This window comes from Diadema antillarum, unplaced genomic scaffold, assembly GCF_040938485.1.
Source record: "Diadema antillarum isolate AM-2024a unplaced genomic scaffold, OU_Dant_1.0 scf00000029, whole genome shotgun sequence".
Taxonomy (NCBI): Eukaryota; Metazoa; Echinodermata; class Echinoidea; order Diadematoida; family Diadematidae; genus Diadema; species Diadema antillarum.
The window spans coordinates 9218818-9362996 of NW_027270918.1; the positions used below are offsets into that span (position 1 = coordinate 9218818).

The window sequence follows — 144179 nt, forward strand, 5'->3', positions numbered from 1 at the left end:
CTTCCTTTTCTTTTTCTTCTGTTTACATTAAATATGGGCGAACACAGTTAGCATTGTTAGATTCATCTAGAATTGGAGTACATTGGCATTAAATGTGGCTGTAAACGTCGATCTCCTTAATAATTTGTACATCGTGGGTGCCGTCAAACTAAACCTACACTTTGACAATAATGCTCGATGTCAGAGCTGTTCTGTGTGAGACTGAAGGATAACTAAATCTAGTGATGGGTGGTAGAAGGCTTAACGGTATACCACGTATTCTTTCTAGGGTATGTGTTTGGCCCTGGAAAAGGCCTGCCCAATCCCGACGTTTTGGCTAGCATGTTCTCGCCGTTCTCAAGGGAATTCCCTTAATAGCGATAGTGGTGATGATAATGTTAATGCCGATAATGATACTAATATACTTGATGATCATAATAATAACAACCAGAATAATCATCATGATAATATAGGTTTTTCCTTATAGTAATGACAATAGTAATTATGATACAATGTGAATTATGTAATATGAAAACAACGGTAGCCTTCAGTGAGTCAGTACTCCTCTCCAAGATGGCTCTGTCATTACTTCAACTACCCAGCATTGCCAGGTAGCCACGCTTAAAAAGATGTCACTTTATAGACATTGATGAGTAAAAACATCAGTTGTCATTGATGAATTTATTATGCGGTATCGCAATTATGTTCTTATTGTCTGAAAGTAAAACTATACAGAATGATAGCACAGAAATGTGGTTTCTGGGACGTGCTGATTTAATGATGAGATATCTGTTCTTCTTGTTGGCTAGAAACGCAGTGATGTAAATCCTCCGAGATTCCTACACAATATTCATTGCCCAAAACCCTACATATCAAATATTTTCGGCCTTTGAGATCGAACTATTGACTGTTGGAAGATAAAAAGATAACGTTAGTCGAATAGATACATAATCTACTGTTGTACTGGTAACCAACTGTTACTCTTCAAAGAGATCGCATAACAGTGCAGCCGGCTGCATGTCATTGTGTTCATCTGTTGCTGTGAGAAGTAGGCCCCTTTACACGACAGCATCACTCTCCAGACGGTATGTCATTTTTCAATAACGATTTCATTGTACCAAAATCTTGTTGAAGGTACAGTCCTTCAACAATCTAACAAAAAAATACAATGAGTGTTATGACCGAGTAGAATGTTAATGTTCCTGGGGATATGAATAATGGTTGAATTGAACTATGAATTTTCATTTATAAAACAGATGGTTAAAGTTATGTTTGTTAAAACGAAACTATGTAAGGCTTACTCGTCGAAGGATATGAATGTTGCAGTTTCAGTTTCTGTTTAGACAGTTGGTTGCTTAACATTGGGGATTCAAAGGCGTTGTTAAGATTGTAGAACCATCAAAAATAAGTTTTGCAATTACCAAATTGAAATGGTCGTGGAGCGCAAGTCTAATCTCTGTAAACGCTCTTTCTCTCTTTCTATTCACTCAAATCATTTTGATTACAAAGACTCTTGCGACTCTTTTCCTCTCTTGATCAATCATCTTATTTGAATTTTGTTTTGATTCATGCAAGACGAATTCATTGACATTCTGCTTTATACTCTGTGGAACCACTGAATGACTTAAACAATGGTATATCCATGATATCTAAAGCAAGAACGCTGTCGAGCTTGGTGAAAATTATAATTTACATGACTGTGAGCGCCTTGGTTTATCCTCGATGACTTTGCTTATGTAACATTTCAACTATATAGGCATTTGAAATAAACTAACGTTATGTTTAAAGGTATCATCCATTTCAAGCTTAATCGCTTATGATGGTGGTCTCCTGCACTCAATGATCTCTGTTGTTTACTGAAAAATACTGTATATCTTATTTTATGTTTCTTGGTATCTACATTGCTCAATGCAATCACCTATGTGTATCTATTTATGTACTGCTATCGATTTATTTTACATTATTTATACATGAACATTACATTGGTTGTTTCTGTCCCTTACTCGAATTTTACAACTATTTTTATTATAAGTGCTCACTTAAGCTGGGTTTTTGTTTCATCTGCAAATGGTAAATAATGTTGTCAACTGTAACAATTGTGGTATGTAGAATATCAAAGGTGATTTACAATGTAGTAGTCAATAGAGATTATTGAACACCAACGGAATATCATCTCATACAGATTCGTTAGATTGGGTCTATCTTTGAGCCTTAAATTACATTATGCTCCTTTTTTAAACTGCATTTTTCCTGAATTCAATTTCAGTTTATGTTATGTGTAGTGATGTAATTAGCGCCTTTTTTTCAGCTGCATTCAAGCTGCTTAGAGTAACGTGGTCAAGCACTGCGATCTGAGTCTGTCCAGGGAAAAAGCGAAGGTATTTCTGACTCAAAAGAACAACAGATGCGCGTTTGCATCTCGTTAAAAAAAAGATTAAAGAAAAACACAAATAAGTAAAAATATGTTTGTTTGTTTGATTTATTTTCTTCAACATAATTTCATACATACAATCAATTCTATTTTCAATGATATCACAGAAAACATCAATATACTAATTGCAATGTACGTGATTCAAAGAAAGAAAATTAAAGTGTGCATAAATTCTATTAACAAAATTAACAACATGGAACCGATATAAAAAGACAAGAAATTGTGTAACAGCTGGAATACGTAAAGTTAAAGAAATTTTTTAAACAAAACTATCAAGACAAGTAACGGTCAATCCAGTGATGTATGGCAATCGTTAAGTTTTGTAATGAATAAGAAACGCAGTTATGGAAGGATAGATGGAATTGAACGAGATGGTGTCCGTGATAATGGGGAAAAAAGCCCGGCTGAAACTTTAATGATTACTTCGCAGAGATTGGAAAAACTCTTCAGAGTAGTATCATTAAGAACAATGATGATCGTGTTGATCTTGACAATGACCGTCCGATCATTGTGATGAGTCATGTTTATCTTCATTTAAAGAAATAGAAGAGCATGAAAATCCTAAAGTAATTACGAAGATGTCTGTGAAAAAAAAATTGTGGAAACAATGATATCCCGATGTCGCTTATTAAACCGATTGCTCATCTAATCGTTAAACCTCTCACATATCATAATGAATATGTCTTTCAAGCAAGCATCTGTTCCAGATGAACTGAAAGTTTCCAAAATTACACCTGTTTTCAAAGGTGGGAATAAAATGGTGATTGGAAACTATAGATCAACCAGTATCTTACCTGTTTTTGCTAGGACTTTTGAAAACATAATATTTATCCAACAAAAGCTCGATCAAGGTAATCAAGTCGGGGTAGTAACATTGGACCTGAAAAAAAAAAAAAAGCTTTCGACCACTGTCGACCACGAGGTATTGTTGTCCAAACTGAAAAGATTAGGTGTCACCGGTAATGCACTGAAGTGAGTAGAACACTTTTGTTCAATCGCGTTCAGTACACTGTTATGAAAGGTGTAAAATCACCCAAGAGAGTTGTTGAGTGTGACGTTCCACAAGGGAGCACCTCAGGTCTTCTGTTATGTTTTATATACGTCAACGACCTAGCGGAATGCCTTAACGAATGCAAAGTGTCTCTGTATGCTGACGACACTTGTATATACACTGCACATAAGAATGCTGAATCTCTGGTCGATACTCTCAACAAGGATTTGGAAGCAGTAATTACAGAGAATTTACTTGTACTTAATGTAAATAAATGTGAAAATTTATTTCTTGGTACCAAAAAACGATTAAAAAGTGAAAAGCATTTTAATATGCATATCTATTCATGTAAAATTAAACGAGTAACACATATTACATACGTTGTCATTATTATTGATGAACATCTAAATTGGGATCAGCGTATTGGAAAAATATTAAAGGAAATAATAAGCAGAAAATATTTCTTGAGACGGATACGACCTTATATAATACAACAGACAACATTAACATATTATATTAAGAGTATTGTACAAAGAAAATTTCATAACTGTGATATAGTGTGGTCAAATTGCAGTAAAATGTTAATTCATGAATTGCAAAGATTACAAAATCTGGCACTGTGTACCGTTCTAAAAGTCAATTGGAGATATCCAACACAATTAATATAATTATGATCAATTAAGTATTTTTAATATTGAAATAAGACAGAGACACAGAATGTTACATGCCATACATAAAATTGCGCATAGGGTTTAGCCCCAAAGTCTGTGTGAGTTGTTTTCATTTAAATACACAAATTATATTTTTCAGATGCAACATGTAAAAATTTAAGTTATGTAGAATTTCAACTAATTTTAAACGTAGAAATTTACAATACATCGGACGTAAAGTGTGGAATGATTTTCCAGATAATATCAAGATCATGATTTCAGGTTTCATTTAAAACAGCAGCAGTTGTAGTCTAATATTTACTGAATTATGTACCATATCATAATTATGTCATAAAGTTTCATATCATATTAAGCGATGAGTATCATTGACATTTTTATGTCAATCTCTTGTCAATATCTGTATTTTCTTCATGTACTGTTATGTAGATATATATGTATATTTTCTCTCTCTTTGTGATTTTTCTCATTTTTTTCTCCAACCATTGCTATACACTGAATCTACTGAATCTATTTTTTCTTTTTTATTATTGTATACATGCACGGACTTGTGGAATAACATCCTGTGGCTGAGCAAGTTTCTTTTTATTATCGTGTTGAAATGAAATTAAAATGAAATGAAATGAAAATATCACATCAGTGTCGTGGTTCGAAATGTTTGATTCTGATTTCCAATGCACTATGTAGAATTATTCCAGCCGCGATGTTTCTACGAGTTCTTCTGGGTCTCGCCCTTGTCCTGGCCGTGAGCACTGCGCCAGTCTTCCATGAAGCTCCTGGGGGTGCAATCAAGGGCCAGTATATAGTGGTTTTAAAGGTATCCTCATCTTATACTGAACTATTATACATAATGATTTGTCCTTTCAAATTATCTTAAAGTCAAATTGATAAATGTATTATGTTTTATATATATAATTTCCTTTTATTGATGGAAATATAGTGAAATTGAATTGAAAGTTGAATTGATCTCAACATCATCAAAAGGAAGTAACTATACAATATCGTCAAGATTCCCGTCAATTCTGTCTGAGATAAAGAATGTGTTAATGTGAAGTTAAAATAGAATTTCATTGATACAATTATTGACATAGCGTTTTTCTGAAGTTAGAAGACATCTAATTCAGAAATCATATAATGTTGATAACACGCTGCATGATATGAATCAACTAGTGCTTTCCTTTTATTGACCAAAAAAAAAAAAAAAGGGGGTAAACTGGTCCATCGAATCCTATATAGGCAGTCCTTCATGCTACGTTGATATTATATTTGCTGCCCTGCATGGCAAAATATTCATTATCTAAATCATACTAGGGCTTTGAAATCAAACGTATTTGAACAAGGTATAGATAGCCACACTACACTCTGGACATTTTTTTTTGCAAAATACCCGTCGACATGATACGTGTATTATTGTAGTATTTACGTGTGAGTGTGTTAATCAGTAATTACCTGTACTAATATCATATCTATGTAAGATATTAGATAAAGACACACACCCGTGTCCATAAATAATGCAAAGTTGCAGAGGCACTATATGTATACATTGTACACACACACACGTGTGTGTGTGTGTGTGTGTGTGTGTGCGTGTCTGTTTGTCAGTCATAAGTTCCCATTACCATAGCTGTGTGTAGATCTTACTATCAATCATAAGGAATCTCCGCAAGAATAGGCCTATGGGAATAATACGTATCCGCTCAGTGCTTATATCGGAAATACCGATAGTTCTTTCCTTTTGTGTTGATTTTTCATCATTGCGTTCATTAATTTCAAGAAAGGAGAAGGCATGATGTCAACCAAATATATTTCATCTCAACTTCATTGACTTTCCTTATCAATTTAATCCATTATGAGTTTCATTATACGCTTGTGAATGTTCGTCAGTAATTCTTTTTTTTTTTTGCGCGTCTGCGACGGTGTGTGTGTGTGTGTGTGTGTGTGTGTGTGTGTGTGTGTGTATGAGAGAGAGAGAGAGAGAGAGAGAATGTCCTTTTTACACACATACAGATTGCGCTGGATTTCAGGTGCAATCAGAGCTTTGGATTGTTTCACGTAGTTACTAAAGTATACTGTATACAACTGCGGGAATTGACAGGCACTAAAACTGCTGAAAATTGAGATGTGTAATGGGTAGGCTATAGGGAAAATGATTCTCTTATAGTCTCGTGTTGTATCATGCTACGACTATGCACTCGACTACGTTCCATCACTTTCGATCACCCGGTCCTCCTCGATCTCATTCCCTGGCAGGATGACACCGATTTGCAGCGGGTCGTCGACGAGTTCGAGGTCGATGCCGCTGCGCAGAACGTCCAGGCGTCCATCTTGCTCCGCTTCCAAACCCTCCTCACTGGGTTCGTGGCGAAGTTCGACGAAGAAAGCGTCGGACTTCGACTGGTGAGTCGATGGTAATTCATGTAGGGCCCACTGTGTTTTGTATTTGGTAGAGAGCTGCTAATGGGCAGTATACAATGAAAGCCCTTGCCTCGTTATCTATCTTAAGATCAGAAAAAAAGTATTTGATATCAGCATAGAATGTGTCCATTTAAAAAAGAATACAAAAGATCAGAGATCTAGCCTAGATTAATACAAACCAAGCAAAAAAAAAAAAAGAAAAGAAAAAAGAAAAGATGAACATACTTTATGAACGTTTTCTCCCTCATGACAAGGATATTTACTTTACTTAGCAAATGCTGCCATGTGTCCGTGTTGTATTGCCATCTATGATGTATCTGATCAGGACAAAGTAAACCAGTTTTCGTTCGAGACTCATCGCAACGCCTTCCATACTATTATGAGAACTTCTCCAAAATGACTATCGCATGAATCTTAGTCAGTCAGTACAAATGTTGCATTAAAGAATGGCAAAAGAGTTGGGGTTACTCGGGTAATGTTGGTCATTTTGAGTGTATCCCCTACAGACATCAATTGGTCCCAGGTGATTATTTTCCCAGATAACATGGCATATATATCGTGTGATATTTTGTTATAGATATTTGGGGTGAGAATTTATCATGTATATGATGACATCCCACTGTGACTGCATGAATCTATGCAACATGTCACATCACAACGAACACGACAACAATATTCGTCAACAAAAGCATTCCTTTTACGTATTCTTGTTATCGCACAAACTGATGTCAACAACGAACTAACAAAAATACATTATTTACAACAGCACCATTGTCGCCTGGGGGCAGGTAAACCCATTTTCATCATTTTCTATAGCTCGTACCGCGAACTTCACATACGTATGTCATTTGCATATTTTTCTATTCTCTGTCGTAGCTGATGTCGTTACCCGGTGTAGAATTTGTGGAACAGGACAAGACAATCCATTCCTACGAAGTTGTCGGATCATGGGGTATCGATAGAATTGATCAGCGGAACTTGCCGATGGATAACGATATGACAATCGATGGTAAACCTACGTGTTTTTTTTTAATTGATTGATTCAAGATAGTACTTTATTCAATTCATTGCTTGATTATGCATCAGAGTAACATTTCCTGTTTATTACACTTCGTCACACAATCAATATTATCATATTTGCTTGATTATGCATCAGAGTAACATTTCCTGTTTATTACACTTCGTCACACAATCAATATTATCAAATTTGCTTTCTCAAGGCTATTCGGTTATTTGTGATTTGATGTTTAGCATTAAGTTCCAAAAATTGTATTTGACGCCTCAATGTGTACGAATAGGTTGAATAACTCAGACTTGTCACAAAACTCCAGTGATAGAAATTGCAACTTTACTTACATATTGAATAGCATCCTTAATATTGTGCTTCATTGACTATTTAGAATATTATATGGAAAGCGCGTGTTTACTTCTTTAGATATGGTAGGTATATCATCTGAGTAATATCTACTGCAACATAATCATATAATTGGTAACGACACTATATAGTCTTTGAAGTCAAAATGTACAAACATGTTGTTAGAATCCTTGTCTTCCGCAGAGAAGTTGCCAAACTACAGCTGTAGTTTGTTATGCTTAAAGTTCATAGCAATGAGAAATAGGTGACAACATAACAGCAAGAGATAGGCAAATACCATATTCAGATTAAGCAAATATGATTTGTTGTGGTTCGTCTGGCAGGGTATGGGGCAGACGTGAACGTCTACGTTATCGACACCGGCGTCAACCCCAACCATGTCGACTTCGGAGGTCGTGCAGCACCTGTGAAAGACTTCGTTGACGTCAACGGAACGGTGAGGAGATGGTGTAACCTTGTTTGTTTATGAAACAATGCAGGAGCAATTATAAATCTCATGATAATATGTTAGAAAATTAAAAGAAAACTATATTTTCCATTTCTTGCGTCTTCACCATTTCTGGTCGTAGATACTGCCTTTTAATTTCAATTAAATTCGATTCAATAGTTTATTCATTTCCTCAAAGAAGAAAAAGAAAACATGATTCAAAGCGGTACAAATTGTCAAGTCACTTTCATTCATCTGATAAGTACAATTCGACGAATACAATATAAAGTACATGCACGAATGGTATTAAAAATAATGCACACTTTGTCATTGTAACAATAAAGTAGTAATCATAACAACGGAAAAGAGTGTTCCACTAAAAAGCCAAGCTTGTCTTCATCTTGTCGGTATCCCACAAATGTTGTAATCCCCCCAAATGTCATTCACATGATAACTCTCTATCACTACATCCACTAGACGTCATCCACAAATGCTGATTCCATTCGGTAGCAGGGCCTGCGGGACCGGGAGCGTAGGGGGGGGGGGGGGGGGGGGGCTCGGCCCCCACTTTTTTTTTGCAGCATGCAAAGGAATACATAAGGTGTCACCACTTTGGGCCCCCACTTTTTTTCTTTTCTTTTTTTTTAACCCCGGAAGTGCGCAAGTTGCACGAGAAAGAAATTGGTAGAAACTTTTTTTTTGCTTGTTAGCTGATGACACCCGGAAGTGGCACTCTACAGAAGTTGCGCTGAAGACCCTTTTTGTTTCTTCTTCTTCTTGTAAGCTGATGAAACTCGGAAGTGGCACCAGAAGTCTGAAGTGGGCCCCCACTTTTGAAAACGTGGCGCCGGCCATGTAGCTGGCTTTAACATTATTACGAATCCATTGCGGCTCAGTAGATATAGGACCACGGACTCTGGCATCAGGGGTTGTGCCTCTAGGAAAGGCACCTTAATTCGATTGCGTCTGTCCCTTGGTAGCTTGCTCATATTGTTAATAAGACTTTAATAATTGCGTCCTTATAAGTGACCAAGCTGAGTACATCCACATACAGCAATCCTATCTTTGCCCACTTGTGCATTTTTTTTTGTAAATCTATCAGATGGATCGACATTTCATTTAATTTCATTTTTTTCAGTTTCAGTTAGCATTCGATTTCCGTTGGTCCTCAGTACCATTGTGTTTCTGTAAATACTCATCCTTTTTGCAGAGTAAGTGTAGAAGAATAACTGATTGTAACACGTGGATTGCTCAATACGTGGTTAGTCAAAGAACTGCTTTGACCTATTTACCAGCATTTTTATTCAAGATACAATGCGTACCTTTGTAACACAGATTGTTCACGACAATAAGAAAAACTTGCCCGAAGCTTGCTCAACAAAACAACAACTAGTGCATGCAAAACTTGATTCCGAGCATTGGAATCTATTCAATACATTTATACGAGGAAGTAGCGTACATATACTTCCATCACGAGGTGATACTAGAGGTCGCGTCGGGAAAAACCAAATAAAAAGAACTATTCAAACATTTTTGAGCATTCAGACATCAGCGTGTTGATATGGAATTGCATTATGGACTCCCACTGATACGTGTGGGATCTAATAATGGCGTAAATGCGTATTTTTTATTGTCCTTTAAAGGGTATCGACTGCAACGGCCACGGTACCCACTGTGCAGGGACGGTGGGCAGCAATACGTACGGGATCGCTCGTCAGGCGAATCTCTATGGCATTCGAATTCTGAGCTGCAGTGGGTCTGGAGCTGTGAGTTCATCTGTCGCAGGTTTGTACGTAAGAGGGCGTTCTTGATCTCCGCGCTTTAAAGACCTAATAAAATGGTTTAGGCATTTTTTTCTCAATGATGTAATAATAGTAAATGTTAAATTCTAAGTAATTCTATGGTTGTGCGGGGTTTTTTACTGTTCTGAATTTTGTTCTATATTTGTTAACATAATGGATGCAATTTCCTCAGTTTTGGAAAACTTGCTATACTTTCGCCGCATGCGGCGCACTATCACTTCTAAATTGTGATGACGTCTAAGAACGGAGTCGTTGTTCACGACCAGTCTAGCCGTAGCCAGCGAGCTGGCAAGGCTATGCTAGCGCAGCGCAGCGACAGCCGGCCGGCGGCTGCACTGGCTAGCGCTGGCGGCGGGGGAGCGAGCTAGCGAGCGCATAGCAGGTGCTGCGCTGCACTATTGCCATTGGCTAAGCCTTTAGACAAAAGAATATTTAATGAACTGTATCGGATTTAATACTGCCAATAATACAGATTACAACTGTGGTACGCTTGGATATCCATTATTTTCGGCAAACTCGTGAAATAGGCCCCACCACTGCGCGTCTGTACTAATACTTAGTAATAGTAATACTACGGCGACTCGCTTGTTTCAGCCCCATCGTGTTGCGTTCATCTCGGTAGGTAAGCACGGCGGTGGGGCTGCCTTCCACAGTGAATACTCGTGAATGCGGCGAAAATGACTTCATAATATGGCCCTCGACTAATTTAACGGCCAATTTAACCATAAATACAACCCTACCTAACCCTAAACCCTAGGAGGACCTACCCTTGCTTGCTATAAACGCACGGGTACGGTGCACGCGCACTGCGGTGGGGCCTTTTTCACGATAGCCCCACCACCACTGCGTGTCTGTACTAATACTACGGCGACTCGCCTGCTTTATAGGCCTAGACCTACTCGTGAATCCAGCCCCACCGTGGCATTCATCGGTAGATAAGCACGGCGTTTGGGCTTCCTTCCACAGTATGATTTTTAGCATAAAACAAAAACTACTCGACCAAAATTGACGATTTTAAATTCTTGGTATCGTTTTTCTTAGAAAATGGCGCATCTAAATTACTGATAACAAATGTTGCAGAAACTGACTATGGGAAACTGGTTAGGCCTTTTTTTTTTTTTTTTTTGAGCCACGACCCACCCTGTAACAACATATCCCCCTAACCGTTAGGCGTTAGAGTGTAGCCTCTGTACTAGAGTACTACCAAAGATTCTGCTATTACTACTTACTAGTCTACTAGACCTAGTGCCGTAGTGGTAATAGTACTACTACTAGTAGTAGTACTAGTAGACTACTACTACTAGTAGACTACTATAACTACTAGTGGACTGCTACTAGATCTACTACTAGACTACTACTGGCAGTTTAACTTGTAAGCGCCGGCCGACGGGCCGGCCACGGTCGGGACGCTCCCGCTTGCTTGCTGCGGCCGGAGTAGCCGCTCACTTTGTGAGCGAGCTGGGCCTGTTCTACTTACTAGACAAACAGTTACAACTTACAATGTCAATCATGTAGAATACAGGTTGTATATCCTTTCTAACGTTAAACTATATGGGGGCATACCAGACATACCACTCTGTATTTCCCAGGCGATCGTTTCCGTGAGGTCTATTCTCGGGCTTGGTGCCATGTTCATACGCTCTTGCACTGGCAGCGGGGGAGATGCAGCTGGTTCATATCGGTAAGGTGCAGCCCCACGATAACGTTCTGGTTCATCGGCTGCCTCTCCCTCCCCATCTTCCCCTTCAACTGCATGTGCTTCCTCTTCTTCTCCGCTATCGTCAGAGCTGCAGTCTTCATCATCATCATCAATGTCGAAGTTTACCCATATAGGGGAAGACATTATGCTCGAGGTACCAGGTATCTGTGCAAGCTACAGTAACTTAGTGATAATGTACGTGGTAATGCGTACATGTCGACAGTCAGTGGGTCGACCGGGAGCGCACATCCCGCGGGGCCCGGGCCTGGCCGGGCTAGCTATCGTGTACGCGCGTGTACCAAGCTAGTAATCTGAGTGCTTGTGCTAAGCGGCGTCTGCTAACTGAGCACAACTCCGTGCTTATACGTCATCAATCGGTTCAGGGGTGTCGGTCACGTGACTATCTTTTTCGCAAAAGCTGCAACGGGGTCCTCCAAAAATGTGATATTTGGGGGGTTTCTAGAAGCGATAAAAACCGGAACGACACTGACAACATATTTGCATTGATAATCATGACATATATTTTACATTTCTTTTGCATATTAAAACATTTTGCAAGCATTTTATTAGGTCTTTAAGTCTAGCACCTGGACCCTTTTCACGTCTAATAACCACCTTTTCTGGCCTTTACACTTTTCCATGATAATCATAGCAGATACCTTACACTCAATGCCTAGTGTACGTTCTCGAATGTAAGCCTACTTTTGTATTGTACTTTTCTAGATACTGTATTCACTGGTATTACTAGTGTAATTCAATTTATACAGCTATTTTTTTTTTAATATTTCCAAATTTCTGTGCAGCGCAACTGAAGAAAAATGAAAGAATCTTATCATTTTGACATTCATCCATAGGTTTGCCGTCAAACGCTAGTTTAGGAATTCATCTCCCAAACGTCGTGAATGTTGCGTATACATAATTAACTCATACGAATTATTAGAAATCGTTGGTTTTTTTTTCAAGAGACTTAGCTCAGCTCACTCCACGAACATAGATGGAAAGGAAGAAATGTAGAGTGCAAAAAAAAAAAAAAAATCCAGTTTTATGGACTTGTGACCTTTGATCCACAGCTCTTGACTGGATTGGCGCAGAAGGCAAGCGACCCGCAGTAGCGTCCATGTCGTATGGAGGCTTTTACTCCCCAAGCGAAATGCGAGCGGCCGAGCGAGCCAAAGAACTCGGCGTGGTTCTCGTTGCGGCTGCGGGAAACAGCAACGACGATGCGTGTCGGTCGTCACCAGCGGGTAGCCCGGATGTAAGTTTCTTCCCGCCAAGATGGTGCAATCCTTCATGTCTGCGTGTTATCTAAGAGATTACAATTCCCATAGATATGATAGTGGTAATTAGTAGCAATGGCTTCAAAACATATAATACGTATCAGACAGACAGACATCGGTTAAGGAATTTACTTTTGTCCGAAACGCCGATCCCTGGGGCGTTTGTTAAATTCTGTCTATGTCATATGAGCAACCATTTAAGAATCTCACAATTTCTTTTCATGACAAATAAGAATGGTACACCCAAAACCATAGACTCATCCCTCTCTACAGGCACGAACCAAGGGTGGTATTCTGAAATCCTTCCTAGGAAGAAATTTCTTCCTAAGCCAGGATGTATTCTGAAAATCTTCCTAAGTTTCTTTAAGTAGACTTAGGAAGAAACTTAGGAAGGGGGCGGTAGTCAAGATTTAAAAAAAAACCCCAAGCAAATCGTATACCCAACTAGTGTGGCAAAATTACGTTCTCAAAATTCAGTTATCAACATTACACCTAAAAGATGTTGAATCCCATAATCCAGCTGCTGCTTTTTCTTGAGTTTTCCCAACAACTTTAGCATTTAAACAGATTGAAATGGAGCACTGTAAATCAATGTCGTTATTATCGGTAGTGCTATTATCATTGTCAATCTTATTCTGTATGGTCTAATTCGATATCATTATCATTATTATAACCATAATAATCAATAGTGGTATGATTGTCATTATTGATATTGATAGTAGTAGTATAATAGCAAGGCTCTTTCCACCTCCCTGCTAATACTCATCATTATACTGAAAATGAATAGTAAGTTTGATATCAGTTTCATTCAATTTCATGACATGTGCGTTGCCAGGTGATTACCGTGGGTTCTACTGACAGCGAGGACCGTCGCTCTTCCTTTTCCTGCTGGGGTCCCTGCGTACAGCTCTTTGCCCCCGGATCCAGCATCACAAGTCTTGCCCATGATTCCAACGACGGGACCAAGACGTACAGCGGGACCAGTATGGCCTGCCCCCATGTGGCAGGTAAGTTTTTATCAATAAAGTGTGAACTTTCACAACCTGGGGCCCCGTTTCATAAAGCTGTTCGTAAAGTTATGCACGACTTGACGAACGACTTATATATAGCAAGCCAAGTGATAGGTTTCCTGGGGCCCGTTTCATAAAACTTGTCATCAGTGACAAGTTGTCATAGATGTGACAAGCTACTGAAATCATCGCATCTGATTGGCTGAGAGCAAATTTGTCATAGAAATGTGGCAGTTGTCACTGATAACAAGTTTTATGAAATGGGCCCCTGATCAGTGCTAATTTTAAAAGCTAAAGTTAAACTTTGCAGATGATAATGATTATTACTGAAACGTAAGGGAAAAAATGGGCACACATATTGGCACTTCATATTCCACTCGTTCGTAAAGTCATGCGTAAGTTTACGAACAGCTTTATGATACAGGGCTTGAGCCTTTTATACCTGGTGTTTGTAACCCAATTGGACATGCATGCGCGTTGCAAACAGATGAACACCACAATGATTACAGACACAGTGATTATACAACCGTTTTCAAAAATATCTTTTGATATTGTTGAGCAGATTCGAAATATATACAGGATATTCTACGTATATCTAGGGATAACCACAATGACGAATATAACACTTTCACTTTGTCTGTTGGGTATAGTTAACCTCGTTGTTTTTGTCTTCAGGAATTGCGGCAGTTTTGCTCGGACAAGGATATTCCCCGCAACAAGTCTACGCCAAAATTATCAGCTCGGCAACTCTCGGAAAAGTCATCAACCCAAATGGAACTCCGAACCTACTCGCGTACTGCTCTTGAGATGATACAATTGGTGATGATGATGATGATGGTGATGATGATAATGAGAGTGATTGTGGAGAGAATATGATGATGATGATGTGATGATGATGATGATGATACTGAAGAAGAAGGCGAAATAGCTACACGGAGACACGATGAACTTTTGATCGTAGGTTGAAAATAAATGAAGGAAGGAGTCTATCAAACTGCCATTGTTGTTCTGGTTTCTGTATAGTGTTCATGGCATTGGCTTTCTATTTTGACGGTCCATGCAATATTATACAAATAATTTACATCAATGAGGTCATCAGTATAAGACCTACACACACACACACAAGGTACCTTTCGAACAGGCCCGAAGCAATAACCGTGCTGGAAAGAACACAATGTCCCACAGTGTGAGAACCATAGTGTGAACACAGTGTGAAATCTTTTCACTCTGTTAAATTCGAGCGTTTTGAAAGTGTGAACACAACGTGAGTCGTCAATTCACAGTGTGAAACAAAGCATTACTATTTGAACACTCAGTGAAAACCACACCGCGGTATGAAATAATCTTCACACTCTTAAATTCGAGCGTTTTCACTAAGTCGACTGTAGTCGTTCATAATTATCATGAAAACACTGTGAACACATTGTTAACACACTGTAGGGCACACTGTGTTCTTTCCAGTATGGTAACCAAGGGCATTTGACTGTTTCCGAAGGTACTGATCAAAGGTGGCTGTTTAATATTATACTAATGCTCGAACAAAATGATCCGTATTGTGTTTTGTTTTTTAATTGATGAAGCAGATCCTAGTCGTTTGATAAATTACCCTCCTCGTGAGTAAATAACACGGTGAGATCTGGCCCGCTGTCGCCATTGCGACGTGAAAGGGCTAATGATCGTTCAGTATTCTTTACTAATGACCGCTCATACACAAGCAAAATTGCTGTCAAGCAAAATAAACACCATAAGGTCACATGCAGGCATATTACTCTTTAAACCAATCCTTTGAGCAGGATCTGCTCAATCATTGTTTTATGAACATAATTACATAACGCATATTCATGTATGGAATGGTGTGAGTGCGTGTGTGTTCATGTCTATTATAATAATGTGCATAAGCTAAATAATGATAAAGCTGGAATTATCCATCCCGCTTTATGAATTCCAGTTATAGGCCTATCATAATATATGTATGTATGTATGTATGTATGTATCATTTATATATATATATATATATATATATATATATATATATTGATATATATACAACACAAAACTTTCACGGAGTTTCTTTAATTACTACTGTTGTGAACATAATTATACGTAGAGATCCTCAGATCCCCTCCCCCATTGCCTTTCCTACTTGGCTACTTACATAAAAACATTGTGAATGACTAACATGATTACCAATTCCGGGACGGCGTCTTTACAAAACTACAATCGTCTATTCAGTCTCAGACTTACGTCATATTTCAAAACGAGGGTTTGTAACATGAAACTGTGTTTATATACCACCTGTTTCTATATTCAGCTTTCTGCAATAGTCACACTACAACTCGATTCACGGAGATGGTACACAGTATGTGTGTGTGTGTTTGTGCTTTCTGCTTGAGCTTGATGAAAAATTCAATGTTTGTTCAAATTATCTAATCGGAGCGAGGTGACGAAACTACGCTCGATGACCCCTTGACTGGTAATTAACCTTTGAATACAAATTCTCATATCGGAATAAAAATCTTTTAATTATGCAATTTGGGTATGGTTAACGTATGTAGCAGTTCCCACACAGCTTATGTGTAAATAAATTAATGGTCTACATGTATAAAGGAGCCTTAAACTGGGCTGTTTTCCATTTTTATCCAACACTCGGACCAATAAAGACGTTGAAGCCAAGCTAAGACAGGTAAGACATCTTATTGAAGATATGATAGAATTATTATTAGACTCATAGGATACATGTTCCTTGATGTGGTTTTCTCAAACTGAGTCTGCAGATTAATTATTCAACTTAAGTATACTTACTTTAAATACGTAAGCTTATTTTTTCTTCTTCACTTACTAGAGTTTACTTCAAATATGGAATTAGATTTTTTCACCAGGTGAGACATAACTGAATAGCAACTGCCAGAATCATTTTCATTTAATCCACCTTTTTTTTTTTACTGAAGCGCAGATCACAGAAAATCTTGAAAGATATGCCATACAAAGCATTTATTGCTGTTGGTATGATATCAGGTACGATCTTAGCTTCAATCTACATAATTATTTCATTTTTAGCATCCATGAGCACAAGAACCCTCGGTTGTCGAACTTTTGACAATCGCGCCGTTTCACATTAACCGATTTTGTTGGAGCCCGGCGTGAATTATAGGTGTGTACTATTAAATTGTAAAGTGTTATTGAGTTTCTGTTGCCATATTACTGTATAGGGTGAATCGCTCCGAGAGGCTCAAACAAATATTTATGATAAAAGAAACTGTGATGAGGTAATAAGATTCAGAAGAAGATTGCAAGATGTGACAAACGCTAATATTGCCATTGAAAAATCATTAACGGCTATCAGCACCTAAAGTTGAACATACATTTTACCTTAATTATTCCTGCTGCAGTGAGTTTATGAATTGATTCTCAAGCCGTCCCTGCTCTATAACATCCACCATGAGACTATTGCTGCTCCTGTCCCTCGCCATCGCGGCCACCGGAACGCAGCTCTACGACGCCCCGGCTGACGTCGGTGTGACAGGCCAGTACATCGTCGTGTTGAAGGTCAGTTGTTCGTGTGATTAAACTTGTCACAGACCCGAGTACTTACGACAGCGGTTCTAAAGTTGATATAAAAGAGAAATGAAATATCTGTAGAAGCCATGATTCTACATGTTCTCCACTATTCAAAATTATAGGTGCTACAAACACCAAATGGTAACAATATCAAGCTTTATAGTCACGTCGATTCGCGTAATCTCTGCGTGTTCTCTGTTCATGGGTAGTGGCACTGCATGAGAAAAACCTGTAAGAAAAACAGGTTTCCACCACTTTTAGCCCATTATTAAGCACAGATCAAGCAAATATTTTGGAAAAATAGATAATCATTGTGAGGTGTATGCTGCAACCATAAGATAATCTCACAGTTATAACGTAGAACATGCTACACTGGCGACGTTATCCTCTTTCGATATTAAGGGTCTCATGATTCGGGTTTCGGTACGTAGTCAATGTCATCGAAGTAAATGCCTATCGCAACATTATCCCATTCTGTTTGAACTAGGCTGATAATACGTTCGTGCTCTACAGGACTTCCTTCGATATGATTTACGGTAATTTCTGTTCTTTTTATATTTGACCGGAAATGAACCGGTCAATTTTAGAGTATTATCAAGTACTACACGATGACTGTCAGTTGGTGCTTCTGTTCATTTGAGTATACTTTCCGCTACCATGTTAATATCATGAATCAGCTGCGTGCCTGGTCCAATTGAACTCAAGCCATCTTGACACTACTACAGATCTTATAAGTAACTAATATCTAAGTACGCCTACGTCATGTGACTGGTCGTTGGTGTCCGATAAGGTTTGTTGACTTTGCTTGGTTTGGCTAGAGATGATACCGGTTGTACAAAGTACAAGCCACTGCGTTGGATTCATAAAGAAGCATGAACATGCTGCGAGAAGGCAATTCGCTAAATCTTTACACGGCGCCTTCACGACGAGAAGTCTAGAATATGACTTGCTAAACTCGCCGTTTAGGACAAACTAAAGAAGAAAATTCTATTTAAGTTAGAGACGAGATTGTGACAAAGCTTCGTTAAGAAGTCATAATATCTCTTCATCTCGAACAATTTGCAACGTTGTAAATTTCTCGTCATAAAAAAGCACTAAGTCAAAAAACGACAAGCCTCGGGAAAATGTCTCTCTCGCCTTCTACTTCTATGGTATACTCAATGCACATAAAATTATAGCATAGACATCTTGCATAAACTTGCTTCTCCCCTGTTTCCAATACTTCACTGCAGGTTTAGGCTTTCGTACCATGTTGTTCAAACATATATCTATTTATGTATTAATACATACCGTTAGAAAACACGGTTAACAATTAACGGTCAAGGAATTTGGTTTCCAAGGCCATGAAGACGTCGACTGATCATTCATGTATCTGATATAAATATATATAAAAACGGTTAAAAGAACCAGAAAAGGTATCCCTTCTCTAATTTCTGTAAATAACTTTTGCCTTTGGATTGTTCAGAATAGTGGCAAGTTTGATCCCCCATACAGCCATATCTGTGTGCACAGACAAAGCGAACGACACTGCTGCTTTCTCTCTCCACGTCATAACTAGCCCTTTAAAAGAAGTAAACATACACCTGTTAACTCCCATATGTACCCGACGTGTTTTGTGCAGCACTGGTGGAGCTCATTCTTTCTTATTACAAAGGCAAATGAAAGTAAAATTCTTCATCACAATTATAACTGATGATCAAGACGGCTTTTATGAATAGACTAAGAAAAAAAAATCAAACGAACGAATGGTATAGAACCTCCATTAAAATCGGAGCACAAATCAGAGGAATATATCTGATTTGGATATTTTCTTTCATTCTATCTCTCCATCTGTGACATTATGTATTAACCGCATAGTCAAATTTAGACCGTTTGTGTAATGTCTTGCAATTTATGATGTTTCTTTCCTTTAGTCTTGTAATAATTTAATGCACCTGCTTCACCCCATTAAGTTCTTTAGGCAGGAAGTCACTTACTTGTTGCTATAGGTAGAGCAAGCCTCCGGCAAGATTTATAATCACACATTCGGTTCAAAATCAAGTTTGTCTTAATACTCTAATTTTGCATTTTTTGGGGGGTTGGCATTTCAGCTTATTCCTTAAAAGTGCTTTCAAAACTTTACTCCTGTGTCTATCATTTATTTATTTTGTTATCATTATTATTATCATTATGATTATAATGATGATAATGATAATGATGATAATAATAACAATAACATTAATCATTATTATCATTATTATTATCATTATTATTAATAGTAATAATAATTATTATTTTCATTATTATTACTATCGTTATTACTTTTGGTGCTGTCCCCTTTCTCAGGAGGGAGAAAATGTAGACGGCATCATCGATCGATTGACGACGGCTGCCAACTCTCAGAAGATATCGGCTTTGGTCAAACGTCGCTATCGGACCGTCATCAATGGATTCGTCGTCCAGCTCGACGACGACATCAATGGAAGGCAAATGGTAATAAGGCCTGAACAGAGATCAAACGTTGCCATCGTCTTAAACGTACAATGGAATGAACATGCTCAGATTTGTGACACATAACCATTTCAATTGCATGAGTATGCAACTTGTTTCTTCTCATGAACCTGGGTAGTGGGGTATAGGTGACCTTTGACACGTCGCCGAAAATGTATTGTACTTTTCTCGTTTTCTGAGAATATGTGGTGAAGAGGGAAAATAGATAAATGAATAGGTAATGTATGGACACAGGATATTGCCGGCAACCCTTGCATTATCAGAGTCGATCGGAATCAGCATGATGTACGGTGAGAAATACGAGCAACGGCGTAGCCAGGATTTGATCTTAGGGGGGGCGGTTAGTCTGCGAGGGAGCGAAGCGACCGAGCCCGAGCGAGCGGAGCGAGCGAGGGGGGGGGGGGAGGGTGTGGGAGGGGGGTGTCCCCCCTCCCACGGTGAGAACTTTTTGCATTTTGATGTTGTAAATGGTGCAATTTGATGCATGTTTTTGCGCGTTTAATCGACGTGAAACAGTCCCACTTGTTTAAGGTAGCAGTATATTTTAGTCTAGATTATTATTGAACAATTTGCCTATAAAATGGTATCATTTAAATACACTTCTTGTGTTAATTCTTTTCACTGAATATCATGAACGCGACTGAACCCGAGCGAGCGGAGCGAGCGAGGGTAGGGGAGGGTGTGGGAGGGGGGTGTCCCCCCTCCCACGGTAAGAACTTTTTGCATTTTGATGTTGCAAATGGCGCAATTTGATGCATGTTTTTGCTCATTTTATCGACGTGAAACAGTCCCACTTGTTTAAGGTAGCGGTATATTTCAGTGTAGATTATTATTGAACAATTTGCCTATAAAATGGTATGATTTAAACACACTTCTTGTGTTAATTCTTTTCACTGAATATCATAAACGCGACTGAACCCGAGCGAGCGGAGCGAGCGAGGGGGGAGGGGAGGGTGGGGGAGGGGGTGTCCCTCCCACGGTAAGAACTTTTTGCATTTTGATGTTGTAAATGGTGCAGTTTGATGCATGTTTTTGCTCGTTTTATCGACGTGAAACAGTCCCACTTGTTTAAGGTAGCAGTATATTTTAGTGTAGATAATTATTGAACAATTTGCCTATAAAATGGTATAATTTAAACACACTTCTTGTATTAATTCTTTTCACTGAATATCATGAACGCGACTGAACCCGAGCGAGCGGAGCGAGCGAGGGGGGAGGGGAGGGTGTGGGAGGGGGGCGTCCCCCCTCCCACGGTAAGAACTTTTTGCATTTTGATGTTGCAAATGGTGCAATTTGATGCATGTTTTATCGACGTGAAACAGTCCCACTTGTTTAAGGTAGCAATATATTTTGATGTAGATTATTATTGAACAATTTGCCTATAAAATGGTATCATTTAAATACACTTCTTGTGTTAATTCTTTTCACTGAATATCATGAACGCGACTGAACCCGAGCGAGCGGAGCGAGCGAGGGGGAGGGGAGGGTGTGGGAGGGGGGTGTCCCCCCTCCCACGGTGAGAACTTTTTGCATTTTGATGTTGTACATGGTGCAATTTGATGCATGTTTTTGCGCGTTTTATCGACGTGAAACAGTCCCACTCTTGTTTAAGGTAGCAATATATTTTGATGTAGATTATTATTGAACAATTTGCTTATAAAATGGTATCATTTAAATACACTTCTTGTGTTAATTCTTTTCACTGAATATCATGAACGCGACTGAACCCAAGCGAGCGGAGCGAGCGAGGGGGAGGGGAGGGTGTGGGAGGGGGGTGTCCCCCCTCCCACGGTAAGAACTTTTTGCATTTTTGATGTTGCAAATGGTGCAATTTGATGCATGTTTTTGCGCGTTTTAACGAGTTGAAACAGTCCCACTTGTTTAAGGTTGCAGTATATTTTAGTGTAGATCATTATTGAACAATTTGCCTATAAAATGGTATCATTTAATCTTCTTGTGCTAATTCTTACACTGAATATCATGAACGCTGTCTGCAGTTCAGCAATCAAACAGAAAAAGCATGCACACGAGGGTGTAGATAGGGGCATATCCCATCCCACACAAAGGTGATTTTGCGTTTTCAGACCTGAAATTCAGCGATCTGGTGCAATTTTTGCTGCAATACTTTTTCATCGAAGTGTTAAAATCACGGAATTTAGCTCTTATTCCGAATGAGCACCATCTGTGTGTATGTGTAAAGTCTAGTGAGGTAGAGCTTAGGGGAAGGGGGATTCCCCCTCCCGCTCGCGGAGCTTTTGTGTTTTTAAAATTGAAATAAAGCGATCTGGGTGTAGCCACAGTCTACTTCTATGCATGGTGGAAGGGGGGGGGGGGGGGGGGGAGGGGTGGGCGACCAGGGAGAAGGCGTGGGCGAGTGTTATCTCCACCCTTCCCTTCCGATGGAGCTTTTGCCTTTTTAAGGTTGAAATTGAGATATCTCGTATACGCATATTTGATGGAATCAACATTTGGGAAATCACAACAACAACAAAAAAAAAAAAAAAACTGATGGGGGGGGGGGACTGAGGGAGGAAAGGGTCGATTAAAAGGGGAATTGCCCTTATACATGAGGGAACCTTGAGTTTTCGGAATATAAGTGATAAGTCTTGTGCACTCAGATTTATTCATATTTTGTTTGTAAATCTAAAAAGTGTACTAAGCTAGGGAAAGAGGCACAGAGGGGGAGGGTTTGGGAGGGGGGTACCCCCTCCCAAGCACGAGAGATTTTGCATATTTTGAATTGAAATTCAACGATCTGGTGCACACTTTGAGTGAAATATTCAAAAAAATATCTTATCTGATGAAAGGTTGCAAAGGAGACCCGCTTCATGTGCATAGAGTGCTCATACGTGGCTGATCGGGGGGGGGGGGGGGGAACGCAACGGGCGCGCACCCCTCTTTAATTATTTTGAAAATAAAAGAAATCAAAAGAAAAAATGAAACTGTGCGCCCTTCCCTTTCTCTTGTAAAGAATATTTGCACGGAACTTTTTTTTTTGTTTTTGTTTTTGCTTGTCAGCTGATTAAACCCGAAAGTGGCATCAGATATATATATATATATATATTCTAATTTTTCGCGCGCCCCCCACCCCACTTTACGGAATTCCTGGATCCGCCCCTGTCATGGAAAGGAATGTGATAGATGATTGTATTATCTCGAATTGTATCTGCTGTAATAATGTCTTCCTCTGTCGTCTTAGCTCCTCTCACTGCCCGGCGTGGAGTACGTCGAGCAGGACAAGATGATTCACAAGGACCTAGTGGTCGGGTCTTGGGGGATCGACCGCATCGACCAGAGGGACAATGAACTGAACAACGATATGACCCTTGATGGTAAAATCTCAGTCAAAATGTTAGACAACCCTACATAGCATCTCATCTCTTTCCTCTGATGACGTCATTCTGTTTCCTTGTTCTGTTCTCCCTCTACCATATGCAAAAAAAAAAAAAATAATAACAACACGTGACTTTCCGTAACGATGAGTTTACAAATAGTGAATCAATCTAAAGACAGTTTCAGGGTATGAATTACTGCAACTTATCAACCACACCTTACAGTAATTCCCATCCGATTTGCTTCAGTGGTCAAAGAGAAATGAGGATCTCTCGTAGAGCATGTCAGGAATCCCTTCCCTCCAGAAGTTCTGTCCATTGTGTCCACACATTACAAGTAATATGCAGTTCCAAGAGCATCCAAGTGCTAAACTTTAAAGACATGTCTTACAACGATCCACATTTCTTTGTGACCACTCAACCAAATTAAATTAAATTGGGTTTTCTGCAAGAAATAGGTAAGATGCTATTTTATTTAGACCATGAAACAGCATTCAGACAGTTAATCATATTGAAAGTTGTCAATGCGGAAATCCGGTTGTATATATATATATATATATATATATATGTATATATATACATAATATAAGAATGAGTCTCAAATACGCCATCTGGAGATCCAATAAGAAGGTTTTTATTCACAAAATTTTCAACCCGCCTCGGGCCTTCGTCAGTGTAGTGTATACTAGGACAATGATAAGTTTTTGTAAGCATGAATCATAACAACATAACATCATAGCAAGGCTCTGAGCGTCTTTGAGAATCATTCTTCTTATAATTATAACATTCGAAGTCCAACACGTGGAAGATTCCAAGATATACTGTACAGTAATTATATCAAACGATGGGGGGATTCCACTGAGACGGAAGAACGCATTAAAGCAGAGACCCTCATTCTTGTTTTGAATGTCTTCAGGACACCTCATATCCAGCGGTAATTTTCAGATTTTCTCCATATGATAACATATGTTTTAGAATATTTATAACTAAACCCATAAGATACATAGATTTATGTGTTATGAATTCTCTCGTCCAATCTCCGGCTCAGTTTTCATCATTATACGATTCCTATTTTTCTTTTTGCTTCAAAAGTACACACTATACCGGGAATTTAAGTTAACTTATTGCTGTCATGCCACTGTTATTCTTCACACTTTGATTGCAAGGCTGGTTATTTTCAAACAGCCACACGCACGTACACATGCTCCATGTATGCTGAGGATTTTGTGCATGAAAAACGTACTTACAGACACATTTTGTTCCCTTGACAATCATAAAAGTTAACACACGCTTGAAAGCACACTGTCATATGATACGTTCATAACGTAAAAGCACCGAGTAAACCCCATCTACTGGCTCGATACTAGTTTTGTCACGGATTAACGGACTGGGCAGACCTATGAAAAGTAAGGAAGTGTGTCTTCTTCGGAAGAACAAAAAGTTCTTCTTGGCTTCACTTGAATTTGTCATCATTCTGGCGCACACGCAATTTTTAATGTCATTATCGACATCAGATTGCCCTATAGGATGATCCTCGGGAAATTAATCTATTCACAAATAAATGATTGAGTGATAAGGTATCAATTTGACAGGCATTTACATTTTTCCTACTTAAAACAGGCTATGGAGAGGGTGTTCACATCTACGTGATCGACACCGGGATCAACCCTTATCATGAGGATTTTGGTGGTAGGGCTATCGCTATCAAGGACTTTGTGGACGAGGATGGCACGGTAGGGAGACTATATGCATTAATTTTATTGTATTGCGTCAAATTCAGATTCAAATTCAAGTGAGATTTTATTTCCAGTAGCACATTCTTATAGATACAAATTCAGAGAGAAAAAAGTACGATGTATTATAACAATATACATTATACATGTGCGTGTGAAACTAATGTTCAGAATAATTGTTTACAACATCGTGTTAATTGTATTTATACACAACATGCATGTATCTTTTTTATATACACATAATCAAATGATTATGATTGTACATGCTGTGTACTGATGGGTATGATCATCACGTGTAGGCGTGTGTATAATGATGCAGAAAACAAATGGCTTTTAATTAACGGAATATTCTTGCGCCTGCGCAGTGGCTATACATGCTATATCTATAAGAATAAACTTCTTGGGAAGCAATGTACATCACTCATGCTTTCAGCCTTTCTACTTGTTAACCGTCGAACTCTTGAAAGGCCATAGACTGCGACGGTCATGGAACTCACTGTGCAGGGACGACGGCTAGCAACACGTACGGCATCGCTCGCGAGGCCACGGTTTACGGGGTTCGAATTCTCGATTGCTTTGGATCCGGACTGATCAGCAGCTCAGTTGCAGGTACGTTTATAATTGACAACGCTGATCTTTTGATTCATATTTTTCACTCAGACTCAGACGTGGAGAAATTAGCAAACAATACAATATGATAGGCACGAATTACCAACCCATTTTTCCTGCTTTTTCACACTTACGCAGGCCCGTAGCCAGGATTTTTCAAGGGGGGGGGGGGGGGGGGTGCGGTCACTAAAAAAACGGACCTTCGGTACCAATACCAATGATGACACACACACACACACACACACACACACAATTATATATATATATATATATATATATATATATATTCTTTGGGCGACCGAACTACAAAAGTTGTATAAGAATTTGCGCGCGAAGCGCGCCGCAAATTGTGAATTTTGACTGTTTTAATGACGTTTTAAAGTCTCGAGGAAATTTGTATTTTTGTCTGTTGCATGCAATCGCGTTACGGTATTTCATCTAGGAAATAGTAAAAACTCATTTTGCCAGGAAGTTGCAAAGTTTAATTGTGTTCGAGACTCTGCGCGCGTAGCGCGCCGCAAAATTGAGAATAGTGATTTTCCTGGTGGTGTTTTAACTTTTATTTTTTCTATTGTATACCCGCGTTAGCAGGCCTGAAGCCAGGATTTTTAAAGGAAGGGGGGATTGCGTTAATTAACAAAACGGTCCTTTGATACTGTCCCGGGAGGGGTAGCCACAATTAAAAGGTGGACACCATGCTCATATACATGGACTTTCAAAATGGCCCCTAAACGAGTAATGATCATATGATTTTTTCGGGCCTTAAAAACAAGTATTCCTTAAATGTTTCCTGCACCCTAAAGAAGTACTTCATCATGATTGAACAATATACCATTTTCCCAAATTTCGGCCTTTTTGATACCCTTTGATTATATACGCTCGTACATCACACTTTCCATCTAATCCGTGAGAAAATACGACCCCTATTACGCGTTTTCTTTAGCGAGTATGGTCACGGTGTCCACCTTTCAGTTGGAGTTTTCCATCCCATTGGATGCTGTTTGGAAGATGAAACATTCACTTTACTATACAGTATATCAGCCGTTGGTATGCGAGTTTGTCAAAAACGAAAATAAATAAGAAAATTTTTAAAACAAAATGAATTGTAAATGTGAACCATTTATATTTTGCCTCCTTGTGGTAGGATATTACCAGCATTTCCGAACTTTCAAATAATCATTTTAGATTTAATAATATTAAAGGTAGTAGATCCGATTCGCAAACATCTCCAATATCAGTCAAATGTCATATTAACCATCATGCTAAGACGGTTTTCTTTGTGAAATTTGGAGGTCAGTGAAATTCAAAAATTAAACATCCGTTAGCCATTGGAAGAAGTTGAGTGTAAATTCAGACCTCAGGCTTAGTGCTCAGATGTTTTCCTATTTGATTTGATCTGTCTTACTGTGCACACTAAGATACATACTGGAATGGTTATTTCTTATTTATTAAATTATAGTAGCATATTTGGTTACTAACTGTCTCTAGGCATTTTCGAATTTGGGCTGCAAAGAGATCCACTACCTTTAAGTTAGAAGAGAGATAAGTAAAAAATGATAAAATAAACAAACAAAAAAGGAATGAGTTTCTTTTGTAATACTATCTGACAAACTTTTTACTTTACCATTTTACTTCATAGCTCAGCACTTTCCATTCTCTCTCATACCCTCTTACCCATTACATTTAAATGAAATACAACTAAAATGAGTTTGCGTGCCTGCATAATACTCTTTGGATATTATAAGTGAAAATGTTCTTAGGTTTTGGCTCACTTTAAAATGAGAACCAATAGAACTGTCACAACATGAGAAAATGTATAAATAATAATCAACACTACATTTCCGAATTTGGCCTGCAAAGAAATCCGCTACCTGTAAGTTAGAAAAGAGATTAGTAAATAATGATAAAATAAACAACAAAAAAGAATGAGTTTCTACCGCCGTATCCAGAACAGAGCCTGAAACGGTGCAAGCTCAAGAAATCGTTTGTATACTATAATACGTCTTGAAGTACTGTGTGATACTTTGGTCGTTTTTGCTCCCAAACTTAACAGTTATGCTGTCAATAAGGCTGCTACGTATCCAGATAATGTCTCACACACAACTGTATCTGGATATTGCGTTGAAAATGATATTTGGCGAGAAACAAAAGCTTGAAATCACAGGAATTCACACTGCTGACAACGGCAGACAGTGAAGGTCAACGGCTCAAATTTTCGTTGGTAGTCTCGTCACGTGATAGTTCTGTATGGATTGTACACGTTCCCTATGACAGCAATTGTGAATGGGTAGTTTAGCTTTACTGCAAATTTGCGTCAGGACTGCTCAACCAATGGACAAGATTCTTATGTCACAAAAATGGGCAGAACCTCTACTTTCTGAAACCGTGCGCCCCAAGTTTGTGCGATCTTCCGTTCTCGAGATATCCCGTCTGGAAGAATTGCAAGACGGAAAAATATGCTCAAATTCGTCAAATTTGGACTGTTCGCCATAGACAATTCTACTCATAAGGTACTTTTCTGATCTAATTTGCGTCACTGCTACAAATGTTACAATAAAGATATATACACATAAATAATCCCTAAAGTGTCCACTTTCAGAATCCGGGCGCCCCAAGTTTGCTTCTTAAACACTTTAAAAGTTATGGCAGATTTTGTGGTAAAATGCGTCGATTTTTGACCCGTTTTACGTGTTGTCTTAGCGTTCGCGCGGAAGCGCGGCTTCGCAGATGACCGAAAGTTTTCAATATGTAATAGCTCGCACAAATTGATACATAACATTTGTGTTTGTGTGCATGGGGACGATCCGATGGTTCATACAACAAAAGGGTTTCGTACAATTATTTTTAACATTCTAACGTACTCTTCCACATTTACGTAGCATATAATGTGTCTTTATATTTATTTGGATTGTTATCTTGAGAATTGCTAAAAACCGTTATTATGAAAAAGTGGACCTTTCAGAATTTGGGGGGGTGCGTACGCACCCAACGCACCCCCCCTGGCTACGGGCCTGCTTACGACAGCAAAAAGAATAAATAGGACGTTATCTGTGAATCGAAATCAAGAAAAGAACACAAACTCAAGTCATTCCTTCTGTGTGTGTGTGTGTGTTTGTGTTTGTGTGCAACGTTTCCAAATGTAGTGCTACAGTGAAGTTTGGCACCTTTCAAAAATAACATATCTTGTACAAGTGTATATTCTTGTCATTCATGTTAAAGTAGTATATCTGCATACATGAATCTAATCTTTATACGATATAGGCTACATACATTCCTTCATCTATCCATTTGTTTATTCATATAACATAGGCCCTACTTGAGTGATGTGGGTGAAAATGTCTAAATCAATAAATTTGACTGTATCATTAAAACGATATTTTGTATCTTTTATACACAAAAATACACGTTTATTATAACATACCAACATACATGTTTCGTAAATACATGTTAGTAAAATGTGATATTTGTAAAATAAACACATTATGTGCTGTACTTTTGCATATGTTTTGTACTTTTTGTTTTTGTCAGCGATGGATTGGATAGCGACAGAAGGAAAGAGGCCCGCTGTCGCCTCGATGTCGTATGGAGGTTTCTTCTCTCCCAGCGAGTTCCAGGCAGCGAACAGGGCCAAGCAACTCGGTGTCGTGCTTGTCACTTCGGCTGGTAACAGCAACGCGGATGCCTGCCTCCAGTCCCCCGCTGGCAGCCCCGACGTAAGATTACTCGTTGAGATAATGTTTACAAACCTACTGTGAATTCTTGCTTTCGCTCTCGAAACACCAACGCAAAAAAACTAGAAATGTCCCTAAGGCGACTGGTATGCCTCCGCCATAATGTATGATTCTCCTAATAGGTCTATAGTATGTGTGGACAATGTGTGATTACATTTTCACAAAATTGGCAAAATACTAAAATGACACTTGTCACAAATGTGTTGAATGTTCACCTTCCTTGACCTAGGTTTAATGGGAAGAATAGAAGAGCATGTGTTTGGGGATTTAAGGACTTTAACTTGACTTTGACCCATTCATAAGTTTATGCATTGAGGCATTGAGTAATTTTCAAGGTATGGAGAAAAAGTGCAATTTCTGTATATATTGAAAAGTACATTGTTACCATTTTCATCTGGCCTTTGACCCTAAAATTCATATAGGATAATCACTGTCAGGCAGAACATGCATAAATATGTAGTAAGTTTCAAGATAACTTGAGCCACTTCTGAGATATGGAGGAAAAAGTTAGTTCAGCACTCTCCCTTGATCTTTGACCTTTTGACCTTTGAGGCAAAAAAAAAAGAAAGTTTCCAGAGAATCTCCATTAGATTATACATACATACACCAAGTGTAAAAAAAAAAATAATCCTGCTGGCATTGCATAAATATGAGGGAAATAGTAAAATTTTGAAGTGTTGCCCTTAACCGTTGACCCCTGACCTTTGACCCCATGAACCCTAAATTCTCTAGATAATCACTGCCAGTCAGTACATGTATATATACTACATGTATGTTCCATGACGATACCGTGAACAATTTCCAAGGTACGGAGAAAAAAGTGAAGTTTTAATATTTTGACTTGACCTTTTGACCTTTGACCTCGTGACCCCAAACTTTTACCAGAGAATCTTAATTGGGTAATACATGTATACATTAAGTTTTAAGAAAATGTCTTTAGGCATTGCATAGGTATGGTGGAAATAGTGAAATTTTACGTATTTGACCTTGACCTTTAGACCTTTGACCTTGTGCATGTGCACCCAAAAGTTGATAGGCACAACTTCACTCCCTAATACACATACATGCCAAGTTTCATTGGGATACCTCAAAAGGTTTTTTAGTTACGATGTCCACAAAATTCATTACGGACGGACGGACGGACGGACAACCCGAAAACATAATGCCTCCGGCACCACTTTGTGGCGGAGGCATAAAAAAGAAGTCATGACCCGTGAGCAGGTTTCTCCAATACTAGAAATAGGTAGATGGATGAATAGATAGATAGATAAACAAATAAATGAATAAGTGGATATTCATGTGCGTGGGGTGAGTTTACGGGTGTCTGTGTTTGATTTTAATATGTTTCGAGTTATATCTACACTGAGAAAGAGAGAGAGAGAGATAGATAGAGAGAGAGAGAGAGAAAGAGAGAGAAAGAGACCTAAGAAGTGATATATTTAATAATCTTGTAGTGAAGATTGTCATTCCATAATTATAGAAGCATTTTTTTTAGTTCTCTTGGCTGCTATAATGAATTTTAGTCATAAAGATAAAGACCGTGTGTCAAAAGTGTAACAAAGGTTATTTGAATAATGTTGTTTGGCATTTGTGCCGCTGAAGGAATTATGAAGTGTTTAACAAACAGCTGAGTACTGTTTGACTTAAATAGAATAAGATTCGTAGCTTCACGAATCCTCATCATGAGGCAGGTCGCGTTCACACGTCTGTGATAAGCTATGCCCATCGCATCATGCTTTGTTTTTTGTGTTTATGTGCGTGCAATCGGCTTTCTAGTCCGTTTTATCAGGGAGGTGGGACCTCCCTGGTTTTATGGTACATTTTAGCAAACAACTTTACTTCCTTCTTTCGGCGCAGGTCATTACCGTCGGGTCGACCGACAGGTATGATGTTCGGTCGTCTTTCTCCAATTACGGCCGATGCGTTCAGCTCTTCGCTCCCGGCTCCAGCATCATCAGTCTGGCCCATGACTCTAACGACGGGACCAGGACTTACAGCGGGACCAGCATGGCCTGTCCTCATGTTGCCGGTAAGAAGGACCATCCAAAAAAATATACATGTATATTACGTATTACAATGATGATGTTGGTCAAAGTTGGTTAAAAAAAATCAATTTATTCCCAACACGTAATTACGATACAAAGCATAAACCCAAGCAGAGTTACAACAACATTGTGCGCCGTTTACGAATTCAGTCAACATGCTAACACAAAAAGAGTATAATTCATAACAGCATAGAACGAGAGTTAACCCGTAGACAATATATTACGGGTAAGCAAATCATACAGATTCTATATTTGTTATTGCATTATGTAAATCATAAGAAGTTGAAATGCAACATACAAACCACAACCCGTTTGAACAGTTTAGAAACATTTGCGCTGTAGCAATAATGTGATTCTTTGTAATTTAATCGGTATTGTTAACATGATTTACTATGTTAAGACATATACAGTCAAACTCGGATACCTCGAAGTCGTCGGGACTGAAGAAATTGGTTCGAGGTACGCGAATTTCGAGGTACGCGTACGTCGAATTTTCTTCGACTTATCCGATTGTTGTCGATGTTCAACATGGTATCTGTTACAGTGCCTACCGATTGTTTGTATGCTTGTCAATTGGATTTGAATCGACTTTAATATGAATGAATTGAATGAAAATCGATGTTCTTCTTTCATCAGTGTTTTCTGGTGAACAATTAAATTACTTAAATCACCATAAAAACAAAAAGAAAATACCGGTACGTAATCGAGCGCAAGACAGGGTTGCAGAACATGCGTGCTGAATGTACATTGTCGCGTCGGCGTAGGTACCCCCTCGATCACTATTCGTTTTTCCTCCTTTTCTCTCTCTAACTCATCATCTCGTACACAATATCCAACACAAGAATCAGTCTTAGCTTTGCAAACTATTAAAATTTCGCACAACTATGGGTGTACATGTAGCTCACCAAGACTGTGTAGAGCTACAGGGAGCGACGGCAATGTCGCACCGCTACGCACCGGTCTTCCATGTGTCTACCAGCAGCACTCACAGTCAGCAGGCGATACCGTTAATCATTTCCAAATGTAAAAGCAACGATCAGTTATTTATTTTAGTATCATACGGAGCAGAATATTACTGTTATTCATTTCTAAATTTCCAAGCAAACATCCGACATTCGTTTTACTACCATACGGAGCCCAATATTACTGCTGTCCACTTCCAAAAGTGAAATGAATTATCTGACAATCATTTTATCATCGAATGGAGCTGAATGTTACTGTTATTAATTTCGAAATGTATAATAGCAAATATCCGACATTTATTTTAGCATCGTATGGAGCAGAATGTTACTGCTATTCACTTCCAAATGTAAAAGCAATCATGACTGTGATATCTATTTTGGAATCTTCCGCAGCCGAATGTTCTTGCTATTTACTTTCGAAAGTAAAAGCAAACATCCGACATTTATTTAATCATCGTACGGAGTTGAATGTTATTGTTATTCATTTCCGAACGTAAAAGGGATCATTCGACATTCATTTTAGCCTATTCCGGAGCCCAATGTTATCGCTATGTACTTTTGAACGTAAAAGCAAACATCCGGCATTCATATATTATCATCGTACGGAGTTGAATATTATTATTTATTTCCGAACGTCAAAGCAAACATTCGAAATTTATTTTAGCATCTTCCGGAGCCGAATGTCATTGCTATTTATTTTCGAATATAAAAGCAAACATCATACGGAGTTGAATACTATTGTTATTCATTTCCGAACGTCTAAGGGATCGTTCGACATTTATTTTTGTATCTTTCGGAGCCGAATGTTATCCTTGTTTATTTCCAAACGCAAAATCAAATATCTGACATTAATTTAAGCACCGTACAGAGCTGAATCTTACCGTTATTCATTTCCAAAAGTATAAGCAAACATCCGACATTTATTTTAGTATCGTATGGAGTCGAATATTACTGTTATTCATTTCCAAAATCAAAAGCAATCATCCGACATTCATTGTAGCAACTTTCGGGGCCGATTGTTACCGCTGTTCATCTCCAAAAGTAAAGGCAAACATCCGACTTTTTTTTTGGTGGCCCGACGTGCGTTTTGGTGGCCTCGGGCCACTGTAAGTGTCGAGCCCTGAATAAGTGCAGCACAGTACATTAAGGATGGGCTACTAGTGAGTGATATCGCTAGATCAGATTCCGGCTATGGCTTCTGAGGACAGTGCTATTGCTGTAATCATAAACATTTACCGAAGAGGATTGTTCGCATTAAAAAAAAAAAAAAAAAAAAAAGCGAAACAATCTTAGGGGGCCTTGACGATTGTGCTAGAAAAGAAAAGAAAAAAAAAATACCGAAAACTCAAAAAAGATTCAATTCAAAACAGGGGTAAAATACATGATGATTTCTTTCTTTCTTTTTTTTTTGTCTGAAAATCGTAAAGCGTATTATTCCGTTACTTCAAAAATTTATCAAAATAAACTGTTGTTAAATCATATCTATACTATTCTTTATTATGCTAGACCTATACTTCCAGATCATATACCACACTTATGCTTCATAATCGCATTGCTGGAAAAAAAAATATTCAGAGCTTGCGTTCTCGGGGAGAATTAATGAAACAAACTTCGTGAAAGGAAAAAAAAAAAAAACTAGCGGGAGATTGATGTTTGGACAGTGGACCTTGATTAATGCCAAAGATATAACTGTTAACACCTAAGCAGGTGCGCCACGACGGTTAAGAAATGTACGCGCACGGCATGACTATCACGATCGCAAATCAAAACAGAGCGTAGTGCTATTGTAAGCTCTCCATTTGCACGGCTGCTACTACAAGTATATGCATTCCGGGTACGTGTGTAGGTACAGTAGGTGTTGGGGATTTTCCTTATCAGCTGTGTATCGGGTATTTGAGCGCACGATCGTTCTGGGGCTCAGAATATTTACAATCGAGTGTGAAAAGATTTGTGACATGTCTTCGCTGTCCACGCGCGCTTCATCGGAAATGCTGAGTGATGTTTGCAATTTCAATTCGAGCAACATGCTGGGAAAAACAATAAGTTAATTAAGATCGGGACATGAGATTTCCCTTCGAGGTAACCGAACTTCGAGTTAGTTTTTTTTCGAGCTACGCGAATTTTAAAACACGAAAACTCCATAGGAACAATCGGGACTTTCATTTTGCCTTCGAGGTAAGCGATATTCGGCTTATCCGAGTTCGAGGTATCCGAGTTTGACTGTATAGACAAAATAAGATTTTACAAAGGAATGTTAGAGACAGATCAAACAACACACACATATATACAAAAAGGTTTGTAAACTATTGGGAAACATGGCATGATATGGAGGGCAGAAGTAAGGGTAAATTGCATTCGTCCGGAAATGGACCCTATTAACCAGTAAATAGTTTTCACACACACATAGTTTTCACATCCCATTATGACTCAGTGGGATACCTGTATGAGAGTATACTTTGATATCAATGAGGTAATTCTCGAGCGTATCCATATAGCTTTGAATAATTCGCGACATTTTCGAGTCTTCGGATAAAATTCGAATTCCTCGATGTTATATCAAATGCTTTATTAATCTGATTACGCACAGATTTCTATATTTTCTGGATCCAGTATGCGAAATAGAATAGCGTTATAAAATCGAATTGACAACTTCCATTTCAGAGCTTACAGGGATAGTATAGTTTTGGTTGAGACCAATCTTCACGTTTCTTACAGTTTGATGAGACAAAGAGAAAGCTCTTATACAATATGAAAAAGCATGTAATTCCAAGAGGAATTTAATACAAACTATTTGACAAAACTGGTTTTGAAATAAATGGTTGAGATATCAAAAGAAAAAGAGCAATCCTATCAGAAGATGTGATTCACCTTTCATTACGATCGCTTTGTTTTACTTTGTTTTTGGATGTCTCGGCCATTCCAAAACAGATTTTTGATCAAATAAACTTTGAATTCCTGAATGGTATGCTCTTTCATATTATTTCATAAGTGGCTTCTTGGTATCTCGCAAAAAGTTTAAAGTCTAATCCTCATCTCTACCAATACTGTACCATCCCTTTAAAGGGGATGGCTAGAAACTAATTAGTGGGACTCAGTGGGAATTGCTGGGGGATGATTGCTCCAATTCTTGTGGGATTCATTTGAGAGTACATTATATATCTATTGTTGTGTGAAAATTATTTGCTTCAGAACGGTCTCATCTCTAAGTAATGTGCAGTTTAATGTCCCGTCACTGTACAGGCATGCTAACCTGGAAACATTAAACTGCACATTACTTGAATATGAACCTATTCTGAAGCAAATAATTTTCACACAACAATAGATAGGGCCTATATAAAAAAAGTAGCTCTTAAATGAATCCCGAAAGGATTGGAACAACCATCCCCAGCATTCCACTGATTCCCACTGATCAGTCACTAGCCATCCCCTTTAAAATATTGAAGGAAAGGAGTATTGTGTACACTCTGGTCTATTAAGTGCCACAGTTTCGGGATGTGACCAGTTGCGCGACTACAGTACAAAGGAACTGAAACATCCCCTTACGTTATGATAAGTCACCTACTTGTTGTATATTGTTTGTGCTTTTGAATTGAGATGTGATCGTAGGGGGGGGGGGAATCAGTTCCTGTGATGTGTAATGTAAAACAAAAAATATAATGGTAGCACAGAACAGATCTTTAAAGGCTTGTCGAAGAGTATAAGGGCAGTAAAAGAGCTCACGCGAATACATGTATCAACATTTTTTTTTTTTTTGTGCGGTTGCCTCCCTTTTTTTTAATCATATTTCCACCAGGAATTGCCGCTGTGTTGCTGGGCCAGGGATACTCAGCGCAGCAAGTGTACGACAAGATCACCAGCTCGGCAACGCTGGGAGTGGTGGCCAATCCAAACGCAGCTCCGAACCTGCTGGCCTACTGCTCCTAGATTTAACTATAGCTTCATTAACCCTACAGCGAGGAACAAAAATGTGATAACATCCATTTTGACATTGGGTTCTTTACAACACTAGCACACGTGTAATTCATAAGATGTGGAGATTATAATAATGATAATAATAATAATAATAATAATAATAATAACAATAATTATTATAATCATAATGATAATCATAATAATAATGATAATAATGATAGCTGTTGATCAATTTTTCAAAGCCTGACCATAAGCTATGGAAGATATTGATAAAGGCAAATCTGTACATGCAACTGAATGAAATGGAATTGCGTCATACCAGTGAACAGTTTGTGCCATTTCGTTATTAATGTTTCTGACAAAAGATTAGTCGTGTCACATAATATTGCGCGCAAAATCATAGAACCTGATACTGAAAACACTTTAAAGCAAAGTGAGAAGTACCTTTCGTGATGTGTTGGTTCTTACGCTTGCGTGAGTTTGTTTGGAAGGATGGTGAAACAAAAAATAAATGTAAAGCGCAGACTCGGTTTCCAATTAGAAATGAAATATTTTCTCTTATATACCGAAAAATCATAAAAACACATATAGCAAGATACTCTACCCCCTCTGAAGAATATGTTTACCAAACAAAGGTTAGCACTACACTCTCAAATCAGTCTCTGCAACTCCTACACGTAAAAGATACAAATAAATTTTATAAGAACTATAGCTAACTACACATACTTTCATGCAGAGAAACTAACCCCAAACCAGAAAACAAAACCAACACCTGTAGAATATAACCCTCCTTCAGATATCGATGCTCCTCCAGTCATTCAGATTATCTGACTATGCTGCAAATCCAGCACTCTCAAGTCGATGACGTTTATCTAAGCTTGTCACTCTATTATTAAAGTATGGCATTATTAAAACAGGAACATTTTTTCGTAAGCAATCCATTCATCCCATTTGTCTGTGTGGATCCACAAAGGACCTCGAGGCCGATCGCGACGACCGAGTGGACTGAAACGTAATGACGTCATTTTGAGGTCTTTCACACGCTTCACACTGTCTCATAGAGAGGGAGAGATAGGGAGGGAGTGGAGGAGGATGTAGAGAGGAGAGAGTGTGACAAAATATCACCAGATCAAGCAGCAAACAAAGATGACAAATGCGCATGCGCAAATGCATATCGCAGCTGTAATCCACTCGAAATGGCGTTTAGAGTTTAACAATTATATAATATTGGATGGCCTTGAGATTAACACAGGGAAATATTGGACGAGCTATGCACAAATATTGGACGAGTCGAAGACGAGTCCAATATTTTGCTTAGCGAGTCCAATATTTCCTTGTATTAATCGAAAATAAGACATCCAATATTATCATTATTATCCTACAGAGGATTTTAGCTTTTTACTGTACACTTACCCTTTCTGTCTCCAAGTGCTGGCCCGACCAGACGCTGTTAGTACGCTGTGCGACTACAGCCGCCTGGGCTGTGTTAAGCTCAGGTCTCCTACTGTATTTGATCCTTACATGGGGTATGGTACACTCTTCAGTGCAAGTTAATCTACTTCATTCCCTGATAAAACAGTAATCTATGTATCCATGGTAGCCGTCATGTTATTGTTAGGCCGAGATCTAGCTAATTTAGACCAGAATTAGATGTTCTTAATTGTATCCGAGATCTGAGACACAATTTACGTCACATCTACCGTAGATCGTTAAAGGTAGTGCTGTAGTCCTGTGGCCTACTGTACGAGAGCTGTACGTACATTATAACGTACCGGTACCGCGGTACAAACATGCATGCAAATGCAAGCGGCGGCGGCCGGCTAATTATGTACATCGTACATGTATTTGTATATCGCGCGACGCGCGGGCTATCTAGCATTACAGTAGCGCTGAGCTGATCAATCGTGGCCTGCACAAAAAGAAAAAAAAATGCAACTTGTTTTCGTCAAACCTAAATTTAATTTCCTGGTATGAAAGTGATATTTTGAAAAATTGTATGCAAAACAATTTCAACTAATTGATGTATGAAATTTGTTTGTATAAATACAGAATTTTAGAAGAAACGATATTTTAGTTAATTCGTGATTGACCAATCACATACGCTTTTACTTCATATTTCAGGTCATCTCGTATATATCCCAGCCAATCACGGTGCAGTTTATAAAAACTTTGGGGAATCCCCCTCTTGCCGTCCAATATTTTAAATATTGGTCGCCTCGGCAAAAAAAATATTGGTCGAGTTCAACAAACTTTCTAAGTGGGTCGGAGGTTATGAGGTGCGTCGACAAAATAACACTTGTATTTGGGCTCTAAAAATCCTCTGTATGGATAATAATGTACATTATTATCCATACAGAGTATTTTTAGAGCCCAAATACAAGTGTTATTTTGTCGACGCACCTCATAACCTCCGACCCACTTATTTGCCGAGGCGACCAATATTTGAAATATTGGACGGCAAGAGGGGGATTCCCCAAAGTTTTTATAAACTGCACCGTGATTGGTTGAGATATACGAGATGACCTGAAATATGAAGTAAAAACGTCTGTAATTGGTCAATCACGAATTAACTAAATTATCGTTTTTTCTAAAATTCTGTGTTTATACAAACAAATTTCATATATTAATTAGTTACAATTGTTTTTCATACAATTTTTCAAAATATCACTTTCATAACAGGAAATTAAATTTAGGTTTGATGAAAACAAGTTGCATTGTTTGTGCAGACGACGATCGATCAGCTCGGCGCTACTGCTAGATAGCCCGCGATATCCAAATACATATAGCCGGCCGCCGCTTGCATTTGCATGCATGTTACCTTATGTGTTAATTCGATCTTTCACGATCTTTGGTAGATGTGGCGTGAATTGTGTCTCAGATCTCGGCTACAAGAACATCTAATTCTGGTCTAAATTAGCTAGATCTCGGCCGAACAGTAACATGGCGGCTACCATGTATAGATCTACAGCTCGTCGGAGATTTGCAGATCTGCATGGATGCAGAGGGTTATGAAAAACTTCTAAATAAAAAAAGACAGTGAGAATACGCACAAAGCCACCAAGATCTCGGTGAGTGTATTCAAAGATTATCTGCGTGAGAAAAACTTAGATAACGATTTCGAACAGCTTGACAAACCCGATCTTGCAAAGATTCTTTGCTAAAATCCTCTGTAGGATAATAATGATAATATTGGATGTCCTGTTTACGGTCAATACAACGAAATATTGGACTCGCTAAGCAAAATATTGGACTCATCTTCGACTCGTCCAATATTTGTACATAGCTCGTCCAATATTTCCTTGTATTAACCTCAAGGCCATCCAATATCATATAAGTATTTCAATTCACAGAAAGATGATTGCAGTCTAGGGAAGTAAGATAAAACATCGAAACGATTCTTACTAGCCGATTTGTCGACTGCTTATCATATGACATCGGTTTTGCTAGCAAGTACACCGAACACTTTCCAAATCAAGAGCGTACAGATGCCATCGAGCAGTTTTGGATCGCGCACAATGACGTCACTGGTAGGACTACACCCCTATTGGTGCAGTGAACGACATTTCGAAATTGGTGAAAGATGAAACGGTATGTTCAATGAGGCGAACAGAGCTGAATATGGCATCTATCTTTCACCTTGTTCGAAATGGTGTATAATTCTGTGCCATTTTGCGATCACTTACTGTCTTTCTCTTCAAGTAGGCAAGACCATGCCATTACTGTAATTACTGATATGAGTTAATCTCCCTTAAAAGCAATCGGTTTGATTACAATGCTGTTACAGTAATGACAGCAATTAATGTTTTGTGCGTCATATAGGCTAATTTACGCGTCGACGGCGTTTCTGCTCGTGATCTACTGGTACTGAAATCTCCGTCCGTCACGCGTCCTACGCTGGTTGCGCATTAACGAATTCCTCGAAGGCCTGCGCAATCTGCAGAAGACGTAGCTCGCCGAATTTCTTTCCCGTGAGCTGCAGACCAACTGGCAGCCCGCCGACAAAACCAACGTTGATGGTGATAGAAGGATGGCCCGTCAGGTTGCTCACTTTGACGTTGGTCAGCATGTTGTTGCTGACTTCTAAAATTTCTGCCATGAAAAACAGGGGAAATTTGAGAATGATGGTGATGTTGATAGTGGCAATGAGGAAAAAAAAGAATAACAGATATGACGATACGTGTGCTGCTACTACTATTACTGCAATAATGATCGCAAAGTCTATTAATTTCACTTCTTGTGAACATAAGAATCACATTAAGGAATAATACGTTGTCAATATCCATTCTGCATCTATTTCATTAAGATCGAGCTCTGTGATGCATTGGTATGTGAGTGGGTGTGCAGCATTGCTGGGCCCTTATAGGGTTATAAAAGTGTTGATGGAAGTGTTTCCCGCTTGGAAAACAGTGCTTCTGAGAGGACATCCTAGATGTTAATATTACATTGCTTCAATATTATTGTTATTATTATCATTATGATTATTATTATTAATACCATCATTATTATCATCATTATCATTATTATTTCATAAGTAAAATAATTTAAATAATTTAAATCATTCATTGCTGTCGTCTGTCGTATGGCAAGCTTTTTAGATCTAAAGTTAATTTTTGATATCACGAATTCCATTTTGTGATATCAAGAAATTAAATTTCTGATATCAAGAATTCAATTTGTGATATCAAGAATTCTGTCGAATAATCGTTTGTACCATTTTATCAAGAGGTCAACATTTGCTATTGATTTAGGCATCAGTAAATATGTAAGGATATTTGGGGCACCTTTGTAGGAATTAGACATGCGTCATTTTTCTGAGAATGTTTGGAATTAGATATGTATCATGTGCTTATTTCCACACAGCTTCCCTTCCGGGGCTGAGAAAGTTTAGTCAAAATGAAGTCGAATCAAATTCAGATCTCCATGTGTGCACTGATAAACCCTTGCTAGAACAAAAGGAAAAAAAAATAAACAAACATTGTTAATAAAATCAACGCACTCTATATGTGCTGCTCCGAGCCTAGGAGTACAGCACATGAGTGAGTTGACTTTTTAACACTGTTTTTTCTTTGGTTTCCGACGACAGAAAAAAGAACAACAATCTACAAACAAATAAATGGTTGATGATCTGCGGAGAAATATTATATTACCTTCTGAAATCATTTTGATAAGACATTTTTTACGGTATCTTCTTCACTACGGAAATGTCTGTGTCTGATCATCGTTGGGATCTGCGCGATTGGTTACCTTTTTCTGTTGCTTCCCCTGAGGGTATCTTGGGAGCGGTGAAAGGAATGGTTGGCATGGCGATCACATCGTGACACTGTAGCGTTTCCTCCATCTGCTGCGTCAAGAGCTGACGAAGATTTTGTGCTTTGCCGTAGAGGGAGCAGTAGTTTCTCTTCAGATACGTTCCTGATAGAAACATGAGCTGCACGTGGTTGGAAAACAATAATTTTTTGTGTAGTGCTAGTCCATGCGACGAGCGAATGATTTATTGCAGTGATGAATACATGAACAGGCGGATGAGTGAAAAATTGTAGCAAAAATATGTCCTTTATTCCCTGTTCACGATGATTTTTTTTCAAAACTCTCAGAAAACAATTCATGAGATCAGAATTCTGATCTTTCTAAATTTGAATAGATAAAAGGGAGTCTATGTTATGCCGAGAGTCCTTGTCATAAGCCTATATTTTGAAACAGCTATTGTTTTCAGTTGGCTGGGTCTCTTCCGAAAAGAAGTCATCAGTGAAATAGAGGAATGTGAAAGCTCAATGAAAAATGTGCACATTAATATTCTTTATTTCATATATTTCTGAATTGCGAGATCTTAAGTAACAACGTAATTAACTATTCTGTTTATGTCTTCTGTATACTTCGAACTATCATTATGTTATTGTGAAGTATCATTACGTTATTGTGAAGTGGATTGAACGAGACACAGTACACCATACCTTGTTCAGTGGGGCGAGTTTACTCTTGTGCTGCTGAAACTGCGTTGCTAAAATCTTCATCATGCTGGTTGGATAATAACCCGTGTGATGCAGTCCGGCACCTACGAAGAGGTTTAACATTCTATGCATTCAGAACTGTCTTCATAACTACTAAAATCTAATTTTTACAGGGCAATTGTGTTACATCACTATACAGCAGAAAATATATCACATTTTGAATGACTGCATAGATTGTCTTACAAGCACTCTGGGAACATAAAGTATCGGATAGTAAATCAAGCACATCACTGTATGGAGTTTCATAAGATATTAAAACAAACAAACAAATAAATAAACAAAAAAGATACGAACAGGTTTTCATGTAAACATAATGTTAGTTGATTCTGCGGCTAATATTGAAATGCAGTAAATGCCACTGTACCACTGTCGGCATCATTTTGACAGAGTTGGGGCAGAAGTACCAGTTTTTGATAATATTAAACTCAAACCAAATTCAGGCAGCACTATACATAATTACTCTAGAATTACCATTTTTATGAATTAAACATCTTCCCTAAATCTATGGAAGAACTTGGAAACTTTGACTGCTGAAAAAAAGAACAAAAAAGAACAAAACTAAACAAAGTGGTGCGATTTTACCAGCAACGTGTATCATATATGAACAATTACTCTTCATGTTGAATTGTCAGCCTTGCCATAATGCTTTATCTATCTTCCCCAAACCGGGATGATGAGATCTAAGTTTTGATGTTGATCAATTTTGATGAACATTGAATTGTAGAAAAATTTCTGAAAATTTCAGAGTCTTGCAGGAGAGGACAAAACACAAGCTGCATCTATTCCGACGAAAGTATTGATACCTACCTCCTGAGTGCATGACACAATCTAAGCCTCCAATTATATCAATTGGCAGTCCTAGTTGTATGCCTGTGAACAGAATTCAGTAAAATAAATGTATATAACACTGACATTACTACACAGTAAGCAGCAGAAGGTATTGACCCAAAGATAGGTAAGGCTAAGTCTGAATTCTGTCCGGTGTGTACACCTTTCAGCAATATAAGACCAACAACTTCTTTCTTAACACAACTTAAAAAACAAACAAAAAAACAAAGCCACACGAATATAACCATGGTAAGGTTAATTTCGGCAGAACGTCCTAAAAAATCAGTGATATCACGATTAAAGAGGAAATCCAGTCCAAATACGAGTTAATTGATAAAAAAGTAAAATCCTATAAGTTCAAGGGTAAAAATTTGACTGAAATCGGATGAAAAATAATAAAATTGTGACATTTTGAAGTTTTGCTAATTTCTGCAAAACAGTTCTTGTACAGTGGATATGAATATGCAAATGAGTGAATTAACCATGCCCTACCCTCAAAATTTTCCATTAATGGTGTACAAAAAAAATGACATAAATTCAATGTTTCTGTCATTGAAGTCTGAAACATGAAGTTTTTCCTGGTTGAATAACTTCAGAATACTGATCAGTTAGATATACATGTATAAGGATTTGAGCCTCAGGCATAATTGCATTTGAATGAAAAACTGGAAATTTCATTTTTTTTTGTGCAAAAACTATATGGTGAGTTGTGAGGGGATGACTTGCTTACTTTGCCATTTGCATATTCATTTTGACTGCTCAAGAACTGTTAGCGAAACTTCGAAATGTCATAAATTCCATATTTTTCATCCGATTTCGATCAAATTATATACCGTTGAACTCGTAATATTTTACCCTTTCTTATCAGACTAACTTATATTTGGACTGGATTTCCCCTTTAAGAAAATCCTTAGTCATGAGGCAAATTCAGTCAAGATGACTCTGAGAAAACAGAGAGGGATTGAAAAACACCCATAGTTTAATCAAAATAGGACATAACATAGGGGAGAAGTATACCTGTTATTTCATATCATATTTCACAACAGTTATAGCGGTTACAACGTCCTATGATTATGGTATATGAACAATCAAGAATATGTTTTTTTTTTCTCTAAAGATGACGAAACTATGTTTGCATTCCTGCATGTTCACAACTACTGTAGAACAATATTTGAAATATCAACATGATAACATAACAATATTAACATATTAACAAATTTCTTCTTCTTCCTTTTTAACAATAGCAAGTTTGTTGTACAGATGTTCAAAAGTTTGTGAGATTTCAACTAGATATTCTAAACATTATCAAATGTATCATAAAAGAAAACAAAATACCGAATCTGTGAAGAGGCATCGATGTTGGTGAAACCGTCGCACCACTCGCTGCTGCAAATCGATCAATGGTATCGGTTACGATTCGATCGACGGCGGGATCAGAACAATCTTGTCCGAAGCCCTCCTTCAATACGGCGACAGATATCGTTTCGGGTTTTATGTCTTTCAGCTAGATAAAACAATGAAAAGGTACGGAAATATATACGTATATATTGTTCGTTAATATGATCGGCTGCATATTAAAGCAAATTGGGAATAAGCGGTATTACAGGAAGAAATTAGTGTATTCAGAATTCTCGTGCTTATAGGCGAGATGTGGTACCAACCATGTATCTACAAGACGCGTTTGAATAAAATTGCATCGCTTTCTTTCAATGCATTCAATCTGAGTTGAATTGAACTACCCTCACTGAGTGTCCCCAAGTGTCCCCCAAAACAAATACAAGTGAAAGTCACTTGTCCCTTCTCAAATATCATGACAAGAAAATTCCGCTGTTAGGATCTACTAATCGACATCTTTGTTTACGTTGACATGAAGGCATGCTAATTCTTGGCAACCATCAGAAAATTAATCGGCACGAAAAGTGCATATTTTCATTGTATATTCACATAAGATAGATATTACGAGCAAAAGATGGTATGAGATTTCGGAAGAAACGCATTATCACGCACTCGTACACTTAGTACTCCAAGCCATACTCTGCAGTCATTCGTTCATGATTATGATCTCATCTCAGTTTTTTTTTAAATAAAAAATGTTTGGTGGAGTTCATTCACCTTGCCTTTGTGACGCTTTACGATGATATAATGAAATAGAAATGTCACAAAATTACAACAATGCCAGTCGGCATTAATATTAAAAAAAATAATTGTTTCTAAATAGCTAGACTTCAGCCTATGGACTTCATTTTTGTAAAACAACGTCCCTTTCCCCACATGTTTTTGCAAAGGAGGGACATACTCATGGTTAAGAATTTCTTACATGTTTTGTGTAATTTGGCACATCGATATTGCACGGCTGCCTCGGGTCTCTACCGTCGTCATAACCTGCAATGGCCTGTTGACATACCAGGAAAAGAACATGTACATATATGTAAATAATATCAAGGATACATTTAAATGTCTAATATATAAATGTCCAGATGATATATGTTTCAAAAGATGATTACAAACAAACACATGAATTAACTCACACAATATACGTACCGTGCATGGGTCATGATTCTGAAAACTTGCACTATCACCAACTTTATCATCTTATTCCTGTGAACCGAAAATGTGCGTATGTTTAATACAATAATAATAATAATAGTAATAATAATAATGATAATGATAACAATAATAATAATGATAATAATAACAATAGTGATAGTCAGTTCTTAGAACGCATAATAACATAATCTTTCAAATATTTCTCAATTCACATAACAATTAACACTTATCAAAAAGATGGGTTTGCAACACAGATTTGAAATCATCAAAATCTGTAATGCATCTATTATCAAGAGGGAGATCATTCCGTAATGATGGTGCCATTTTTTCAAAAGCCCTGTCACCAATGTCTTAGATTTGACACTTATTTCAGAGAGGAGATTTTAACTATAACTTGGATTTAACTTGGATGACGGCCTTAGCATGGATGAATCAGGAGTTATTGATGCATTATATGTAGTATTAGTGAAATCAGGCACAACATGACAATAATTATACAGTACTGAAGATCTTATTTCACTTCATGGTTGCCACTTTACCTCCAACATCAGTGCGCAGTCTTCGACAGTCCTAGTTATTGGACCAAGATGATCGAGCGTCAGCTCCCCCGAACCTGCGCCGGTGTACGGGACCAGTCCAAAAGTTGGCTTCAGTCCCACCAATCCACACCAGCTTGCCGGGATCCGAACCGAGCCTCCCTGGTCGCCACCGATAGCTAGATCGACCTCGTTGTTTGCAACCTGAAGATAGTACGGGATTGTCATCGACGGCAATGTGAAAGGGTTCCATCTTATGATAGCATGTGGCTATACGGATCACACATATTCTCATCCCAGAAATTCGCTATTACCAATGAAAAGTTGGTACCATTCTGTTCTCATGTGTGTATGATCATATATGTCTTATTAAAATCTTGATAAATGCATCGGTCCCATATGATTAATCATCATTTCATATGGTCGGCTGATCCCATTCTTTTTAACGATAGAAAATACATTCCACGACACATCTTTTTGTATCTCGAGTTGTCACTGATTTGAAAACAGAGTGAACGTCGCTAATTGTATTTATTTATCGCAATAGTCCGGGCTTTCAGGTAAAAAATAATTTCATGTTCTTTTTTTTTAATTTACAAATTTGAAGAGTATCTAGTTGGAGTCTTCATCAGGCAGTTCCATGTTCAAATTGAAATTTATAAAACTTAGCTTTGCCATTGTTGGCTAAGCTTTAGCATAAACATCGGAAGTGTCGATTCAAAAGGATTACGTTTCCAGAATGTGCAAGAAGAAAATTAGTGACAATGACTTTCCCTTGTTATTATTGCCATCAATTCTGTTCTACCATGTCTACTCAAGGCTATGGTACACGGTCCCAAAATTGATACACGATAGCCATATGAATATTGACTTTTCAATTTTGCACGAGATTGACACTGAACTTGTTTCAGAGCCACTTTTCAGAAGCAAATAGTTTACGATGCCTATACAGGTCGTCACACGATGACACTCTAGTACCACACTAGACAGCTACACGAAGATGCGAATCTTTATTACAAGATGAACCATCACAAGATCTTCGCGCTAATTTTTGGTTGTCAAAGATTTCGCTGCCCCTCACGAAGTTGCTGCCGGAGCAGGAGGGACTCTATCGGCGGTCATACGATGGCTATGAGGTGCCTGGAATGACAGAAGTTTACACGATCAGAGCTGAATTTGAACATTTTCTTTTTCGTGTGTTCATTTTTGCTCAATTTCGGGACAGTGTGATGAGTGCACGAAGGGCTGTTTTCACGGGTGCACGTCACGAGACCGACACCCACGAGTCATACAGCTCACAAGTCATACAGCCCGCGAGTTCGACATCAAGTGAAATAAGCCCACGAGTTATACAGCCCGTGAATTCGACATTACACACAAAAGGCTCACGAGACCGACACTATGCAAACAAAGCCCACGAGACCGACACTACGCTTAAAAGGCTCACGAGACCGACACTAGGCAAAAAAAGCTCACGAGACCGACACTAGGCAAAAGAGGCTCACGAGACCGACACTAGGCAAAGAAGGCCCACGAGAACGACAGGATGAAGAGCTCCGCCTATAGACCAATTAATTGTATAGGGTGTCCAGATAATGGCATAAGGAAGATATGAGCGATGGAAAAGGAGAGTTGCTAGGGGATTACCCCGTCAATTGCCCTCCCTCTCCCCCTGAACTGTTCAAGATTTTAAATTGTGCTTGCGCGTTTGAGCGTTTGTGAAAAAATAAACAAGATTCAGTAAAAGTGCATGAGATGTTTCCACATTAATTTCGAAAATGCCGAAACACCCACGTATCCCTTTCCGCGAAACATATACCGGTATACACCTGCTTAGAAAAAAAATGAAATAAAATGATGTGGACGTTCAGATCAATCAACTAGAATAATACCCAGGTGTGAAATGAGGTTTACAAGAAAATATTTCACAAAATGGTCAATGTTGCATTGCACACTTGCTTTACATGATATTGAAGGGGAGTAGTCATCAACAAAGGTGCTGATTTAGTACAAATTCACGGAAAATGATATAATCGTCTATCAAAATAGCTTTAAGGATTCGGAAAATGAAGATGCATCCATATACGAACAGCTATTCTATTTCCTGAAAAATGTACCGTTTTGAGGAGAATAATCTTACAAATACAAGTCACAAATCGAGGTAAATCGCTGCGATATAAAGCGTTTTCATCCTTTGAAATGTCATGTATTATAGTTACAGAAAAAAACACACCAAATTGAACTCTAAGCAGGCGGGTATAAGCAGGAGGATAGGATATCTAATAAGGAATACTAAACTAGTGAAGAGAGAAAGAAAAAGGTGAAAAAAAGCTTACATCCTCTCCACCGTCTATCTAGAAATTGGGAAAGCCTATTAAAAATAGCACGATGGCATCTAAAATCAAATCATGCATCGTTCTTGTCCTCTATGATTTTTTCATACATTTTTTTTTTTTGGGGGGGGGGGGGGGTCCCCACAATTTCATTAAAAAAAATGGTAACAATGTCGCTCCCCGTAGCGTGAAAGAATTGCCCTCTAAAAGCCACACGTGTAGAAATACATAGTTACTTGATGTCATTGATAAGTAGATGGTGCTCTTCAACTAGTTACAGTCTCTTGCTCGAAAGCGTGACGAAATTGTACCCGCCAGTACGTAATTTTCCCCTTCATGGAACACCCTGTACAGGTAATTGACATGTAGATGGCGCTGTTCATCCTGTCGGCCTCGTGAGCCTTCTTTGCCTAGTGTCGGTCTCTCGTGGACTTTCTTTGCCTAGTGTCGGTCTTGTGAGCCTTCTTTGCCTAGTGTCGGTCTCGTGAGCCTCTTTTGCGTACAGGTAATTGACATGTAGATGGCGCTGTTCATCCTGTCGGCCTCGTGAGCCTTCTTTGCCTAGTGTCGGTCTCTCGTGGGCTTTCTTTGCCTAGTGTCGGTCTCGTGAGCCTTTATTGTATAGTGTCGGTCTCGTGGGCTTTCTTTGCTTAGTGTCGGTCTCGTGAGCCTTTTGTGTGTAGTGTCGAACTCGTGGGCTGTATGACTTGTGAGCCGTACAACTCATGGGCTGTATGACTCATGGACCTATTTTTTTTTATGTCGGTCTCGTGGACCGTATGACTCGTGGGTGTCGGTTTCTTGGGATGACCCCGTTTTCACGGGCACTCGAACGATTTGACAAGGATGCGGATGTCGGAGAAATGGCAAAGTCCCTCGTTCGTATTCTAAGCTGTAAAACACGCGTAAGATATCGCCAAACCGGGCCCGTGGTTCAGAAGCTTAGTCGACTGTTCGCTGGTGTCGTTTTTAGTTTGGTGGGAGCTGAAAACATTCTAAACTTCTTGCGATCATTTCCAGATCCCAGAATGTGATTTACTCATAATGATTTGCTCTCGAAAATGTATCAAAAGCTTCGTCATATGCGCACGACTTACTTAAGATGCGCGCGATGTTCGCAAAATCCTCGTAAAACCCCAAACAGATTCCGACAGTTTGGATAATGTCTTGTATACGTTACATGAAAGCAGCGAAGTTCGTCCGATCATTTCTCGACGTATTCGCAAATTGCTTGTGTGTACTTCGTGAGACATTCTCAAGATCGTTTTCATTCTCAAGATTGTTCTCAAGATCGATTTCATTTCATTTCCTTTCATTTCATTTCATTTCATTTCATTCATTTCATTAACAGAGTTTTCCACTAATTACAATCGTAACATACAATCATCAATACATCAAACTACAAAATATGGTCATAAAAAAAAGAATGGAAACCCCGCTTATAAAAAGTACAGTGTACTCGTAAACTTCAATAAGTCTATAGAGCATGCCATATTTGTACTTGAAAATTAGAATAATGTACGGGGAAGGAAACTACGAAAAGGCAGAAGCTTGTGGTGGGGTACGTTCTCGAAAAAGAAGCCCCCCCCCCCCCCCCACACACACACACACGCACACACACACACAACATGCGTGCGTGCACAAACCAACAAAGAACAAAAGAGTGAGAGATGAAAGAGAGAATAAGAAGAAAGAGAAGAGAACAAATTTGACTCCAATTCTAAGACAAGCCATCACCTCTTTCTGTAGGTTTCGTGTTGCTTGCTGTTGATTGACTTTTAACTAGACCAGTTCGTAATCCACTTTGCGCATGAGCAGAAAAAGGTCATTTGTACCAACAGGCATTTTGGTTTGTAAATTCACTGAGATAAGCATCTGTGAGGCGATGATTATTCATGTGATCGTTATCTAAATAGTGCTCGCCAGCACATCCACCTGACAGCAAGAATGGTAGGTGTATTTCGCAATATAAAAGGAAATAGGCTGTTATTGCATTCAATACAAAACAATTAAATGGATGCCTGCTGCTAAATTGTCAACTGATGGAGTTCTGATCACCTGATCTAAACGCAAGTTCATTCTTTGTTAGAACATGAATTCCATAAATTGTTACGTCGGGCAAGCTTATGCATTATGCCACTTTGAAAACGAGTGAAGTGCCTAACCAACTGAGAAAAAGAGAAAGGTCATTTGTACCTATAGGGGTTTTCACATCAGCCCGATAAAAATCCAAGCTCGAGATCTTTTTTGCGATTGCGAATTAGAGCGCTACTTCATTTCTTATTCACATCAGCCCGAAGAGAATTAGGCCGAATTTTTTTCGAGCTAATTCGACAGCTGAGTATGTGCAAACAGCATCAGTAATGTATGTGTCCTCCCAAAAATTCCTCATGATTTGTGTGCAGTTTGTCTCGATCGATCGGGTCACACACGCTATAGACATGATGGGATGCATCGCGCTGATTTCTCGAGTCGTTTTCACATTATCAAATACATGTAGCGCGCTATACTATCCCGCTATTTCAGAAATTTCCCGAGTTGGACTCGAGAAATTTTCTCGATCAGAGCGATACAGTTAGCACGCTAATTTGTGTTCACATAGGCTGTGTTTATCAACTCCTTTTCTCGGCAGAAACAGGTTATCCAAACAGCTTTCAAGGAATTTTTACGAGTTGATAAACGCAAAGCTGTTTTGAAAGCCCTTTAGGAAAGCCTTTTCGAAAGGATGCGTTTATCAACTCTCCTTTCTCGGCAGAAACAGGTTATCCAAACAGCTTTCAAGGAATTTTCACGAGTTGATAAACGCAAAGCTGTTTTGAAAGCCCTTTAGGAAAGCCTTTTCGAAAGCCCGAAATTTGTGACGATCCAAACAGGTTTTCTAAACAGGTTATCAGAAACCTGTTTGTAAAAGCCTTTCGAAGTTGATAAACGCAAAGCTGTTTTGAAAGCCCTTTAGGCTGCGTTCACATAGAAGTATACTATTCGGGTATTCGGGCTCGTTTTTCGAGGGCACGCGAATAGCTTGAATCGAACGATAGGATTTCCTCACACCGGTTCACATAGGAGGGCACTATTCGAAAGTACCGAATAGCTGCGAAAAGTATAGGAAAGTGGGAATCGAGCTTTTTCGATTTCCTTGCAGCGTATATCGTCTCTCGTTTATGAAATGACACTTTTGGTCTGGATTTGCCCCTTAGCAAAAATCGTCGGTGTTTTCACGAACCGACGCTATTTCGTTTTTGAGCGAAAATGCAATTCTGAGAAAATCGCGTTTAAAGATCTCACAAATTTTAGACAACGTTTTCAAGGACTTTGCCTGTCTTGTGTGTGAAAATTTTGACAGGGTGATGAGAGTGGAAGTTGTTCTTCCTATCCATAGTGTAATTTTAGTGTGAATCCAAAAAATTTACGATATTTCTGTCTTCAAACTCACTGCGTCGGTTCGTAAATCCATCGTTTCTTGCGCGCACCATAGGTTATGTACTTAAGCGCGGGTCTCACGAACCGACGTAAGTTGTATTACGCCGGTTCGTGAGACCCGCGCTGTAGGGCCTGTACAATAGGTAACGTGCAATACGCGTGTAGTTACGAACCGTCGCTATTTCATTTTCGTGTGTGTTTACATACAAATACTATTAGGGCTATACCTGCTTATCAACAATAACCTTATTAATTGAAATTAATTGTCATGTAATGATTGTTGTGATGATTACAATACATTTAGTGATAATTAAGATGATAATACAAGCCAGTTTCTCTTAATTGTTCTAAAAAGCGTGTTGTCATTGTTTTCATCTTCATTTTAGTATTGTTATTAGAGCTGTCGTTGATCGTTCCAAAGATTTCTTTGCCCCCCTTTGTTGTGGATATATTATTTAACACTTTTGCATGTGGACATCTATCATTTGGTAATACATGTACTCGCTATACTGTGTTTCATATTTTTTACTTTTTATTGTTTTTTTAATACTTTTTTAACTTACTTTTTTATTTTTTCACATTATTTTTAATTCAAATTCAGTTCACTTCTTTCATACTAATTATGAATGTTTGTTCTAAGATGAAGGATACCGCTAAAAATTGGGAAAAAGACGTGCCAGTCAGTAATAATTACTTGCATTTACTCATCTTTCATACTCATGCACTCTGTTATTTGTGACTTTTACTTTGTCACAATTTTTATCGGTGTCATTATTGTCATTTGGCTCGCATGCGAGTTCTCTCATAATTCCTCATTTTCCATCTTTCTCTATCCTGCTCAACAGATTCTATGATAGCTGCACTTGATATGAAAACATAAAACTCATCCTGCATGCACTCTTTGAAACTGATAAACTCCTAAAAATACAAAAATATCAACACTATCAGAATTTCAAGCTTCATTTTAAATATATAATAATGGTCATGTTTTATTATGCCTTTTGCAGCAATATATTGAAGAGGTACATTATGTAATCGAAGAAACATAGGTACTCAATAAAATATCAAATTTGAATTATTCAGAGATGAGTAATGACAATGGGAAGGATAACAATTGTGGAAGAGCTCCATAAATCAATAAATATCTAATGGCAAATGGAGATGGAATCAAGATTCAAGAATATGTGTAATTCAAGTTCATTATTATATCAGTTCTTGTGTGTTCACAAAAAGAGGAACACAGTTCGAACATGCACACCAAATCTTACATCGTACATTTACATCTATAGAGTGCGGACGGAACATATACAAGAGAAAGAATAACATTCTCAAATTAACATATCAAGCATAACTATGTATATGAACACACAAAGATGTTGCTGCATATGCATGAAGCTTGAGAGTGCTGCAACACCCATAATTTAAAAACTTGATGTATATCATACAAAAGAGAAGATGTACTGCATGTACATGTAGTTACACTATTCACAGGACAGTAGAGAAAAAGCAAGAGAGAGAGAAGGAAATGGGTGTCTCAAATAGGTCGATGTAAGGAGTGCCAAGCCAATTAAGTCTCTAATAGAAGTCATACATATATAAGGAAACAAATTAATCACAACATAAATGATCGTGCTCCTGTTAACCAATAATTAGCATCTAAAAATGTGTGTAGAAAGCCCACAATATCAGCCTTTCGCCCCGTAGGCTTGTTACATATGAGAAAAGAGAAATTTTGGCCGACCCCCCCCCCCCTCCCTGTGAATCCTTAATCCACCAGTACTATAAACACATTCTGAGAATGTGTCTTAGTACATGTACACTGTACTAGCAAATTCACAAGAGGGGTGGGGAAATTCGGGCAAAATGTGTGTGGCTAAAATAATTAAAAAGAAAGTTCATCAGCAAAACTACGGGGTGGATGCAGACGAATTTTCATGTGATGACTAAAAAAAAATGCAGCTAAAGGAAAAAAAAAGGACGGTGGAGAGTGGCCAAGGCTAATTTGACTCTCCTCCTCCCCCCCCCACCAAAAAACAAACAAGCAAACAAACACCACTGTTTTACAGCACCTTTAAAGGACTCTTAATTTTTTGTTTTTTAAAAACAAATGTCTCGAAGTAAAGAATTCCATGTTGTAGGCGAAATGTAGACCGATACAGTGTATAAAGTGTCCATCCCAAGCTATTAAAGAAAAAAAAAACAGATTATGAATATCATTTAAAGTAAGAATTTCAGTGTGTTTAATCATCTTTAGTTGAGTTGCAAATGACATGTACATATTTAATAAGAGCAGTAAACTTCGAAGCGCTCCCAAGCCCTTCTATATTTGATTATTCATGTGTAAAGGTAGTGCCAGGGCACTCCGGTGGTCTAGTGGTTATGACGCTGGTCTAGTAATCCAGAGGTCGTGGGTTCGAATCCCGCTTGGGCTGCCTGTGATTTTTTTTTTTCACAGCAGCCTACAAACTGCACACTGCAGTTGCGTGCGTTACTACGGATGGAGACAAATTAATAATCTATTATTTTAATATACAATGTTTAACATCCTTTTTGCAATCACTTTCTTTAATTGTAAATGTAGAGACATAATGAATTATTATTAAAAGAAATCATATTTCTGTATTTTGTTGTGAGTTTGCATGGGAACATACACGTATCATAATTTACAGTTTTAGTTAAATAAAGAACATCTTATAACAGAACTGTCTAGTGATGGTTGAATAATTATGTCAATTTGTTATAAGTCCTATCAGTTACATGGAGTGCATGTTCCCATGTTTATAAGAATCATACGTGACACATTCAGAGTGGGTTGAAGACAACAAAATAATAAATAAAAGAATAAAGGAGAATAGAACTTAATCTGATTACAGCATCATCTAATATTGCCAATGTGCACTTAGAAATCTATCAAGATTTATCACAAGGTTATGATTACCACACAAAACCTTCAAGATTTATTATCATGAAATACATACCAATGAACACTTAAAAAAATCTAACATTCCATATCCACATGAAGCTTTCCTTGATATAAATGTCTCTCTGTAGTGTTATTAAAGTGTAGCAAAATTGAAATTACGACATCACAGAATGGAATGCATTGTTTTCACCTTCAATCTTAAAATCTCCTTTCATGTTTCCACTTTACAATCACATTTCACTGTAGATATACCGTCCTTATGTTGTCGCCCTTCATCCCAATTTCTCCCTTCTATCCTATCTGTAGATTGTCCTCTTTCCTAAGCCATTGTATTCACATTCCTTGATGATCAGCACGATGCTGTACTTTTTTTTTTCTTCTCTGAAACAGTCCAGCTCGTCGCTACTGCATGGCATCAGTCATCTGAAAGAAAAGACAGAAATTAAGAACTTTCGATTAAAATCAAACATCATGATACAAGATACAACTTTCATTTTGAGAAAAAGAAATCAGCCAACTAAACTGTAGTTGTAATTATTTTGCTCTATCTATATTACACATAAAACAAAATGGTATACAGGATCAAAGAATGTCAAAAAAATACTGCTGTTCGTCTTTGATGCATATTCAAATTGTCTCGCCTTTTACATATTTTAATGATGCAAGATCTTATGTCTAGCACTTAGTAAGTCTCATGTAGAAATTAAATTATTATTCACATGAATAAATCTACATGTCCTTGTAAACAAGGCATTGCTTTGAAAAAGCTGAATATTACTAACTGCATTTGGGAAACAGTCTACGACAATCAAACTTGGTTATTATCAGAGACTTTAACATCTTAATTAGACCTAGACTCTACATTACCATTGTATTCACATACGTTGATGATGTACACGACCTTGTACTTTTCCTTTTCTTTTCTGAGACAGTCCAGTTCTTCGCTACTACATGGCACCAGTCATCTGAAAGAAAAGAAAGAAATTAAGAACTTTTGATTAAAATCAAACATCATGGTACAAGATACAACTTTAATTTTGAGAAGAAAAAAAAATCAGCCAACAAAACTGAAGTTGAAATTATTTTGCTCTATTTATATTAAACATAAAACAAAATGGTAGGCCTATGCAGGATCAAAGAATGTCAAAAAATGCTGCTGTTCGTCTTTGATGCATATTCAAATTGTCTCATTTACACATTTTACTGATGCAAGATATTATGTTTAGCACTTAGTAAGTCTCATGTAGAAATTGAATTATCATTCACATGAATATAAATCTACATGTACTTGTAAACAAGGCATTGCATTGAAATAGCTGAATATTACTACATGTACCTGCATTTGGGAAACAGTCTATGACAATCAAACCTGTTTCTTATCAGAGACTGTAACATCTTAATTAGACCTAGACTCTACATTATCATTTAGCTTTTAAAGGTATTAACCATTCACCTATAAAACACTGGCATTGTCATGTGCATCATATTTCTTTGATACTGCACATATTTTCATGAAGTCTGTGCAAGAATGCAAATGAAACACGTCTGCTGTTTGGTATTTATGAAAAAAAAAATCACTAACCCGGAAGTCCTTGGCCTTAGGAATAACACGTTGCGAGTTAGTAGGAATTTACGTTAAAATAGAATAAGAATAGATCTACTAAATAGGCCTTTGCCTCATGAATGTCTGGTCTAATTATAGACTAAGTGAAGTCTAGACCTTTCACTTTTAAGTTACACAGAATTTAAATTACTTAGATCTAGACTACATCTAGATCTAGACATCTAATATTCAATTCAATTCAATTCATTTTATTTTCATACTTCTCATTTATGAACATTACAACATAAACCAGACAAGTTATTTTACCTTGTGAACAATGTGCAGAAAACAAACAATATACATGGTGATAACACAGTAATTACATGTAATGATAACTGGTCAAAATCGAAATCGAAATGGGGTTGATCAAAGAGAAGTATGACGGGACCTACATGAAAGCTAGCTTGTTTGGCTGTAAGCCCCGAGTAATCAGTGTTTGTGAAAAAGAAACGGAGAACGGATAGAAGATAAGATAGAAGATATACTATAAACTATTGTTGCATTAAAACTTTCACCAGGATATGATCAGTAAGACACAAAAAGTAACATGTACAACTATTAAGCCATTTGGTGCCTGCCGGCAAGCTCTGCATGGAAGGTTAGAGAGGGGTAGAGGGAAAGAGGAAGAGAGGGAAACGAAGTAGAATGTGGAATTGCTAGTGATGAATTCAGAGAGCCCGATGGCAAGACCCTAAATGGAATCTGCAACGTGTTGACAAAATGTTTGATTGGACAATAACATACCAGAGTATTACATAAGACATTACGACTGTTCAGTGTCTGCAAAATATGCACTCAATAAAAACTCTTTTAATTTACGTTTAAAGGAATATAAAGACGAGCAGCTTGTTATTTCGGGGGAGAGGTCATTCCAGTATCTAGGGCCCGTATACATTATCGTTTTTTTAGCGAAAATTGTTCGAGTACGTGGAAGGTGAAATGCGTCACTTTGGCGGGTAGGATAATTATGAATCAAACAGTTTTTTTCTGAACATGCTAGTAAAAACATCCGGTAACTCGTTGGCAGAAAATTTGTACATAAATATGCCGACGTTGTAACTGAACAGATCTGATATTTTCAGTATTTTATTTTTCAAAAATAAATCATTCGTGTGGGACAAATATCCGACATGGTTGATATTTCTGATGGCACGTTTTTGAATACGGAACAGTATATCAAGAAGATTTCTAGTTGCATTCCCCCACACAAGAATACCATAATTAAGGTACGGAGTAATCAAAGTAGAATAAAGATTAAGCAGAATTTGACTTGGAAAAACACTCTTAAGTTTATTAAGAACACCCGTATTTTTAGAAAGAATATTACTTAAATAACTAACGTGGGATTTCCAAGATAAATCACTATCAATAAAAAGCCCTAAAAATTTTATACTACTGACTTGATTTAATTCAGTTTCATTAAATTTAATATGAAAAGGAAGGGTTTTAAGACTATTGCTAAAAAGCATACAATGAGTTTTATCAATATTATGTGACAATTTGTTGGCGTATATCCAAGATTGCACAGATTTAAGTTCTTTATTCACTGTGTTAACAAGAGTATAAGGATCTCTGTGTGTAAAAAACAGATTGGAGTCGTCAGCAAAACATATAAAGGAAAGAATTGGCGAGGAACTAGGAAGATCGTTAATGTACAATATGAACAATAGTGGGCCTAGTAAGGAGCCCTGTGGAACACCACATGAAATTAACTTTAACTGAGAATCACGGCCATTTATACTCACAAATTGTTTTCTGTTTGATAAATAATCTCGAAACCAGTCCAAAGCCTTCCCACGTATACCATAATGTCGTAGCTTGTAAATCAAAATTTCGTGGTCAATTGTGTCGAAGGCCTTCGAAAAATCAAGAAAAACTCCAATAGTGTGGGAGACATCATCTATAGCATGAGCAACTTTTTGGATAAAAGTGAGTAAGGCATGGGTCGTACTGTGGTTTTTCCTAAAACCAAACTGGGAGTTACAAAAAACTTCACACTTTTCGAGAAATTTGTGTGTGCGCGTATATACCAACCTTTCAAAAAGTTTTGAAAATGAAGTTAACAAAGATATAGGGCGATAATTTGTCACAGATTCTTTTTGTCCTTTTTTAAAAATTGGTACTACTTTAGCTATTTTCATTTTTTTGTGGAACTATGCCAGTAGATAACGATAAATTAAAAATGTGTGTTAATGGTATAACTATTTCATTAATGATGTTTTTAAGGAGAAAATTGGTGATTCCATCACATCCAGAGCTTTTCTTAGTGTTCAAGTTTTGCACGATATCTTTGATTTCTTCTTCAATGACAGGTTCAAAAAAAAAATAGACTGCTGATTCTGGTCTTTTAGAAAGTAATAAAAATCAGTATTTGAATGCGGAATACTGCTGGCAAGATTAGGTCCTATGCTTACAAAGTATTCATTGAATACTTCTGCCACATCAGCTTCATCTTCAATGTTATACTTATCATTATTAATAATATCCCTAGGTGGTTCGATGTTATTTTTAGTGTTCAGCGCTTCATTTATCACCTTCCACGTACTCTTGATGTCATTTTTATGCTTGATAAATTGCTTTGAAAAATACATTCGTTTGGCTAAACGTATGGATGATGTAAGAACGTTGCGATAATGCACATACCGAGACCGAGTTCGACTGTTAGGATCACTTCGGTATTTGTAGAAAAGAGCATTTTTACGGTTAATAGACCTCAGGAGAGATTTCGTAATCCATGGTTTCTTTGGAACCTTTTTACGGTTTGAACGAGTAAATGGCTTAACGGGTATAATGGAATTGAATGCGGATGATAATATTTGTGAAGTGTTCAAAAGCTAAATTTGCATCACTTTGGTTATTAACAATTGACCAATTAACGGATCCTAGTCTCTCCCTAAGTCTATTAAGATTAGTTTCTGACATTTTTCGAAAACCAGAATTGGGCGAATAAAAAGAGGCATTACTTATGTTAACATTGGGCAGAACAGCGAAAATCGGAAAATGATCGGATACATCAGACACTATTACACCAAACGTGGTATTGGAAAGAGAACTATTAACAAAGATGTTGTCAATTAGAGTTGCTGTGACATCTGAAATTCGAGTGGGCTTCTTTATAAGAGGTGATAACATCACATTGAGAAAATCTTGGCATGCGGAGTTGGTATGACAGTCTAAAAGGTTGAAATTGAAGTCATCCATGATGAAACAACTTTTATTCTCCAAATATTTATCAGCTAAAAGTACGGATAAAGATTCAATAAATTCAGTGGGGCTTGTATTTGGAGGTCTGTATATTTCACCGACAACAATACTTTTTCTATTTGGAACCCTAATTTCAATGAAAATACTCTCAATAACTTCAGACATTAAACTGAATTCGTCTAAGAGTTCATAATTCAAATTCTGAGTGACGTAAAGCCCAACTCCGCCGCCTTTTTTACCTGCCCTGTTTTTTGTCAAAAGTGTGAAGCCATCAATGGTAAATACACTGAAAGAATTAATTCGTAGGTCATCCTCAAAAGTTTGTCAAGTAATTTGTCATGAGTGGTATGACAACTTTTCATCACTCACTACAAATGTTTTTACTCGTAGTACGATTCTTTGAAATGTAATTACGAATTAATATCATGTAATGACGAATGAAAATTCCCGAGTGACAAACGACAATGTCATGACGAATCTTACATTTGTTTAACAATGATTCAGTACAAATTCGCATTGTCACCCGAAGTGGTACTGTACAAGTCTTCTTAAACACTACGAACTTCAGTTCATACATTACGAATCAGGTAACACTGATCGCCCAGTTTCATGACGAATTAAAATCAAACGGGTTTCTAAATCTTAAAATGATTTGTCATGCATCATACGCGCCAAAATTACATAAACCTGTGTAAAATCATAACATAGCCATGGGTACCGATCGAGTGCGCGCAGCTGCTAGAATGGATTTTGTGCACGTGCGTGCTGCATGCATATGCATGCAGCTCACACGTACACACATAGGCCTACGTACTAGCTATTACAGCTACGACCCGCGCTGGCGGCCGACGCATTCGAGTACATACAGTATTCGTCGATCATTCGCTTCAGCTTCGTCTTCGATATCTAACTTAGATCGCTTTTCTAAACGTCTGACGTCCAGATGAGGACCTCCAAATATTAGTGACTTGTAAGTAGACGAGATCTATTTGGCGTTTTTGATACTTGAATGAATTTAGTGTTACTTTGTAGGTTGATGTGCAAAAACCATGTACTGTTACTTTAATAATGTCATTATGATCGCTGTACTGTACAGTCTGTAGAGTCTAGCACAGTAGTGTCGCTTGATAAGTAACAAGCGCAAAATCACGCTTGCTAACAATGGTGGGGGCCATATTAGTATTAACGTTACCGTGCTTTTTTTTTTTCAAGCACATCAGTTATCTAGAAATTCGATAGTTGAATGTTCCAAATTGACTTTCTCTATAAAATTCAAGCATTTTTTTTTTCAAAAGTAAACATTTTAACTTGAAATCGCGGTGTCAGTAATCTAGTCAAGTCCTTCCCTAACTATACATAGCCCAGTTGCTGCTACGGAGCAAACGTACAGTATATAGGTTGTGTACATGTTCACTGTACGTAGATTCACATAGCGTAGTTGTAACAAAGAGCGTCTGGTCGGGCTAGGTCTAGTCCTTCCCTAATAGTGGGGTGGCTTAGTGACAAATATACTGATAATCGTGACACGCCGGACAAAAGTGTCATTTTTTCCTCAGACATTTGTATATATATGAGGATCAAAATTAGGGGGTGCTCCAAGAAATCCGCTAACAGAAAAGATGAGAAAATGCCCTTAATTTGTACATAACAATAGTGTCTGAATTCAAAGACTATACACAGGGCATTCGCCAGGTTTCTGTACAATGCAATGCAATGTACATGGTTGCTAGTCTTAAAATTCAGACCCATAATACGACATATTGTGTGCATGTTTACAGTAATACACCATTTTTACTGGTTTTCCTATGGTAACAGGTGGTTAGTCTGTGTTGCAGACCTGAGGGAGGTGTGTTGGAATAGTCCAGTTTTCTTAAGCACCTTTTCATTAAATAATTTCCTATAATTTCTGGTAAAGGATTTTTTTAGTACTGTCTACCTCCTGTAGAGAAATGGCAAAGAGTGACATGTGACTCTGGCTCAGATACTTTAAATCTTGGGCAATGACTGAGCCAGGTGTAGGACTATGTCACAGTTCATTTTTTCTCCCAGAACTACTAGTTTACCAGTAGAAGAGCTGCATATTCCATTGAGAACTTAAGGTTTTGGGTATTGACCTACATATTTCCTAACAAATTTAACCCGTTTCCTCCAAGATTGTGTGAATTCCATAGGTTTAGCGCAGGGATTACCTGGTTCCCGTAAGCAATTTTTATAGTCCGCACCTCCCCTCTTTATATGTTTCTTATTTCTTGTGGGGGTTATTCAAATGTTTAAAAAGGTTAAAAGTCTATTTTCATAGATGAAGTTGAATTTAGACAATTTGAATATTTTTAAAAATATATTGATATTTGTAATTTCACTCATAAAGACTTAAAGCGGTTTGAATATTTTTGGTCTGATAGCTATGTATAGACATGTTATTAAAAAGTAAAAGCAATGTTTGATTGGTTCACATTATCCAAAGAGGGTGGGATGTAGTTGGCTGGTGAACAAAGTCTATGGGGAAGTTTAAAAAGTTGATAGAAATAAAACAAAATCGGCATAGAGCAGAATCTAAATCACAATATGATATGACAAAATTCCCGACCCCAAAGGCGGTTGATTCTATGATGCTTTATGTCAAAATACATTCCACCCAAAATACATGTGATTGATAGGAGGAAAAAGTATAGTACATTAAAAACAATATAGTTCAACTAACCCCATTAGTCGAGCAGCATAATGAAATGATTGTTAAGTTTTATCGCCTTGTCAATTGAAGATGATGTTACATAATGACAATTATCAAAGTCAGCTAGATCTACGAGTATATCAAGAAACCAAAAAGAAGGGGTGGGGTGGGGTGGGGAGAGAAGAATGAAGTAAGTTATTAGTATTTGTAGTTTTGGTTTTCAGTATATTCATTTTAATTTCCTTAATTTCCGTTAGGTCATCATGGATTGGAGCATTTGTGTACTAGTAATCTGCCAGGAACAAACACAAGAAAAACTTAAAGGTCCTATATTATACACTTTTGGGAGAGTGACTTGAAAAAAAAAATGTTCAGGATATCACATTTTATGCATAATATGTGTAGGTCTGGGGGCATTTCATGAAGCATTTTGTCCGACAAGTTGTCGGACAAATTTGCTCTCTGCCAATCAGATGCAAGGATTTCTGTAGTTTGTAACAGTTTGTCAGAAAAATATCTGACCAAACTGCTTCATGAAATGCCCCCCTGGGGGGCATTTCATGAAGCATTTTTGTCCGACAACTTGTCGGACAAAAATGCTCTCAGCCAATCAGATGCAAGGATTTCAGTAGCTTTTAACATTTTGTCAGACGAAATATCTGACAAAACGCTTCATGAAATGCCCCCCAGTTGTATCACAAGACATCCTACCATATACAGTTTTTGCAATCAAAGCAAACATATAAAGAGATATCAGTATTTTTCTCATTAAAGCATAAATGCGGACGGTTTAGTCTGGAAACATGTTATCATAGAAATATTGTTCACATTTTGTGTTATTAACAATACTTAACATTGATTATACAGATTCATTTTTTACAGAGGTTCTTTGTATCCGTAACTTACACTTAAGAATAATTTTCAAGCACTAATTTTGGGTTTTTGCCTTTAATTATCCACAAAAAGGAGGACTCAGTGCATAAAAGGTGTATGCTTTATTTTTGGAAAATGTTGAGGAGATCAGGAAAATAATATATATTGATGTAGATTTTGGACCTGAAGGAGCAGTTGAAGCATTTTTAAGAAACAATGCCTTGTGGCATCGTTCTTATCATCAAAAATTAATAATGGCAAACTCAAATGAAAATTGGAGGGGGGAAGAAAAGATGAACATAATGACATGAGACAGCTTGGTAAAGATTAAACGCTAAAATAGACAATGCAGCCTCTTTTCTCAGTTCATACTTATCCAGAGTGTGTGCTTTCTTTCCAGTACCGGTATTATTATTTAGATAGGTTAGGGGAATCCCTTTGAATTGTGTGATACATCATTTTAAAGCTTACAGTCTGCTCTTTCAGAATCTGTCCTTAAAGGACAAGTCCACTTTCATGCGCACGTGGATTCAGTGAATACAACAATATTAGTAGGACACATCACAGAAAGCTTGGAAAAAATCGTACAATCCGTTCAAAAGTTATGATTTTTTAAGGTATCTGCACAGTCGCGGCTGGATGAAAAGACTACCACAGTGTATGATGTCACATGCACACATTCTAAGGAAAATGAAATGAGAATTTCACAAAACCATACTTTTTGAATAAAGTTCACATAGTTTCTTTGACTTGCTACTTACGTATGTCAAGGGTAAAATTATTCCCCCTGCCTTCTGAAAGAGAAGTCGAGTATCCTTTTGTAAGCGAAAATAATTTATGTTGAATTTTCTTTATTCATTCTTTATATCGTTGTACACATGTGACATTACAAGGTATAGTAGTCTTCTCATCCAGCCTCGACTGCATGAGCAGAAACTTCAAAAATTCATAACTTTAGAACGGATTGTCCAATTTTCCTCAAACTCTCACTGATGTGTTCTACTATTGTTGCTGCATTCACTCAACCCACATGCTATAAAGGTGACAAATCTTTGTCTGGCGACTTTTTTGTTGATCAATTATACCAACCCTGATGGAAATCTCTTCAAATTCATAAGTTCTGAAGTCTCCTTTAAGTTTAACCAAAATCTATATATGTAGTTGCCATGGCAACATACCACTTAACACTAATGAAAAGTATTTCAAACCTCTATACATCCCGTTGATCAGTTGTACCTATTCAAATGGAATCTCTTCCAAACTGGAAAATAGCCTCCTGTAACTAACTTCAATCAAAAACCCTCGTTTTGGGTTGCCATGGCAACGCACAAATCAACAATTATATTTGACCCCTGGTTTATACTCTTGGTACCTTCTATATAACGTTCATATCAAATTTTGTGAAAATTGAATCTTCCTACCTGGAGAAATAAACAAAAACATGATTTTTAGAAAAAGTTCATTGACCTTTGACCTTTGACCTTTGGAAAATTCACCCCAAATTCAATCAAAATATTTTACTTGTTCTCAATATTCTTCCTGCCAAGTTTTATCCAGATTGGATATTCCTGACCTGAGAAATAGCCAAAAAACCTATTTCACAAATAAAGGTCATTGACCTTTGACCTCTGACCTCCTTCCCAGCATCAATTTTCTTGGAGCACCCTATTTTTTGAGAAGGTACATCATGAAGTACCTTTGGTGAAAAAATCATGCTTTTGTCCGCCGTGTCACGATAATTTCACTAAGCCACCCCACTATAAACTGCGACAGCCCGCGCCCTCGCACGTAGTGCGAGGTGTGGATATTAACACAATGTCACAGTCTGTATTCTTCGCGGTTTTAAAAAAGTTAATTTGAATATGTACTAAAGTAGCTTCGATTACTGAATAAAAGTGGCGGGCTTCGCAATGTTATTGATGTTTTCTATTTGGGTCACAATTGTCAGCTTTTTTTTTTTTTTTAAATTGGGCACTTTTAATATCGGTGCCTGTACCGTACTTAATATACTATAGTATGGTTAGTGGACTAGTACTAGTAGTAGGAAGGTGTATGATTGAAGGTACCACCTATCCGATTGTCACCCTAAGGATTTGTATCCTGTTTATTCCAAAAGTATAAAACAAATTCACCTAATTCTTATCTCAAACATGCCATCTCCCCTGCAGTTTTGAATGTCATGACCGTTTCGTTGATTCTGAGTCTCCATTTTAAAATAACACAATTTTAGTGCATGCGTTCCATTTTCTTCGCGCAGCTCAAAAGGGGACGTAATGATCGGCACCCCCTCCCTCCATAGGTAATACACGTGAATTTCACAGCAATGCGTCATTACTGAGCGGATGTCTCATATTGAAACGGATTTGTTAGTTTGTGAGTTAGATTTTCATTTCTTCGTTTTTATTGTTTTCATAGCTTATGGCACTTATTCCCCGACGTACCTTTATACGCAAACAGCCATGATACGCAGGGTGCCGATGTCAAGGTACCCTGCCAATAGGTGGTACCCTTACCATACTGCTACTTAACATACAATGCAAATGCTTCAGGGCCCTCCCACTGTCATGGGAGGGCTCCGGGGTTAGTCCTTCCCTAAATAGGCCCTAATAATTTTTTTTTTTTTTAATGTGTGTGCGAAATTGGGCCCTATTACTGTGCAGCATTCCCTGTTACTATGAGGTTGTAAAGTGCAGCTGAGTTGAGAGACCAGAGAAAAAGAGAGAGAGAGAGAGAGAGAGAGAGAGATTGATACATTTCAGTGGCAAAGCTACATTCCATGTGAAAAATGTTAAAAATCATTAGACTTTAATATCCTAATAAATGTATTTTGATTTATCTTTTTGCTCCTTGCTGAATTTCGTCTGTGAGATGCAGGACTTAAGACGCAAGCCGCAACAATCCTGCAAAGCTGCATTGCTACAACAGTCGGAGGGGTAAACCTACTTCGCCAGCAAATTGGACTGATGAAGTCATTGAAGATATCATCAAACTGGATGATGGAGATTGAAGGAAAGGCAAGTTCTTGGGTGATTTTTTTTTATTTATTTGTTCATTCTTTAAAATTTATGATAAAGTTTTTTTTTTTCATAGAACGCATATATTCACAGGCATAGGCAGTATACATTTTATTTATTTTTCTAAATTTATGATTTCAGTTTCCTGATGTAACCCATAAAATCTCAATTCCTAGGCTGCACATGTCTCTAGCAATGCAACCTTTAACCTTTGTAAGACAGAGGTGTGGGAGGGGGTCCAGCCCCCAACTGATGTTCCGAATAATTTCTTAATGCCCAAAGATAATTTTCTGATTTGTGTTTAAGATTTTTTGGAATGTTGTTCTCCTTCAGTTCTTATAACCCTCATTTGTTATGTTGGTTTAATCACTAATGATATTGATTTGTGTTTGCAATGGTCAGACAAGAGTCTGAAATTGATCACAGTCAATTCACTTATCAAATGTAGTCCTATTTTCTTTTTTTCCCCCCTTAATTATAATAGATGCAGAGTCAAAGGCTGCTATTACTGTCATCCCGGTGTTGCTGAAGGAGAGTGGCAGCTTCGTCAGACAAAAGGTAAAAGAAAAGGAGTCTTCAATTTATAGTAGACTTTCTATTATTACACAAGTTAATTTGTGGGCAGGGTGGAAAATTTCCCACCATCTTGTGAAAAAGAACTGAACATATTTTTGAGGTTCTCTTGATATTTATTAATGACTCTGCTCAATACATGCAATGGTTCAGTCCTATTCTATGTAACATTCAAGTAAGCAAGATATATGAGTCTGTGAATTGTGTACTGTGATCTGAAACTTGCCACTGTTATTCATGTCCAAGAAGGCACAATAAACTAACTAATATCTTGCAAACACCAGACAGCTGCATGATCTGATGGCCCCCATAAAAATAGGGATGGTAAATTTATGGTAATTTCGTATGTCAGAAAACCTTTGTTTTTATGTACTTGTATTCATTTAATTGGTTTTTTGCTAATGATGAGTAGATTGACCATGATTGTTGATTTTGGCTAAGTAGTTTTGCTACTATACTACCTTCACTTATTTCTGGAAACTATAGGTCATCTTGAAAATCATTGCAGTGGGAACCATGAAGCCACAGTTTTTGGTTCATGCATTCACTGAGCCATGACATTGGCTTCATTTAAATGCATATGAATGCAGGCTTATACTGTTACATGACTCGGTGAGCGTGGTCATCTGAGCTCTATTATCTGCATACTCATGAAATGCCTGAAATTCTACAATTTGGGGGGATACACCCCAAAGATAAAATGATATTTAGAATATCATTGTCTGTTGTAAATGAAATAATTTCATAATTTACTAATTATAAAGTGCTGTATTTGTAAAATAATAAAAATAAAACTGGATACTAAATTGGCTTCATCTTTGTCTCTTTTACTTAAAGGATGACGACACGGTAGATCCTGTCTCGATGTTGACGGATGAAGAATCCCCACTGGACTCCACCGAGTTTACGGTCAAAGTTGAAAACTGTACTGTCTGTGCAGTTGGTGACATCCTCACAGCAACCGTGTTGTCCTTGGCTTGTTTCTATGTATTTCATTTACATTACTCTAGGAATGTTCAGGGGCCCGTTGCATAAAAGTTACAATTTGGTAACTTGGTAACTAGCATGACAACTATACCCAACAGCCAATCAAAATAAAAAATTCCATGGAAGAAGATACTCGAGTTTTTGTACCCCACCCACACATAGTGTGTATTGGGTGGGGGGGGGGGGGTATATAGGAATCACTCTGAGGTTGGATGGCCAGACGGTCGGTTGGTCCATTGCAAAATCTTGTGGATCAAACTCCTCTCTCATTTTTTGAGCAATTGACCCCAAATTTAGCATGTGTGACCGCTATCAAAGGTAATGTACAAGACACCTTTTTCGTTAGTATCGCGTAATGCGTTGCCATGGCAATGGCATATTTTCATAAAAACTTGTGACTTGAGCTACTTTCTCATTTTTTGAGCAATTAACTTCAGATTTGGCATGTGTGACCGGTATCACAGGCAGATGCGCAAGACAACTTTTTCATGAGTATTTCGTAATGCATTGCCATGGCAACGGAAGATTTTCGTTAAAATCTTACAAAATGTTGTGGATTGCACTACTCTCTTAGTTTTGCAGCAATTCAGTTTGAATTTGGGATATACGATCAACGTAATGAATATTTGTGCAAAACACCTTTGATGTGTGTGTTGATAAATCTGTTGCCATGGCAACAGCAGTTTTTTTTCTTAAACAATCAAATACAAAAATGTGTGGATTAGCCTAACTCCTTCAGTTTTAAAGCATTTTGCTTTGAAATTGGCACATGTGACCACTATGGTACGTAGATGTGCATATTTACTCTTTTGTCATTGTTGATCAATGTGTTGCCATGGTAACAGCATAGTTTGAATGAAAATCATATGAAAATATTCAGTTAATTCCCTCAGTCTTAGAGCATTTGACTTGAAATTTGGCACACATTGCCACCATAGTATATAGATGTACAAACTTAATCTTTCGTCAGTGGTGAGCAATGGGTTGCCATGGTAACAGGGTTTTGTTTACCTAAAAACATAAAATATTGTGGATTCAGCTAACTTCCTTTAGTCTTCGAGCATTAAGCTAGAAATTTGGCACACATGACCACTGTGGTACGTAGATGTGTAAACGTAATCTTTCATTGGTGATCAATGTGTTGCCATGGTAATGACATATTTTGAAAGAAAATCATACAAAAATATGGATTCAGTTAACTCCCTCACTCTTTGAGCATTTGGCTTGAAATTTGGCACATGCAACCACTATACGTGTAGCATAAAGATGCGCAAACTTAATCTTTCGTCAGTGGTGAACAATGCGTTGCCATGGTAACAGCATCTTTTCACTAAAATGCATACAAAAATATTGTGGATTCAGGTAACTACCTCGGTCTTTGAGCATTTAGCTTGAAATTTGGCACATGCGACCACTATAGTATGTAGATGAGCATACATAGTCTTTCGTCATTGTTGATCAGTGTGTTGCCATGGTCACAGTGGATATATTTTGAATGAAATCATGCAAAAATATTGTGGATTCAGTTAACTCCCTCAGTTTTTGAGCATTTGGCTTGAAATTTGGCACATGTGACCACTATAATAGAATATAAATGTTCAAACTTAATCTGTTATTATTGTTGAACAGTGCATTGCCATGGTAACAACATTTTTTCACCAATAAGCATGTGGAGTCGGCCAACTCCCTCAGTCTTTGAGCATTTAGCTTGAAATTCGGCACACCTGACCACTGTGGTACATATATGTGCAAACTTAACCTTTCGTCATTGTTGATCATTGTGTTGCCATGGTAAAGCAAAGTTTGAATGAAAATTATATAAAAATATTGTGGATTTGGGAAACTCCCTCAATCTTTGAGCATTTGATTTAAATTTGGCACATGCAACCATTATAGTACAGATATATGCAAACTTTATATTTCATCATTGTTTAACAATATGTTGCCATGGTAACAGTGCATTTTGAATGAAAATCAGACAAACATTTCGATTTCATCGTAACTCTCTCTGTTTATAGCATTTTTCTTCAAGTTTGGCACATGTTACCTCTACATTACCTAGATTTGCACAAAAAATCTTTTGTCAGTGTGGAGAAGATGTTGCCATGGTAACAGTGTATTTTGAATGAAATTGATACACTTATATGGTGAATTCCTTTTAATATTTGGCTTGAAATTTGGCACATGTGATGGCTATGTATTGTGCTAACTTCATTTTTTTTTTCTTAATGTCCAACATTGTGTTGGTATGGTTACACAATTTTCAATAAAAAACATAGAAATCGATAGACATTCCAAAAAATAATGTGTGCTATATGTTTTTCCACAATTTGTATTCCACAATGTTGTTAAAATTGAAGTAATTGAATGTGTATGAAATAATATAAACTGTTCAAATTAATAAATGGACATTAGGATGTTGTTATTCCTTATATCCCCGTGACGCAATCTGTTCCTTCTTCAGCAGTTAACCAAAATGTTAAAATGTTGAAATTTGGTATAATTTGTGAACATAAATTCTACAGTTGCAATGAAAGATTGTTAAGAGTATGTATACCTAAACATTCCTAGAAATTATCTGTACGAGATGTTTTTTTTCCACAATTTGTATTCATCAATGTCATTAAAATTCATGAATCTTTACAGTTTTGCTCTGTTTTGATGGAAATCTGCTCTCCTGATAATAAAGTGGTTGCTGATATTATTTCTGATTTCCTGTATGAATTGATTTTTGTGCCAAACAGTATTCTCACAATGTATAGATAAAGTAAAATTACAGTAGCTATTTGTTCATGCATGACAAACGCATAATCATACTCGACAAACTACTGCATGACAAATAACTTGTATTACACATTCATTCTTTGCATGACAAATGAATTTTTATGCATGACAAATTAATTTTTGCGCTCTACGAATTAATTTTGGTGCACTACAAATTAAATTTCTTGCATGACAAATGACAAATTAAAATTTGTCAAATAAGACCACTTTTCACGACAAATAAATATTTGTCATGACTAGATGAAAATTTGTCAAATAAGACCCATTACACTACGAATTAAAAGTTGTCACACAAATTTGTCAAGTAAGGCCACATGCATGACAAATTACTTGACAAGTTATTAGTTTGTCAAATAAGACCACCTGTATGACTAACTTTAATTTGTCAATTGACTAAAAGATATTTTCAGTGTAGCGAAGAAGGTGATGTTTCATTTAACCAGGTTTCACTGATTCCGACAACCTGACTATCAAATTTAACTTGATTCACGAACATATTGAATTGATCAAAGTTTTTGTTTATACTCCTTATGTTAAAGTGCGAAATAAAAAATTGGTTTGGATTAGAATGAGATAATGAAATTATGTCGTCTTCAATGTGGTATTCTGTAGGTGGTGTTTGAGGACTGGTGTCGTTTACATCAGAATCAAGTATCAGTTCGTGAGCTTGTGAGTTCAAAAAACTAATTATATCAGGGTTATTACCCTCTTCGCTATTTGTGGCATGTACGGGTACATCCTCTTTGTCTTGTGCATAAGCAGACATAACAACAATTCCATTATTCATATCATTCACACTATTTGACTCAGCCATTGTGAAAAAGTTTCAGAACAGTGGGTATTACATAAACTTGTTGACACAAAACTCTGCTTTTGAACTTGTTTGCTGCTTGCTGTTTAGGGAGAAGACGACATTCACCTGGCTGAGTTATATAAGATGCTTGAGTAGCTGGCAAAGGAATGTCTATAAACAAAACATGAGCAAGCATTATACTATTAGATCTTGGCAACTTTTGTCTTTGTGACACGAAATTAACACGTCACGGATGATATTGCGGCGATATCCAACAGGATGACAGTACCACTATTACTGAATCAGTAAGTTGACATAGATAACTAACATCAACTTGTTAACGTACATTAGAGATGGCACCATATACAATAACCGGTGACACTGACACTGACAGATCTAACGACTACGTTTAGACTAACGTTAAAGAGTTAGACTCGCCATCTCAGTAAGTCGGCCAAAGACAAAGTCAATACAGGGCTAAGTCAGTGTTACTGTTATGTTAGGCCTAACAAATGTTAACGGTTACTCGGTTAGGTTAGGTTTACCAGGACTCAAGAGTCCTGGTTAAATCAGTCGAGGGACATTTCTTAGAAATCCTTCGATTCCAAGAATAAAAAGGGTGAAAGAACAAAGGGAAAAAAGGAAAGAAGAAAGGACAAAAGATTATGTATGGCTGCTGTGGAAATCGACAGCGCTACTGTATCACTATCAATCACGCGTAAATATGTAAACGCCATTTGGTTGGGCCGCATTCACAAGTTTTAGGGAAAACTAGAAATGTCGCTAAGGCGACTGGTATGCCTCCGCCATAATGCATGATTCTCCTAATAGGTCTATAGTACATGTAGACAACGTGTGATTACATTTTCACAAAATTGGCAAAATATCAAAGTGACAAGTTTGTCACAAATGTGTTGAATGTTCACCTTCCTTGACCTACATTTGTAGGTTTAATTGGATGAATAGGAGAGCATGTATTTGGGGATTTAAGGATTTTAACTTGACTTTGACCCATTCATAAGTTTATAATGCATCGAGTAATTTTCAAGGTATGGAGAAAAAGTGCAATTTCTGTAATGAAAAGATCATTGTTACCATTTTCATCTGGCCTTTGACCCTAAAATTCATAGGATAATCACTGTCAGGCACAACATGCATAAATATGTAGTAAGTTTCAAGAGAACTTGAGCCACTTCTGAGATATGGAGGAAAAAGTTAGTTCAGCACTTTCCCTTGATCTTTGACCTTTTTACCTTTGAGGCAAACAACAAAAAAAAAGAAGAAAAAAGAAAGTTTCCAGAGAATCTCTATTAGGTTATACATGCATACACTAAGTGTATATAAAAAAATAATAATAATCCTGCTGGCATTGCATAAATATGAGGGAAATAGTAAAATTGCGAAGTGTTGCTGTTGACATTTGACCCTAGACCTTTGACCCATGAACCCTAAATTCTCTAGATAATCACTGCCAGTCAGTACATGTATATACACTTTGTTCCATGAAGATACCTTGAACAATTTCCAAGATACAGAGAAAAAAGTGAACTTTTAATATTTTAGCTTGACCTTTTGACCTTTGACCTATGACCTCATGACCCCAAACTTTCACCAGAGAATCTTAATTGGGTAATACATGTATACACTAAGTTTCAAGAAAATATCTTCAAGCATTGCATAGTTATGGTGGAAATAGTGAAATTTTACATATTTGACCTTGACCTTTTGACCTTTGACCTTGAGCATGTGCACCCAAAAGTTGATAGGCACAACTTCACTCCCTAATACACATACATGCCAAGTTTCATTAGGATACCTCAAAAGGTTTTTTAGTTACGCTGTCCACAAAATTCATTACGGACGGAAGGACGGACGGACGGAAAGACGGACGGACGGATGGATGGACGGACGGACGGACGGACGGACGGACAACCAACCAACCCGAAAACATAATGCCTCCGGCACCACTTCGTGGCGGAGGCATAAAAAGCCCCACCGCTGTGCTTCAAAGGTACTCCACTCGAACTAACGTTAGACATAATGTCACATATCTACACACAGTACGGTACTAGGGCTGAATTCACAAGTATACTATAACACTGCACTGTACAGGAAAGCCACCTAACCTGTAGAGTACTCGTAGTGTTTAGGTAGTATCACTAGACCACATACTGTCATAGATGACATCTACACCAACGCTGCACACTGGCACTGGTCCGACGGTCCCTGACCAGGAAAAATCACTGTTGGACACTGACCAGTAACTTTTTCAGGAATGGACCAGTAAAAATTGGGGGAAAAATGGGTGGACTCTACCTACTATTACCACTAGTCTAGATGTAGATCTAGAGCTAGACTATAGACTCTGTGTTAATTTGACTTGGTCTTAGAGACTTCAGCTGATCTTAGTTTTAGTAACTGGTATTACAAGTAAAGTCTTAACTTAGACCTAATAGTTAGACTTGAAAGTTAAAGTCTAACATGTCTACCTTTATTCTTTACTCTTCCTTTGAGTTTTACTTTAAAGGGAAGCAGTCCTGAGATTTTCACTGTACTGATAATTAAGAAGAGTAAAAAATATAAACTTTCACCAATTTATACGCTTGGACATCAAAAATTGTCTCCGTACGCGATTTTTGAAAAATAATTCCTGCAAGCGATCGTGAAAGAGCCGGCAAAAAGATGCTACGTAGTGCATGCCCTACTCACCAAGTTGACAGCCATGCCTCTAAATACCAATTTAAGTGTTCAAATGATTAGTTGCAATTTTATCATATAATGTGAAAGTTTGTGGTTTTATAATTTTAAACAAAATATTTCAAGCTTAGATATATATAATTTACGAAAAATTAATCTTGTAAACATAAATTTATATGTATTTTTAAACCAAACATACCATGAACTTGACATCAAATAGGCACGGTCGTTTTCTAGCTTCCGTCCGTGTTGCATACTTCTTAGCGTAGAAACCACTCTCGCGCGCAAATCCTTACCATACCAATGTATACATACACAGTACACTCGACTCCGTCCAGTCGATTTTGGCATTCAAACCGAAGATAACCTGTGCATGAGAGAGTCGAATTCTTCAAAGAAAATATTGTTTGTATCTCAATATTTCTGTAAGTAGTCAGATAATCGCCTTTCCTCGAAAAAAAAAAAAGATATGACGTGAGCCGGGAAGGGTAAACACAGGGGGTCGTAGGGATATGATTTCGCTCCACTTTGCCGTGCATGTCCAGTCGGCACTGGCAGCAGCTAGCTCAGTGGCACTGTACTGCAGTCCAATCCCGGCTGCAGGCCCACGGTAAATTAAACATAGCTAGCCACTTTCCTTACCTCTCTATGCTTTTTTCCCTCGGTTCTCTTCGAAGTCGATGCTCGAGGTGTTTCTGTTTTATAACTCATGTGAGCAAATGGTCAGGATTGCATCTGGTTTCAGGAATTTTCTCGGTTTATAACCGAGGGCCACAGCCTGCCGGTCCACGTAAAAACATCGCTTCACAAATTGTCCACGCACAGGTAGGTCACAACACGATTTCGAGATTTTGTAGGCCCTAAGTTTCTTATGTTCGGCATCGTTGTACCGATATTTCCCAGCCATACAGCTCACCTTTCACGATACTTTTGTTGGTCTGGGACGGAAAAAAGGATTTTCCTGGGAAATTTTCTGCACGATTCGAGCAAAACTACTGATGTAAGATAGCCTGACCAGACGACGCTGAATGCGGTCGCCCCTGTGTGTACTAGCAGGCCTGTGTAGAATCGTTTCTACCTACAAATATGTACACTGTGTACGTACTATAGAACATGCATGAGCGGCGACAGGTAGGGCTGCAGCTGCGCTTGAGACTGGAAAAGTGCGAAGGGCAAACCGCGTACGGGGTGCGCATTTCCGTTTTACACCTTGGTCTAGGCAATTTCGCCAATAATAGCAACAAACCGACTGGTGAACGTAGTCTATACATATCCTTGTCCCCTGGTTCTGTGGTGCTGTCATGAATACCTGGAAAAAACTACCGCGGTATGCGTTATCCTGCATGGAGGGTAATGCAGCTTGCAGTCAGTGAAGTCAATCACTCATACGCGGTTTATCACTTCTCTCTCTTTCAGCTCAGGCTCCGTTATAGTCCGGGAGCCAGCGGGGGTCAGCCTAGCTGAAAAGGTTACCAATTTTTATGTATATAGCAATTTAGTACATATGCCCCTAAGTATGGAAATGCACGTCTGGCTGGTCATCGGTGGTGGGTGTGGCCAGGAGGGCCAAAAAAAGGACCCCTCAAAATTAGGCTAGCCTAGCTGGAAAAGTAACCCCATAAAAACAACTGGAACTTGTTCGTTACACTTACAGGATAAATGAATGACCATTGCCAGACGTTTTAAGTGGTGGGGGGTAGCCGCCAGACGCTCTTAAAGGCCCAACTCCAGCTAGGCTAGCCTAGCTGAAAAAGTAACCTCATGAAAACCACTGGAACTTGTTCGTTACACTTACAGGATAAATGAATGACCATTGCCAGACGTTTTAAGTGGTGGGGGGTAGCCGCCAGACGCCCTTAAAGACCCAAATTTTTCCAGCTAGGCTAGCCTAGCTGAAAAAGTAACCTCATGAAACCCACTGGAACTTGTTCGTTACACTTACAGGATAAATGAATGACCATTGCCAGACGTTTTAAGTGGTGGGGGGTAGCCGCCAGACGCCCTTAAAGACCCAAATTTTTCCAGCTAGGCTAGCCTAGCTGAAAAAGTAACCTAATGAAACCCACTGGAACTTGTTCGTTACACTGACAGGATAAATGAATGACCATTGCCAGACGTTTTAAGTGGTGGGGGGTAGCCGCCAGACGCCCTTAAAGACCAAACTTTTTCCAGCTAGGCTAGCCTAGTTGAAAATATAACCTAATGAAACCCACTTGAACTTGTTATTTACACTTACAGGATATATGCATGGTCGCGTTGCCAGACGTTTTAAGAAGTGGGGGGGTATAGCCGCCAGATGCCCTCAAAGGCCCAATTTTACCAGCTAGACTATAGCCCTGGCTGGAAAAGTAACCTCCTGAAACCCACTGGAACTTGTTCTATGTTTGTATCTCACCTGATAAACACTGTCGACATAGTATTCTGGTGTTCTTTCGATAACTTTCCACACTTTTGAGCTATATGACCACCAAATTCACTCCTCAGATCACCTAATGATTGCTGTCAAGTGTTAATATTGGTGAAGTCCGACTACGTCAACAGTCAAAAAGTCAATGAACTAGGCATATGCCATTTGAAAATCTCTGTAATCACAAAGTCGATACGTGGACGAGACATCACTTCGCTTTTGCCTTGTTAGATGGTGAATATTTGTAAGCTTCCGTTTCTAATTCATACAGCACCAGCATACGTCATGTCTGAGAATAGCGGTAAAGAAGATTAGAGTCTTTGGCAACAAGTGCAAAATTAAATTCTGTGCCTTATTTGCTAAACAAACGTGGTATAGTGATAGGAGGACAACGACCTGTTACGCAACATGGCGGACCAATAGCTCTATATTATTAGTGCTATAGAATAAATGACAATGATGTAGTTCTGGAGCATACTTTTCATTAGATGCTTTTGCAATGACTCAATGTATACTTTTAATCGAACTAAGTATATATCCATGACTTGCTCATGAATTACGGCAGAACGATTCGGTGAGGAAAGTTTTCTGTCATGTCATTACGGAAGAAGTGAACGTGTCAATATTTTGCTATTTGTTCCATAATTATTTCTGAAGTGGTTAAATGTATTTTCCTAAAACATTTTTTCTTTTATATAATACCTAAGTTGCATCCAAATGCCTATTCGCTGAAAAAATGCGGGCCATGTATTCAAAGGTCAAAGATCGTAGGTTAATGGAAGTAGGGCATACATTGTACAACATTTCACTAAGTTGTTGGTTGTTGTTGTTGTTTTTTTTTTTTTGGGGGGGGGGGGCATGATTCAAAGTGTCCTAAAACCTTGTATAATACATGTATTTAGTTTTGAAGTCACGACTCTTGCTATGTATGATGCCAAACTCTTCCCGCTCATACAAATGCAGCCGTTTCAGGGAAATAATTATGATAATGATTGGTAATGCTGAAGTGGTTCATAACATTCCATTGATACTATGTATAGAACAGAAAGTGAATTTGACAATGGTATATGATATCCGCAATTTACTCTTTGACAGGTTCTATCATCCGATTAATAATGTATAGATTGAATATACAATAGTCCCCTATTCAGTAACTACAGGTTAAGTTAGATAAGCTGCATTCATTTTGCACGCGACCATGGCGTTATATAGCCAAAGATGATTGAATTCTGTAAATCTCTGTGTGCCTGCACAGGATTGGAAAACGAAACAACTTTCTGTGTATAGAACAACGAAACAGAAACTGGTGCATGCATTATTTTCAGTCACTTTGTTATGCATAATGATGGTTTGCTCATTGCAGTTCCGGAATCTCAGCTCGATGGACTCGAATTGATCCCAAATCAGTCGGCATGCGTGTATCACCCAAAACAATATCTGAACACAATTATAACTGCAGTCCTCCATAGTCTCTATTGGTTGCCGATAAGGGCTGGTATCAAGTTTGATTTTCATATTATTTACAGCACCTTGTATTTAAATGTTTTCATCGAAATGCCCGTATACGGTATGCGTATCTCAGTTAACTCTTTAAACCATAGTGATACGTGCCAAGAATCTCATGTTTTTAATAAGCGTGAACTCCAAGACATGTCGTGATAAGGACTTTAAGACAATTGGCATCGTCATTATAAAACGAATTCCCCTTTTACAAGACACGTTTTAGATTTTAGATAGAAATATGGATTCGTTTGAATGCATACAAACAGCTTCTTAAATCCTCTTACATTTTGTTTTTAAGATATGGTGTATACTTTAGAAGTGTAAGGAGCATGCTCTTGTTTTAGAGGCTTTGAGTACTGGTAAGAAGTATGTTATTTTTAGAGATTATGTGAATGAGTACGCATTCAAGAACGTTTTGAATAAAACGTATCCAGACAACTGCATACAGTCAACCTCGCGTAAGTCGACATAATCGGGACTGAGAAAAACACGTCGACTTACGCGAATGTCGACTTACGCGTAAGTCGACATTTTGTCGACTTATAAATGAAAACTAATTTCCCCTATACAGAGTAAGATCACGATGCGGATCGCTACCCAAATCTTACTCCTTTTGCCGCCAAAACATACCTACTGAATTAGCAACAATTATGTTTTAGTTCATGCATAAATCTCGAGCGGATTAGTAACGGCAGCGCACAATTCCCAAATCTCTAGAGAGATTTTGAGAGAACGGGATCGGAAATTTGGGCCCGTTTCTAGACACTGTACGTTTAAATTTGATTTGAAAAATCAAACGCATATTCCCCAAATTGCATGCAACTTTGCGATTTAAATTCAAGTGCGTTGCTGCGAAGATATGCGTGTGAATTCGTATGATTCTGTCGAGATAATTTTTCAGTGCGTTCTGAGTTGAAATTGGATGTGTTATTTTCCTTCCCTAAGTCGCCATATTTGTTTTGCTTAAATTTCTATTGCCACACTCTGAAAATGAATTGTTCTCGCGCTCCGATTCGCAACAATTACCGCTCTGTTATACGGCGTGGGCCAGTCTGAAATAAAAAGAAGAAGAAAACTTTGTTAATCCGAAAACGGCATCTTTCGGATTACTAACCTTCGTAAAAACAAATCTCTTTTCCTCGTCGGACTAACTTCGGCATAGCGAACTGTAACAATAATTTGCTACTATTTTTTCATTGACATTTCGTGAAGCAGCATGCGTTTCGGTAGTTTGAAACATGTAAATGTTGCGATGTCTTTCCCCTGCTAGTGCAGACTAAGTTCGGTCACGGCGAAAGTTCCGTTACGAAATAAAAAATAATGCAAGTCTTTTCAACAATAACACACTTCCGTATAGATTTTTATGCGTTTAAACGCAGTTTCTAGTTTCGTACAAAAACCGTAAGTCTTTTCTTCAACGCTCTTGCGTTTTAAATACAGCGTTGCTTGTGATTTGATGGACTTGCATTTGCTTTTTAGGAATTGCGTTTAAACGCAATTGAGTTTAAGTATCTTACAATTTTCTAGTTTCGGATGATTATCAAACGCAAGTCTTTTCAGAGTGCCGTGTGATTTGATGGACTCGCATTATTGATTTTCGGGGTGGCGTTTAATTTTTAATTTTGCGTACGAAATAAAAAATAATGCAAGTCTTTTTCGACAATAACACACTTCCGTAGATGTTTAGAGATGCGTTTAAACGCAGTTTCTTATAGTTTCATACAAAAACTGCAAGTCTTCTCTGCAACGCTCTTGCGTTTAAATACAGCGTTGCTTGTGATTTGATGGACTTGCATTTGATTTTTAGAATCGCGCTTAAACACAATTGAGTAAAAAAAAGTTCCCAACAATTTTCTAGTTTCGTATGATTATCAAACGTAAGTCTTTTCAGCGTTCCGAGTGATATGATGAACTTGCAATTGCATTTGATTTTCAGAGTTGCGTTTAATTTTTAATTTTGCGAACGAAATAAAAAATAATGCAAGACTTTTCAACAATAACGCACCTCCGTAGATGTTAAGAGATGCCTTTAAACGCAGTTTCTAGTTTCTTACGAAAACCGCAAGTCTTCTCTGCAACGCTTTTGCGTTTGAATACAGCGTTGCGCGTGATTTGATGGACTTCATTTGATTTTTATAGTTGCGTTTAAACGCAATTGAGTTTCAGGTTCGTACAACTATTTTTCTAGTTTCATATGATTATCAAACGCAAGCCTTTTCAGCAACGCACTTGCGTTTATGTGCAAATAAAGTTGCTCGTGATTTGATACACCTCCATTTGATTTTTAGTTGCATCTAATTACATGCAAAATGTAGTTGCATTTTAATTAATTTTTTAAAAACGGGCCCAGGTTTCTATTTCCGCTTCGGAAAAATTAACGTTCAAATATTCGGATAAACGGAAACACCTATTTCATATTCTGATAATGATTCTCTACTAGGACCTATAGGTATACAAAATTTTTGCGTTTTGAGAATAACGAGCTCGGAGCAGGAGAAAAGGGGGAAAGTGAACTGCTTTGGGTACTACATGTAATTCTCCACTGTAAATGAGTGTATGCTCTTTCTATTCTGGCGTACAAGACAATGGACGCATGGCGCGAACGCTACCGCGCCGTACACTAGCGAATTACCGAGTAGAAATGCTGCGAATCGGAGCGGGAAAACAATTCTTTTTCAGAGAATGGCGATAAGATTTTGAGCGAAAAAATTGTGTCGACTTAGACGAGGGAATTAACACGCATTTCAGCTCAGTTGGCACTCAAAAATCAGGTCGACTTACGCGAGTTGTCGACTTATAAATGTCGACTAAGACGAAGAAATTTTCAAGGAATAACAAAGGCAAAAATCGGGACTTTTTTATCGTGTCGACTTAAGCGAGTTGTCGACTTATGCGATGTCGACTTAAGCGAGGTTGACTGTATCATATTTTCACCTCTTCCTTCATGCAGATGTATACTCTTGCCGAGAAGGTTAACTGTTTGATAGATATAGTGCTCACCTTATTGAAAAGGTAATTGGGTAAATTTTTGGTTTCAGTATATTATTCAAACACAACTAAGTTAACTTTTACATTAACATTTTCACAACTCACAAATTCCACACGCACACACATTTCATGATTCACAAGATCCAAGTTACACTAATCCTATTTACTTTGCAGAGTGCAACAACAACATAAGTTATATACTGAGCAAATAGGCTTACATCAGTTCGCACTATTCAAGGTTTAGAGTAGTTAAAGGACAAGTTCACCTTCATGAACATAAGGATTGAGAGAATGCAACAATATTAGTAGAACACATCAGTGAAAGTTTGAGGAAAATTGGACAATCGATGCAAAAGTTATGAATTTGTAAAATTTTTGTGTTGAAACCGCTGGATGAGGAGACTACTACAGCTTGTGAGTCATATGCGTACAACAGTATAAAGAAAATGTAAAAGAAAATTCAACATATTTTCACTTTTTTCGCATAATAAAAGAGCTCTTGACTTGCCTCTTTCTAAAGGCAGGGGGAATAATATTGCCCATAACATTTGTCGGTAACGAGTCAGGGGAATGTGTACTTTTTTCAAAAGATGGAATTTTGTGAAATTCTCTTTATATTTTCCTTATATTGTTGTACGCAAGTTATTCATACACTGCAGTAGTCTTCTCATCCAGCGGTTGCTGCACAAAAATTTTAAAAATTCATAACTTTTGAACGAATTGTCTGATTTTCCTCAAACTTTCAATGATGTGTTCTACTAATATTGCTACATTCTCTCCATCCTTATGTTTACAAAGGTGAACTTGTCCTTTAAGGAACTAAATCGTACCCGATTATGTGATGCTAAGTTGCACCTTGAGATGATGGGCAATATTGCCCTTATAAAGGAGCGGGCAGTGACACTGACTTGCTCCTTTAAAGGAGCAATTTTGCAGCAGTCATGGAGCAAATAAGCACCACATAGGTGCAACATCATAGTCATACCAATAAGGCACAAGATTGCACCCTCAAGAGAGGGTACATTCTTGCATCCTTCGGGCATAAAGTTGCACCTAAAGGTACGAGGTTGCGCCTCTTTCAAGGGGGCAAAGTTGCTCCCGAGGGTGTAACTTTCACCCTTTTTTGCGGGCACAAAGTAGCACCCAAAGTTCCAAGATTGCACCCTCAAAACAAGGCACAATCTTGGAACTTTGGGTGTTTCTTTGCACCCTCACGAAAGGATGTAAAGTTGCACCAAGATGTAAAGGCTACACGGGGTGCAAAGGTGCGCCGAAAGGTAAAGGGTGCAAGATCGCACCCTCAAGAAAGGTGCAACTTAGCACCACTTAGTGTGGGTGGAAAGATGCACCCTCAAGAAGAGGTGCAATCTAGCACAACTTAGTGTGGGTGGAAAGATGTACCCAAGGGAACATTTTCGCACCCTCAATAAAGGGTTCAACTTTGCACCCTCTCTGCAGTATTATTTTATACACACGTGAATTCCTTGTTCCTGTGAGCTACGTTTAATATGAGCGTGACCCAGTATTAGACACGTGTCAAGCCTTTGCAGACACAGAATTTTTTCTTCATATTGTTTAAAGGTCATTTAAAACAAATTTAGATATATATTTATTTCTTTTAAGTTAAGAGGAGCAAATGTGGAGATCATGACCTGTGATACATGTTACGGGAAGTCTATATTTTTATGTGTACTCGGTTTTTTTTTTCAACTACAAGGATTTACCTATGAGCTAATTGGATAAAGAAGCTGAGCATTCCTTTTTTTTCATCAGTTAGTGTCAGTGCTGGTGTATTATTCTTGAAAAGTTGGCATCTAAATGTCCTCCAAACCAAGTTCTTATCACTGTATAAAATTATATTCCTGTGAGTTACGTTTCTTATGAGCATGACAGATCTGTAGACACGTGTCATAGTGGTTACAAACACTAAGTTTCCTTTGCTTTCATCGTTGTCAAGAAGCGATTTTGAACAATTTCAGATGTTCTGGTTTTTTCAATTTCGTTACGAGAAGGCAATAATGATTTCATGTAAAACATGTTAAGGAAAGTTGATAGTTTGGTTATTTTATCATTACTCATCTTCGTCTTCTCAACAAGAAGATGATACACATGAGCTCATTTGCTAAAGAATTTGAAGGATGTTTAATTGCTGGTAGCCACGTAGGGGCTTAAACATTTTGCATCTTAATCCCTCGAAACTAAGTACATGCAGTATTAGTTTATAGATAACATAATATTTTTGTTGTTGCTGTGAGCTTATTCATATGAATTGTAGACATGTTTCTCATATGTGTCTGTCGTATGCTTTACCGAAGAACAGCAAATGTTGAGTTTATTGGCAAGAGAGGTTGATCATTACTTTACATTTAAGTTCATTGAAGTGCCGGAGCATAAACTTGTCTTGAAATATTAGCATCCAAAACCCTCCAAACCAAAAACGTGCAATACTAGACACGACAGGAATTCCTTGTTGTTGTGTGTTATGTTTCTTAAAAACACTGATTTTTTCTGCTTTTGCAATGTACTATGTTCAAAAACACTCTTGAACAATTTTCAGATTTCGTTTCTTTCTTAAGAGAAGAAAACGGTGAGGTCATGTGAAGCATGTTCCTATAAGTTTTATTTCGTTAATACTTTTTCTTTACCCATCTCCTCAACCGTAAGGTGATACGGTACCTAAAAAGTCATAGGCCAAAGGTGTTGAGCTTTACTTCCCCTTTTTAAAGTAAATTTAAGAGCTGGGGCATTATTTTTAAAAAGTTGGCATTTTAAGCTTTGTACACCGAGGACGAGTCTTACTGAATGGATTTCTTGTTGCAGTATTTTTTATGAGCTTGATGGAGTATTAGACAATTGTATAAAGTGTTTGCAAAAACTGTTAATGTATTCCCTTTTGCTAATGTCCAAAGAGTTCATTTGCCAAGTTTTGATTGTCTTTTGTTTTAATCATCAGGGGTTTGTTTTATCATGGTCATAGAGGAAAGAAACTTAATTATAAAAAAAGCCTTCATATAAGAAGAGATACTGTAGGACACAATTTTATCAAAAGTTGTGATTTTCAACATTTGCAAAATGCAATTGATGAATATTTCTCCCCAGGGCACAGAAAGAAAGTAGTTTTTGGTCTTGTTTTTTTTTTTTCACGTCAGTATGTTATAATACCCGCGGGTTTACGCCCATCCCACCAATTTCCATCAGGATACTGTACCCGGCCCTGTTTTTTTTTATTTTGTTTTTTATTTTTGTTTTACACTGCAAAGAAAATGAGAACACTGATGTTTGAGAAAAATCCTGACATGTTTGATTGGGCAATTCTTTTTTGATGTCTATTATTCTTCCCAAATAAGTTTTTTGGTTATCACTGAGGACAAATACAGATACCCTATTTCTTCTACCAAAACCACAGCACTGTATATTCTCATATTTCTACAGTATTTCGTCTCAACACTTGCCCTATTGATATTTCAAATCATGTTTCCCTGTGCGCTAAAGAAACTCCCTCATTAAAGGAGACCTCCGGGTGATTCTCAGATTTTTACATTTGTACAACTATGAATTAGTTATACTGAGGACAGAGTTTCAGAATTTGTGATAATTGGGATGAAGAATAAGAATATTTTCAAAAAATAGAACAAATTGCAATGAACAAGGATGATGACATGGGAGAGCTAGTCACCATAACAATGCATGAGTTGGGGCTCAAGGAAGCAGAACAAAAGAATAAGGCATGCATAGATTATAGACAGGTGAACTCGCAAGCAAGCGGTATTGTTATGGAATTACACTGCTATCATTTCTGAAATATGTGAAGCTTATAGCTGGTAAAATTGGGTCTTTGAGAGCGTCTGGGGGCTACGCCCCACCACTTAAAGCGTCTGGCAACGGTCATGCATTTATTCTGTAAGTGTAAGAACAAGTTCCAGTGGGTTTCATGGGGTTACTTTCCTAATTTTCAGCTAGGCTAGCCTAGCTGGTAAGAGTTTGGTCTTTGGGGCCTCTGGCGGCTATTGTCTGGCAACAATCATTCAATTATCCTTTGAGTGTATCACAAGAACAAGTTCCAGTGGGTTTCAGGAGGTTATTTTTCCAGCTATATATAGGCTAGTCTAGCTGGTAAAATTGGGTCTTTGAGGGCGCCTGGCGGCTACCCCCCCCCCCCCACCACCACCATTTAAAACGTCTGGCAACGGTCATGCATATATCCTGTAAGTGTAAAGAACAAGTTCCAGTGGGTTTCATTAGGTTGCTTGTTCAGCTAGGCAAGCCTAGCTGGAAAAAGTTTGGTCTTTAAGGGCGTCTGGCGGCTACCCCCCACCACTTAAAACGTCTGGCAATGGTCATTCATTTATCCTATAAGTGTAATGAACAAGTTCCAGTGGGTTACATTAGGTTACTTTTTCAGCTAGGCTAGCCTAGCTGGAAAAATTTGGGTCTTTAAGGGCGTCTGGCGGCTACCCCCCACCACTTAAAACGTCTGGCAATGGTCATTCATTTATCCTGTCAGTGTAACGAACAAGTTCCAGTGGGTTTCATTAGGTTACTTTTTCAGCTAGGCTAGCCTAGCTGGAAAAATTTGGGTCTTTAAGGGCGTCTGGCGGCTACCCCCCACCACTTAAAACGTCTGGCAATGGTCATTCATTTATCCTGTAAGTGTAACGAACAAGTTCCAGTGGGTTTCATGAGGTTACTTTTTCAGCTAGGCTAGCCTAGCTGGAAAAATTTGGGTCTTTAAGGGCGTCTGGCGGCTACCCCCCACCACTTAAAACGTCTGGCAATGGTCATTCATTTATCCTGTAAGTGTAACGAACAAGTTCCAGTGGTTTTCATGAGGTTACTTTTTCAGCTAGGCTAGCCTAGCTGGAGTTGGGCCTTTAAGAGCGTCTGGCGGCTACCCCCCACCACTTAAAACGTCTGGCAATGGTCATTCATTTATCCTGTAAGTGTAACGAACAAGTTCCAGTTGTTTTTATGGGGTTACTTTTCCAGCTAGGCTAGCCTAATTTTGGGGGGTCCTTTTTGTGGCTCTCCTGGCCACACCCACCACCGATGACCAGCCAGACGTGCATTTCCATACTCAGGGGCATATGTACTAAATTGCTATACACATAAAAATTGGTAACCTTTTCAGCTAGGCTGACCCCCGCTGGCTCCCGGACTATTATCAGCCTACTAAAATAAACGTGACATTGGGTGCGTACGCGTATCTACCGTAGATCTATCATCTAGTTGTACCGTCCACACAGTGTGCGAATATAATACACAATACATACACACACACACACACACACACACACACACACAACGTAGAAACAATGTCAAATACGAGTCGGAGTCACAGAACTCTTACACATAGAAGAATCACACCAATTCACAACCCGCTGAGCTCGGTGTCGCCACCGCGCACCGCGGATGTGACGCCTCAGTGCACACGCCGCCATGTTGCTTAGCGGTACCTCCGCAGCTCCTCGCGAGTACGCTACACTACGGTCAACTCACTGATCGGACAGTATGACAGCCGCTATTAATAGCCCTTGATATTTACTTGAACTTGTAAACTGTCAAACTGCAAACTGGTACTTCTCAATCCAGCGTTGACCACAGATTCATGTACTCATTTATGTTATTTATTTCACACTCTTCCCTGAAAGTTGTCTGTATTGAAACAGGTGTTTTTTTCCCCTTTCGGATAGATCTATTTAACTTCGGAGACGTGATCTGCTTTGGTATAAAATAATCTAAGACGCGCGCCTGTCCATGTCTGTGTCCTGCCATTTTTCTGATACCCCTCTCAACCCTATGTCTTGCATTTTTCCCCCTCCAATGATATTGTAAGAAGATGTGTGTTCGTGCTTTTGATTTTTCTCCCATTAAACAGGTCAAATTAAATTTCCAGTTAGTCCAGTTGTAAAAACCAATGATTTGTGGATATGATCATGTAATACATCTTACCCATCTGACACTCGTTCAACATATTAGAAATTTGGAAGACAACATCACCTTAATTATCTATATTCCTGCTGTTATCATTATCATTAGTAGTGTGTAGTACAATGTAGTTACCACTATTGCACATATTGGTATAGGAAGCAATATGCCTATAGGCATGTATACACTGTATATCTGTATACATGATAAAAAATAAAACAGAAATCGAGTTCATGCTAATCACCGACAATTTATTTCACCACACCAATTTTTGAGCGATTTGCAACAACACTTGAGAAAGAGCGAATCGCTCAAATATTTGTGTGCTGTAAATAAATTGTTGGTGATCAACATGAAATTGGTTTCTGTTTTACTTTCGATATCATGATATTGCTGCACCAACATGTAGACTACCTGGTACTCAATCAATATTATATATATATATATATATATATATACATATATATATATATATATATATATGTAGTTGAAAGAAATTGGACTGAGGCGGGACGTTGCTCTCGATCTTAGTCTCCCTTTTATTTGTCAAGCTTTCGGCCCGTCATTGGGCCTTCGTCAGGACCTGCGTGGGACTCGTGTGGTTATCGTGCATCCCAGCACCGTGTGCTCATATTCTGTATGTTGGGCTGTATTTTGTCCTGTCTGGTCATGGCCAAGTTTTCTGCTACGGGTGTCTTACTGTGAGTCTGAAGTTAGAGTAAGACAGTAAGACACCCGTAGCAGAAAACTTGGCCATGACCAGACAGGACAAAATACAGCCCAACATACAGAATATGAGCACACGGTGCTGGGATGCACGATAACCACACGAGTCCCACGCAGGTCCTGACGAAGGCCCAATGACGGGCCGAAAGCTTGACAAATAAAAGGGAGACTAAGATCGAGAGCAACGTCCCGCCTCAGTCCAATTTCTTTCAACTATATGCATCCAACAATGCGGCACCGCGTACGTTCGGGACCCAGGGAACTATTTCTCACATTATATATATATATATATGTATATATATATATATAAATAATTATCTATATATATATATATATAATATATATATATATATATATACATATATATATAATATATATATATATATATATGTATTCACACACCCACACACACACACATTACAAGCATGAACTCCTGTCAAGATTGTCTTCCCACAAAAACAGAAAGTTAAGTTGGACAGAGTTAATTTTCCTGATTTTTTACAATTTATTTGACATTTATCAAGGTCAAAGTTGATTGCTGAGAATCAACCACAGTACAGTGATATACCATTTGCTTGAAGTGCATGTACCATTATCATACCTAATACGGCGGCTATAATCACAGGCAGTACATGCGTCAGGAACATATTATGCAAATGATAGGCAAGACCACCAGTGTCGCAAATTTGTGACAACTATTGTAATCACAAAATCAAATGCATATACATCTATAATGGACATGCAATAGGGCAACAACATAAAATTCATGAATAATGAACACTGTCTGGCAAGATTATCTAAGGCAATACATCAATATAGTGCACAATTTCACTTGCCCTTGATAGCTTCAAGCGTGATTCAAAAAGAAAATCCTAATGAGTGTAAAAACGCACTATGGTATAGTATGACAACATATTGTGTTGATCCGCATGCACTATGGCAATATAAATCTACGAATTATGAACACTGAAAAGAACACCAAAGGCATTCCTGGCAACAGTATTAAAGGTAATACATTGGTAAATGTAAGATTTCACTTGTACTTAGCTCAGCATGATTCAAAATTAAATCCTTAGTAATGAGTTTAACAAACACTATCCCATACACTGTGTAGTATGAAAACATAATTTGGTAACAACATGTAAGCAAAACAAGTATCACAGATATACAACAAATGTTGTATATCACGAAAGCAAATGCCTGTATAATCAACTATCATGCAATATAGCAACAACATAAACACTGTCGGGCAAGAATATCAAATGCATTCTTGGCATAACAATATCAACTAAAGGCAATACATGAACATCTGTATAATGCAAGATTTCACACGCACCCGTTTGCTTCAAACGAAATTCAAAGTGAAATCTAAAGAGTGTGAAAACATACTACACTGTATCTCAAAGTATGTACATGTAGGCAAAACAAGTGTCACAAATAAGACAACTACATGTATTGTATATCATGAAAGCAAATGCATGTACAATCACTTAGCATACAATATGGCAGCAAAAGAAAACCATGAATAATGGACACTGGCAAGAATATAAAAAAAAAATATCAAAGGCAATAATGTATTATCCAAGATTTCACTTGCACTTGTTCGCTTCAAGCACAATTCAAAATGAAATCCTTTTGAGTGTGAAAACATACTATATGGTATAGTACGAAATGTTAACGTGGCAACAATATGTAGGCAAGACAAGTCTCGCAAATACATGTATGACAAATATTGCATATTGTGAAAGCAATGTCCCGGGGTTACTTTAATACTAGAGTACACAGTCAGTCTAGACAATCTAGTATCTAAACGACTGTAGTGTTGTCACTGACACTGACACTGGCCCACCACTGGTACTGTGACTCTAACTAGCTAGACAATTTTAAGAATAAATCTACGTGTAAAGTTTACACCTAAGCTCAAATTTACATAAATTTACACTTTTTTCATGTACAAAGCTGTTTGCCCCAACACACAACGTACAGAGTGTAATATAGCCCCAGGGCCTAAATTAGGCCTACTTGATCTTTTTTATTTCGCATAGTAGTTTGTGGTAAACAGATATGTCGACGGCAAACACAAAATCCAGTGTCTGGGACTACCTTTGCTACTGCGCTCACAAGAAAGCCAACATACGACCGATCCGCCTAATTGTAACGTTTTTTGGGAATTAATTTACTTCTTATTCTCATCATGGCTTGGTGTCAAACTTACCTGTTTCCAAATCCTTTTGTCAAGTGATTTGTGCAGTTTACAGCCGCACAATATGGCATTTTAATGCCTCGCTCAGGGTCCCGGAACGTCAGAAAAACACGGTACAACATGCAGTCACTGTATGTGGATAGCGTCTGCTGGGATTTGCACGCAAAAAAGTTCCGCTAAGCAAAATGGCGGACGTCACGTGACAATGAGTCGAGCGACGGCGACAAAACGGGTGGCGAGTGATTCTTCTATGTGTAAGAGTTCTGTGGTCGGAGTAGCCACCGACGTCTTCATGCATCCGGGTAAACTAGGGAGCGTACGGATAACGAGCAGAACACGGCTGGGAAGAGTTGTGCATCGACGACGTATGACTCTCCGCCAAGACTTGCTCATTAGCATATTCACCATGCAGAGTCACACTTTTTCAACCAAAATGTACGAGCTTATTTGGTGATTTTAAAGTTTGTTTTTGGTGAAAGTAGTTCATTGGAGGTACCAACAACAACATATTTTTTTAAATTTCGTGAGGACTGTGTCCCTTTAAGACTTTTTACTTTTTTTTTTGTTTAGTAGGCCTACTTTGTCAATCTCATGATTTCATTTTCAACTCAAGTCAAGGCTTAGCCATGAGTGTCTTCGAGACTTTGACATCTTGCATGTCTTGCACACAGACGTTACGACTACAGTACTCAGTAGTCTCAGAAGTAACGACATAAGTTGAAAAGAAACTATAAATAATATGATTTGGGACCTAATTTGAAATTGGATGGCGTTTACAGACTAGGCTTCATAAGCATCATGCGATTGAATACATGGGACTACGCTCTACCGCAATTAATGGTTATGGTAGTCCAACTACAACTGTTATTTTGAGCATGATTTTAATAGGATTATAGCTTATCATTCACTTCAATCGTGGACAGTGGGCTGGCTTAGGCCGTCATTCATCTTTCAGAAGGTTTGGGCCTCACTCTGAGATCTGGATTAGGGCCAAAACCTCATTCTAGGCCAGTAAGTTGAACAAAGCTCAAAATAATGCAACCGCGACGGTTCGTAAAACCCGCATTGCTCTTCACCCTAGCAATTCGGGTTTCACGAACCGGCGTATCTTTACTGCGTCGGTTCGTGAAACCCCTTTTTCTCAATTTCTTGATATTTCGGGTACGGTCGTTTTTTTCCTTCTTTGATAAAATTAAGAATAATTAATTTTGTGATCTAAAATTTGGGGATTTGGTAGAGTTTTGAAAGCACTTCCATTTGGTACCAATATCTCGATTTTGAAAATTTTGACCAAAATCGAAATAGCGTCGGTTCGTGAAAACACCTACGAAATAAGCATGTAGACTGACATTCTGATGCAGTTTAGAAATTGTTAATAAGATTTGCTGGGATGTAGGAGGAAGAAATCCTCACTGCATGGGATGGTGAGTTGACGGTGCGGGTGATGGTGTACTCGGTGCCCGAATAGCGAATAGCGAATAGCGAATACCGAATACCGAATACTTCTATGTGAACGCAGCCTAAGGTCGCCCTACTGCGGTTACGCAGCCATGCGTTCCAGTTTCTGAAAAGACGCGCGCCACGTAAAGTGCACACGAGTACGTGTACACAGGTGTATACATACAGCTGCGTGTAATGCACGCATATGCTTGGAACAAGGAGGTGTTTCTCTCACCAACAAGGTTTGAGAAATAGAGTAACAACAGTCTCATTCCCTTTGATCCCATGTCTCATGCCGCCACTCAGAAATATTTGAAGTATGTGCTAAACTGGAGCTGCCTCACAGATAGGAAGACAATTGATTCATGTGGCATTGTATCATGACTCGTCACTCTCAAAGGAAGATATATGATGGTAATTGCTTTTCGCCGTCCCGTCTGAGAAAACAAGCGGCACATTAATAGTATAGGCAGTCAGGGCTTTGGAAAGGGCTCTCGAAAGGGCTATGGAAAGGGCTATCGAAAGGGCTATCGAAAGTTGATAAACGCAGCCGACGAAAACAAGCGGCACATTAATAGTACAGGGAGTAGACAGGGCTTTCGAAAGGGCTATGGAAAGGGCTATGGAAAGGGCTATGGAAAGGGCTTTCGAAAGTCGTTTAAACTGGGGAAAGTTGATAAACACAGCTTATCAAATAGCGCGCTACTTCGTGTTCGGGTTAATTTCCCATGTCAGAAAATAGCGCGCTATTTGGAAACATAGGGCTGATGTGAAAACGTCTAATGCGTACATTACCTAATTACGAACTGGCTTATTCGGAGCTAACCTCGCACAAAAAAGGTATATATATGTATACAAATATATATATATATATATATATATATATATATATACATATATATATTCGTGTAGCCATCTTGTGCCAATTTCTGGACAGGGTGACACCATCCCATTTGCGAAGGACGCGAAAGTCAAAGTTCTTTGTCTCTTTCAGACAGACCATTATAGACAGCGACATGGAGTTTTCTGGCTATTTTTCTCCATTCGTATCATACTCACCAATACCGCGCTACCCGAGCTCGATCCACCTGCGACGTGCGTATCATCGTATGGGTTTGTCACGGGCCCGAAGGCACTGGTGAAGCTGCTCCCAGAACCACAATTGTCTTCGCTTGTAGCCTTACCCAGAATGACGCCACCTTCATTGAAAAACATTGTGTGCATTTGAGTATGTGAGAGCATTTCCACATGCAGTGAAAAACATTGTGAGCAATGAGTATGCAAGAGCATGTGGTTGAGAAGGAAAGATAGGTATTGCATATCTATTTGTTGCATATTTATTTTCCAATTTTTTACCATACCCAGCTCTTACTAAGACATTATCCGTACATTCCCCTTTGTCCGTTGAGTAAGAAGTGCAAATGATGGGGCCTATCTATTCTTATCTCGATCACGTGTCTATTCATCTTTATGCCGGCGGTTCTAAATGATGTATGGCAAAGTTTGGAATACATAAATAGCGGAAGAGAAAGAAAAGTACAAAAACTTTTGCAAATAGCCACTTATGAATCTTACATACTTCAGACAGCTTTCAAAAATCTTTGTCCATTTATGTAAAGCATGGAGTGCGCCTACGGGTATTGACTTGATTACGGAGTTTAACAACCAACGGCCATTGTCCGACTAGTTGTAATTTTTCGTTATTTCATTGCAATCCAGGAATTAAGTTTGATATTGCATCAAATCCATCAGTCCCATTAACATCGCGTGAAACTAAACCCCGACCCTGGAAGACAAGATCATAACAAAAGTTTGCTCTCTGATTTCTATAACGAAGTCACACAAACCTGCGTCCAACACTCGAGTCACAACCGTAGCATCGAAGTCTGGAACGTAGCCCTCGAGGGCGTGGCAGCCCATCATCATAGGGATTCCCGCTATCGCAATGGAGTCCTTGATTGCGACGCGCTTTCCCGACAGTTTCCCGTTAGATGCCCCGGTTATCGTGGATTTATAATACCTATACAGTAGTAACGAGCATCGAGTAACGATTGATAATAGACTAGACACAATAGTCATGATGGGTACGAGTTCCGTCGGCTGACGTAACAAATCCTTCAGGGTTTTTTTTCGAATTTCCCTGTTATTAATGCCCAAGGACTAAATGATAAACAGGAAATATGCTATACAAAGTTAAAATTTAACCATCATGCGCACATATTGTGCATAGATTAGTCCGCTACTTATAGCACCTGAGTGTAAAAAATTTACATAGCTGCCACTAACTATTGTTTCTTCGTGTTTATTACCAATTTACAGTTACAAGAGTATAATTTCTGACTGTTTTTTACTTTTTATTGAGAACTAGATAGAGACAGAAAGTTTGTTGCTAACCAAGCATTGTGTGGATTATCGGCTTTACTTGGTCGTCGACCAGGAGTCCGTGGGTATTTGACCAGTGGAGTGGGTTCTACCAGCTCGTCGAGTTCGTTGATCCCCCTCACGATGTCATCGATGGCGGACTGGTAGTCCCGGAGCTCAGGGCTACCTTTTAGTCCGAGATCGAGCTCGACAGAGAGTTCTTCGATCTCCTCAAGTGTGGGTCCAACCACCATCGGTGTCCGGTATAGACAACCTTTTGGTGATAAGTTGTATAGGAAACTTTGTCTGCTTCCAGGTTGACTACTCTCGATATGAATTTATGACGTCACAATCATTGAGGAATGAACGAACGTCTCAGTTCTTTTAGATTGTATAATAGAAAACGCTTTCTCCGTGACCTTGACAATTGCGTTAAATCCTTCATGGCGATTGACAAAGAGCAAATGAATTGTGGAAGGAAATATCACAAGACGATGTTTACAAGTGTGTTAACGGTATTCCTAGAAACAAAGCGACTGGTCTGGACGAGATCCCAACTGGTATTTTGAAAGATTCAATAGAGTACATTGTCGAACCTATCACCCGTATCATCAACCTGTCGCTGAAAGCAGGCAAAATCCCAAATATTTGGAAACGAGCTCGTGTCACCCCATTACATAAAGGTGGAGATACCTCAAACCCATCTAATTACAGACCGATCTCCGTTCTACCTGTTCTCTCTAAAGTTATGGAGAAAGTTGTTTTCAATCAAGTATATGCTTATCTCTCTGAGAATAACCTCCTAAATAAACATCAGCACGGATTTCGTCCAGGCCATTCCACTCAAACTGCACTTCTTTCATTGACCGATGACATTTCGAAATATGTGGATAAAGGTTATGTCGTAGCGATTGTCACACTCGATTTACAAAAGGCGTTTGACCTGATATCCTTTGACATACTCTTAGAAAAGTTGACTTTCTTTGGATTTGACTCCACTGTTGTGAATTGGTTCGAAAATTATTTCTATAAAAGAGAGCAACTGACTGTGCTAAATGGCAATAGCTCTACCAGCCAAGCAGTTCTCAGTGGAGTGCCCCAGGGCAGCATTCTCGGGCCGTTGTTGTTTATCCTTACGCTAAATGACATATATAAATCTGTTAAGAATTGTTCCCTTTCACTCTACGCGGACGACACTTGTTTATATTTTGCCGCGAAAGACCCAAGAGTATTAGAAAAGGTTATGAATGATGATTTAAAGTCGATGTCAAAATGGTTCTTAGATAATCATTTCCTCCTTAATATAGAAAAATGTCATTTTATGTTGGTCGGTTCAAAGGGATTGTTACGCAAGTTTGAAAATTTGCATCTTTCCATTTAAAACAGTAAATTGCAAAGAGTTTCCAAGTGCAAATATCTTGGCGTTATCCTTGACAGCAGTTTAACGTGCATGGACACCCCAAATAGAAGAAGTGAAGAAAAAGACTTTGAAAACGTTTCACGCGGTAAAACGTGTCCGTCAATACCTCGACCAGAGAACCTCATTAATACTTTACCAAACATTGATTCAGCCACAGCTGGACTATTGTAGTTTGGTTTGGATGAATGGTCATGCTTCCCAACTTGCAAAGCTTCAAACTTTACAAAACAGGTGTCTCCGCTTAATCCTGGGAGTTGATGGTCGCTTCAATAGAGAAGCTCTGTATAGTACCACCGATGTTAAACCATTGAAAAATCGACAATCATCTTTAAATTGCTCCATAACCTCGCCCCTGATTCACTGTCTTCCAAGATTCAGTTTAGATCTCAGTCTTATTACAATCTCCGAAACGATAACACCACTGTTGTTCTCCCAAAACCACGAACCAATTTTTTAAGAAAAAGCGCACTATATTCAGCTTCTAAGCTCTTTAACGATCTCCCTTTGAGTCTCAGGACAATTAATGACATAAAATTATTTATAACAGAAATAAAGAAAAGATTTGTATGATTGAAACAATTTATATTCAACTTATATCCAAGTGTTAATTTTGTATAATCAAATATTTGCTCACAGAACAGGTGTGTCAATTCATTTGCCCCCCCTTTCGTTTGAAGCTCGTCTGTTATTTTCAAACGTTTAAATCTGTTTGCAATGTGATATTATGATTGTCAATTTTCTTCAATCCTTTGTGTATTTCTGTATAATTCTTTTCCTCAATTCTCATTTTGATTTCTTGTGTTTATTGTATATAATTTTTATGTTACACTTTGCATACTTTGTGACTTTTTTCACTTTTCTTTTTTTTTTTGCGTTCGTATGTAATATGTTTTTTTTTTTGTATTTCTCTTCATTGTATGATTTTTCTGTTTTTGTTATCATTTCACGGCCTTGCTGAAAAACAGCTTTTAGCTTATAGCAAGCTTTTTACCGTGGTAAAATAAATAAACTCAACTCAACTCAACAAGAAGACTTCATTACTTGTTAACGCAGAGCTCTATACAGATTACATTTTTCGAGTAGGCTGCATTTATTAGGATCATACACTGATGATAATCTACGCTATTTGATGGCAACAAAAGTAATAGGATTTGACCAATTAAAAACGTACAGTGTACTCACTTTTTAGTGGATGTTGATGTGTGTATAAACATTGCGCTTTGATACTTAAGTGCAATACGCACAATGCAAACGCATGCTGACCTCTATTAGTTTACAATATACCCTGATCATCACGTAAAATATGTGGCCAATCTATCATACGTGCCATACAATATATAATACGTTTGCTTCTATCTTTTTTTTTTCCTACAGATTACTTGGGTTACTTGGGTTGTTTGCTTTCGAAGTCGGATATATTATGTTCAACAATAGATTTGTCTCCACATTGGGATAGCGCGCAGACATGATGAACTTTGCACTTTGAGCATTCTCATGCAGACTTCAAAATGGCTGAGCACAGCTCCCAAGTTCTGTCGAAGACAACAGACGAGACACACCAAAAGCACGGTAAAAAACAGGAGAAATGTGGAAGTGAAACGTATTCTGTAGTATACTGCACATCAATTATAATGCGGGTATTATCCTCTCATGATAAGTGTTATCAATATTCCTATTTCACTCCTTGTAAAATATGAGTGAATGCTAGACAGAAAGATCCGTCTGTCCGGAGGACTCTTTTATATTTTGCCATTAACGCTGTCCTCCGTAGACAGACGGAAGATTGCAGTACCCATTGCTGTGTGGATGTTCTTAACCACTGTCTCTATGGAAAATTGGGTGAGGTACCTCACCCTTCTCGATTGCGTCTAATTCACGGCCCTAGGTCGGCAAATTTAAGCTTGTATGGTGAAATTATTTTTTTAAGAATACGTTACACTCACCAGATTAATGAATAATCCAACATTTTAGGAGAATTTTCAACGTAAAACACAGCCTGTCGCGTCGTCACATTCAAACTGCAGAAACATACACTATGAATCTATTAGCCAATCACATGCGAGGTAGTTTCTACGTATTTGTTTTACTAAAACACGTACCTCGCATGTGATTGGCTTAGCAATTGTTACAGATTCAAAATGGCGACTTACTGCTCGCGAACGGCGATGTTGCGATATCGATAAAATTTCTGCATTATAACCGAGGTTATGTGAGTATTTCGATTGCACAATGTGAGAAATTTATCCCAAATATTGCTGCATAATGTGTCATGTCATGTCATACTTGTTTGAATGTAAAAAAGCTGTCTGAAATTTGGTTTATCGTAACGTTTGATCTGTGCGCGACTGCTCCACACAGGAGCCGCAATCATTGACTTCGGTCTGTATACGGAGGGGATCCGTGAAGCCAGACGCAGTCTCCGCGGAACATTCCCCGACGGACAGATACAGACCGATCTTTCGGTCAAAGTGAATGCATGCCCAGTCACGTGTACGCTTTTTGGATTGTATTAGCCTGACCAGACCGCTGTGCGAAGCTTCACAACAGCGGCTGCGTGTAGTTAGGATTGTATATGTTTATATTACAGGATCAGTCTTACCCGGGCCCTATAGACACTCGTATACTCTCTCCGGCGCACTGTTAGTATCTATATATATCAGGTCATTTTAAAATTAAGTTTCACCCAGTTCAAAACCTTGGTTAAATCCAATACTTACCTTTGCCGTCTCTCCGCTCCGCCATCGTCCTCCGTTCTATGTGAATGTGCGTATAGTAGTTTCTTTGTGAAACAGACACGGTTTCGGCTGTACGATAATGCAGTCAGCGAACCATGGAAGCGAGGGTTCAGTCCAGGGTTCATAGATGCAAAGTTCAAAAATGAATGAGTGAGATTTTCATGACTCGGCATCTCTGCGCGCAGGCTTATGTGCGAAAGCAAGAAAGCGAAGCGACTGAGCGAGGGGAGGGTGTCCGCCCTCCAACAGTACGGTAGGGAGCTTTTTCAATTTTTAGCTCTTAATGGTGCGCGCCACCTGGTGCATACTTAAGTGACTATTTTTTACTTATTTTAAAAGACAAAAGGGAATATGCCTTCAATTGCAACTCTCACTTTAATCCTGAGATAGGTATTGCGCCATAGTAAATGTATTATTTCGATTTTGATACAATTTTGTCTGTTTTGCTGTCTATTTATATGGTTTTTATGTATTCTCAACATTGTAATGCTATTTCAGACCATCTTAGGTTTTTATGGAGACATTTTTCAGAATGCACCATGAATATTTCTCTAAAAAGTTTTTAAAAAGAATCAAATTTAAAAGTGTTTATGAAAACCATGTAGAAATTAACATCTTTCCAATATAATCAATATTTGGAGAAAATTAGATGTCAGTATTGTATTTGGTTCAGGAGTTATAATGTCTCAAACTTGAAATCCCATTTTAGATAATATCATGTATTCACACACATCTGTTCCCAAAGAAGTCACAGAGGGTCAAAGAAATCCAAGATCGTGTTTACTTTTCGAGTTCCACTCTCTCTATAAACAAGACTATACATGATATTAAACATACTAAGCAATGTTCCGTAAGTACACCGCAGTAGATTTGTTGCAAAAACCTCCAACATTAAAGTACAGATGCGGTCTAACAGGGCCGCCATTTTTATTGAATTTAACATTTCAAATATAAAATTTGATTGAGACATTGGATTGCAACAAATTTGATGTAATATGAAGGAGAGTAAAACTTCCTAAAAATTGATACCAATTTAGCTGTGTATTGTGATAAATGAGGGGGGGGGGGAGGAAATCCATATTATTTATAATGTTTTGAAAAAAAGGAAGAAATATAAAAATGCATGATTTTAGTATTTATCAAAGAAGAACTGAAGAATTACTTTGAAACCTGCGATTGAGATTGAGATTTACTGAGATTGAGACATAATTCATATGTATGGAATTACAGGCAATATCATACACTGTTGACAAGGTGACATCTAAAACTTGAAAAATTATATTTATGCATTACAAATTTTGCATACAATGTGTTTACATGGTCACATGTAATACTATAATGGTCTAGCGACTTGCAAGTGCCTGCAAACTAACTTTTCATGCCAAGTGGTAGGTGACACTGGTCGCTATTACTGTATAGCATTTATGATTGTTCTGAGGCAGATAAGATTGAACAGAAAGTATTTTCCAAAAAGAGATAGGAGCTTGGAATTTGGCACAAATTTTTGCCGATGTGTCATATTCAGCGACAAAGATAGTATCCACACAAACTTCAAGATGGCGGTAATTGAGGTTGTCGTTCAAGGCATTATCATACCATTAGTGCACGTAAAACAAAAACCCAGCTTTAGTTAATTCCTCAAACTAGTTCTTAACTGTGAGTTAGGGATAGAACATTACTAATGTACAAACTTAAATCAGTATAATTAATGCTAAATATTGTTAGACTATATACTAAATAGATATGATAAGAATGTTTTTTTTTTATACTAAGCTGTCAACCGTTATCATGGTTATAGTTTCTTGAAAAGAAACGGTGATATCTCCGTATGTTTTAGGCTTTATTATAATTTTTTACATGGTAGAATGTTTTGTGATACAACTAACCTGCACATATAAATCGAATGTGATATCTCTCCCAATGGTAAACAATACCTTTAGTGTGTTGCGTCAAAGTTAAATCTCAACTTATAATTTGATATATTTTTTAATCTTCTTATATTGCTGTCTATTATATGTTTCTATACATCCGAACGATATTGTAATGGTGTAAACCATATTGAGGGTCTTTTTTTTGGGTGGGGGGGGGGGGGGGGTGGAGCTCATTCCAGTGTTTGGGTAACGCCCAATCTTTGATTTAAAAAAATGCATCTGTATCAAAGATATGCTTTTTTACTTGTATGTTACTCTGCTGTTGTAGAAACGTGAATGATGATGGTATATGTGTAATAATGTCTGATCCGTAGATGTCCTTGAAAGCCCTTCTGATCCGAGACCCCCCCCCCCCCCCCCCCGAAAATCCGACATGGCGGCAATTTCTCAAATTTGCTCTTAAATGTGTTGTGCGAAATTACTTTTCAGTATATTGTTCGAATAAAACTGTCCAAATTGATTATTCGTGCTGTATATTCACATTTACAAATAAGCATGCTGAAACTGTATTTGCTGTTATTAGATTTTTCTTACATTGTTTTTAGGCTGATTTCATGTGGGTTACAGTGTGTCACAATTGATCTGAACTTATGCCATTGGTAGATGCTTTCCCTATTTGATATCAGGATCACTCGAGAGTGAAAATGTTCAATTTCCTTCATTTTAGAATGACCTCAGGGATCACTCGAATGACGAGTGATCCCTATGGTCACTCTAAAATGAGTGAAAATGAACATTTTCGAGTGAAAATGAACATTTTCACTCAAAATTCACTCCAATTTCACTCTAAATTCACTGTTTTCTGTTATTCACTCCTTCAAAAGTGAAAACTTGCACTCGATTTTTTTTCTTTTTCAGAGTAGAATATCGCTGGTTTAAAAAAGTCTCCATAAAAACCTAAGACGGTTTAAAATAGCATTACAGTGTTCAAAATATATAAAAAACATATAAATAGATAGCACAACAGACAAAATTGTATCAAAATCGAAAAAAAAAATAATTTGGCGCAATACACTATGTCAACTTTGATGGCTGTCATCTTGATTTTTTTTTGAGTGGTTGATCTAAATTCTGTCTTAAACTATCTATAATAAGATTGGTGCCAAGTTTCAAGCTACTAACTCTATTTGATAAATAATTTTTGCTTCATCTCATCTGCTTCAGAACAATCTACTTTGAAATAATAGCGATCAGCGTCACCTGAGCTACCACTTGGTATGAAAAGTTAGTTTGCAGGCGCAAACCCTTGTTTGCCAAAAACAAGTCTGCGTTTGCCTAGACTACTACAGCACCACTGGCACTGCTACAACTGCCAGCGCCAGTGGTGCGTGTAGTAGTCTTGGCGCGCGCAGACTATTTTTACGACCAACAAGGTCTTGTCACAACTAAAGTGGCCATTTTTACATAGTGAGTTTTCAAGTTTGAGACATTATAACTCCTGAACCAAAAATGGTACTGACCCTTAATTTTCTCCAAATATTAATTATATATCAAAAAAAATTTTTGAAATGTTTCAAGATAATCCTTGAGTCTTTCTCTGATTTGTGCTGAATCAAGCATTTTTATGATTTTCATTTTTCAGAAAAATATAAAAAATGAGTGTATTTTCCTTAAAATCTCAATCCAGCTATCACAATAACCAACAAAAATGGTATGAACTTGTAGAAAATTTTATTTTCTTTCATATGACATCACATTTGTTGAAATCTGATATTTCTATAAAATTCAATCTTTCAAATAACAAATTCAGTAAATATGGCGGCCATCTTGGACGCCATCGTGGATTTGGAGGCTTTTGCAACAAATTTTTTGAGGTAGACCAGTGGAATGTTGTTTGTTACAATAAAAACTTGAAAATAAGCATGGTCTACATAGTTTGTAGAGAGAGTGGAACTCGACCTTTGTTTTTAGCTTTTGGCCCCCCGGTTAATAGCTTGATAAGCATATACATATCTATGTCCGACAAACAAAATGACACCAAAAAGGTTTGGCCACCTCAGGTGGCACCAATAACCCATTTTCGGGTCTTGGCCCATGGACTAATGCTGTGTATAGTTATTGACTGTGTGTACAACCTTTGATCTCTCCGGTAATCTCTGGGTGGGAAATCCCTTCCTGACGTTTACTTTGTACATGCATAATAGTAGAGCGGTTAAGCCGAAGAATTGTGCAAAATTTGACTAAAGCATGAAACTTTCACCTTTGGTAGTACATGCTAAAAGATTAATTTTAAGATCGGGAAGTCTGAATTGACCTCTGATGACCTCCAGAGGTCAATGACCTCAAAATGTAAGAAAATTGATATTTTGCATCATTCGTTAATGATATACACAGTAATAATGTACTAAAACTTAATTTTTTGTCATAGTGAAATTGTCTTCATGTTCAACAGAGCCATTACAGGTTTCTACCTTTGACCTCTGATGGCCTCGAGAGGTCAATGACCACAAAATGTTAGAAAATTGATATTTTGCGTCATTGGTTAATGATTAACACCGTAATGGTGTATTAAAACTAATTTTTGTTACAGTGGAATTGTCCTCATGTTCCACAGAGCCTTGACAGGTTTCTACCTTCGACCTCTGATGACCTCCAGAGGTCAATGACCTCAAAATGTCTCATTGACCTCCAGAGGTCAATGACCTTAAAATGTCAGAAAATTGATATTTTAATGCGTCACTTGTTACTGATACATGGTAATTATGTACTAAACAACTCAGTTTTGTAAGTGGAATTGCCTCAATGTTCCACAGTCTTTGTAGCCAGGTTTCTATCTTTGACCTCTGATGACCTCAGATGACCTATGATGAGGTCAATGACCTAAAAATATCAGAACATTGATATTTGGTGCAACTGGTTGATGATAAACATGATTAAGATGTCATATTCATTTGTATTACCATTGAATTGTTTTCCTATTCCACAGAGCAAGAGAATTACTCACGTGTGTCTACCTTTGACCTCTGAGGACTGTGACATTTCAATGACCTCAAAATATCAATATATTGATATTTCATGTATAGTCAAGGTCAACTTATACCCGATGCAGGGGCGGATCCAGGAATTCTGTAAAGGGGGAGGGGGCGCACCTAATATTTCTGGTGCCACTTCCGGGTTTCATTTCATGTTTTCCTTTTTATTTCTTTTGTTTTTAACGATAAATAAAGATGGGCGTGCTCTCGTACTCTCGAGTATTGACAACGGTTGCAAACATGCACTCGGCTGCGCCTCGTGCATGTCGCACCATTGTCAATACTCTCGAGCGCGCCGCACCTTCACTAAAGCCCCCGTTCCACTATCACGATTTGGACCCCGATCTGTCCCGATCTAGCAGATCGGGAGAGAGCGGCAAAAGCGTACGGGGATCGGAAGCATCGTAGCAGCAGCGTGTGGAGGTCGGGGTTCAGTGGAGCGGGCATTTTTTCAGATCGGAGAGAAATTTTGAACCGGTTCAAAATTTCTTCCCGATCTCCCCGATCAAAATTGACCTATTTTTAATCGAACGGCAAGCGGGGAGAGCGTAACATGGACTTTCTGAGCGTAGTAACATCGGCACAAGAACGGGAAGTAATTTTAGCTGTAATTTTCGAAGAAGAAGAAGAAGAAGAAGAGATGAAGAAAAAGAAGAGAAGAAAGCAGCGAAGCAGCTACCCAAAAGGCGAAGAAAGAGAGACTGCACGTGATGCTGAAAGAGGAGGAAGAGGACATAGCATAATTTTGAAGAATATGAAATCATCTACAACTGGAGGAAGACGGACTATAAAAGCAAGCACTGGCGTAGCCAGGGGGGGGGGGGGGGCGATGGGGGCGGTCGCCCCCCCTAAGATTTGGACCGGGGATTTGGGAGGCGGAAAAAAAAAATGCGTGTATACTGTATGCATGCACATGAAGCGGATCTCCTTTGCAACCTTTCATCAAATAAGATATTTTTTTTAATATTTCACTCAAAGTGTGCACCAGATCGTTGAATTTCAATTCAAAATATGCAAAATCTCTCGTGCTTGGGAGGGGGTATCCCCCTCCCAAACCCTCCCCCTCTGTGCCTCTTTCCCTATAAGTACACTTTTTAGATTTACAAAAAATTCTGAATAATTCTGGGTGCAGAAGACTTATATTCCGAAAACTGAAGGTTCCCTCATGTATAAGGGGAATTTCCCTTTTAATCGACCCTTTCCTCCCTCAGCCCACCCCCCATCAGTTTGTGTGTGTGTGTGTGTGTGTGTGTGTGTGATTTCCCAAATGTTGCTTCCATCAAATATGCGTTTGCGAGATATCTCAATTTGAACCTTAAAAAGATAAAAGCTCCATCGGAAGGGAAGGGTGGAGATAATACTCGCCCACGCCTTCTCCCTGCTCGCCCCGCCCCCCCCCCCCCCCGCCATGCAAAGAAGTAGACTGTGGCTATACCCAGATCGCTTTATTTCAATTCTAAAAACGCAAAAGCTCCGCGAGCGGGAGGGGGAATCCCCCTTCCCCTAAGCTCTACCTCACTAGACTTTATACATACGCACAGATGGTGCACATTCGGAATAAGAGCTAAATTCCGTGATTTTAACACTTCGATGAAAAAGTATTGCACCAAAAATTTGCGCCAGATCGCTCAGCCCACCCCCATCAGTTTGTGTGTGTGTGTGTGTGTGTGTGTGATTTCCCAAATGTTGCTTCCATCAAATATGCGTTTGCGAGATATCTCAATTTGAACCTTAAAAAGATAAAAGCTCCATCGGAAGGGAAGGGTGGAGATAATACTCGCCCACGCCTTCTCCCTGCTCGCCCCCCCCCCCCCCCCCCGCCATGCAAAGAAGTAGACTGTGGCTATACCCAGATCGCTTTATTTCAATTCTAAAAACGCAAAAGCTCCGCGAGCGGGAGGGGGAATCCCCCTTCCCCTAAGCTCTACCTCACTAGACTTTATACATACGCACAGATGGTGCACATTCGGAATAAGAGCTAAATTCCGTGATTTTAACACTTCGATGAAAAAGTATTGCACCAAAAATTTGCGCCAGATCGCTGAATTTCAGGTCTGAAAACGCAAAATCACCTTCGTGTGGAAGGGGATATGCCCCTATCTACACCCTCGTGTGCATGCTTTTTCTGTTTGATTGCTGAACAGACAGCGTTCATGATATTCAGTGTAAGAATATACAAGAAGACTAGTGTATTTAAATTATACCATTTTATAGGCAAATTGTTCAATAATAATCTACACTAAAATTATACTGCAACCTTATTAAACAAGTGGGACTGTTTCAACTCGTTAAAACACGCAAAAACATGCATCAAATTGCACCATTTGCAACATCAAAATGCAAAAAGTTCTTACCGTGGGAGGGGGGGACACCCCCCTCCCACACCCTCCCCTACCCCCTCGTTCGCTCCACTCGCTCGGGTTAAGTCGCGTTCATGATATTCAGTGAAAAGAATTTATACAAGAAGTGTATTGGAATTATACCATTTTATAGGCAAATTGGTCAATAATAATCTACACTAAAATATACTTGTACTGCTACCTTCAACAAGTGGGACTGTTTCACGTCAATAAAACGCGCAAAAACATGCTTCAAATTGCACCATTTGCAAAATCAAAATGCAAAAAGTTCTTACCGTGGGAGGGGGGACACCCCCCTCCCACACCCTCCCCTCCCCCCTCGCTCGCTCCGCTCGCTCGGGTTCAGTCGCGTTCATGATATTCAGTGAACAGAATTAATACAAGATGTGTATTGGAATTATACCATTTTATAGGCAAATTGGTCAATAATAATCTACACTAAAATATACTGCTACCTTAAACAAATGGGACTGTTTCACGTCGATAAAACGCGCAAAAACATGCATCAAATTGCACCATTTGCAACATCAAAATGCAAAAAAGTTCTTATACCGTGGGAGGGGGACACCCCCCTCCCACACCCTCCCCTCCCCCTCGCTCGCTCCACTCGCTTGGGTTCAGTCGCGTTCATGATATTCAGTGAAAAGAATTAATACAAGAAGTGTATCTAAATTATATCATTTTATATAGGCAAATTGTTCAATAATAATCTACACTCAAATATACTGTTACCTTAAACAAATGGGACTGTTTCACGTCAATAAAACGCGCAAAAACATGCATCAAATTGCACCATTTGCAAAATCAAAATGCAAAAAGTTCTTACCGTGGGAGGGGGACACCCCCCTCCCACACCCTCCCCTCCCCCCTCGCTCGCTCCGCTCGCTCGGGCTCAGTCGCGTTCATGATATTCAGTGAAAAGAATTAATACAAGAAGTGTATCTAAATTATATCATTTTATATAGGCAAATTGTTCAATAATAATCTACACTCAAATATACTGTTACCTTAAACAAATGGGACTGTTTCACGTCGATAAAACGCGCAAAAACATGCATCAAATTGCACCATTTGCAACATCAGAATGCAAAAAGTTCTTACCGTGGGAGGGGGGACACCCCCCTCCCACGCCCTCCCCTATACCCACACGCTCGCTCCGCTCGCTCGGGTTCAGTCGCGTTCATAATATTCAGTAAAAAGAATTGATACAAGAAGTGTATCTAAATTATACCATTTTATAGGCAAATTGTTCAATAATAATCGACATCAAAATAAACTGCTACCATAAACAAGTGGGACTGTTTCACGTCGATAAAACGCGCAAAAACATGCATCAAATTGCACCATTTGCAACATCAAAATGCAAAAAGTTCTTACCGTGGGAGGGGGACACCCCCCTCCCACACCCTCCCCTCCCCCCTCGCTCGCTCCGCTCGCTCGGGCTCAGTCGCGTTCATGATATTCAGTGAAAAGAATTAATACAAGAAGTGTATCTAAATTATATCATTTTATATAGGCAAATTGTTCAATAATAATCTACACTCAAATATACTGTTACCTTAAACAAATGGGACTGTTTCACGTCAATAAAACGCGCAAAAACATGCATCAAATTGCACCATTTGCAAAATCAAAATGCAAAAAGTTCTTACCGTGGGAGGGGGACACCCCCCTCCCACACCCTCCCCTCCCCCCTCGCTCGCTCCGCTCGCTCGGGCTCAGTCGCGTTCATGATATTCAGTGAAAAGAATTAATACAAGAAGTGTATCTAAATTATATCATTTTATATAGGCAAATTGTTCAATAATAATCTACACTCAAATATACTGTTACCTTAAACAAATGGGACTGTTTCACGTCAATAAAACGCGCAAAAACATGCATCAAATTGCACCATTTGCAAAATCAAAATGCAAAAAGTTCTTACCGTGGGAGGGGGACACCCCCCTCCCACACCCTCCCCTCCCCCCTCGCTCGCTCCGCTCGCTCGGGCTCAGTCGCGTTCATGATATTCAGTGAAAAGAATTAATACAAGAAGTGTATCTAAATTATATCATTTTATATAGGCAAATTGTTCAATAATAATCTACACTCAAATATACTGTTACCTTAAACAAATGGGACTGTTTCACGTCGATAAAACGCGCAAAAACATGCATCAAATTGCACCATTTGCAACATCAGAATGCAAAAAGTTCTTACCGTGGGAGGGGGGACACCCCCCTCCCACGCCCTCCCCTATACCCACACGCTCGCTCCGCTCGCTCGGGTTCAGTCGCGTTCATAATATTCAGTAAAAAGAATTGATACAAGAAGTGTATCTAAATTATACCATTTTATAGGCAAATTGTTCAATAATAATCGACATCAAAATAAACTGCTACCATAAACAAGTGGGACTGTTTCACGTCGATAAAACGCGCAAAAACATGCATCAAATTGCACCATTTGCAACATCAAAATGCAAAAAGTTCTTACTGTGGGAGGGGGGACACCCCCCTCCCACACCCTCCCCTACCCCCTCGCTCGCTCCGCTCGCCCGGGCTCAGTCGCGTTCATGATATTCAGTGAAAAGATTTAATACAAGAAGTGTATCTAAATTATATCATTTTATAGGCAAATTGTTCAATGATAATCTACATCAAAATAAACTGCTACCATAAACAAGTGGGACTGTTTCACGTCGATAAAACGCGCAAAAACATGCATCAAATTGCACCATTTACAACATCCAAATGCAAAAAGTTCTTACCAAGGGAGGGGGGACACCCCCCTCCCACACCCTCCCCCCCCCCTCGCTCGCTCCGCTCGCTCGGGCTCGGTCGCTTCGCTCCCTCGCAGACTAACCGCCCCCCCCTAAGATGAAATCCTGGCTACGCCGTTGAAAGCAAGGATATCAAGAAAAAGCCTTGGAAAAATCAGTCAGCACGTCTTTGTTTATACAATGCATTGCTGCAAAAGAACCGTGAGTTGAGGAGCCTCTTCGAGGTCCACAGTATATTTCTTCGGTTCTGCATGCTAATAAGTTGACTGACTGCAGATCAACAGTGGAATCGGGGTACATCGGGGCACATCGGGCACTTTTCAGCTCTCTGAACGGGGTAACAGCGTGATAAGATCGTATAGATCGTTCAGAGCGTAGATACAGCGTGCATCGATCGGATAACATCGGCAACATCGCACTGACAGCGTATAGCTACATCGTTCTAAAGCGTACCGGCAGCGGCAGAGATCGTAATGTCTCATTCCCGATCATCGTAGTCGTAACTGCAGCGTACTTAGAGCGTTCTAACATCGTACTGTGTCCAGATCGGCTCAGGTTTTACCCGATCCTTCCCGATCTGAGAGAATTGTCAAATCGTAGCGAGAACGGCATAGTGGAACGGGGGCTTTACACACTCTATCCTGTGCATCATTTGTATATTGCCGAACTAGCTCTACGTAGGCTTACGCACGTCAGAAATCACTGGTTTCCTCGCATATGGGTTCTTTACTTTGGCAAGATATGCGTTACACACAGACGCGGTTCCTGTTCCAGTACTGTACTCGGTTACCTGCTTGCTGGCGATAGCTTGATTGGCGGGCGGACGGCGTGCCGAGGCGCAGGGCGCGCAGGCTGGGATTGCAACTGCTGTCGAGGGTGTTTGCGTGCAGCAGTCGCGTAAGCAATGCGTGCCGATCGTGAATTTCATGCAAGGAAAAGACCATAATTACATGAAAGAAACGCAACAAAATATTAGAGAAAGGTTAGCATTTAACAGACAAACATTTGTGACAAGACCCCAGCTAGACTAGGAAAGTGTGACAGTCATCTTTCTTCTGTAAATTGCCTTACAATTGAGTCTACCTAGACTGTTTCTACTTAGAGTTGATATTTATCACCTGTTAAGTTAATCATAGATTTGGAGCGGTTGAGAAAACTTATGTGTTGATATTTTAGGAAGTTGGAGTTGATGTCAACTCTGGGTGTCTTGATAAGACGGACTTCAAGTGGACTTGGAAGTTAATCATAGATTAAGTGGACTTAGAGTTGATTTGAGAGGTTAATCATAGATTATTTTGACTTAACGTTAAATTTATCTTTTGATAAAACAGGGCCCTGCTGGTCTACATCATCTTTAAGGTAAACAGGTGAAGGAAATCACATAATGGATAAACAATTTACTTGACTGGGATAGCGACCACTGAACGATATTGTTTCTTACAATTCTCTCTTCTTTTCAGCAAGTGTAGTAAAACACATGCACATACCGGGCCATCAGTTTGGAGGAGGGGTGGGGTGGTGGCAGGGATAGTTGACCCCCACCCCAATAAATTCTGAGATGTGGACTTTGTTTTGTTTTGTTTTGTTTTGTTTTTGGTTTTGCTTTTTAGACAGAAAACTGCCCCGGTTTCTTCCCTTAGATTCAGTACACTACTTTTACTCATAATTTCCCATATATTCCATCATAAATGTGTACATAAGATTTTTTTTTTAATTTCTATTTCAAAGGTTCCCTCGCATGGGAAGGGTTGGGGACAGCCCCTTTCATACCCTCCTCTCGCTATATCAACCTCCCCTCCATACATTGATTATGGCTACACATTTTGGGATGGACATTTTTTTTTCAAAAGGGTAGTTCAACCCAGAGTGGCACGAGATCATTAAATTGAAAACAAACGAATGCAAAAGCTCCATAATGTGGGAGGGGGATACCTCCACCCACATCCTTCCCTCAAATCGTCTCCCTCCATCGATGGCTGACTTACGACACCTCTCTGATACAAATTTCGAGATATTTCTTCAAAAGTGCATGTGTGCCAGATCGTTGAATGTCATTTCTCAAAAGACAAGAGCTCTCTCGAATGGGAGTGGAATGCCCTACCCTCTCCAACGCTGCTCTTGCTGGGTCCCCACCCATATAGACTTGGTACACTTTGGCGATCCATGATTTTCCAAATGTTCCACAAAACCTATGCATCAGATTCGAAAATTGAAAATTTTCGTCTTCGAGGGGGGGGGGGGTGGTGAGATGCGCCAACACCCCATTAAATGACATATAAGTGACGACGCACACGTCAAACAAGAGCTGCATTAAATCACTGATTTCAGGTCTAAAACTGCAAAAATCCAATCCCCGACCCACACCCTCCCCCTCCGCTCCACTCCTTTGCACCATGGACTTATGCTTACACATATTTTCCAAGTCCCCCCCCCCACCTGAAAACAGATCGACACCCCTGCTCTGTGCACACACCCGATGTAGATAATTACCTGAAAAGTTATGCGGAATGAGCAGCTTTTTTTTTTGTCACAGAAATGCATGGTTTGTAAGCCCTGCATTATAAACAATTAACTATTAACTATCGCAGTGTCAATATTAATACCCTCACATTTCTTTTGAGGTCTTTGCCCTTGTGCGATTTTCATAGGTGAAAGGTAATGGCTCGTTAATAAACAGGGCCTACGAATGCTCTCTAGAACATCATCATGTTTACCATTAATCAATGATGCCAAACTATTCTGATATTTTGAGGTCATTGACTTCTCGAGATCATCAGAGGTCAAAGGCAGAAACTCGTCTGTGTGCCTTGGAATATGAAGGCAATGTCATTGTAAAACAAATACGCTTGTTTTGTACATCTTTACCATGTTTATCACCAACCAATGATGTCATAGTTCAATATTCTGATATTCTGAGGTCATTGACCTCTCAAGGTCATCAGAGGTCAAAGGTAGAAACCTGTCTGCTCTTTAGAATATGAAAACAATTTCATTGTAAGAAAGATATATGCTTGTTTTGTACATCTTAACAATGTTTACCATTAACCAATGACATCACAGATCAATATTATATTTTGAGGTCATTGACCTCTAAAGGTCATCAGAGGTCAAAGGTTCAAACCTGTCCATGCTCTGTGGAGTCAGAAAATGGATTCCCTGAAGTATAGATGCATGTTTAGTGCATCATAACCACATTTACCATTCACAAATGTCTCAAAACATCGATATTCTGGTATTTAAAGTTCATTGACCTCTGGAGGTCATCAGAGGTCAAAGGTAAAAACATGTCAATGCTCTGTTTAATCAGAAAATGATTTCTCTGTAATATAAATGTATGTTTAGTGCAACATAATCACATGTATCATTCACAAATGTCTCCAAACATCAATATTCTCATATCTAAAGTTCATTGACCTCTGGAGGTCATCAAAGGTCAAATCAGACTTACCTCCCAATCTTAAAATAAATCTTATTGTATGTACTAACAGTGGTGAAAGTTTCATGCTTTAGTCAAATTTTGCACAATTCTCGTGATTTTGAGGGCTTAACCGCTCTACTATAAGCAGAAAAAGCAGAGAAGCGGGGTCTAGGGAAAATCGGACGAACATTACGTGTGTATGTATCCACCTATCTACTATTGTTTGCTTTTTATTCTTCCTTATCACTCTTTTGTTGGGTAACACAGCTCAGCGTATAGTGCCTGCACCAAGTTGTAATATTGTAAGATTAGTCTGAACTTAGTTCTTTTTTTATTAAACTTAAGGATTACTGTTTATATTCCTGTCGTTAGATGGCATATTATAAAATGACGTTTTGAGTGATCCATGTATTACAAATCTTGCTTGTTGGTGGATCACTCTGTTTTCATCCTTTTCTGTCAACCTTCAGAGTATGCATTCATGTTCCTAGTTATTCTGCTTTAATGCGTCTACATCAAATCTTACCACATACTTTACGATTCATATTGCGTTATGTATTCTCCTTTTCAAACTGACCAAATGATTTGAGGGTGTGATGCATACTTTGTATTTTGTTGTATTCTTTGTTGGATGTCGGATGGAAAATAAATGAAACTGAACTGAACTGAGAAAAAAAAAATAAATTGTAACAGTTTGAGATTGGAGATTGAGACAAACATGCGAATTTGTTTATGCAATGCAAATGCACGTTGAGGTTATTCTCCAGTTCACACTAGGCGTTTTCACATCAGCCCGATGTTTCGAAATAGCGCGCTATTTTCTGACTTGGGAAATTTTCCCGATAGCGAAACGGCGCTACTTGATAATGTGAACACAAATTAACGCGCTTATTGTATCGCTCTGATCGAGAAAATTTCTCGAGTCCAACTCAGGAAATTCTGAAATAGCGGGATAGTAGCGCGCTATTTGATGATAGGCGTTTTCACATCAGCCCGGTAAAAATCCAAGCTCGAGATATTTTTTAATTTCCCAAGTCAGAAAATAGCGCGCTATTTCGAAACATCGGGCTGATGTGAAAACGCCTGGTGAAAACGACTCGAGAAATTAGCGCGATGCATCCCGTCATGCCTAGCGTGTGTGACCCGATCAGTTCTGTGGACCCGATCGATCGAGGCAAACTGCACACAAATCACGAGGAATTTTTGAGAGGGCACACACATTACTTATGCTGTTTGCACATACTCAGCTGTCGAATTAGCTCGAAAAAAATTCGGCCTAATTCTCTTCGGTCTGATGAGAATAAGAAATGAAATAGCGCGCTAATTCGCAATCGCGAAAAATATTTCGAGCTTGGATTTTTATCGGGCTGATGTGAAAACGCATAATACTGATGCTGTTTGCACATGCTCAGCTGCCGAATTAGCTCGAAAAAATTTCGGGCTAATTCTCTTCGGGCTGATGTGAATAAGAAATGAAATAGCGCGCTAATTCGCAATCGCGAAAAATTTCTCGAGCTTGGATTTTATTCGGGCTGATGTGAAAACGCCTACTGTTATTGCAGAACTGTATTTTATTCTTGCGCTGGGCACCATGTTGAAAGGAATGTAGAAAGCCACCAATGTAATGGCGGCTTTATGTGCATGTTGCAGCTATGAGGTTTTTTTTTTATTTTATTTTTTTTTTTTGGGGGGGGGGGGGGGTGATCTGTTCACACTTTTGTACCAGTAACATCAACTTGAAAATCAGTTCCGAAATGCATAGTTGAAATATTTCATTCTATAACATCATGTTTTCTAATTTAAATGGGTTTATGTATATGTCAGCAACAATTAACGAATATTCACCTACTTCCCTCATAATCTGTGTGTGTGAAATTTAGAATGTATTTGTAACATGTGAAATATGAATCCGGTTCACATTAGTGAATTGTAAGTAGCAGAAGTTACTTTTTGTCTCGCCCACCGGAGGTGAAGGCGAGACTAAGGGATCCAAAATGGCGTCCGTCCGTCTTCCGTCGTCCGTCCGTCGTCCGTTCGTCGTCCGTCCGTCGTCCGTCACAAATGTTAAAGTTTACCTGCAAGACTCTCTTATGATGCATAACTTGGCAACTGTTACAGCAATGGCAGCCACACTTGGGTGATAGAAGCTCTAGGGGTATCTTCATGTTATGGTGTTGTCAGAGGTCATGTGATGATGTCAAAGGTCATTTTGAGGTCATATATTAAAGAGTATGTGCAAGACTCTCTTTTCTATGTTAAAGTTTACCTGCAAGACTCTCTTTTGACAAATAACTTCACATAAGTTGCTTGGATTACAACCTAACTTGGGTCATAGATGCACTGGGGGTATCTTCATGTTATGGTGCCGTTGGAGGTCACAGGATAAGGTCAAAGGTCATTTGAGGTCATACGTTAAAGTTTACTTGCAAGACTCTCTTATGGGTCTAGGGCAATTACCCCCTGGGCAATTACCCCGGGCCCTTCCCCTGGCCCTAATCCTAATCCTAATCCTGAACCTAATCCTAACCCTAACCCAAACTCCTAACACTAAACCTAACCCTAACCCTAATCTTAACTCTAACCTTACCACTAACCAGTATTTAGCCGGGGGGTAATTGCCCTCTGGGGGTAATTGCCCGGATACGCTCTCTTATCACATGTAACTCGACACATGTTGCTACAATGGCAATCAAACTTGGGTGATGGATGCACTGGGGGTACCTTCATGTTATGGTGCCGTAAGAAGTCACATGATAAGGTCAAAGGTCATTTGAGGTCATACATTAAAGTTTACTTGCAAGACTCTCTTATCACACGTAACTCAGCACATGTTGCTACAATGGCAGTCAAACTTGGGTGATGGTGAGAGATGATGTCTCTTGGGAAGTTGAAGGTAACCACAAGGTCAAAGGTTACAGACAGGGGTCAACGAACTTTTAGGGCCCAATGTTAAGTTTTTAGGGCGCATTTCGTTTATGGCTCATAACTTTTGATCCCTTTGTCCGTTTGTGACCAAACTTGGATGAAAGATGTCCCTTGGAGAGGTGAAGGTCGTCACAAGGTCAAAGGTCACAGACAGGGGTCAGCAAAGTTTTAGGGCCCAATGTTATGTTTTTAGGGCGCGTTTTGATTGTGGCTCATAACTTTTGATCCCTATGTCTGTTTGTGACCAAACTTGGACGGTAGATGTCCCTTGGGGAGTTAAAGGTCATCACAAGGTCAAAGGTCACAGAAAGGGGTCAACAAATTTTTAGGGCCCAATGTTAAGTTTTTATGGCGCGTTTCGATTATGGCTCATTACTTTTGATCCTTTGTCCGTTTGTGACCAAACTTGGATGGTAAATGTCCCTTAGGGTGTTGAAGGTCACCACAAGGTCAAAGGTCATAAGCAGGTCAATTAACTTCTGGGAGTTATAAAAAATATTAATTCCTTGTACGCGAATGGGCGAGACACAATTTGGCGATTGCCTTGTCTTTAATATCTGCATACTCCAGTTAATTATACTTAATCCTGGTATTTGTCTGGTATTGTACCCTCATGGGGTAACTATGGAACCTTCTCTGGCTTTTTTTATAGCGTGCCTTCACATACTTTTGTATTTTTAATACCCATAAAATTGCCAAAGTATTTGTGTACGCCATACTTTAATTCACCTCGAATTCTTGTAATCCCTTTTCACCCTCACACGGCCACCTTCCCTTGCACTCCAGATAAGAGCCGTTGCATATACATGGAGAAACGCATTTCTGACCTCTTTATTCTATACATAAGTTTGTTTATTTTCAAAACTAAATGTTTTCAATTTTCACACACCAGCATTAATCGCTGTTATATTTTGTTGAGTGTCATTGAAAGGTGGAATGCTATGAGGATGAGGAAGGGAGAGTATAGCTTTGCAGGTGTGTTGTATGTACGAGAGGACAATAGTTTTGGTGGAGTGTGAGCATCAAGTACGCCTTTATCTCTACTTATACATTGTAGGCCTAACCACTTACCTTCCTACACAGATGTTAGACAAAGGCTGCGTTTATCAACTTTCCCCTGTTTAAACGACTTTCGAAAGCCCTTTCGATAGCCCTTTCGATAGCCCTTTCCATAGCCCTTTCGAAAGCCCTTTCCATAGCCCTTTCGAAAGCCCTGTCCACTCCCTGTACTATTAATGTGCCGCTTGGTTTCGTCGGCTGCGTTTATCAACTTTCCCCTGTTTAAACGGCTTTCGATAGCCCTTTCGATAGCCCTTTCGAAAGCCCTTTCCATAGCCTTTCGAGAGGCCTTTCCAAAGCCCTGACTGCCTGTACTATTAATGTGCCGCTTGTTTTCTAAGAAGGGACGGTGAAAAGCAATTACCATCATAAAGACATATCTTCCTTTGAGAGTGACGAGTCATGATACAATGGCACATGAATCAATTGTCTTCCTATCTGTGAAGCAGCTCCAGTTTAGCACATACTTCAAATATTTCTGAGTGGCAGCATGAGACATGGGATCAAAGGGAATGAGACTGTTGTTACTCTATTTCTCAAACCTTGTTGGTGAAAGAAACACCTCCTTGTTCCAAGCATATGCGTGCATTACACACAGCTGTATGTATACACCTGTGTACACGTACTCGTGTGCACTTTACGTGGCGCGCGTCTTTTCAGAAACTGGAACCGCAGTAGGGCGACCTAAAGGGCTTTCAAAACAGCTTTGCGTTTATCAACTTCGAAAGGCTTTTACAAACAGGTTTCTGATAACCTGTTTAGGAAACCTGTTTGGATCGTCACAAATTTCGGGCTTTCGGAAATGCTTTCCTAAAGGGTTTTCAAAACAGCTTTGCGTTTAATATCAACTCGTGAAAATTCCTTGAAAGCTGTTTGGATAACCTGTTTCTGCCGAGAAAGGAGAGTTGATAAACGCACCCTTTCGTAAAAGGCTTTCCTAAAGGGCTTTCAAAACAGCTTTGCGTTTATCAACTCGTAAAAATTCCTTGAAAGCTGCTTGGATAACCTGTTTCTGCCGAGAAAAGGAGTTGATAAACACAGCCTTATAGGTTTGTATTCCGTGCACACAATCATGTAGCATGTCAGCCGTAATTACGCCACTTACGTAACAGTCCTCATTCAGATGCGCTCGTACACTCATCAGCGTACATAATGTTATTCTCCCCGGTCATCGTCCTCCAAAGGGTGGGTTGGGTGGTGGCGCGTCGCGTTAATGGGAACACCACCCTTCGTTCAAAGCCCCCCCCCCCCCCGGTTTTGCCGAAAGGGTGCGTTGGGAGCGTTGTGTCGCGTCGCGTTGACTGGAACCCCACCCTTCGTCCAAACCCCCCCCCCCCCACCCCCACACCCGGTTTTGCCGAAAGGGTGCGTTGGTACTTTTTCTCAGGTAATATTAGTTACGTTCAGACGGCGGGCCCTAACCTCGAGGTTAGGAAACCTCGAGGTTTAGCTCTTGCCCCCTAACTACGACGTGTGTCCACACGACGAATCTTAACCTCGAGGTTACGAAACCTCGAGGTTAAGCTTCTGCCCCCCGTAACTACGAGTGGGTCCCACTCGATGTTAAAACCACGGAACCGGAAGTTTCAGCCCACACTGCCAACAAGGCGTCTATTTATTCTTTAGTCCAACCCTGCCGGACTCGCTTACAGGTACTCTTTCTCTCTGCCATGGTATGCAGAGATAGCACTGCACTGATGACTTTATGCCTTTATGAAGATATTCGTCGAAAACATTTTTTTTTTTTTTTTTTTTTTAGCGTCGGAGAAGAATATAGAATACAGTAGCGAGTTCGACGTGTTCAGTTTCAGAGATCAAGCCGCAGCGCATGGGAAGAAAAGATGATGTTGTTGTGTCGTGCGTCATAGGTTTTTCACGTGTAGTGTATTTGTGGTGTACGTTTGGGAGGTTGACCCGGAAGCAGAGGGAAATTGTGGGGGATGGAGTTTACGGCGAGGTCACTCTTAACTTCGAGTTCGTTGTTTTTTGTGTCCACACGGCGCTTAACTTCGAGTGGGGACCCCCCGCGGCTCGTGGTTAGAGCGCTAACCATAAGATTTCTCGTGGCTCAAAACATCGAGCAAACCTCGAGGTTTGCTAACTACGAGTGCGTCTTCACGGTCCCTAACTACAAGCTCTAACCTCGAAGTTTCCTAACTTCGAGGTTAAGGGCTCCCGTCTGAACGTAACTATTAAAAGACGAGTTTTTAATTTATATCTAACCTTCAAACAACCATTTCACAGAGGTTATCGTCCGGATCGGTTTACACTCTATTACCACTTGGTCTACAGCCAGTTGGACTGTTTAATATCAGTTGGTCTAATAACCAGTTGGTCTAGTCATCATTTCGTCATCAATATCGTTTCTGATTTTAGTTCTAAAAGTAGTGCTGGACACGATGACATCAGTAATTTTCTTTTAAAGGGGTAATATCTTCAATTGCGGATCCTTTAGCTCACATATTCAATTTATCTCTTTCTAATGGCATTGTCCCCGAAAGTATGAAAATAGCAAAAGTCATCCCCTTGTTTAAAAACGGCGACAAATTAGATGTCAATAATCACCGACCGATTTCTTTGTTATGTAGGTCCTACATTGTCCAAAATTCTTGGAAAAATTGTTTATAAAAGAACTATTACTTTTTAAAAATTTAATAATATACTTTCAAATTCTCAGTTTGGATTTAGAGAAAAACACAGCACTGCTCATGTTAAGTTTATTAAGTTTTGTAGAAAAGTGGCACATGCTATTGACAGATCTTCACATCTAATAGGTTTGTTCCTGGACTTCTCCAAGGCCTTCGACACCATTAATCATGATATTTTACTTGATAGATTATATCATTACGGAGTACGTGGGAAGGCCTTGGAGTGGTTCAGGAGCTACCTCATGAACAGGAAGCAATATATCTCTTTGAATGGTTGTAATTCACAAATGTTAAATATCAAATGTGGGGTCCCACAGGGAAGTTTGTTAGGTCCGCTTTTGTTTCTCGTTTATCAAAATGATTTTTGTAGGTCATCAGCTGTTCTTTCCTTTATTCTCTTTGCGGATGACTCATATTTATTTTTTCGCACAATAATCTTCTTACACTTGTAAATACAATAAACTCTGAATTAAAAAATGTCGCCCAATGGATAAAGGCAAATAGATTGTCTCTTAATTTTCAAAAAAAAATATACATGTATATGCTTTTCAGCAACTCTATAGATACACTACCTAATGACATTGTTTTTGATGGGACTCCACTGGAAAATGTTTCCTATATTAAATTTCTGGGAATAACAGTTGATAACAAGCTTACATGGAAATTCCATATTGATAGTATATGTAAAACTATTTCACGAAATATTGGTATAATTAACAAGATTAAATTTTGTCTTCCTTTGTCGTCCCTGATTACATTATATTCATCTCTCATATTGTCATGCTTAAGATATTCTTGCGTGGGGAAATACATATCAAACGTTCTTAGATAAATTACTTTTATTACAAAAGAAGTCACTCCGTATTATACGTCATACTGCATTTCTGTCTCATACTGACCCGTTATTTTTTGAAAACAAAATATTGAAAATTAAGGATTTGTATTTGTATAATCTAGGACAATCAATGTTTAATTATGATGCAAAAAAAACTTCCAAATATAATATTATTTGAAACAATGTTTCCAAGAAATCAGTCCGTTCATAATTACCCAACAAGGCGTTCGAATGAGTTTTATTTGCCCCTTTTCAGAACTCTGGTGGCTCAGAACACCTTTATTTACGATGGGCCAAAGTATTGGAACTCACTTCCAAATGATATTGTAACAGCACGAACTTTGAATTCTTTCAAGAATAAATTGAAATGATTTTTATTGAAATCTTAAAACATACTACCGGATTAGGTTTGTTTCATTAACTCAATTAAGTTATCATTTTCTTTCTTTTATATATGCATTAATCATTACATATCAACTATTTTCTATTAGAGTAAAATAATCTGTCGAATATAAGTTCTCCTCAAATGTTACAGTTATTGAACAAGTTATCATTGTGTCTATTCTTTCCTTTTAATATGTCCGCTCTTTTGTATTTTTTTTTCTGGTATATGTACCCAATTCTTATATTTCCAATATCATTCCTTTTCCTTTTTTTCTTTTTTCTCGTTTTTCCCTGTTATTTCATTTCATGTCAGTTTACATTTGTTTCTTTGATTTTGTTTCATATATTTGTTTGTAGTTTCATGAAGTCATTATTCGTTTTTTGTGTATTTCTGAGGGTCCCATATCGTACAAGCTTGGCTTTTTAGTGGGACCCTCCATTTCCATTCCCATCCGTGTAATATGCATAATTATGTATTGTAACGGTTTTATATTTATACGTATATGATTAAGTATAGCGTTCAGTACTCTGTTGTGTTTTTGTTGTGTGAACTAGGTAGTGTATACACGAAATTCTTTCGCAGAAATATCGACGCATTCGATTTATTATGTAATTATGTAACCGACCATGACCTGTATCAACTGTTCACCAGTGCCGCGGTGAGAAAATATTTTGTCATACCTTGCTAATCAATGATACAGGTGATTTTACTTTGTAAAAACCTTTAGTGAAAGCAGACAGGCCTCTCTTTTCCCTTTCTCCTTCCAGCTATCCTATCTCTATGCAAGTCATCCCTCCCTCCTATTCTCCTTCAGATGTATATTATATTATTATGTTATGCTGTAGACCCTCTGTATTATTCATTGTTGTATGTTTTGTTGTACGTTTTGCTGTACATTGTGCAAAGACAATGAAGAAGAAAATACTCTGTGAACAACTTATGTTTATGTTTATACATAAATGTGTATGTACAATACAAGGATACAAGGATACAAGGATACAAGGAACTTTATTGTCTGTTAAAAATACAGAAATTCGTCGTCCACTGGCATAACAAAGGAACTGGAGCAGACAACATATATTGCACGTATTATAATAGTGGTATACAAACAGACAAGCAAAAGCATTGAACGAACAGTGTCTTGAATGATTTCATTAAAAATCTCTGTAATTTATATAAAAGAATATATACACAAACTCCCGCACGAAGGTACACATACACATGTGCACACTCGCACCAGGGAGGTGTCATCTCCCTGCTCACACACACCTGAATACCCGCATACACTCACTCACACACCCGCCCACACACGTAAGCTGTCTAAAAATACCCTACCAGACCTTAGTTGCACACTTCCTCAGTACCTAAATATCTGTGTAACTTCTCGTCCCCCTCCTCATCCCTCCCATTTCCTCTGCAAGTTATGATGAAAGAGTAGATGGAAGGGGAAAAGATCATGTCATAGAGAGAAGTTAGGAGAAGAAGAAAGCTGGATCGAAGGCATTGACTGGTGAGAGATGAGGAGGGGCTTAAAAGCACCTGGCCAATAAAAAGACCCCCAAAATGGAGATACATGTACACCAACATTTAACAAGAGTAAAACAATTAATACAAGACTACCCTTCAAAAAATAAATCGTACACAAAACCCGCGAGTTAAACGAGACATGTAGTAACAAACATACACTAAAATCACCGCTGTCTTCCTCCGACACCCCCACGTCTAAACTACCAACTACGAAGGCACTCGCCTAGGTGCTTGGCCAGCACAAAACAGCAGCCAGCACCAGACAGCGCAGCACAGCACAGCAGATAGCGCTGCCCTGCTCAAGTTTACTCAGAGAAAGCCGCGAAGGGCAGGCGGCCCACCCAAAATAAAACTCCTCCCCCTCTGCATTCCTTTACCAGTCCTGTGCAACGTCGGCCAATGATGAGGCAGCAAGAGTATTATCAATAAACCCTAAACCCTTAATTATAATGCGCGCCACGCCCAGGAGGCGGTGGCCAAGGCGCTGAGTACCCATGTACAATGTGTATTGCACGGCACTAATTCCATAGGCACGTGCGTGCCCCAACATAAACACTGTGCCGCATTCGTAAAATGTCCGGAATGTATGTTGCGTAGCAACGCAGGTGATTTAAGCGCCCCCAATCAAACTTCGTCAAGAAAGAAAAACTGATACACTACTATTATTCCACATAATACGTCATGCTTGTCACATGGGAACATATACTGCATTGGGTATGTCAAATCATGCATAATTCTGTGAATCTTCATAAAAACTGCTTTTCATACAACATCAGAAAGTGGGCAATACTGACCGAGTAGTTCGTTGCGTCACTTTCCTAAGATGTAAACATATACAAATAACTTTGGGACAAAATCTTCCAAACTTATCCTAACGTTTCACAGAGTTGTTAAACATATCTACAACATTTGGGACAAATAATTGTCTAATCCACATCACTGAGTTTTAGAAACAATTATTCAAAGACCAGATCGGTTACATCTGAACATATCATGCATAAAGTGTATCAAATCTTGCATAATTCTGTGAATCTTCATAAGAACTTGCTTTTCATACAACATAATAAAAGTGGGCAATTCTAGCCGAGTAATTCGTTGCACCACTTTCCTGACTTGTTTAAACCTCTTCTGATTTTCATTTGTCAAGTTTCCCCATAACAAAACAAATTAAAAGTTATGACACTCTGTATCAGACATTGGTAAAGCAATACAACACTGTGCCGCATTCGTAAAATGTCCAAAATGTATGTTGCGTAGCAACGCAGGTGATTAAGCGCCCCCTAAACAAGCTTCGTCAAGAAAGAAGAGCTGATACTCTACTGATATTCCACATAATGCTTCATGCTTATCACACGAGAACATATACTGCATTGGGTATGTCAAATCATGCATAATTCTGTGAATCTTCATAAAAACCTGCTTTCCATACAGCATCAGAAGTGGGCAATTCTGATTGAGTAGTTCATTGCGCCACTTTCCAAAAATGTAAACATATACAAATAACTTTGGGACAATATCATCCAAACTTATCCTAGCGTTTCTAGCCGAGTAATTCGTTGCACCACTTTCCTGACTTGTTTAAACCTCTTCTGATTTTCATTTGTCAAGTTTCCCCATAACAAAACAAATTGAAAGTTATGACACTCTGTATCAGACATTGGTAAAGCAATACAACACTGTGCCGCATTCGTAAAATGTCCAAAATGTATGTTGCGTAGCAACGCAGGTGATTTAAGCGCCCCCTAAACAAGCTTCGTCGAGAAAGAAGAGCTGATACTCTACTGATATTCCACATAATGCTTCATGCTTATCACACGAGAACATATACTGCATTGGGTATGTCAAATCATGCATAATTCTGTGAATCTTCATAAAAACCTGCTTTCCATACAACATCAGAAGTGGGCAATTCTGATTGAGTAGTTCATTGCGCCACTTTCCAAAAATGTAAACATATACAAATAACTTTGGGACAATATCATCCAAACTTATCCTAGCGTTTCACAGAGTTGTTAAACATATGTATAGCATTTGGAACAAATGATTGTCTAAATCTACATCGCTGAGTTTTAGGAACAATTATTCGAATACCAGATCGGTTATATCTGAACATATTATGCATTGGGTGTGTCAAATCTTGCCTAATTCTGTGAATCTTCATAAGAACTTGCTTTTCATACAACATAGTAAAAGTGGGCAATTCTGACCGAGTAATTCGTTGCGCCACTTTCCTGACTCGTTCAAACTTCTTCTGGTTTTCATTTGTCAAATTTCCCCCATAACAAAGCAAATTGAAAGTTATGACACTCTGTATCAGACATTGGTAAAACAATACAAGAATGGTGTTATCTACTCGGAATTCCTTGAGTTTCCTTAGAAAGTACATTCTCTGATTTGCCTTCTTTGCCACTGTTTGAGAATTCGAATTCCAATTCAGTTTGTTGTCAATTATTGTTCCCAAGTATTTATACTCTGACACTTGTTCTATGGGTTGACCATGAATCATCAAAGGCTCATGTGGGTAATCTGATGAAGGGGGAGCGACGGAAATCAAAGATGATTTCCTTAGTCTTTTGGGCATTAAGAACCAAACTGAACTGATCACACCAGTCCACAAACTTTTGAACTTCCTGAAAAAACTCTGTGGAATCTTGTCTCAAAAATCCACTGATTACTGTATCATCTGCGTATTTAATTACCGAACATTTGGAGAACAAAGATGTACTGTCACTAGCATACAGAGAAAAGAGCAGGGGAGATAGTACACAGCCCTTTGGGGCACCTATGCTAATCTTTCTCACAACAGAGGATAATTCATTACATTGAACCCATTGTGGTCTATCAACAAGGAAATCGAGGATTATCCTAACCAGCATAGGAGCAACATCAGAATGGAGCAAATGTTCAACTAATTTGTGTGGAACTATGGTGTTGAAAGCACTTGAAAAATCAATAAACACAGACCGTACAAAAGCTTTGGGAGTTTCTAAATGTTGGTATACACGATGCAGGAAAACAAGTACAGCATCTTCAACACCCCTGTTTGTTTGATAAGCGAACTGAGTTGGATCAAAAAGGCCAGTCTGGCCTTTAAGGAGTTTGACAAGAATTTTCTCAAAACACTTCATTACATTAGAGGTGAGAGCAACCGGTCGATAATGGTTCAACTCTGTGGGTTTGGTTACAATGATGATACAGAAACCAATAAATCAAATCAAATCAAATCAAATCAAATCAAATCAAATCAAACATTACTGCAAGTGGCCCCTCTGTATTATTCATTATTGTGCTGTAGCCCATCTGTATGCTGTAGCCCCTCTGTATGTTGTTTCTGTAATGTATTATAATTTAGAAATGTTTCTTTTCCTTTAGCCTAACAACGGAGCATTTCGTTCACCTACTTCACCCCATTAAGTTCCCTAGGCAGGAAGCCACTATTTTGTGGCGAGGTTGGGCAAGATTATGGTTGCACTTTCAGTTTAACATTCATATTTATCTTTAAAAACACTCTCATTTTGCGCTTTTGTGATTGACATTTCAACTCATTCCTTGAGACTGCCTTCAAAACTTGACCCCTGTGTATGTCATTTTTTCGTTGGTGCTGTCATTTTTCTCAGGAGGGAGAAAATCTAGACAACATCATCGATGGATTGACGGCGGCTGCCAACTCTCAAAAGATATCGGCTTTGATCAAACATCGCTATCAGACCCTCATCAACGGATTCGTCGCCCAGCTCGACGACGACATCAATGGAAGACAAACATGACAAATGGTAATAAGACCTGAACAGATATCAAACGTAGCTATCATCTTAAACGTGTAATGGGATGAACATGCAGATTTGTGACACCATAACCATTTTAATTGCATAATATGCAACTGGTTTCTTCTCATGAACCTGGGTAATGCGGTATAGGTGACCTTTGACACGTCGCCAAAAATGCGTTGTAATTTTCTCGTTTTCTGAGAATATGTGGTGAAGAGGGAAAATAGATAAATGAATTAACTAGTAATGTATGGACACAAGGTATTGCATTATCAGAGTCGATCGGAATCAGCATGATGTACGGTGTGAAATAGAGTGCTCATACGTGGCTGATTGAGGGGGGGGGGGGGGGGGGTGACGCACCGGGCGCGCACCTCTTGTAATTGTTTTTAAGATAAATGAAATCAAAAGAAAAAAAAATTAAACTGTGCGCCCTTCCCTTTCTCTTGTAAAGAATATTTGCACCGGAACTTTTGTTTTTCTTTGCTTGCCACCTGATTACACCCGGAAGTGGCATCAGAGAAATTTTTTTTGCCCCCCCCCCCCCCCCCCCACTTTAAGGAATTCCTGGATCCGCCCATGTAATGGAAAGGAATGTGTTTTATCTCGGTGTGTATCTGCTGTAATAATGATTCAATGCCTTCCTCTGTCGTCTTAGCTCCTCTCACTGCCCGGCGTGGAGTACGTCGAGCAGGACAAGATGATTCACAAGGACCTGGTGGTCGGGTCTTGTGAGATCGACCGCATCGACCAGAAGGACAATGAACTGAACAACGATATGACCCTTGATGGTAAACTCTCAGTCAAAATGTTAGACAACCCTACATAGCATCTCATCTCTTTCCTCTGTTGACGTCATTCTGTTTCCTTGTTCTGTTCTCCCTCTTGTCTACCGTATGCCAAAAAAATAATAGTAATAATAATAATACGTGACTTTCCGTAATGATGAGTTTACAAATAGTGAATCAATCTAAAGACAGTTTCAGGGTATGAATTACTGTAACTTATTAACCGCATCTTACAGAAATTCCCATCCAATTTGCTTCAGTGGTCAAAGAGAAATGAAGATCTCTGTTGAGCATGTCAGGAATCCCTTCCATCCAGAAGTTCTGTCCATCATGTCCGATGTGTCCACACATTACAAGTAATATGCAGTTCCAAGGGCATTCAAGTGCTTAACTTGGAAGAGACGGACCCATGACGAGTCTTACAGCGATCCACATTTCTCTGTGACCACTCAACCAAATTAAATTGAATAGGGTTTCTGCAAGATATAGGTAAGATGCTATATTTTTAGACCCTGAAATAGCATTCAGACAGTTTAATCATATTGAAAGTTGTCAATGCGGAAATCCTATTATGTATATATATAAGGATGAGTCTCAAATACGCCATCTGTAAATCCAACAAAAAGGTTTTTATTCACAAAATTTCAACCCGCCTCGGGCCTTCGTCAGTGTAGTGTATACTAGGACAATGATAAGTTTTTGCAAACATGAATCATAACAACATAACATCATAGCAATGCTCTGCGCGTATTTGAGACTCATTCTTCTTAACATTCGAAGTCCAACACGTGGAAAATTCCAAGATATGTATACATATATATATATATAAATATAAATATATATATATATATATATATATATATATATATATATACATATTTATAGGCCTATATTATATATATATATATATATATATTACATATATACATTATATATCAATTACACACAGCACAGTAATTACATCAAACAACGGGGGGATTCCACTGAGACGGAAGAACGCATTAAAGCAGAGACCCACATTCTTGTTTGGAATGTCTTCAGGACACCTCATATCCAGCGGCAATTTTCAGATTTTCTCCATATAATAACCTATGTTTTAGAATGTTTATAACTAAACCCATAAGATAAATAGAATTACGTGTTATGACTTCTCTCGTCCAATCTCCGGCTCAATTATCATGATTATACGATTCCTATTTTTCTTTTTGTTTCAAAAATACACACTATACCGGGAATTTAAGTTAACTTATTGCTGTCATGCCACTGTTATTCTTCACACTTTGATTGCAAGACTGGTTGTTTTCAAACAGCCACACGCACATACACATGCTCCATGTATGCTGAGGATTTTGTGCATGAAAAACGTACTTACAGACACATTTTGTTCCCTTGACAATCATAAAAGTTAACACACGCTTAAAAGCACACATATAACACGTTCATAACGTAAAAGTACCGAGTAAACCCCATCTACTGACTCGATACTTATAGTTTTGTCACGGATTAACGGACTGGGCAGACCTATGAAAAGTAAGGAAGTGTGTCTTCTTCGGAAGAACAAAAAGTTCTTCTTGGCTTCACTTGAATTTGTCATTATTCTGGCGCACACGCAATTTTTTAATGTCATAATCGACATCAGATTTCCCTATAGGATGATCCTCGGTAAATTAATCTATTAACCAATAAATGATAGGTATCAATCTGACAAGCATTAACATTTTTTTTTTCTATTTCAAACAGGCTGTGGAGAGGGTGTTCACATCTACGTGATCGACACCGGGATCAACCCTTATCATGAGGATTTTGGTGGCAGGGCTATCGCTATCAAGGACTTTGTGGACGAGGATGGCACGGTAGGGAGACTATATAACTTTATTGTATTGCGTCTTTGATCAATATTTAAAGGGATGGTACAGTATTGGTGGAGATGAGAATTGGGCTTTTAACTTTTTGCGAGATACCACGAAAACACTTATGATATAGTACAGAGCATACCACACTGCAAAAACAATGGTGTTAAATCCAACACCATGGGTGTTGATTTTAACACTTTCCCGGTATCTATATCGGAAAACACCGGTTGGTGTTATTTAACACCAAGTTCTGGAATTAAACAATTCAATCCTACTCTTGGTGTTGCAATTCAATTCTGTTTTTGGTGTTAAAGAAGAGTCCAACACCAATCTTTGGTGTTGCAATTTAATTCTGTTTTTGGTGTAAAAAACAAGATTCCAACACCAATTTTTGGTGTTGCAATTCAATTCTATTTGTGGTATTAAAAAGAAAAAGATTCCAACACCAATCTTTGGTGTTGCAATTCAATTCTATTTTTGGTGTTAAAAAGAAAAAAAAAAAGAAAGATTCCAACACCAATCTTTGGTGTTGCAATTCAATTCTATTTTCGGTGATAAAATTTAACACCATTATTTTAACAACAGTGATATGCAGAATTCAACCCTAAATTGTTGTTAAAACAAAAACCAACGATTCAGCACCAACAATTCAATCCAACTCACTCTATAAATGCATTACAATCAAACACAGAAATTCATTACACATTACACATAGAGAAGGGAAAAGGAACAAACCAAATTATCTTGACAAACAAAACTTGGTTCTTGTTTATTCAAGAAACTGGAAAAAGGAATTTTCATGATGAACAATACACAACTTACACCTAAAGAATACAACTTGTATTCTACATCTGGATCAAGAGAAGAAAATGTTAAAATGTACAAAGTTTTGCCCAATTTGGGAGCCACCCTGTATACTAAAGTAGTTAAAGGCAAAAAATATGCATGTGGGTATTTCTATTTATATGGGTACCAAAGTATGACCTCAAATTGGTTAATACGTAATGAAACTAAGCTGTTTTGTACTGTGTTATACCTAAGATAAAAGCCAATAATCATTACACTCACAAACACTCGCATATTTCTTTGGTAACATGTTCATTCACAATTAGCCCCTAAATGTTTCATGTGTAACATGAACATGACATCACATGATATCACACAATTACTCCTGGTACCCATATGAAAAGAAATACCCATGTAGGTACTTGGTTGTCTTGAGTCTCTTTCTCATTTTTTTTTTCCCTCAACCAAGTTAACAAAAAGCTATTTGTACATCAAAACATGCATTTTCCTTTCTCTTTTTCCTCCAGGAAATAAGTAACAACAAATCAATCTGTGCATTTCCAAATCCTTGGCTTTCATGCACATGCATCATAAATTTGCTTTTCCCGAAAGAAAAAAAGATGGAAAATATTACATATATTACATTACAAAAATATTATAAAATTTTTCAGTGCACACTTGGTCAGGATGTTCAAAAGGAAAAATGTACCAAAAATTAGTACTCTTTAAGATTAAATTAGTGATCGGCGGCCAAGATCTGGAGGGGGGGGGGGGGGGGGGGGGCTACAGATAAATATAGCCCGGGCTACATAGGGTTAACAAGAGTCCACAATATCTTATTGATTGAAGTTATTTTTGCACATTTTGTTACCATTTACCAAAACCATACATAACATCGGCTCTACAGGTCTAAATTACTTGAAAAGAACATGCCTTGGTGCCACGTACTTCCTCGAGTCTGTGTTTGACAAATTTGTCATTCAAGTTAACAAAAAGCTATTTGTACATCAAAACATGCATTTTCCTTTCTCTTTTTCCTCCAGGAAATAAGCAACAACAAATCAATCTGTGCATTTCCAAATCCTTGGCTTTCATGCACATGCATCATAAATTTGCTTTTCCTGAAAGAAAAAAAGATGGAAAATATTACATATATTACATTACAAAAATATTATAAAATTTTTCAGTGCACACTTGGTCAGGATGTTCAAAAGGAAAAATGTACCAAAAATTAGTACTCTTTAAGATTAAATTAATGATCGGCGGCCAAGATCTGGGGGGGGGGGGGGGGGGGGGGGGGGCTACAGATAAATATAGCCCGGGCTACATAGGGTTAACAAGAGTCCACAATATCTTATTGATTGAAGTTATTTTTGAACATTTTGTTACCATTTACAAAAACCATACATAACATCGGCTCTACAGGTCTAAATTACTTGAAAAGAACATGCCTTGGTGCCACGTACTTCCTCGAGTCTGTGTTTGACATATTTGTCATTCAAGTTAACAAAAAGCTATTTGTACATCAAAACATGCATTTTCCTTTCTCTTTTTCCTCCAGGAAATAAGCAACAACAAATCAATCTGTGCATTTCCAAATCCTTGGCTTTCATGCACATGCATCATAAATTTGCTTTTCCTGAAAGAAAAAAAGATGGAAAATATTACATATATTACATTACAAAAATATTATAAAATTTTTCAGTGCACACTTGGTCAGATGTTCAAAAGGAAAAATGTACCAAAAATTAGCATTCTTTAAGATTAAATTAATGATTGGCGGCCAAGATCGGGGGGGGGGGGGGGGGGGGGGGGGGGGGGGGGCTACAGATAAATATAGCCCGGGCTACATAGGGTTAACAAGAGTCCACAATATCTTATTGATTGAAGTTATTTTTGCACATTTTGTTACCATTTACCAAAACCATACATAACATCGGCTCTACAGGTCTAAATTACTTGAAAAGAACATGCCTTGGTGCCACGTACTTCCTCGAGTCTGTGTTTGACAAATTTGTCATTAAATCTAGTGGTTTGTAGTCAACAAGTTCCTTTTGATTCTTGACAACATGACCACGTGGAAAACTTATTTCTACTGTAAAGGCATGATAGTGTGAATTATAATGCAATGTATCTAGCAAGAGAAGTACAAAAAAAAATGTCATTGTTGTGTACAATGATATGCTCTATTTGACCAAACAGTGGAAGCTCATCGACATCATGGCAGACCAAAAGAGACAACTGATAATGTGTACCATACACTTTAACCCAATTGGCATCAAAGACTTCAGAAGAGAGTTCCTCTACTTGGAGTTTCTCTTGCACAGTCTGTCTAATATTTTCATCTAAATCTGACAATAAAAGTGAAGTACCTGGCCCAACCTCGAGACACTCCAAAGGATGGTTTGACTGAAGATGGAACGTTAGTGCTGTCTGATGTTTCTTTGCAAGTGATTTACATATGTTTTTGTAATTACGTACAGATTCTGCAACACGGCCAAAATAGTGATGTTTCGCTTCGTACCGCATACACCATACATGTACGAGTGGCCCAACTTCTCTCAAACATGTAGCATAATGCACCATGAAATGATGCTTTGGCAACAACCTATTGGCAGGAAATGTTTTTTGAAAGTGTGTGTGATGTTCTTCAGTGAGAACAGACAACTGGGCTATCAAGCCTGCTGTTAATTGGGGAGCAAAAATAATATCCATACAATCTAGTAATCTTAGCAGCAGTTCCCAGTAGACGTTTCCTTCTTCAATGTCATGAGCTATGATGAATGGAAGATTTCTTATCAAGCACCAAGCCTGCATTGCCTTTTGACCCACATCATTGCCAGCTGTTCTCAGTTTAATGTAGGATGGTTTGTTCTTGTTATCTGTACGGTTTAAGCAATGGCTGGCAACTCTCTGATTCAGTTCATCATGGGTCAAGAGTGGTGGTTGCCTTTCATAGATGAAATATTCTAGTACAAGTTTCAGCTCATACTGAACTATGCCTTCCAACAGATCATGCATTACTGTATATCAAGTGAAAAATTTGTCAAGATATGAAAGTAAATACAATCATTCAATACAGTTTTTTGTTTAACTCCAAACACATGTGACAGTGTAGTTTGAGCGTCAGCTTCTTGTAAATGTTGCTCATAAGTCTGCCTGGTGCGCATTTCCATTAACACCTCTTTTAATGTGTTCTGCGCCTCTTCCTTGCTTGTCACACACAATCGACAGTAATAATTAGCAGAAAAGCTCTGTACAAAACCAAACAGGGCATTTGCACCTAGATTATCAGCACTAATTTGAGTAATGGTTCCCCTCTTCACAATGCCATTAGGAAGAGTAATGCCAACTGTTGACAGAATGTTAATGTCTTTCACAATATGCTTGAGAATAGCATTAAATCCATATTTTTTGGCATCTTCAGCATACCACAGAGCTACAAGATTGATATTGGAAAGAATAGAATTATACTTTGGTGGCAGATTTTTCAAAATGAAATAAAAGGCACCTAACTTGTGAATTTTTGTTTTTGAACCGATGGGGTTTACAGTTTCAAAGTCATCATAAAAACAGTGAATTTGTAGGGCATTTTCATCTTCATGGAAAAGAGGGATTTTCTCAAATTGTGCACCATCACAGTAATCTCTCATTACACCATCAGTGCTCCTATGGTCATGAGTAGCAAAATGCAATATATCTTCATTGCTCAAAAGTTGCTTTAAAGATTCTAAAATGGGTATATAAACAAAGGTATCTTCAATAGCAATCTGTTCATACTGCTTACTTCTTTTATTTAGACGACTTTCATACCGGATGCCTAACTTTATTTCTTGTGGTTCAACAAGTCCAAGTGTTGCACAATATTTCATCCGCTTATATTCTGAGTTCAAATTTTCAAATGGCTTTTCAAGCATAGCAAAATGCGTCTGTATTTCTCTATAAGCTTCGGACTCAATGGGCAGTTTATGTTTCAAGAAAGTAGCCTTAACTGCCGCTGATGCACTTTTTACTACATCACCTACAATCAAACTGGTTGATTCCACAATGTCATTTACAACTTTTCCAGAGTTTGCACTGTTTGCTGAAAATTTTAAAATTACTTTTGCACACTGCCTATTCAAATCTTCAGCGGATAAAATGTCATCTTCTGCATTCATATCCTGATCTTGATCACTGTCGTCATTATCATTACTGTTTCCTGCAAAGCTCTCTTCGAATGATTCACCAGCTTTCTCATTTTCAGTAAACTGTTCTTGATTATCTGGCAAACCAGATTTAAGGTGAGTCTGCAAATGCCCTCGAAATCCACGAAAAGAATAAAATGTTCTTGCACAAGCTCCCTGTCCACAGATTAACACCTCTTTTCCTCCTTCACTTAGTCCATGACTTAATCTTAAATGTTGCACCAACTTTGGTATTGCAAAATTTCTCTTGCATTTGAAGCAAATCATGGTGTGAATAATTTGGATCTTAGTTCACGCACTCTCGGTGATTCGCGGGAAACTCCAACATCAATCTCGAAAACAGCTGTCTGGATGAAGGTCCAGAACTGATGAAGAGACTGGCAGTAATGCAAGCCAAAGACAAAGTGCGTCTTGAAGAGTTCATCTACTGCTCCTTCCACCGTACGGGCACCACATGGAATGGCCTTGTGATCGACAATGAGCAAGTAACTGCTGATACAGGCCTTAGAATTTCCAATTCCAAGAAGGAACGGTTGGCTCTGGGTCTGTTTGGTGCCATCCAGAAAATCTTGAATGCTCCCTCCACTCTGTGTTTGAAACAAATTACATGTACTAGTAAACGATGAAACTAGCAGTTACCCTTTTCCCACTTGTTAATTCTATCAAAACTCTATCTTTATCATCACTGTTACCATCATCATACATACATACATATATAGTGGGGGGATCTGGATGTTTTGTGGAAAATGTCTGCAATGTGCAAAGCAGCACAACGTTTTCTGACTTTTTTTCTCAATTTAAGAGGCCTGATTAGACTAAAGGCCACCGCATTCGATATGACTTTCTGTCACACAACTCAGCGACTTAAGATCTGAAATAAAACAGAATATACGCACTGTTTATTTAATATGTGACCCTGCACCTCAAAACAAACAAAAAGTCGCCAGACATGAATTTTTGGTTAAGACCATATTCTGAAAGAGCAGAATTTAAGCTTTAAAATGATGTATGATTCAAATCAAATGGACTCTCCTAACATATCTAAATATTGGAAAGAAAGCACAAACTCAGGAGAAGTGTGAACTGAGAAAAGAGGCTCTGAAGTACAGTGTCTATTCAAGTGCTTAATCTTTACCAAACCGTGCTGGCTGTGCGATGAATGGGACAAAAAACAGGAAGTAAACCGCCAGAGTAACAACAATGAAGGGATTATCAGATTAAACTGAAATTAAGCATGCCTCATTAACACATTCTGTCCACAATTAACGCCAACTTTAAAAGCAGTAGCACTATCCTTTTAAAAGTTATTAGAGTTGAAAGTGAAGAGTGTGGACAAGGTTTCTCAGAAATGAAAAAGGGATTCTAAAGACACACCTAATCACACTACTCTACCAAAAATGTTGGAGATAAACTGCTAAAAAAAAAACACACACTTTCCTGCCCGTTTTATGATACCAAATTTTAGCATAATGTAAAAGAAGACCCGCTCTTTCAGAAAATATGAAAAAGTCAAGTTCGGCTAGGTTGACCCATTTCACTTATTTTCAGTCCTCACGAAAAATCAGGGTGTGCGACTTTATGTTCGTTTTGAGGTGCACGGTCACATATGATAGTCGGCAAGTTGTGCGACCAAAGATTTGTATGATATGCAGTGGCCTTCAGGCTGCATGTTGCAGACTATCAAGGCTTGGCTGCAAGTGATGCTCCATCATAACTCTTGAGCAAATAGGAAAAGTGCATAAATCACAGGGCTTGTGCATGATGGTGACATCCATGTGCAGCGTAGTCTCCCCTATAACTTGTATCTCGCTCAATTCACTTTATGGTTAATGAACTGAACAGAGATATACACTGTAGCTACATTCTTCAACCAGGACTTTGCACAGAAAATTTTATAAACGTATAGAGGTAGGCTGTAGAGGCCTGGTAAAAAATGCAAGTATTTTCAAAGCAGGTTTTAAGTATCTGATTGAGAAGAGTCTTTCTAATATGGTTGAGTCATTTCAACTCACACAAAAGGAGACACTGTGAAAATAAGGATTTTAAAATTTCCTTCACAATTATTTTCTTGCTGCAAATTTGTAATCAATTTCCAATATCGAGGCAAAAAGTACTGACCTTTTGTTTATTGATATAACTCTACATTTAGGGCTGTGAAAATGTCACGCTGAAACATATTCCTAGTAGGATTGAAGGATGGCAACCCTGTTTGCAGTAGGTCCATCTCGTTCTAGCGCATTGTCACTCCTAATAATCTTAGGATAGGTTCAGTTTTTGAACAGGCCCAAAGTTCTTGAGCACCCTCTTAGTCCAAGCCAGTCTAAGCACATTCATGAAATTCTTAGATAGACCATTGCTACATCTACTCCCTGTGTACACACATTTAGTCAGTTTTGGCAACATTTTCTAGAATGCAGTGAGAACATGCAAGGTGTGACGAGGGTACTAATAACATTATTTATTTATAGTCCACTTTTATACTTGAAACGCTACATACCTTCTGAAACTGAATAATCTTGAGATTGCTGAGGAAATGGATACTTTTGCTGAGGCAGGCTTAGACCTCCCTTGGCTTGCAGGAGGCAACAGGCACAAGAGGAGGAGGATGGCAGATGTACCAGAATTCCATCCTGTATTTCAAAATGCAAATAATAAATCAAGCAGGCTTTCTCGTAGATCATGGTGAAAAAGTAGGAGAAAAAAAATAGGAGCTAAATTTCAGTAAAAGTAGGAGAAAAGTAGGACATGCACTTTTTTGTGAGTTTTCGATCAATACTCACCTTGTAATGAAGAGTCAAACTCACTGTGAACACCTGAAATGATTACTCACTGAGTTACTACAGTTGCATGTAAAATCATTTACCCCCCCCCCCCCCCCCATTTGGACACTCTGGCAAAACAATTAGTAACAATACACATGCAGATTATTCCTAAATCTTACAAGTGCATGGTGAGCAGATACTTTATTACAATCACATGTATCAGATTAGTAGTCATTGATTGTCTATAATTAAAAACCTTGATCATTCATACATGAAGAGATGGTCCAGTGAGTAATTTGTGGTCATTTTCGGAACTTGCTGTGATCACTGAAATGTAACTTGTAATGCTCTGAATGATCACAGCTTAATTGTTCCCTTTTTGTAAAAGATTAAAATATTTTTTTTTCCTTTAATATATACAATTCTTGTACTTCCATGGGCTCTGTTCATTTTGACATGAATTAAACTTTGACTTATCAATCTCATTGGTAATTTCTGTACAAACTCATTGAAGGCAACTTTTACTCAACATTCATTTAAAGGGGAGTTTCAGTAGTTGTCTAGAGGGCGCTATAGCAATATAATTATTTTGAGATTTGAATGGGAAAACTCTTAGGAAAACTGACACAGAATAATCCAAGGAGGGGGCACAACAGGAGTTGTCATAAACAACTTTCATTCTTTACTTATAAAGGTATCTACACACAAAACAACTTGACTGATCTTCTTTTGGATCTGGAGAAGATGTTTGAAATTTTGAGAATTTTGCACCCTGGGGGCCCTCCCCCTGGGCCCCCATGGGGCTACAGTTATCATTTGAACAACTCTACCCAACAGAATGATTCTCTGCAAGTTTGACTAAAAGCCGACCATTCGTTCTGCAGAAGAAGATGAAAATATAAAAGTTTACAGATGACGCACACCGCACAACGGACAAGGGACGGCAGACAAAAACGGATGGCAACAGCTCACTTGAACCTTCGGCTAAGGTGAGCTAAAAATGATGCACATGGCCTCGCATCATTTGATCTTTTGACCCCTAGATGACCTTTCACCTCATCATCCTCATCAACTCACATCTGGTAATACCCAAGGATTATTTGTTCCAAGTTTGAACAAAATTGATGCAGAAATAGAGAAATGAGAGCAAGTTCAACAAAAGCCTTTAACATTTTTCTAACACAGCAACAGGAAAAGTGATTACTATGTCAATCTCTGCCAGAACTTTGTTCAGGTGAGACAAAAAGGAGGGGGGGGGGGGGCACTGAGTGAGGGAGTGAAGGGACAAAGTAGGGGGAGTGTGTGGGAAGGGGTTCTGCCATCAGAATAGCAGAAATCAAGCCAAGTGTATAATAATATGGACGACGTCCAAAGTAGTCGTCCAGTGTCGAGTAATTGAAAACCGTGCCAATATGGACAGTATTCAAAATGTTGTCTACAAATAATCAAGGGCAACGGTCAAAGGTCAAGGTCAAAGCTTGAGGTCACAGATCATTGCCACGTCCATAGGTATACGGCCCGTTTCACGGTTAGGCGCCACTTTTCATTTTTTTCAGTTTTCAGTCTACTACACAGAATATTGAGTAGATTCATGAAATGTTTTGATGTGCATATGTTAGACCCCCATGGGGTCTACCTCCCATAGCATAACAAAAATGCAGCTCCAAAGCATTTGCTCACAGTGAGGCAAGATGTGCCCAAATCGGACTCACTGTGTGTCAACCTGGCAAAAATCCCTTTTTTGCAAACTTTGCCATTCTGTATCATATCTAGCTATGAGTTAAGTGAACATATCTATGTTAAGTGTATGAGTAGCCATAATGAATCATATCAGAGCTAAAAAGTTTCAACTCCTTTTTGTTACATTTTTTCCACCCCAAAATTCTCTTGGTGGATGTGACATTGTCCGTTCACATTTAAGCATTTGCTTATATGGGTTGTGTAAGTAAGAAAACAAAGGCAAGTCTCAGGAAAATAATATAAAAGTAAAGTATAGCTTTGTATGAGTGACTGTAGAAAGTTTGTTTGTGCTTCAGTTCCATCTGATGAAATGACAGTAATTTGAAAACAAAATTCAAATGTCCGTTCACATTTTTGTCACATCCACTAAGATTTTATAAATCTATAACTTTTTAATGGTTTAGATTATTTCTAAAATTTTTGCATAAATCAATGATACACAGTTGGGTGCCTATCCCTCTGAAACAATTTAGGATATGAAATTCAAATGCTTTTTTTATTTCACAAAACATGGTGTCCGTTCACACATGTCACATCCACCAGCCTTTCTTGTTAGAAACACATTTTGGTGTGCATCTCAGTAAATACTGGTCCAATTAACTTTAAATCTCAACACATTTTAAACTCTTTAGTAACCTTATAAATGCCACTGATTTTGAGATTACTATGAAACTAAAAATTTGAAAAACTTAAAAAATATGTGAAATGCCCTGGTGGATGTGACATTTTAAGATGTGAACGGACATTTCGATGAATATCACATAAAATCTAGGGACAACTTATTTTTAGGGGGACAAAACATGTTTAGATTTTAAAAACATGTCTGTCCCAAGATATCTAGATATCAGACACCCACTTTTATACCACATTAACTTATAATTTTACATTAGAATACTTGTTCACAGTGAGGATGTAGTATGATTTTGTCACTGTGACTGTGAAAACTGATGTTCTACATATTCTTATCAATTTTCCAGATGATTAATCTCAAAAAGGCAAAAGAATATAAATGTTATTTAATTACATTGATTAGACCTCTCCTGTATCCTGTATTTGATAAGTTTAAAAATGATTGAATATGTGGTGGATGTGACATTTTGGGGTGTGAACGGACACACAGTGTATCTCCCCAAACGCACAGCATTTTTCAGCATTAGTTCCCAATGCTTCACGCAGCATCAAGACTTGAACACAGTGTGAAATGATCCACAACCATTGGAATACAATGATGGTTAACTTAGATTGAGGGATGAAAAAAAAGTTAAAATGATTTATATATCACTTTACTGCAACTGACTGAAAATTGCCCTTCAACATAAGTAAGCACCGGCAATACAGTGTTCTAATAGTAGCCATGACAAAAAATAATGGGCATTCAACTTGGTCAGATTTAAACCAGCTATCTCCTGATGGTTATTTTCCAGTGAAGGTACAGTGAAGGTGATTCACAGAGATAATGGTATGGATCCATCTCACTAAAGGGGTTCATTTAACCCCACTTTCCAATGCATTTTTAGAAAGAAAGGAATTCTTGCATATTTATTCAGTGTTTTAGGAGTATAACCACATGTGTGATGAAAAAATCCTGGCCATATGATACTCAAGCTGGATTTAAATTGATCATATCCTGATTACCAGACTGGCATCATATCCACTAGACTACCAGGCTTCTGCTACAGAGCCTGTGCTAGTTCTATGGCATGTGATCCTGTGCAGCAGATAGGCCTACTGTGTATTTACCTGGTATTCAAATAAATGAATTCTTACTGTACATCAAGTTGTTTGTAAGTGGAGCTGATTGACAAATTGCCCCTTGTCGATGTACAATAAGCACCAATTATTCAGTGTTTATAGTTGTAGTCCTAATAAAAAATCATGGGCATACAACTCTGGAACCAACAAGCTCCTGATTATTTGGCAGGCATTGTAATTCATATCCACTAAACTGCCTCAACCCCAACAGCCAACCAGTGCTCCTTCCAATTCTTTTTAGCAGAGGGTAAGTCCATATTTATGCAAATAAATAAACCCTTGTATCAAGTTGTTTTTATTGCAACTGACTGACAAATTGCCCGTTGTTGACAAAAATTAGCATTATTCAGTATTAGCCATGATTAAAAAAAAAATACTTGCTGATTAAAAAAAAACCAAACACTTGCTGTATGTGCTTCACAAGATTACATGTTATAGCCAGCTATCAAAAGCTCATTAGGGGTGTTCATTATTCCCAATGTTTGTTATTCTGAAACACACAAATTCCCTTTACTTACAGGTTCGTTCAGCAAAAAAATGAGAGAGCGTTTATTTTTCTGAGGCTTTGTAAATCCAAGAATTAGATAAAGGTCATTATTCCAAAGGTTCATATCCATATATGAAATAAGGCATATTATTCTGAAGGTTTGTTCATCTGAAGGTGTAATAAGGTTTGTTAACCATAAATTATTATTTTTAAATCTGAATGCATAATGATACTCATAAAGCAAAAAGGGAAATAAAGTTTGTTATTTAAAAAAAAATGAATGTTCTTCAATTGACAAAGAATGGCTTATCCTGGTGATGATGTGGGAGAGGTGGAAGGGTGGTATATGGATGAGGAGGAGAAAATGCTTCTTTTTCTACAGAACACAAACTATACAAATAAAGATTTCATTTTGTCAATATGTAGGGCCTATGTATACCCTGTGCATTAACATACGAATAGTGGTGCTTCAATATCAACAAACTATGGCAAATTAGAAATGTGATTTTTAACTGACATGATAAAGTTTATGGGTGGAATCCTGGTAGGTGACATATATGCGAGGGTTATTGTAGCTTTTGCCTGTGCTGTAGATTTACAATGCATAATGCACACAGGGTCATGACCACATAATCTGCATTTTTTGTTATTATTATTGAGGATCGGTCTTTATACCAGGTTTTCACTTTTAAAGTTTGTCATAGGCAGAAACTATAGGTAGGACAGGTTAAGGTAAGATTAAGACTCACATTACTTGTACCTTTTCTTTTCGATACCCTGGGAAAACACTGCACATTGGGGATTTTGATCACAATAAAAATGTCACATTCACCATGTTGGATATCATTTACTGTGAGAAAAATTGAGTGCATAACTGCTCTATCAGAAACATTATGTATGACTTCATTGGTTAAAGAATAAGGATGTCATTACTATGTTGACGAATTTATTGTTTTATTCATATGCAGTTCACATAAATTGAAGGTAAAAATGTCTGTTCACATTTGATTTTGTCACATCTGCACCAAGGAGTTATCAGGCATTCATACATTGAAACTTGAGAATACAACTGTATGTGGACCCTTGTGAGCAGTGATTTGCATTCTAAAATGTGGCTATTCTATGTGGTTCTTCCAAGTAGGATTACTGTTACCAGATTATGATAAGCAAAGATTGAAATTCAGAATTCTGTTCACAAATTTGGCATCACATCCCCTGTGTTGGATCCAATTTCTTCTGAGAAAATTAAGTGAACTGTACAATTAACAGTGTACAGGTATGTACACTGTACAATGTATGTCTGCAGAAAGACCTAATACTTTTGGTCATTCAGTGATTCAATAGAAATGTTAGTAATGATTTCAACTATTACTATTAAGTATAAATTGAAGAAGAGTAAAAATGTCCGTTCACATCTCCAATCCGTCACATCCAGCACTTATGAGGAATTTCAGGCATTCATAACTTTTACAGGACATGGAACCTTGTCAGCAGTGACTTGTACTTACAGAATACAGTTTCTTGGTGGTACTGCATGAATTATAATCATTGGTTGCAATGCAAGGTGTGCAGGAAAAAAAAAATAAGGAAATTGGTGTTCCGTTCACATGTCACATCCACCATGTTGGATATTACTGATATCATTTATGCTGACAAAAAAAAAAAAAGCTTTCTTATGAAACATAATTTGTTTCTTACTGTAAACTGACTTGTGCTGACTGTTCATTGGGTAATCACTTGGCTTATTTCTTTTGTTTATTGCTCAAGGTGTAAAATGTCCGTTCACATCTGTTTTTGTCACATCCACCACATCCTCCAGCTGAAATTTTAAATGTAAAAGTTGGACACTCACAATGTTAATATTAGGTGTGTGTATGTCCCCCAACATAAGCATTATCTCCATGAAATATTACACATCCTGAATGAGGAAGTGTAAAACAAGAGAAACTTTTTGAAGTCATTTACTCTATTTCACACCATATTTTTCCTTCAAAGCGGTACAATTTTCCAATAAATCCAAACGAGAACACAAAATCTGGCACAGAATTTGCTTAAATATCACTTAATCATGTTACAGTATCAAATTACCAGTTGGACACATAGTGTGTCAGCTCTGTCCATGGTATCATAGTGTTATCTTTCAGTAAAATTACCTTCATCTCCTATTGAACCATTCATAATATCAGATATTGTAAAAATAATTAAGCTCTGCCATTACATTTTCCATTAAATTCACATTCTTGGGAATAAAAAATCAAGACATTCCATCTCTTAAAGAGAACTTGAAATTTTGACCCCTAGGTTGACAAAAAGTGGCGCCTAACCGTGAAACGGGCCATACATATACCAAGTTTGAAGTTGTTTCTCCAAACCTTTCTTGAGATATTACGAGAAAGAGCTATTTTCATGTTTAATCAAGGTCAAAGGTCAAGGTCAAAGGTTGAGGTCAAAGATCATTGTCACCTCCATAGGTATACATATACCAAGTTTGAAGTTGTTTGCCCAAACCGTTCTTGAGATATTGCGAGAAAGATCTATTTTCATTTGTTTTATATAACCCATGTGACATTGAATTACCTTTGATCTTTGCCTTTAAGCTCAACCTCAACACAAAAATGAGCTTAATATCAGGAAAGTCCTAAAGGATACCGATACCAAATACGAACTTGTTTGGTTAACTCGGAGCCAAGATATAGATCGATGAAAAAGTGGATACCAAATTGTTGACAGACAGACGGAGAGACAGACGGACAAATATGACGGCATAAGGTCTTTCCTTTGGACGACTTAAAAATGTTAAAAGTTAAAGTTAGATGGGTAAAATGCAGGGGAAGGTTTGGAAGGGACTGCCCCATCTAAGGGTAGGGAAAATTTAGCAATTGGCATCTTAGAAATAAACTTTTTCTGATGCACATTTAAGTGAGTACAATATACTTTCAGAGTATTGGAAATTGTTTTTTGTAAAAAAAATCCTATGGAGTGAAATAACTAGATGAGGGGATGATCCGGGAGGGAGTCCCCTCTCAGGGTGGGGAAAATTGTGTATGGCTACTCGAAAATAAGCTTCCTGGCCCACATTTGTGTTGTGTTTATGTGGGAGTGTGATTATGCTCCATGAAAAATTGACCATCACTAGAATGTTTAATGATAAGGTTGGTTTAATTTTAACTTCTGATGACACTTCAGACTCTTTATGAAATTAGAGGGTGCATTCCAGGGAATGTGCAAAAATACCTTCGTTGTTCTGGTCAGAACTGTCAAAAGATGACAGGGGCTCCATGACTGTCAAGTTTCCATTCTGCTTCAGAAGTTGTCGAGCAAGTGCCACTGAATGATTGGAGTAAACATTTACAATAGAAGCAATTCCTTCCCAAGTGACTGCTACAATTTTCGAATTCTTGTACACAGCAAAAATGGTATCAGATACATAGATCAGAAAACGTTGCACAAAAATTTGTCCCAGCAATAAGAATGAATTCCTGCCATAAATTATTATTATTATTATTATTCTTATTTTGGTTAATCATACTTCATGTACAATGATTTGTGTATTCCTTTATTAACAAAATTCATGAAATGACTTATTGATTATTCCCCTGTGTTTCCCATTCTCATCATAAATAGCGAGACGGTAATATCCGGCAAAGACCAGTATTTACCCCACAGTATTTATCAGCTGGGGCCAACCATGGGAAAAACAGCACTCGTGTCATATGCTACTGTTGTAAACTTTGACAGAGTTGTCCGCCCAGATTTGAAATACGTAATCATACATTTATAGCATAAGAATGCTAGGCACAACAAATAATTAAAAAGGCGTACTATACTAGAAACACTGCAATTACTAGATCTTCTTGAATTAGGAGTAAATTTACACCAGCCAGGGACTTGGTGATACCAGGGAGATGGCCACCTCCCTGGTAATACCCAACACAGATGAACAATGATAAGTTTCCAGACTTTTGTAGATTCTTGTTTATGTAATCCTTTGGACAGTATCATTCAACTCAAACATCACACCAAAATGTTTTTTAAATCAAACATTCACAATATTGAGGTGTCTTCAAGACACATGTAGGTCCAGGAAACTGTGAGCCGTACATTCATGAATAAATACCATCCTTGAATGGGTAGGACATAATTATAGATAGGAATTTCCAACAAATTTCAAGATGATCGCATAGAAAACATTTCTGCAAAAATGCAAGTTTGCAATGCTGAAGACTAGCTTCCTTTGTCTTTAATTTGCAATGAATTGTTCATTTTAACACAGTGGCTGTATCCAGTAGCACCTTTTGCAAATACAGAGAATGTTCAATGGAACATTCCTATAATTGTTCGCATACTGCTTACTTCTCCAGAAATGTAATGCTCTTATTAAAAACTTACTGGACCATTCTTCATCTTCTTTCAGGACCATGAGGCTAACATCAGGCTGGCTGGTCACAATATCTCCCAATACATCATCGTCGATACTAAAGCCTTCATGTTCATCCACTAAAACAAGATCTTCGCCATCTCTGAAGCTGAATTTTCTTCTGACTGTAAGGGGGGGGGGGGCGTGGGGAGAGAAAAACTATTACAATTTACAAATGTAATAAAAAAATGACTTAAGTATACTTTGCAGTTTGTATGGTTTCATGACAGGATAATAGCTACAGTTGTAGTAGCATTATAACTTTTATACCGCTAGTGTGTTTGAACATTCTGGCAATTTTCAGTGTTTTTGGGAAAGACATTGACAATTTTTTAAGTATATGATGTTAATACAATGACACATATCTCATTCATCACATACTTTATCCCCCCCCCCCCCCCCCCCCCGATTAATGCCAGTGGAATGACTGGTTTTGATAAATTTTTTTGACATCTTCTTCAGTAAAAATGTAGAAAAGCTTAGGCCTAAAGGAGTCGTTCGCTGGTGCTCTAACCCTATTGACCTAGAGACTAGCTCTTGGACTAGCCTATTCTGGTCTAGAGGTAGGCCTTACTGCCACCCCAGGTGAAAGAATTACATAGCCATGCAATTTTTTGAACCCGGCTGTGACAGTATTAAGGCCTACCTCGATAGACCAGGATAGGCTAGACCAAGTGAGCGGCCCCCTTAGGGCTTAAGCTGTCCCTACATTTTTACTGAAGATGTCCATAAAATTTATCAAAATCCTATCATTCCAAACATTCAAACCAAGAACTTTTTTTGTAATAACAAGGTGGTTCTCGAACCATGGCCGGCACAAGTCTCGCCTGATTTTGCAATCAATAAAACAAGTAACCTTTTGACCCCA

General features: G+C 38.3%; 3 protein-coding genes across 3 annotated transcripts; 2 read left to right on the top strand and 1 right to left on the bottom strand.

The window, feature by feature from the left end:
- Positions 1–4772: 4772 nt before the first annotated feature.
- On the top strand, positions 4773–14880 carry LOC139737642 (alkaline serine exoprotease A-like). Its single transcript, XM_071648319.1, has 8 exons — positions 4773–4886; positions 6320–6466; positions 7361–7493; positions 8183–8295; positions 9930–10071; positions 12858–13042; positions 13900–14071; positions 14750–14880. Exons 1-8 carry the CDS (start codon positions 4773–4775, stop codon positions 14878–14880), a joined length of 1137 nt encoding a protein of 378 aa, XP_071504420.1.
- A 2632-nt stretch (positions 14881–17512) lies between these two features.
- Positions 17513–36458, top strand: LOC139737651 (alkaline serine exoprotease A-like). Its single transcript, XM_071648330.1, has 8 exons — positions 17513–17620; positions 19958–20104; positions 23322–23454; positions 25075–25187; positions 25655–25796; positions 29325–29509; positions 31385–31556; positions 36328–36458. Exons 1-8 carry the CDS (start codon positions 17513–17515, stop codon positions 36456–36458), a joined length of 1131 nt encoding a protein of 376 aa, XP_071504431.1.
- Positions 36459–39318: 2860 nt separating this feature from the next.
- LOC139738843 (amidase-like) lies at positions 39319–97996 on the bottom strand. Its single transcript, XM_071649481.1, has 11 exons — positions 97931–97996; positions 93827–94067; positions 93280–93452; positions 92492–92631; positions 46369–46569; positions 45600–45674; positions 44618–44786; positions 43262–43324; positions 42398–42498; positions 41691–41874; positions 39319–40535 (listed from the first exon to the last, which is right to left on the bottom strand). The coding sequence occupies exons 1-11, from the start codon at positions 97953–97955 to the stop codon at positions 40336–40338; spliced, it is 1572 nt and encodes a 523-aa protein (XP_071505582.1). The 5' UTR covers positions 97956–97996; the 3' UTR covers positions 39319–40335.
- Positions 97997–144179: the final 46183 nt, after the last annotated feature.

Coding starts and splice junctions, on each gene's coding strand:
- LOC139737651 (XM_071648330.1), top strand. CDS start 17,513: ATGAGACTATTGCTGCTCCTGTCCCTCGCCATCGCGGCCACCGGAACG. Junction 20,105..23,321: donor ACATCAATGGAAGGCAAATG/GTAATAAGGCCT, acceptor CTGTCGTCTTAG/CTCCTCTCACTGCCCGGCGT. Junction 23,455..25,074: donor CAACGATATGACCCTTGATG/GTAAAATCTCAG, acceptor TACTTAAAACAG/GCTATGGAGAGGGTGTTCAC.
- LOC139737642 (XM_071648319.1), top strand. CDS start 4,773: ATGTTTCTACGAGTTCTTCTGGGTCTCGCCCTTGTCCTGGCCGTGAGC. Junction 6,467..7,360: donor AAAGCGTCGGACTTCGACTG/GTGAGTCGATGG, acceptor TCTCTGTCGTAG/CTGATGTCGTTACCCGGTGT. Junction 8,296..9,929: donor TCGTTGACGTCAACGGAACG/GTGAGGAGATGG, acceptor TGTCCTTTAAAG/GGTATCGACTGCAACGGCCA.
- LOC139738843 (XM_071649481.1), bottom strand. CDS start 97,955: ATGGCGGAGCGGAGAGACGGCAAAG. Junction 42,499..43,261: donor TTGTGTCATGCACTCAGGAG/GTAGGTATCAAT, acceptor ACCTCTTCGTAG/GTGCCGGACTGCATCACACG. Junction 41,875..42,397: donor AACTCGCCCCACTGAACAAG/GTATGGTGTACT, acceptor AACCACGTGCAG/CTCATGTTTCTATCAGGAAC.